At 39.4% G+C, this 114,433-nt stretch overlaps 1 protein-coding gene across 2 annotated transcripts; it reads left to right on the top strand.

The window, feature by feature from the left end:
* Positions 1 to 22,253: 22,253 nt before the first annotated feature.
* Positions 22,254 to 113,219, top strand: PRTFDC1 (phosphoribosyl transferase domain containing 1). 2 transcript variants are annotated; one of them, XM_081145933.1, is made up of 9 exons: positions 22,254 to 22,330; positions 29,282 to 29,388; positions 34,583 to 34,766; positions 97,128 to 97,193; positions 104,710 to 104,727; positions 106,143 to 106,225; positions 106,707 to 106,753; positions 109,825 to 109,901; positions 111,950 to 113,219. In XM_081145933.1, exons 1-9 carry the CDS (start codon positions 22,283 to 22,285, stop codon positions 111,995 to 111,997), a joined length of 678 nt encoding a protein of 225 aa, XP_081002059.1. In that variant the 5' UTR covers positions 22,254 to 22,282; the 3' UTR covers positions 111,998 to 113,219. The 2 variants fall into 2 exon arrangements, with proteins under 2 accessions (XP_081002059.1, XP_081002060.1); XM_081145934.1 differs by lacking the exon at positions 104,710 to 104,727.
* Positions 113,220 to 114,433: the final 1,214 nt, after the last annotated feature.

Below are 114,433 nucleotides of genomic sequence, written 5' to 3' on the forward strand. Positions count from 1 at the left end.
ACATATTTCAAATAAATCAATATTTTTCCTATCAGCTTTCTTCACTGTCCAACTTTTGCATCCATACAAAGTAATTTGGAGTACAAGGGTGTGGATGATCTTAGCCTTGGTCTCTAATGACACATCTTTGCTCTTGGTGAAATTTTCTCATTCTTCCATTACTGCCCTGCCTTTAACTTCCCTGAACACAACTCTATTCACTTCCACCTGTCTGTGCAAACTGTGCACCCCTTATCTGAGTCCTTCTCTTTCATAGCATCTTGCTAAAAGCAACAAAGAGCAACCAACCCACCACAACATTGTGAGTTTTTCCAAGTAGTTCTCCCCAAAGGTGTAAACAGGAATGTGGTTTCTTGTTTGGGACAGTACAAGTGACAATTTTATCAACTATTTTGCCATGGAATAACAAAGATCAAAGCTTTCCAGGCTGTCCAAGAACCTTTCTTGCCATCTACATGCCACCCTGTTCGATGACTATTAAGAGGAATTGGATCTTTCCAAGGCCCAGAAAGCCTGTTAAGTCTTACTTTTCATAGGATCCTGTCCCAAGGATATGGCTAGTGTATCACTTAAGTAGACATGAGAACCAGAGTTTGTCATTACATGCTCAAGGCCCTCCTCTTCACCAATAGGGTTAATCAAGACCAAGTTAACTATCCAACCCAAAGTTTCTTCTAAGCAAGCAACACAGCAAAACTGAGGGACCCAGCAGCTATCTACTTTCTGTTCTCTTCCCTGGCCTTTCTGAAGTCAACACAGAGGACAAATCTTCATCTTGTGCAATTCCCACACATGAGCTGTGCTGTTTTGGACTAACATAGGTTCCTTTTATCTTTATTGGCTTTCAGGAGACAGTTGAATTTTCTTCTGGATAAGCTCTATGGTTCAAGGCAGCCAGCAGGCCTAGGCTTCAGGCCCAGAGCACCCTGGAGTCCATATATGGTTTCATCTGGACAAATACTTTAAAATAAATTCCCTGACTTTTCTACAGAATTATTGAGATGACAGACAGCTGCCACCCATGTAGTAAGATGACAACTAGCACTAACATGAGGGCCATATAGGGTATGGGTGATATAAACAGTGAGATTGGTGAGTAAGGCTTCAAACTGTGACATTATCTTAGAATTTGGATCACCATCTTGCCAGAGCATTAAACTGCTATTAGTTCTTTTGTGATGCACTCAAAGCATTTTTTTTTTTAAATCCTTTTGACACACCCTTTGGGGAATTAAAGTACAGTAATAAAGCCTAAAAGACTCTGTTTCTTCTAAATACATTTTATAACATAAATTGTAAAATAAAGAATGTGCCAAGATTCTAAATTTTCACATTTTTAAATTATTTCAGCATAAGCCAAACAAGTTCATGACAATTGACCCTTATGCTTTTTAAAAATAAATAAAATGGAAAACTGTCAAAAAGGAAAAATATAAACCAAGAACCTTAACCAGAATAATCCTTCTTGCAAAAGATGCATTATTCTATCATTGCTTAGATTCTGGTTATAGTATTATCTCATAAGTTTATTTTATGTAATTACCTGCTATTAATTCATCATATGGTATTTGGGTGTGTGGTTTTTTTTTAAGAACTCAGGTATTTTTCATAGGAATGGAATGAAATTATAGTGAGTGTTCAGACTGATATTATTATAAACTTGTTAATAACATAAGGCTAATTTTCTTAAAATAGATCTTTAAACTATTTAAAATTTTTAGATTCTTTTTAATAGTGACATCAGAATTCACATGTTCTAGGTTGTTTATTCAAATTTTAAGAAAAATTAATTCTAAAATTATTATATTTGCTAACCAATATTTTTCTGAGTGTCTTGTAGTGTGATTTTTGCCTCTTATTGAACTTCTGCTTGTCTATTGCATGTCCTTAAGATGACATCTTATCTTTCTCACATGCCCAAATATCATTAAATCTAATATGCCATCATAGTAAGATGTATCATTATCTTATGTACCACTAAGAAAGAAAAAAATCTCTAACAAATTGTCACAGTGCTTATCACTAAGAATTTTTATTTTAGACTTCTTAAAAGAGCTCTTTTCGATTTAGATATAAATTTTTTTCATGTATTCCTATGTGATGTAAAAAGATGAAGATTAAAGTTAAGGTAATCCTAAAATGTCTTCACATTCCGAGCTAGACTTATCTTTATCACTCTTGTATGAAGAATTATCAATGTCCATATCTTACTATTTCTGTGCCATCAGGAGTGTGGGTTATACATTAGACACAGAGGTCTCCAATATTGTCCCTGAGATGTTATTCCCAGTTATGACACCTCTTCTGCAAGTATTGATGATACTGGTCTTTCATCCAATGACAACTGCTTCCTTCAACTAATATACTATCAAACTGGCCAGTCTACTCTGTTTCCATACCTTTCTGTACACACAAAAACTTTCATTTCTGGTATTAATGGTAGTAAAATCTTTTGTAAGGTATTTCAAATATCTATTAAACTCAACATATGTAGAGCCAACAATGTACAAATCTCAGTTAAAGTGACAATGACCAAGTTTACTCACATGTGTATCATGTCACATCACAACCGCCAACTGGTTGATAGTGACTATGAGACACCATCAGATCTAAGGCAGCCTCATTTCAGAGATGTTCAAAATCTGAAAAATATACATCTTAAGATAGATGAAATATGGTAGTAGTTTTTCTACCAAAACATCCCTCTGTGTCCTTTATGTTACCTTGTCTTTTATTTTATTAAAAAATTTTTCTAATATATTGTTACCTTATCTTTTAAAACCTGACTCAAATTCAGCTCATTGTAGAAACCTCCATAATTACTGACTCACTCGAAACACCCCACTGTGCACAGAACCCCACTATGTGCCTATGTGGTATGTCACTTTTGTTCTTTTTTTCAGAATAAGTTCTTATGCTGGAAGAATCCTCTTTAGTATTGCCTAGCTGAGAGCTGGGGTGATGCTCTCCTGGGGAATTAGAGCAGAATAAAAAGCAGTGGGCATCAAAGTGCCCACTTTGATGGGTTATTTTAAAGCAAACTTACAGTTTGATTGTTGGATGTGCAAACATTTTCTCTTATATTATGGCTCTTAGACTCCCCCTCTAATCCCTGCCTATTAATCCACAGTCTGTTGGGTTTAATTCCCAACTGATGCTTAATTTTTGTAGCTTAGGTATTTGTGGGGAAATTTACTACCGTGATTTCCCTTCCGTCTAATGGGGGGAAAGTTTTGTTTCTATGGTAACTGTTTCAGAACAGTGCATACTTACTGTACTTCTAAAATATGCAGCCTGTCCTTATGGGAGTACACATCATCTTGAAAGGATTTTTCCCTTTCAATAAACATTCCTTTTTTTCTTTTCACCTGATTTCAGAATAAAATAAAGCTTTGTTTGTGAGAATTGCTAAGGAAGAGCTTCATGAAATGAGAACCATGGATGGGCCTGGCCCCTCGCAGCTGTCCTGGGAGAGCAGCAACATGGTCCTCAAGCGGCTTCTGGGAACAAATGACCAGTCTCTCCGTGGCTGTATTTCTCTCAAACTTTCTATTTTCCATGCACCATCATCATGTTTGCTGTGTTTGGGATGTTGCTATGCAAAATAATAATAAAAGAACGGGGTTTTTTTTTCTAAGACAATCAAGCTTAACAAATGCTGCTTTAGAATGATGCAAAAATTTCTTAGAAAAATTTTAGAATTCCTTGGGGAATGATCTAAGAATGTTCATGATAAGAAATGATAAATGTCAATAGTGGCCAAAAATGTTATTCCACATGATAAAATTCATCCATTCCAGGAGTCTTGTGACTGTTGATATCACATAAACTACAGTTTTTAAAAGTGCTCTTTTTTGTATTTTTGCAAATGAAAAGCTTTCTCCATCTTTTTCCTCAAATTCATTGACCTCTAAATTTTTTCCCTTTAAAAATTATGACACAATCTTATCAAAGCAAATAAATAAATACACCAAAACTACAACTTTTAGAGTTTGTTAGAAAAAGATCTATAGATTTTGTAGTCCCGTGATAGACATAGGAGGGGAGTTATAAAACATGCTCACAATATCTTAAGCACATAACACCCATCCTCAGCTTACATGACTTATAGACTCTAAAAAGAATGAGTCTTCATATCTAAAGGGACAGCATGGGCTTACTTAAGGATTTGAAACACCTACCTTGCTACTTACAAAGAAGCTGAAATACAAGGGTTGGGAGAATAAAGTGAGTGATCAGACCTGATTCAACTTTGTGCCTCCGAAAGCAGCAGGCCCTGGGTATGGTGAACCCTGATAGGATACAGCCTTCCTAGGTGATATTATGGGTTCCCAAACATCCTGCCTGCCACCATCAATACGTCACAGTGTCAGAAATTCCACCGTTAAGTCTTCTCAGGTACTACTGAGTTAGATTACCCAAACAGGTCGAAGGGCCCCAACGGAAGGAGTCAGAAGGCACACAGGGAGAAGTGGGAGCATGGACTGAAGAAGCCTTGGGTGTGCAGTAACACCTAGCTCTGGGTATGGCACCACTGTGGGAGCTTGAATAACAAAGGGTATTATAAAGGACATTAGCTGCTTGAGGAGCAAGGAGGTATCCTGTGAGGAGATTATTAGAGAACATAAAAGGGTGTTCCTGTTTTCTAAGTTTGCCTTGTTGGCTCTGCAGGACAACTTAGTGCCGGCTCAGCACGCGTGGGTAGGAACACCTCAGAATGCTTTATTTTCCTGGTTTCCCCAGCTCTTGGGGGGAAAAAGAAAACAAAGTTCTTCCTCTTGGGCCCGAGGAAACCCCGCTCCCTATATCAAGATGAGAATAAAAAAGGAATGGGTAGCCCAACATCTTACTTCTTTGTCCCAGTGATGATACAGCTGATGGCCAGAAATACTAGGAGCCTGGCCTATGGGCATCTATTAAAATCACTTTTCTAAAAATTATGTATTGCTTTACAACATGTCCTTGTATCTTCAGGCTATGGTTAATTTATTTCACTCAGGTTTGGGTGTGTTGAGCCATGATTACTTGATCAGCTGAAATATATAGATCACACATGTATACATATAGATGTCATTACTATCCAAGTAAGGGGACAAAAGAGGATCATGTGAAACTGTTAAAAAGTGTCTTGTAAAATTTTCATTCAAGGATCTAAATATAGAATTAAGCAAAGAGTGATGCAATGAAAAATGCTAGGACTGAACTGAAAGGAAAAAAATAGAATTCATGACCTCTCATGTTCTACCTCCACCGTGAGTATTCAGCTCATTTGTAGGAATAGTCTCATTTGTAAGAGCCAAAGGCTTTCATCATTTCTGGGCATGGCGTCCATTAAAGGCAGACCAGGTGGTAGCAGCTGCACATAATGGAAGAAATCACACGGTTTCATTATGTAGAATAATGACAGAAGAATGGGCAGTCCCAACCAGCTGGTTCCATCTCCACCACTTTTTCAGCATGTGTGAGTGTGCATACAGACATGCACGCATGCGTGCACACACACACACACACACACACACTCAGAAAAAGCACTCAGAAGCTCTGAATCTGTGGAGGCAGAAACTGAACCTGGTAGCCACAGAATCTAAATCCCTCTTGGCCTGTTATGATGGGCAGAGCAGTGGGACTCGCTCATAGTTGAGAGTAAACTTGCTTATTAAATTAGGTTAAAAACCCACTTAAATTATTATATGACTTTTCAAAGCCCTGAATAGCCAATAAAATGAAAAACATAGATATTGTCTATTCTCTATAATACTAATAACAGCACACAGATATAGCGGCTCTAGGGTCTATATTGTTCTACATGCTTAACTTAAATAAGCTCACTTAATCCTCATAAGTAACATAAAGATGTAATTATGATTATCATCCTCCTTTACCAACAGGGAAACTGAGGCACAGAGAGGTTAGGTAATTGTCCAAGATCTCACCATTTATAACTGACAGTGGAAGTGTTGATGGGGGGAGTGTTTTTTATTTATGCCCATAAATAAAGGCATATACTTAGGCATCTGAAGGGTAACCGACATACACCTCACAGAGATGTCACCTAATCTCTAACGTCTTTCTTATAGCATATTCCATATTCTTTAATGCCTGCGTACGTGGAGTGGCCCATTCTAACAGCACGATTGCGTAATGGAAAAGGCACCCGGGGATCTGGGCTGGCAGCACAGGCTGCTCAGCTTTGCTGGAAAGTGTCTCAGTGGAAAGTGTTTCTGATGTTCAGAAAAGGCCCATGGCTCTGGGAGAAAGGATGGAAGAACACCAGAGGGTGTTATGGTCTAACAGAAAGCCCGCACTGCTTTTTAAAGTTAATGAGAACATTGCGCATGCCACACGTAATGGGCTCCTCTTCTTTATTAGCAGCCACTTTAGTATTAAGGCCTTTGCACATATTTCATTTTTCTTCTCTAATTACAAAAGTGGCCTAGAGGACCATATGCAAATTATGTGAGTCATGTTCCAGTTTCTTTTGCAGTTTCCTGGGCATAGCATGGAGGTTCCAGTTCATACTCCCCTTGAGTGTATTTGACATGCATTCTTCTAGCAGAAGGCTGTGAATCTGAATGCATTCTGGGCAAAGGATTCTTATAGGCATCCTCTGTGGAGTCAGTATCCCGATATTGCAGACAATACCAAACATAATTCATTTTCTCTGCCAGTTAGATCTCTTATTCTGAAGTTTTGATGGCCATACTCATTGCAAGCTTTTCATCTGCAGTTCTGTAGTCTTCTAAGTTACACAACCCCCACCAAATGCAAGAAATGAGACTAGGTTTCAGGTGGTTGTGTTATGTTTCCCGATTCCCAGAAGCAGGAAAGAAAGGAAACCATCCCACAAACTCTTCTCACATCAGTGCATAGCCAAGGAGGCTCTAGACTTACTGTCTATGGGTCTTTTGGCTATTGGATGAATGTTTTCTTTTGTCTTCAAAACAGTAAGAAGCAATTGAGGCCAGCATAAGAGCTGTTTCTCCAGGAAAGTGGTTCTTAACTGGTGGTGATTTTGTACTCCCTCCCTCCTAGGAGACATTTGGCACTTTCTGGAGATATTTCTGATGACCCAAACTAGGAGTGCTACTGGCTTCTAATGGGTAAAAGTCAGGGATGCTGTTACACATCCTGCATGCACACAACGGCTCCCACGACACTTACTCAGCCCCAAACTGCTAAGGCTGAGAAACTCTGATCTAAGACTAGTTAAAATACATGGGAGCTTGCATACTTGGGCAACCCTCCTGGCAAAATCCCCTAGACCCCCAAACCTAGGGAATCTCAGCGTGGTGTTGCCTACAGTTTTTCACAAATGGAGAGGGAACATTTTCTCTGCATTCTCCACTAATTTTCACAAGCTCATAGAATGGGCTATGTGAAATGGGGGAGTGTTTCTTAGATAGCTATTTCTACCATCTTCTTTCTCTATTTTTTACATTACCCAAAGCAAACTGACTTCAGAGAATTTTTGCTTGTCTGTCATTTTATATCATTTTCACAGTTTGCTTTTAGACCAGAGTTTTCCTTCTTATTATTCTTTTATAAGAAGAAGAAAATGTGGAAGATTTTGAAAAATCTTTTTTAAATGTCTAATGTCTCTAAAAATAAGAAAAGGCATTAGAAACTTATCTTTCAGTTTTTCTGAATTAACATAAAGAGGGTTCTGAATAACTACCAAATGACAACTTTAGTAAAATGTCTCATTATTTATCGCTTTTTAAAGTCTTCTATTTAAAAAATTTTAATCCAGTTGATTAGACAACTGGACTGAACTCAGGAAGTATGCCTAATGCAAGACCTTAGGAACACAAACTAGTTTTAAGACCTGGAAAAAAAATGTTGAAAAAGAATGCAGAAAGGTCACGGGTAACCAAAAGAGTCATAATGTAAAAGGCAATATCACTTGACTATCAAGGTGAAAAGGCAATGAATACAAAGTCCAGGTATGACATTTACAATCTCAAAGACTGTCTATATCACATAAGCTTTGGCAAAATCCCCAGACCCACAGAGAAGTCTGAGTCACCCATCTCTCATTCCTTTATGCTCTGTGAAAGGTGACCTGGGTATATATTCTGTGACTGAGTGGGCTGAACATGCTGAGAAATTTGAGAGTAAAACGGCAATGACATCAGTCTTAAAGTCAGAAAGAAATGATTTCTTGGACTTACCATATAAGCTAGGTTTTACTGGCCACTTATTCCTTTGAATGGCCTTAATTTAAAGATATGTTGAAATTTATCATTTTTGTGACTTTTAGGACTGTTCGCTATTTCTGTGCTTGGTTTGAACCAAAGAGAACCCAAAGGTTGTTTCTCAAGCCAAGAGACAAAGTCACATAATGACAATGTTGGCCTGAGCTTCGAGTTCAAAAGGGACATGATAGTTTTGCTGAGCTAAGAAATAGTGGAGAATTTGAGGTAAAGTGAGTGCTAAAGAAAAAAAACACAAAAAACCACTAACCACAGTAACCAAATAGCATCTAAAATAGCCTATGGAAACAGAATACTGCTTCAGCAAAATACCCAATGCAATGCCCATTTCTGCATGGAGGGACAACTTTTCAGTATGAGGCTTTCCCCCATCTCCTTAGAGAAACACTTAGAAAAAGGTTTTTTCATTTGATCCATTTATACTTGTTCCTTGGTTATGAACTGTAAATATTGAGATTTTTTTATGTATTCATGTTTGATATATACTTATTTGAAGTATATTCATTAATTTTGAAGTAAATTGTTTTCCTTCATATTTCAAACATTAAGAACATTAAGTCATGGTAATTTTTTTCTTTCTAGTGTAAAATGTAAAAAACAAACAATAAATTAAAAAAATAGACATCAACATATTAAAAAAATAGACCTGTTAATTCAGGATTCATCACTATTTGTAATAACAGGGGCTTTTCTTGTGACTTACTTTTGTTTTACACACACACACACAAACACATACATGATATAGAGAACAGGTTTTTAATACAACAAATATAACTTCATGAAATATGTTAGCTCATTTACATGAAGAAACTTGTATAGAGTGTAGGTTTATTTATTTAAAACACTCCAACTGATGTTTACTAATGCAGAAATTCTAACTGAATTCTAAATTCATAAATTTTAAATTCCATTTAAAATTACTCTATTTTAATAAGAGATCAAATGTATTGGGCACTCCTTAGGTATTTGGTACTCTGAACACATGATTTTATTTTATGTCTCAGATTAACCCTAAGAAATAGAAACTAACATTATCTTCATTAAACAGATGTATAAAATAAAGCAAAGAAGTTAAGAAAGTTGCCCAAGGTCAGGTGGTAGGTGGTGAAGTCTGAGTTTAAAGCTGAGTCTGCCTGACTTGGAGCCAAAAGCCTGACACAGAGCACCATAAACTTTTCATTAGTCTAGGTATTACTTTATGGGCTACAACAATAAAAGCACATTGTTTTAAAGTAGTCTGTAGTTAAGAATTAATCACAAATTCAAACTGACTTTCCTTATTCATTCTAATTACTCAGCTTTTAACATATGTTAACTAATACTCTTCTCCCTCAAACCTCAAAGTGTTTTTGCAATAAAATATTATTCATGTCAGTTAAATATCCCATAAGATTTACTATAATTTCCACTGAACACAGACATTATTACTGTAAGCTAAATTTAGCAATACATATATATCAAGAACCTTAAAATATTTATACCCACTTAGAAATTTCATTTCTGGAGAATTTATCCCCCAGAAATTGTTAAAATGCATATAAATGTTTCATTACAAACACATTTATTTAGATATATTTATAAAATCAAAATTTGGAAGTAATAAAAATACATTGGGGAATGATTAAATAAATAAGGGCGCTACCGTTTCAGGTGATGTTTAGAGTTTATTACACATTGGAAAAACACTTGTGTTAGATGTTTATTTTACTTAGAATATGAAGCAGAGAAGCAGGGTATAGAACTCTAGAGCAAGCATTTAGTCACAACTATGTTAGATAAACTTTCCAGAATCACAAAATTGGAACACACCAAAACATGTTGAAAATGCCTTTATATTTTACTTCTCTTTTTCTATATTTTCCAATTAAAAACAACAATAACAAAAAACCATAAGTGGGGTTACATCAAGTTAAAACACCCTGCACAGCAAAAGAAACAATCAAAAGGAAAAAAATGAAAAAGAATGGGGAAAAAAATATCTGCAAACCATTTATTGGATAAGGGGTTAATATTCAAAATATACAAGGAATTCATACAACTCAACAGCAAAAAACAAATACCTTGATTTAAAAAAATGGCAAAGGACCTGAATAGACATTTTTCCAAAGAAGACATAGAAATGACCAATAGGTATATGAAAAGATGTTCGACATCACTAATCATCAGGGAAATGTAAATCAAAATCACAATGAGATATCACCTCACACATGTTAGGATGACGGGTATCAAAAAAAAGAAAAAGAGAGAAAGATAAATGTCATGGATGTAAAGAAAAGGGAATCTTTGTACACTGTTGGTGGGAATGGTATGCCAAGTGAAATAAGACAGACACAGAAAGACAAATACTATATGACCTCGCTTATCTGTAAAATCTAAAAAAGTCAAATCCACAAAAGCAGAAATTAGAGTGGTGATTTCCAAGAGCTTGGGGCTGGGAGGTGGAAATGGGGATACGTTGATCAAAAGATAAGAACTTTCAATAAGTTCTGAGGATCGAATGTATGGCATGGTGACAGTAATCAATAATACTGTGCAAGCAAAGACATACAACCAAGACTACCCAGCAAGGCTATTGGTTAAAATTGAAGGAGAAGTAACTTTCCAGACAAGAAAAACCTAAAGGAGTTTATTACCAAAAATCCACTATTACAAGAAATGTTGAAGGGTCTTCTTAAAGAGGAAGGAGGAGGAGAAGGAGGATGGGGAGGGGGGAAAGGGAGGGGTAGGAGGGGGGGAGGGGGGAGGGGGAGGAAGGGGGAAGGGGGAGGGGAGGGGGAGGGAGAGAGGGGGAGGGGGAGGGAGAGAGGGGGAAGGGGGAGGGGTGGAGGAGGGAGAGAGGGGGAGGGGGGAGGGGAAGGAGGGCGAAGGGGAGGGGGAGGGGAGTGGGAGGGGAAGGAGAACAACAACAACAGAGCAACATAGTTATAAAGAGTAAAATATATAGTAATAAATATGTACCTATCAATAATTCCTTTAAATTTAAGTGGCTGAAATGCTCCAATCAAAGCACATAGGGTAGCTGATTGGACAAGAAAACAGCACTGATATATTTGCCATCTATAAGAGGCCTACCTCAGGATGAAAGATATAGACTAAAAGTAAAGGATTGGAAAAAGATATTTTATAAAAATTGAAGTGAAAGAAAGACTGGGGTAGCAATATTTATATCAGACAAAACAGACTTTAAAACAAAGGCTATACTAGGAGACAAAGAAGGAAACTACCTACAATCCAACAAGAGGATATGACCCTTGTAAATATTTATGCACCCAACATAGGAGCATCTAAGTATATAAAGCAAATCTTGATGGACTTAAAGGGAGAGGGCAATAGTAAAACAGTCATAGTAGGGGAGTTTAACACTGCTTTGACATCAATAGATGAATATTCTTGACAGAAAATCAACAAGGAAACAGCACCCTTGAGTGACACATTAGATCAGATAGATTTAATTAATATCTTCAGAGCATTTCACCCCACAGCAGCAGAATATACATTCTTTTCAAGTGCTCTTACTGTAAATGCAGATTGATGTGGCCACTATGGAATCCTCAAAAAATTAAAAATGGAACTGCCATATGACACAGCAATTCCACTTCTGGGAATATATTTGAAGTGAGATAAAACACTAATTCGAAAGTATATATGCATCCCTATGTTTACTGCAGCATTATTTACAATAGCCAACATCTGGAAACAGCCCAAGTGCCATCAGCAGATGAGTGGATGAAAAAGCTGTGGTGCATTTACACAATGGAATACTACTCAGCCATAAAAAAGAGGGAAATCTTACCTTTTGCAACAGCATGGATGGGCGTGGAGAGTATTATGCTAAGTGAAATAAGTCAGAGAAAGGCAAATACCATATGATTTCACTTATATGTGGAATCTAATAAAAAAATAAACAAAATAGAAACAGACTCATAGATAGAGAAAATAGACTAACAGCTGTCTGAGGGTTGGGGGGCTGGGTGAAAAAGGCGAAGGGATTAAGCAAAAAAGAAAAAGGAACTCATAGGCACAGACATCAGTACGGTGATCGCCAGAGGGAAGCGATTACCAGGGAGAAGAGGGTAAAGGGGGATAAATGGTGACAGAAGGAGACTTGACTTTGGGGGGTGAACACACAGTACAATACACAGATGATGTATTAATAAAATTATACACCTGAAAACTATATAGTTTTGTTAACCAATGTCAGCCCAATAAATTCAATAAAAAATAAAAAATTTGCTAAGAGAGTAGATCTTAAGTGTTCTCTCTCTCTCACACACACAGATAACTGTGTGATATCTACGTGGCTATGTTAATTAGCATGACTATGACAATTATTTCACAATGTATAGCTGTATCAAGTTATGTTATACACCTTAAATATGTACAATTTTATTTGTCCGTTATATGTCAATAAAGCTGGAACAAAAATAAAAAATAAAAGTTATAAACAGAATTGCTAAAACTTACAAAATTTTATCTTCTGTAACTCAGGTTTGATTTGCCCTGAACCCTACGGGAAAGCTGAGGTAGTGAGTGTAGTTAAGAGATTCCTAGTTGGAAAACACAAAGAACCCAGATCCTTCAAGAACAAATCACAGGATTATTAATGTGGATGCTGCAGTAGATTTCCATTGACCTGTAAGTGATAGAGAGCTCTTTAAAGATAACCAGGAGCCCAGGGTGCCCATGCCATTGTATGGCTTGCTATAGTACATCCCAACTTTGCTTCCCAGGGATATTCTACATGCTGGCGGTGTCTAAATCAATGGCCTTGCCCTGGCCAGTATGCCTCAGTGGACTGGAATGCCGTCCCATGCACAGGAAGGTCACGGGTTTGATTCCTGGTCAGGGCATATACTTGGGTTGCAGGTTTCATCCCAGGTCAGGGCGTGTATGGGAGGCAACCAATCCATGTGTCTCTCTCTCTTCCCCTTCCTCCCTCTCTAAAATCAATAAAAAAATAAATAAAACAATTGCATTGGAAGCACACACTGTCATTGAGAGGAACAAAAGGGAATTGCCACAATGAAATGGCTTTCATCTCTTGATACCCAGAAGGCTGATCTTGTTACCTGGAGGAAAAGTACTAATAGAGGTGGGCGGGAATAAGTTCCTTGTCTTCTATAACAATACAAAGTTTCACCTCATCTTGAAGAATGGGACCAATTGTAAAGCCAGGGCCTTTCAGAGGTAGAATAAGGCCTTAGCCATGTCCATTAAGTTTTTGTGTTTTTTTTGTATTGTTCAAAATATTACAGATGTCCCCTTTTTTTCCCCATTGGCCCCCTCCACCCTGCACCCACTCCCCACCCTAGGCCTTCACCACACTATTGTCTGTGCTCATGGGTTATGCATATATGCATGTAAGTTCTTTGGTTAATCTCTCCCCACGCACCCACCACCACATATTTTTAAAAAGAAAAAATACCAATGCACAGTTTGAAAATGACGTATTTTAAATATTTAGTCTTTTCAAGTGTATCATTAAGACCACTAAAATCTCTTACTTTGAAATAACACTAAAGGTATAAATTTAAGTATTTTATAATAATGCAAATTTAAAAAACCTTTGTAAACACCTCCTATAAGGTTTCTATAATAAAAAAAGTTTGGGAAACGCTGCATTTCGCCACAGTCTTCCTGAATCCTGATAGTACACCTTGGCATAGTGAAGGCTTCCAGAGGTCCTACAGCATAGATGTGTGTTTACCTTCACTCATTTCATTGATTTTCAAATTTAATGAATCACAACATCATCTTTTTCAAATATAAAGAAAAGTGAATCAAAACACACTTTGGGAAGTGTTACCCCAGGTAGGTTAGTGTCTAATCTCTTTTACTTTCTCAGTCTCTTGCCCCATGTGAGACAACTCTAGACTTCATGACACATTTCCCCAACCACTTTCCCAAGCTCCCCCAACCTCAGCTCTAAAATACAATTGAAAAAAAAGAAGTATTAAATTAATTAATTAATTAATTAATTAAAATTAAAATTAAATATAACTGAGAGCCTGGCAATAACTAGATCAGTTCCTGGGATATTGCCAGTGGGTGTTGTATATCATCTCTGATCTGAGGAGAACCCATGTACAGCCAATAAACAGTTCCATTCCCATTCCCTTTGGTCTTTAGTCTCCCCCACAACACCAGCCAAAGTCTTTGTCAGCTAAGCAGCCTTGGGTTTTTTGGTGTTGTTGTCTGTGGCCTTTTTGGTGGTTTTTGGTTTTGGGGGATTTTTTTTTGAAATGGTCATCTCTCCATTAGAAACCCAGCACTGACGGAGGCACCAATTAATTTTGCATAAGCTGCCACAGCACCATTAGATGCTAGTCCATTCATTCATAACCACAAGGTATTGTGTTAGGGTCATGTACATGACTTGTGCCTCCAGCCCTGTGGATTTATTTAGTGCTTAGCGGCTAGTTCCTGCAGCTGTGTCCTTTCAATGACTGCTTTATGGTGGCCAAGAGAGTTGAGGTTGGCTGCCAGGACTCTGAGATCTGGAGGAACACATGGACACATTATTCTTTCGCTCTGAAGCTATCCAATTCCTGTTCCGGTCAGATGGGGAGATAGTGGGAGGATATCTCTGAAGCAGCTCAGCACTTACTGTGGATGCTATTACTCACGCCTAACATTGCAAAAGAACGGGCTTAAATCTACCCCACAGCACATTCTTCAGTGGAAGGTTAATTACTAATGAAAGTGTATTAATACAAAATATAATTCTGAAGGTAGCTCCTGGCTTTATTTGTTAGAACTACTATGGAGCCATTATTTTCTTTACTCTAAAACTACACGTCGGATTCGATGTGCTTCAAACAAGAGGCCAGGAAAGAGGGCTTACTATGCTAATTGAATACTAATGAGGCTTTTGCTCAAGTTGCTTTGTGTTACAATCATTTGCAACTAGATTTTTTCTGTATTTATGTAGAGGGGGGAAATACCTCAAAGGTAGCAAGATTTTTACTTAGCTGAACATTTGGAAGAAACTATCTTGCCACTTTTTCTTTTGTACTTATAACATTTGTAAAGGGTTTTGTTCAGCACTAAAGAAAAGCAAAATATCATCATCATTATGACTGGCCTTTGTCCACAGTGGATCTCATCCAGCCTAACCAGTGACTCTGTGACTCACAATCTGAGTCACTAAGTTTCATATGTTTATGTATTTCAACACAACTCTCAGGCTGAGAGGGGGTTTTTCCTTTTAATTTATTTTCATGTTTCAGGACTCAGAAAGAATGAAATGCCCTCCTGTATTTCAAATCTAGTGTCACTGAGTGACTGGCTCTGAACAACTGAGTGCATAGATTGAATTGTGCCTTCAGTATTGGCTAAAGTCAAAGAATTACCAAACTGTCAAAAGAGTATTATATACTTCCAGGACAAAAGTCTTCAGCCTGGTGGAGAATTCAGGTAAATATAAATATTTGTGTTTTCACCATGGTAGTGGCACAAAATAATTTCAGAATTTAAAACGCTCGGAACCAACAAATAAAAGGGGATAAAGAGAATGACAGAAAAATGCAAGTATATTTACTGGTTATTAACTTTGTAAAGATGCATGTCTTTATTCTTACATCTTCTTCTGGCAGAAGATGGCTTAGCTAAAATATCTTATTTTATGGAAAATTCTACTATTTTAGTAATTTTCTCATTTTACTGTATCCATTCTCATACTAGCCTAAACTTGTCCCTAGATTATAACTGTCCCATCTTTAAAAGCAATTACCTCATTTTCTTATCAAATGACTTTACAAACATTTGGTCATACATTTTCACAGCATCTGATTAATAACACCTTACAGTTTTATAGCATTTTTAAAATTAATACTTGATGTCACAAATAATATTTTCAAGGACCAATATCCAAGAATAACAACTCATCTGTTCAGGATTTATTCTTAATCTTGCATTATGAGGTCTTAGAGCAAAATTCTTTTTAAATCTCAAATTTCTGTTACATGTTTAGTAGAATAACTTCCAACTAGTATTCCAATTTTTCTAGTAATGATCCATATGACCTTAGACAATATAATATAACCTCAATTTTCTCATCTGTAAGAGGGGGCAATCAATGCATTTCTGCTCTATTGCATATGATTATGAGATTAACATGAAATTACATGCAAGAGAATTCTTAAAAGCAGCAAGAGAGAGACAGAAAGTTACCTACAAGGACGCACCCACTAGACTGACAGATGATTTCTCAATAAAAACACTTCAGGCCAAAAGGGAGTGGCATGAAGTATTCAAAGTAATGAAAAATAAGGGACTGAACTAAAGAATACTCTATCCAGCAAAGCTATCATTCAAAATTAAAGGTGAAATAAAAAGTTTTTCAGACAAAGGAAGGCTAAAGGAGTTCATTACTACCAAACTAGCACTACAAGAAATGCTAAAGGGGCTGGTGTAAGAAGAAGAAATGTAGAGAAAAAGGAACACAGACATAAAGAAAGAATAGTAATAAATAAGTACCAATCAATAATAACCTTAAATGTAAGTGGCTTAAATGTTCCAATCAAAAGACATAGGGTAGCTGAATGGATAAAAAAACATGACCCATATATATGCTGCCTATAAGAGACCCACTTCAGAACAAAGGACTCACACAGGATAAAAGAGAAGGGATGGAAAAAAATTTTCCATGCAAATGGAAATGAAAAAAAAGCTGAGGTAGCAATACTCATATCTGACAGAACAGACTTCAAAATGAAGACCATAACAAGAGACAATGATGGTCACTACATAATACTAAAGGGACTGATCGATCCAACAAGAGAATATATCTCTGATAAACATATATGCACCCAATATAGGAGCACCCAAACATATAAAACAGCTTCTGGAGGACTTTAAGGGAGAGACTGACAGCAATACAATCATAGTAAGAGACTTTAACACTCCACTGACATCACTGGATAGATCTTCTAGACAAAAAACCAACAAGGATACAGCAATCCTAAATGACACACTAGATCATATGGAATTAACTGACATTTACAGAACATTCCACCCCAAAGATACAGAATATATACTCTTCTCAAGTGCACACAGGACATTATCAAAAATAGACCACATGTTAAGACACAAAGCAAGTCTCTACAAGTTCAAGAAGACTGAAATCATATCAAGCATCTTCTCAGATCATAATGGTATGACATTAGAAATCAACTAAAATAAAACCACTAAAAAACATTCAAACACATGGAGGCTAAATAACATGTTATTAAACAATGAATGGGTTACCAAAGAAATCAAGGAAGAAATCAAAAACTTCCTGGAAATAAATGAAAATGAACACACAACAACCCCAAATCTATGGGACACAATGAATGCAGTCCTGAGAGAGAAATGCATAGCACTACAGGCCTAACTCAAAAAACAAGAAAAACTTCTAATAAATTATCTAACCCTACAACTTAAAGACTTAGAAAAAGAACAACAAGAAAAGCCCAAAGTAAGTAGGAGGAAGGAAATAGTAAAGATCAGAGCAGAAGTAAATAACATAGAGACTACAAAAACAGTACAGAAGATCAATGAAAACAGGAGCTGATTCTTTGAAAAGATAAACTAGATTGATGAACCTTTAGCCAGACTTACGAAGAAACAGAGAGGACCCAAATAAATAAAATCAGAAATGAAAGAAGCAATATAACAACTGACCCAGAGGAAATACAAAGGATCGTAAGAAAATACTATGAGCAATTATATGCCAACAAACTGGACAACTTGGGTGAAACTGACAAATTCCTAGAAACATACAATCATATAAAACTGGATCAGGAAGAATCAGAAAACCCGAATAGGCTGATAACAACTAATGAAATTGAAGCAGTAATAAAAAATACAAAAAACTCCCAGCAAACAGAAGTGCAGGACCAGATGGAATTACAGGCTAGTTTTACCAAACATTCAGAGAAGAAATAACACCTATTCTCCTCAAATTATTCCAGAAAATTCAAGAAGGGGAAAGACTCCCAAGCTCTTTTTATGAGGCCAGCATCATCCTAATCTCAAAACCAGATAAATACATTATAAAGAAAGAAAATTACAGACCAATATCCTTGATAAAAACAGATGCTAAAATCCTCAACAAAGTATTAGCAAACTGGATCCAGCAATACGTTAAAAAGATCATACACCACAACCAAGTGGGATTTATACTAGGGATGCAAGGCTGGTATAACATTCGCAAATCAATATATGTGACACATCATGTAAGCAAAATGAAGCACAAAAATCATATGATTGTATCAATAGATGCAGAAAAAGCATTTGATAAAATCCAGCACTCATTTTTGATAAATACTCTCAGCAAAGTGGGAATAGAGGGAACATACCTCAACATAATAGAGGCCATATATGACAAACTTACAGCCAACATCATATTCAATGGTCAAAAACTAAAACCATTTCCCTTAAAAACAGGAATAAGACAGGTTTGTCCGCTTTCACCACTATTATTCAATATAGTACTGGAAGTCCTTGCCACAGCCATTAGACAGGAAGAAAACATAAAAGGTGTCCAAATTGGAAGGGAGGAAGTAAAACTGTCATTACTTGCAGATGACATGATATTGTACAAAAACCCCCTAAAGACTCCACCAAAGGACTACTAGTTTTGATAAATTAATTCGGCAAGGAAGCTGGTTACGAAATTAACATCTGGAAATCGACAGCATTTTTATACACCAACAATGAACTCTCAGAAAGAGAAACTAATAAAACAATACCATTCACCATTGCAACTAAAAAAATAAGATACCTAGGAATAAAGTTAACAAAGGAGGTAAAAGACCTGTACTCGGGAAACTAGAGGACACTGAAAAAAGAAATAGAGGAAGATATAAACAAGTGGAAGAATATACTATGTTCATGGATTAAAAGGATTAATATCATTCAAATGTCCATACTACCCAAAGCAATCTATAGATTCAATGCAATTCCTATTAAAATACCAACAACATATTTCACAGAGCTAGAACAAATATTCCAAAAATTTATATGGAACCAAAAAAGCCGCTGAACGGCCACAGTCATCTTGAGAAAGAAGAACAGAGTGAGAAGGATCACTTTATTGGATATCAAACTGTACTACAAAGCCATTGTAATCAAAACAGCCTGGTATGGGTACAACAACAGACATATAGATCAATGGAACAGAACAGAGGCCCCAGAAATCGACCCAACCCATTATAGTCAATTAATATTTGTCAAAGGAGGCAAGAGCATACAATGGAGTAAAGAGCCTGGGACCAGATGGATTTACAGGCTAGTTTTACGAAACATTCAAAGAAGAAATAACACCTATTCTCCTCAAACTATTCCAGAAAATTCAAGAAGAAGAAAGACCCCCAAGCTCTTTTTATGAGGCCACCATTATCCTAATCCCCAAACCAGATAAAGACACTACAAAGAAAGAAAATTACAGACCCTGATGAACCTAGATGCTAAAATCCTCAACAAAATATTAGCAAACTGGATCCAGCAATACATTACAGTCTCTTCAATAAATGGTGTTGGGAAAATTGGACAGGTATATGCAAAAAAAGGAAACTAGATCACCAACTTACTCCATACATAAGAATAAATTCAAAATGGATAAGACTTAAATGTAAGTCACAAAACCATAAAAATCCTGGAAGAAAACATAAGCAGTAAAGTCACAGACATCTCATGTGAAATTTTCACCGATACATCTCCTAGGGCAAGAGAAACAAAGGAAAAAATAAACATATGGGACTACATCAAACTAAAAAGCTTCTGCACAGCAAAAGAAAACATCCTCAAAATACAAAGGAACCCCATGGTATGGGAGAGCATATTTTCCACGGATACATCAGATAAGGGGTTAACTTCCAAAGTGTACAAAGAACTCCTACAACTCAACAAAAGGAAGACAATCCAATTAAAAAATGGGCAAAGGACCTGAATAGATACTTCTCCAAAAAGGACATACAGATGGCCAAGAGACATATGAGAAAATGCTCAGTGTGGTGAATCAGAGAGATGCAAATCAAAACCACAAAGAGGTATCACTTCACACCTGTCAGAATGGCTCCATCAACAGCTCAACAAATGACACATACTGGCCAGAATGTGGAGAAAGGGTAACCCTTGTAGACTATTGGTGGGAATACAGACTGGTGCAGCTACTATGGAAAACAGTATGGAGGTTCCTCAAAAACTTAAAAATGGAACTGCCTTTTGACCCATTGATTCCACTTCTAGGAATATATCCTAAGAATCCTGAAACACTAATCAGAAAGAACTTATGCACCTCTATGTTCATAGCAGCACAATTTCAACAGCTAAGATCTGGAAAGAGACCAAGTGCCCATCAGTAGATGAGTGGATAAAAAAGCTGTGGTACATTTACACCATGGAATACTATGCAGCTGTAAAGAAGGATCTTGCACCCTTTAGTACAGTAAGGATCGACCTGGAGAATATTATGCTAAGTGAAATAAGCCAGGCAAAGAAAGACAAATATCACATGATTTCACTTATATGTGGAATCTAAAGAACATAATAAACTGATGAACAAAATAGATTCAGTGACACAGAAGCACAGATTCGTCAGTCTTGACGAATCTCAGAGGGAAGGTGGGGGGGGGGGATAAACCAAAGAACTTATATGCATATATACATAACCCATGGACACAGACAATAGAGTGGTGAAGGTCTGGAGTGGGGTGAGAGTGGGGATGGAAGAGGTTAATGGGAAAAAAAGGGGGAATATGTAATATTTTTAACAATAAAGATAAATTTTAAAAATTAAAAAAAAAAAAAAAAAAAGATAGTCCTTTACCTTTTGGAAAAGAGGTGAAAGGAAGACTGTATCAATGGACCCAAACAAGGACCTCTGACAGTTCTTAGAGAAAATGTTTACCTGTGCGCTAGGAAACAGCATTACTCAGTTTAATGGGGGGGGGGTGCGGGGGGGGGGGGTGCTGCAAGTTGTCTAATTGGAGCGATCCACGGAGCTGTCTTCCTTCCAGGGCGCTGGCTTTTAGGGGAGACTGAGACCAAATGGTGCTGAGCCCTTTTTCAAAGCTAGAGCCACGTTAACTAACAATTTGCCCTCAAACCAGGCAAAATCAGCATTCCTCTACCTGCTGTGTGCCAGAGAGGCCGAGTCAGAAAGCTGGACTCAGCTCAGCGCCTCAGGGCTGTAAAGGATGGGGCAGGGTAGCAAAGACCAGAGGATGAAGACATGGATCCCCGGGAAAGCAAGGGCCCTTCGGAAATGCGCAAAGACCCGGGATTCCAGGTTGAATCAATAAGATTCATAAGAGGACTTCTAACCTGAGCAGAGTGGTTGCTTTAAACTGCAGCCTGAAACAATCGCATCTAACCGTGTGTTCTCACAGAAAGTGGGAAAGGCCCTGTTTCAAAGTCCAGGGCGAGGAGAAGCAATCGCGTGGCTCTTTCAAACTCCTGGCTTGGAGGTTCAGAGACGTTACAAAACCTATCGGGAGAGTTTCGTGCGCAGCCCTCCTTCCAGAACGTCCTAGACCGCAGGCTCCTTCGCGGGTTTACTTGGGATAAAAAGCGCATAAAAATTAGCAAGGACATGGTTAGCCTGAAACTGGGACGACACTTAGGAGGACCGGGACAAGGGAACACTTTCTCTCCCAGTAAAAACCGAGCCGCCGCAGCCTCGTTCTCCCGACGCCCAGCTGGGCGCGGACCAGGCTGGGTGCGGGGCTCGCAGACCCGCGGCCGCGGCGAGGGCCGGTCGGGGCCCTGCGCGCGGGTGGAGCGAGGGCAGCTCCGCGGCTGCTCCCCGCGCTCCCACCCCGCGCTCCGGGCCTCGCATCTCCGCCCCGCCGATCCCTCGACCCGTCGACCCGTCGAGGGGGGAGGCCGGGCAGAGGGTCGCGTCCAGGCGGAGACTCTGGACCCGGGCCAGGCACTGGGTCGGAGGCGCGCGCCCCTTTCCGCCCGCAGCCGAGTGGCGGGGCGGGGCGGGGCGGCCCCAACCCCTCCCCCAGTCCCAACCCCGTCCCCCTCCCAGATTGTTCCAGCGCCCTCCTTCCCTCCCCGCTTTCCCCGGAAGGAACATGGCCGGGAGCAGTGAGGAGGCGCCAGACTTCGGGCGAGGCGTCGTGGTAAATGCAAACTCCCCATTGATTTCCGGGCTGAGCCGTGCGTCCCGCGCGCTCGCCCATCCCTCCCTCCTTGGCACCCCCCTCTCGGATTCACTGCTTGCGGCGCGTTCGCGTGAGCGCGGGCCACAGCTTTGTTCTCCCTCCCGACGGGATCGCTTCCACCCTCCACCCCGGCCCCCCACCCCTGGCGCCCCGCGCCCCGCGCGTAATCTGACCGCACACTTAACATCCCTTCCCCCGGGGTTCTCTGTGCACCTCTGTCCCCACCCCTGCCCCGGCCGGGAATCCGCTGCTCCAGCGTTAAGCCCGCGTGGTGCCGGGTCCCCACTCTTGCCAGCCGCCGGGAGTCACCCCGGGAGCGGGGCGGGTCTGTGAAGACCTCCGCTGGCCACCCTTGGGGGCCTCCTTCCCTTTGTGCTTCCCCCTGAGCTCTCCAGCACCGGCCTCTCGTTTTGTTTTCCAAAAGGACGCCGAGGATTCTCGAGGGCAGCTAGGAAATAAAGTAGCTCGAGCGGGGGAAGTTTGAGCTTTGAAACCTGCGCTTTGAAACTCTGGCTGTGGGATCTCTGCCCAAGCTCGAGACAAGCTAGTGCCTCCTGACTTAACTTCCCTCGTCTGCAAAAGGGACACGACACGAGAGGACCGCGGAGTGATCTGGAGAGTTTATATGTAAAATATGTAGTAGTGCGCCCGGAGGGGAGCACGTGGGAAGATGGGTTCCCAGACCAGAGCCTCTGTATCCCAGACAGTCTCTCTAGGCGTCGACCGGAGGGCACCCCTCTTTCAGTGTCCTGGAATCAAATCTGGTTTTGCCCTGTGGCCACTGGCGTCTGCTGGTGCCTCCCATGGAGAATGATTTCTGTAGCAGGTGGTGGCTGTTTCTGTGTCAGGTTTAATGTGAGACGGTGATAGGGGTGGCAGGTGGAGCCAGTATATTACATTTAAGATTATTTTTTCAGAGATCACCCTGTGATTATGAATGGACTGCATGAGTAAGTGGGCGAAGGAAGGAAAAACCTCAGGCTCAAACAGAAAGGTTCAACTTGAAATGTGTTGCTCAGTTCTTAATTTAACAGGAGGGCCTTTGCTCTTAAAAGAGTTTTAGTTCATTTATTTATTCATTCCACACACCTTACTGTCCTGCTGGGTTCCAGGCGGTGTTCTGGGCTCTAGGATACCGCAGAGAACATGGAGCTTACCGTCTAGACAAAGGACACAGGCAGGCAGTATGAAAGCAAATGAATAAAGATCATTTCTCTTAGTGCAATGAGAAGGAAAGAGAACAAGGAGAGTGTGGAGGAGGGCTGGGGGCACTGCTTTTGCTCAGGTGGTCAGGGTGGCCTCTTTTCCGTGATGTTTGAGCCACCATCTGAAGGGTAAACAGGATGTAGCCATGGGAAGACTGAAGCAGAGTACTCAAGACAGCACATACCAAGTGCTAAGAAATCATTACATCCAGAGAAGAAATTTTTACACCCAATTTATGCTTTAAAAAATGTCACTTTGTAAAAGGAGACTTGACTTTGGGTGTGAACATCATTATAATATACAGATGATGTATTTTACACCTGAAATCTAAAGAATTTTATTAACCAATGCCACTCCATAAATGCAATAAAAAATTAATTTTAAAAAAGTCACTCCAGTTGCCATGGAGAGAAGGGTCAGGCCTGGGGTTGGGGTGAGGGTGATGAAAAAAATAGAAGGGAAGTAAGTTCAGTTCTGGACAAAGTCTATAGTGACCACAGGGCCTACAGGTCAGAATGCATGTAGGCAATTTGAAATTCATATTTGGAATTCAGGAGAGTGATTGAGTATATTTGGAAGTCATTAGCAAGTAGAAAAATATCTGATGCTTGGGAGTAGATAGGGATGCCCAATGAAAATGGGGAAAAATTAAGAACTACTGTTACAATAGAAACCTGTAAAAGAAACCTTTATCTAGGAGAAGCCGATTAAAAAGACCAAGAGTGAGGAGCAAAGTAGGAGAGAGCAGGAAGGCTGGTAGGTGCCCTTCCTACAGGGAACAGAGTTTTGCGGAGGGTGTGAGGGGGCAAAGAGGTCATCAGGAGCGTCAGATACTACAGAAAGCTAGTAGGATCAAGATGGAAAAATGGCCATTGTATTTAACAATTACAAAGCCCTTAGTAAAAGTAAGCCATTCCATCAGTAGAATGGTTAAATATAGCACTCCTCTTTAATAATTGATACTCTTAAAAGGGAACGAAATAAATCTGTATGACTAATAGGAAAGGTAGATTGTTAAAGTCTAAAAGCAAATGTTGGGCCTAGCTGGGTGTGGCTCAGCGGTTGAGCATGGGCCTAGGATCCTGGCGATCAGGGTTTGATTCCTGGTCAGGGCACATGCCCGGGTTGCAGGCTGCAGCGATCAGTGGCTCTCTCATTATTGGTGTTTCTATCTCTCTCTCTCCCTTTCTCTTCCTCTCTCTGAAATCAATAAAGATATATTTTTTAAAAAAAGAAAAAATAAGTAAAAGCAAATGTTGGAACTGTGTAAACAGCCCAATCTATTTGTGTCAAAAGAAGCCCTCTCAAAAGCGAAGTAATTTTGTGGGAGATGTAGGGAGGCAGTGAGAGGGCCTGCCTTGGTTGGAAATAATCAATGTATAATATAGATAGTTCCTGCATTTTTATCATTTTCTCCAGTAGAATTGAAGATAATTAGATTAACCCAAAGTCGGATATAGGCAGACAAGGCAAACTCAGAGTGAATTCAAGGTGCTGATGTTCCCGTGTGGGATTCTTGGAAACAGAGCTGAGGGATGAGACTCCCTTCCTCTTTTTTAGTGGAGGGATAGCCCTGAGCCTGAAACTGACAGCAGCCACGGTCAAGGCTGGAAGGAGAGAATGGGGCACAGAGTGAGGGACTAAGCAGCAGAGAAGAGCAGAGATTCACTTTCTATATGTGTTTCCAAACTATTTTTCACCACTTGAAAAATAATGCAAGAAATATTCTAAGCAAAAAGAACATGTTTTTAATGACTTAGAAAGAAGGTTTTCAATATATCTTTAAATGAGGAAAAGAGAATTGGAATGAGTTCTGGGATTTGATGTTGTATAAAATGGCTCAGTTAATGTGTTTGTCATTTGCCCAGCTTCGCCATGTTTTGCATCTTCCAACAGAGAAAGCATTGTTCTGAATAAACTTAAGGCATATTATCTGTGATACTGAAACTGTTTAAAGGCTTCTTGTTTTGATATTTTAAAAAGCAGATTAATAACAATTATCTACAGTCCACAGCAGTTTCCATTCCCTCAGGTTTAGGACTCATTTACAATACAATTTATATGCAACATTAAGGATAACAAAGGGTAAACCAGTAGTTCCTTTATCTCTAGTTTTCTTTTATCTCAATAATGAAAACTCACTATTCCAAACTCACTGGAAATAAGGCCAGTTTGGATTATAGAATAGTTTTAGAGAAATACATTTCTCCTGCTTTTACATTTACAGCTTTAACTAGAGTAATGAGACTTCGGCAAGTAAGGTTTGTGGCACTTCTTTAAATTAATTAACACATATCAGTTATAAGTAAACTATTGATGTTTCAGTACATCTAAGTGGTTAATGTTTATTACATAAGTACTATAGACTAGGTATGGACATAAGAATTTTATATCTATTACTATCTTACTTACTCACAGTAACTACATGGTAGGCATTGACTCCTCTTTACAGATGAATACATTGGGACTCAGAGAAGTTAAAATGCCCAAGGTCTCATTGTCCATAAACTCACCTCCAGGTGTGTTGGACTTGTAAGTCTATGCTCTTAACCATTACTCCATCTGCCTCTGAGCCATGGATTACCATTATAGTTTTTATCTATAGGTTGGTTTAATTTGCCGTTTTCTTATTTTGGGGGGGCGGCATCATTTAAGTACTTATTTTATATCAGCAAATGTACTAAGAACTCTAAGTACATTATCTGTTCTGTGCCTTAATCCTCACAACTACCCTGTCCATAGGCTTTATGTATCTTATTTACAGGAGAGGAAACTGAGTCTCAGAGAGGGTTAAGTAATTTCACAGCTTGCAAGTGTCAGAGCTGAGCTCTAGAACATGGAGTGGAGAGTTGTCTCTGAGATTTGGACAGAGCAGAGGGCAGTAAAGGATTTGCATGGCAGGAGGAATGGGTTCAGATGACCGTCAGTTAATGATGCCACCACCTGGAAGGGCTCCCAGTAGAGTGGTCAGTGTGTGTGGTCTGGAAGGGGAGCCAGAAAGTGCTATTCACTTGGATGATCTTCCTGGGGCTGGTCAGGGTTCCTGCCTGGGCTTTACCTTGGCCTACCAGCGGACCTTCTGGAAGCTGCTCATGTACAGCTGGTGGTTCAGGCTCTGACCAGCCACGGTGGTATTGATAGTTACAGCAGACCCGAGGGCTCTCAGAGGTGGAAGCCAGAGCCGCTCTGTGCAAATCCAACAGTTGCACCCAGCCAGTTTGCTGGTAGAGGCGGAGCAAATGTGCTACTCTTCAAATATGACATACAATGTTGGCTATGAGTCTGCCCCTGGTAGATATGAATTTTCATTGCCGTGAACAGTGGTGCTCTTTATCACAAGGTGACAACTGAAGGTCGAGGCTGCAGTTAAGGTAGTATTGGGTAATCCGTGGATGGAGATTATGTCATTCATTCACTCATTTAACATTTTTGAACACCTATCATATCCCAGGTCAGTGCCCTGGGTTCAACCATGAACAAGACAAAGTCTCTGCCCAAAAAAGCTAATATTCCAGTGGAAGAAGACAACACACACACACACACACACACACACACACACGCACACACACACGTCACGTCCAGTGGGAATACATGCTTTGAAGGAAAGTAAAGAGGCAGAGAAGAATGAGTAGGCGGGAGGTGGGTGCTATTTTATTGCGATGGTTGGGGAAGGCTTCTCTGTGGAGGTGACATCTGAATGGAGACCTGAAAGAAGTAAAGGGTAAGCCATGTGAATATCTGGGGGAAGAGTATTCTAGGCAAAAAAAAAAAAAAGGCAAGTGTAACACTCTTGAGGCAGAAGCATGCTTGGCACATTCAGGGATCAACAAGATGCAGGAGGGAGGAAGAGAGGGCTTGGAGACAAGTCAGAGAGGAAAGCCATGGTGAGGACTCTGGGTTGGACGCAGAGCAATGGGAAGCCCTTAAAAATATCTGAACAGAAGACTGCTACAATATGATGTACATTTTTAAAGGAGCATTCGAGCTGCCATGGGGGCGGGGGTATGTGTGCCAAGGTGGAAGCAAGGAGGTGAGTTTGACAGCTATGGCAATAGTCCCAGGAGACATAATGGTGACACAGACAGAGGGGAGGCAACGGAGATGCTGAGGGGTGGCCCTGGTTACATTTTGAAAGAATCGATGACAGGACTTGCTAATGGGTTGCATGAAGGGGATGTAAGAATGGAGTTGACAGCAATTTTGAGGTTTTGATCTGAGCAACTGGAAAAATGAGTTGTCCTTTCCTGAGAGAGAAGGGGAAATTTGGGGGGAACTGTTACAAGTTTGGGATGAGAGCATATGGGGGCTGGACCATAAGTTGCCTTTCCCAAACCTGAGCAAAAGACAACTGGCTTTAAGTCCTGATTGAGGAGGAGAATGGAAAGCAGGAGAATGTCCCAACATTAAATCAAGTTCAGATGGGTCCTTAAACTACAAAAAACCAAACCAGACTGATTGGAAGGGACAGGAGTTTTCTCAAGGAGCCTGAATGGAATCCTCTAGAACAGAAAGCTGTGAGGGGCACCAGGAGTTTGAGAAGGAAGATCAGAGGATGCAAGCAGGCATTAAGGCCTCCAGAAAGAAGGGGGTCCTGACCCGGGTTTCCCCAGAGGGGAGCTGAGCTTGGAATACAGGGACAGAAGGAAGAGAGGGAGAGGGTGTAGATGCAGGACAGACAGATGAACGGAACCCAGGGCCCAGAAGGAAGACAGCTCAACTGAAGACCAATCTGAGGGCAGGAAGGAGATAGTTTAGGGAACTGGGCTGGAAAATTAGGATAGTCTGCATAATGAAAGGCCAGGAAAGCTTAAAGCTGGACAGACGAGTCTGATGGAAGTGGGTGGGAGTAATGAAAGAACCAGAACCCACAGTGCAGCCCTGATGTGGTTTGAGTGCATTAAAACTTTCGTGTTGCATCTTTTCCTAAAGATTTGAAAGTAAAAGTAACACCTTCACCTTCATTTTCTCTCTCACCTCTTTACTATTTTAACTATAAAACTTGCACATCCCATCCTAAGCAAGGGGAAGACTTGCTAGCAGTCTTCCCAGTACCCGAATGGGTCAGTTTTCTGGAGCAACAGTTTCCCAATAAGACTTTCAGTTCCCACCATAGTACATCCTGCAGAGGTCTTTACTAGAAGAACTAGATGACTGAGAAGTTTGCGTCTACACTAATCCCTAGAGACACATATTTTTAATAGGTAATCTTTCTCAGGCAGATGAGGCATATGCAATGCATGGAAATGTAATAGTATATATAATACTATAATAATATATGATATCGTGTATATATTAATATAATTACAAATATAATGTTATATATACACCTGTTATATTTGCGGTAACATTTATAATTAAGGCATAGATTATATTTTTATACATATATACTTTTTCAAACAATACTATCAGGTTGGTTATAAGACACTGAATTTATATTTTTATCATATGAAGCCAAGAGTTAAGAATGGAGTGTGTACTCTGTTCATTTCAGTACTAGGTCCTTTATCAGGTTGAATGAAACTTTACCTTGTCCCACTGAGCTTTTCATAGGTTCACAGAATATAACTTAATGCCATATTGATCATAGAACCTACTTTGTTTTCAGTATTATTTTGTTTCTCAAATGACACTTTTTTGTTTATTTATGTTTCTAAAATAAATTTCCAATGAAAAATACCATAACCGAAATCATTTGATTTGCAGATTATGGACGATTGGCCAGGGTATGACTTGAATTTATTCACGTACCCACAGCACTATTATGGAGATTTGGAATATGTCCTGATACCTCATGGCATCATTGTGGACAGGTGAGTGTTACTTCTTGTGTCGGGCTTGGTTCTGCACTGGGCAGGCTGTCTCTTGTGTGAATCATGCGATACAATTTAGGACCCTCTTCCTGGATCTCTTGTATGGAGTGGCGGACAGCAGTTTTTAGGACGAGAGTTTGAAATAAAAATCATCTGTGCTTTAACTGAACTGTTTACCTGGACATTTGTTCAGGGGAAATGGTAAGAAGGATATACATACATAAAGTATTACATTATAAGTAACGGCCTGAAAATAATATCTTGGACAAACTGATGAAAATGGAAGACGGTAAAGCATTGCTTCTCGCCCAAGGACCTTTGTCTCACATCTTTTAGACTCTTGAATTAACCAGGGAGAGTTAAGAGGTGATCTTTGCCTTCATAGGACACACCCCTAAAGCCCTAGCTTTTCCTGTGACTTGCATTCATTTTGGAGCAAATAATGTATCAGTGGTCGACCAGTCTGTGCACAATTTTATTTTCCAACCAGTGGTAAAGTTTTGGGAATTGGTATATTTGCAGTTTAAAAAGATCTGCATGGAACTCATTCCGGAGTACTATTTCTAGTTCTTTCTGATCTGTCTACATTGATATCCTCTGGCTCCTTCCTAGCTGATTGGCTTTCCTAAAGCCAACATTTCTCTCCTGTTCTAAGCCCCTAAGTCACCCCTATTTGGCCCTTGGTTTTCAGAGAGCCCCCATACAGCTCAGCCCACCACAAGTGCCAGGATTTATATGTAGATCATGCACTTTCACAAAATGGTCTTAATGCCCAGACTATTACATTTCCATGTACAAAGGTCATATTCTTAAGCCTTCACATTTATATGGAAAGCAAGCTTCATGAATTTTACAGTGCCTTCCCAGAAATCATAGAAATTCTTCCAAGACCCAGAAATTGGGGTGGGGAAGGCATTGGGGAGCAGGAGCAAACGGAGGCTTTGGGCTCCCACTCTACCCTTTCCTTAAACCGTAAACCTAAACTTCTGCCCCCTCCTTTTTTCATTTGTTATATTCTTCTGAGTTAAAATTTAACTTTATGAAATAGGTCCTCAGCCAAAAGAAAGTTTGAAACAGACTAGGTAGTTACTGTTCCCAGGATATTTTCTTCCTATCAACTTCTGTCTGCAAGCAAAAGGAAATGTCATTCTTCCACTCAAATTCTAAACATTTCCGTTGGACAAGACTTCAATATTGTGTGTTTTCTCTTAAACTATAGCATACTATTAAAATAAGGCCTCGTTTGGGGTATCTCATGGCCTAATATGGCTTTCTATGGAATACAAGTTCCTATCTTCAGAGGGGAAAAAAGATTTGTGATCAAATAAACTTGCATCTCCCAACTAGCTAAATCTCCCTTTTGACAATTTATATTTAAATATGAGGGGAAAAAAGGAAAGAAACCTCCTTGACTTTAACATTTAAACCAACTTTTGTTGTGCAGTGGGCATCTTTGTACATAGTTCACCTCTTATAACTCTCAGAATTTTCCCTTAACATCAGTTTGGAAATGCCCTGCTTTAAACAAATTCCTACTTTTCTAACCTGAATTTTATGACTTAAACTAATTACAACCTGATCTAGTACATGTTTGAGTCCTGGTAAGGTTGTCCAAAGCCAGATCCCTTTACAGGAGAATCGCCCAGTGAACTTGCTAACATGTATATTCTTAAGCATTATGTCCAGAAATTCTGGTCCAAAGGTCTGGGGTGGGGCCTAGGATTGCCCATCCCCACCTTTAAAATGAATTAAGATATAATTTACTCACTGTAGGTAAATGATTTAATGATTTTTTTTTTTTTTTTAGTAAATTTTTAGGGTTGGGCAACCATCACTACCATCATTTTATAATATTTCTATCATTTCAAAAAGTTTGTTTGCTCAGTCTCTGCTCCTACCCTCAGCATTAGACAATCACCCAATCTGATTTCTTTCTCTATAAATTTGTCTTTTCTGGACATTTCTTATAAATTAAATTATATAACATTTAATTATTGATTCATCAGTTGATAGATATTTGGATTTCTAGTCTTTGGCTATGATGAATAATGCTTGTATGAACATTCTTTGTGTGGATATATCTTGTCATTCCTCTCGGATGGATTCTGTGGAGTGGAATTCTGAGTTTTATGGTAAGTTTGAGAAACTGCCAATTATTTTCAAAAGTGGCTGTACCATTTTACATTTCTACCAGCAATGTATGAGGTTTCCAGTTTCTCCACACACTTGCTAACATTTAGTATTGTCAGTCTTTCTAATTATAGCTATTCTATTGGATACACAAGTGTATCTCATAGTGGTTTCAGTTTACATTTTCCTAATGATTAGTGTGCTTGTTAGCTATTATATGTCTTCTTTGGAAAGATGTATGTCTTTTGCCAATTTTTAAATTGGGTTGTTTGTCATCTTACTGAGTTAGTTGTAAGAGTTCCTTATATTTCCTGGGTACAAGTCCCTTATCAGATATATGATTTGCAAGTATTTTCCCTCACGCTGCGGCTTGTCTTTTCATTTTATTATTGACATCTTTTGAGAAGAGTGTCAATGTTAGATGGGATATTCTATAAATGTCAGTCAAATCCAGTTGGTTTATGGTATTGTTCAGTTCAACTATATCCTTACTTGTTTTCTGCCTGCTGGATCTGTCAGCTACTGAGAGAGGGGTTTTGAAGTCTCCAACTACAGTAATGAATTCATCTTTCTCCTCGCAGTTTTATCAGTGTTTTGACACTGCTATTAGGATTGTTATGTCTTCTTGGAGAACTGACCTCTCTATTATGTCACACTCTTCTTTATTCCTGATATTTCCTTGCTCTGAAGTCTGCTTTGTCTGAAATTAATATAACAACTCCAGCTTCCTTTTTATTAATGTTAGCATGGTATGTCTTTCTCTATCGTTTTACTCTTAGTCTATCCGTGTCTCTATGTTTAAAGTGTGTTTCTTATAGACAACATATATTAGCGTTTATTTTTTTAAGCCACTCTGACAGTCTCTGCCTTTTAATTGTTGTATTTAGACCATTCACATTTAAAGTGATTATTGTTATAGTGTAATATCTACCATATGTGTAACTATTTCCTATTCATTACCCTCGTTCTTTGTTGTTGTTTTTTTGACTTCCACTTTGTGAAATTATCTCCCCCACAGTGTGTGGCCTTTGATGATATGCAGTTTTCTCTTCTTGCTTTTATTTTTAAGCCTTACTTACTAGGGTTCACCCCTCTGTCTGAATGGCTTAGTTTTCAGCCTTAGATTGGTTAGAAATTGTACTTAAACACCTCGAGCCAGTAAGGCTTCCATTCTCTGCTGATGAATGTGTATAGGAATTGGCAAACATGTTCAGATTTCCAGCCTTTTTCAAGTCTTCCTTGGCTTTTACATTCCCCTGGGCTTTCTTGAGTCTCCTTTGAACATGTTTACAGGCTCCATCATGCAGGGATATGTGGGTAGCTTAGGCCCACTCTAGATTCTGCTACACATACACATAGCTGTGGTCAGTTTGTGACATGTGAAGAGTTTGTCTTGCCCTCTCCTATGACTGTTATCTCCTGGAATTCCCTATCAAATCCCAGACTGGTCTAACCAGTTAATTGCTCAAACAAGACTGTAAATACTGAAGAATGGAGCCTCCCTGTTCACATGTCAGGTGAGCTCCCTCTGGCAGTTCCCCACCGTGGTTAAACTACCTGGTTAAGCAACGGAGTTGATGGGGGGCTGGGAAACACAATGGGGGCATTCTTGGGAAAGGATACATAGACTTGCTCTGTTTCTACCCAGTGTTCAATGTTTTGATGAATAAATGATTCTCAGTTTGTTGTATGCCTTTGGTTGATTTCCAGAGTGCTGAAGTGGTTGTTTTTGACAATTTTGTCCAGCTTTATAGTTGCTGTTTGTGGAGATGATGTGTTGACCTCCTCACTCCATATAAAAAGGGAAACAAATGTCCCTTTTTATAGAGTATCTGGCAGACTGATGTACATTTTTTGATGATCATATTTTTAGCCTGAAACCATGGCTATCATTTTATATGTATATAGCTGTGTGTGTGTGTGTGTGTGTACACACACTTACATAAAACATTTATAATGGGATCAAAAAAAGATGAAGAGATTAAGAAGTAAAAATTGTGGGTTACAAGAACAGTCACCGGGATGCAAAATACAGCATTGAGATTATAGTCAATAATATTGTAATAACTATGTATGGTGCCAGAAGAGTGCTAGACTTGGGGTGGGGGGTGATCACCTTGTAAGTTATATAAAATATGTTTTTAAATAAAAGAGAGCAATAAAAAATATATATAATATATAAAATACATTATGTAATTATATAATATATATAGACCATACATAATATAAAGTTTATATATATATGTGTGTGTGTGTGTATATATATAGACCCACACAAATCATTCACCTTATTTATTTTAAATCTAATTCCATTTGAAGTGCCAGTGAGGATTTTTTTTTAAGTATGTACCTTAGATCTTGCCTCTGTTCAAGGTTTTAATGTTGTATGAGTGCATGGACAATGGACTTCTAGACATGAAACAATTAGGAAAAAATAAAACGACAGTTCCAAATTAGGTATTGGGCGCCAACCCAAGGTTTCATCATTGCATAACTCCATGAGGTGCCGTTCACATTGCATTCCATGGAAATGGTGCCTACTGGAATTGTAGTCTGGGGCACCTTTCACATAGGTAATGTGTTATCTTTGTGAAATATGAGGCAAATGTTATTCTTTTGATAGTTACTAAGGGCTTGACTTTTCCTCCAGTCTCCTCTCATGTTGTAAGGTGGGTGAGTCATTCCCCATTTCCTTTCTCCATGCAATAACGTGAGCATACTATCAGCAAATACCATCATTGCATTAAGCTTAACAACCAGGCTCTGTGGTGATAAAATAACAGCATTCATGATCTTTGACTTTATGTTTTACACCTTCATCACTTTTTGTGACACAGAGAAGCAACAATGTACTATTGATGATGTAATTATCAGAAATATGTTTTGAACACTCTCTCTTTGTCCAACTTGAACAAAGCTTCTTTATCTGTAGGCTCTGTCTCCCAAGCTCTTCTCCACAGTCTCCTGCATAATCTAATATACATAGTGCCTCATGCATTTTTCTAAAAGGCACAAAAATACTCAGTAGTTATACTTTAATATGTCTTTTAATTCCTTCTTTCAGAATTGAGCGGCTGGCTAAGGATATTATGAAAGACCTAGGATACTGTGACATTATGGTCCTGTGTGTGCTTAAAGGAGGTTACAAGTTTTGTGCTGATCTTGTAGAACACCTTAAGAACATCAGTCAAAATTCAGATAGATTTGTCTCTATGAAGGTTGATTTCATCAGACTAAAAAGTTACAGGGTAAGTTATTTGTTCCATTTTCACTATATGACCTTTAGAGTGAACAACTTTATAAAAGAACTAATAACATTATGAAAATAAAGATTGTAATGCTTTTAAATTTGCAAGATACTGCAACTTATAATTCACATAGTATTCTTTTGGGTGGGGTGGGGGTGGGGTGGGACTCCTGCTATCTATTTTCACCTGTATGGAAAGATACTTCAGGAATGATTCATGCTTTCTTTTGTGGTTGTAAAGTTGAGTGGTTATTTCCTGGTGCCCAGCTTCACAAGTGAGGGTGTTAAGAAAGTCCAGTGAACATTGACGTCTTTGCCCTGGTTGTTACTGTTGGCCCTGGAGACCTGTGTGAGGGTGTCCAGTCCAGAGATGAGAGTGTTAATACTTGGATGGCTGCAGTCATGGCCTTGAGATAGAGAAGGGAAGGCTATAGGAACAGTGAGTTATCATGCGTGATGAGGCAAGACCAGGGAACCTCCAACAGAAGGCCCCTCTACCAGTCCAGGCTGGGCTCCTTGGCCACCGCTGAACAGAACTGACAGCGATTATTCTCCAAAGATGTCATCCCTGTAGCCTTCCCCTCTTCTCTCTATGATGTTACCTTTTGTGATGCTTTTCCATCCAATGTGTGGTAAGTCATTAAAACTGGCTTACTACTGGGTAAGGAGCTGTTGGAGTCAAAACCAGGAAAGTATTCACATTGACTAAACTAGCTTGCACACTTTAATTCACTCTTTGAATTGGTTTTCTACTGCTACGTGACAAAGTCACCATGAACCTAGTGGCTTAAAGCAACACTCGTTTTTCATCTTCTAGTTAGAAGCCTGTGTATGGGTTCTCTGCTGAGTCTTCCCAGGCTGAAATCAAGGTGTAGCCAGGGCTTCAATCTCATCTGAGGCTTGGGGTCTTTTTCCAAGATCACTGGTTTTTGGCAGAATTCAGTTCTTGTTTCCCCTGACTCTTGGCTGGAGACCTCTCAGCTCCTGGAGGCTGCCCTCAGGTCTTAACCTCCTAGACTCCCCCATAAGCAGTTCACAGCACTGCAGGAGACCCTCCTTTAAAGGCTGATATGATTAGGACAGGTTCACCCAGGATAAACTCCCTTTTGATTAACTCAAAGTCAGTTGACTAGTCTCCTAATCCATGGGAGTGAGTTCCCATGAGACATACAAGTCTCACCCACACTAAAGTGGAGGAGATTATGCAGGGCCTGTACTCCAGGGGACAGGAATGGGGTGGTGGCATTTTAGAGTTCTGCCTACCACTCTCTGTGACTCAGTTGCTCAGCTATAGAGCAGCTGGCAAATTATTTCTATTTCTTAAGATCCTCTGTATTTTCTTGATGACTTCTCATGCCAGGATGAAGCTGTCTTTTGCAGACACCTTAACCTTATTTAATTTATTGGTGTCATCTCTTTGAAAACCTTTTCTTTCTTTAGGTTCTTTTTATCCTGGATTAAGTAGCTGTGCTTCCTTCTTATAAGAATTTTTTTTTCTCATTTACTTGACTCTGATCCTTATTATATCTTTTTCAAAACAAACAGTTTTCTAAAAATCTTTTAAAAAATAAGTCAGATTTATTGAGCTATAATTTACATGCAGGAGAATTCATCTCCTTTAGTTTATAGTTCTGAGTTTTGACAATAGCCTGTGGTCATGTAAATCACCACACTCAAGATATAAAACAGTTTCTTACCACAAAAAAATACCCTTGTGTTCTTTGAAGTCAACCCCTTCCCTAACTCCCAGGCCCTGGCAACCACTGATATGTTTTCTGACCTAGAGTTTTGCTCTTCCCAGAATGTCATATAATGTAATCATATGCTATGTAGCCTTAGTAAATCTAAATCTTAGCATAAGTCATTTGAGATTCATTTGAATTTTTACTTGTACCAGTACTTCATTTCTTCTTATTGTCAAGTAGGATTTCATTATATTATATTTTGTATATACCACAGTTTTTAGACCCATTCATCAGCTAAAGGATATTTAATTTATTTTATTTTCAGGATCATTATGAATAAAACTCCTTTAATACTCACACACAGGTTTTTGTGTGCACTTATATCTTAGATTCTCTTGAGATTGCTTGGTCATGTGGTCAGTGTATAAAGAAATTGCCAAACTCTTTTCCAGAGATTGAATAATTTTGCATTCCCACCTGCAGTGCATGTGAGAATTCCAGTTCTTCCACATTTTCAGCAACACTTGGTCTGGCCAGTTTTTCTTTATTTTTTTTCTTTATTTTCTTTATCTTGCCCAATCCAATAGCTGACAGTATCTCACTGGGTTTTAATTTGCATTTCCCCATTGAACAATGATATTGAGCATAATTTCATTTGCCTATGTGCTATTCATGTATCTCCTTTGATGAATTGTTTATTCAAATATCTTGCTCATTTTAAAATTAAGTTGTTTTCTTATTGTTGAATTTTGAGAGTTCTTTATATATTTTTTGCCACAGATCCTTTATTAGATAAAGGAATTTATTTTTAAATGTATTATGAATAATTTTTCCAGCCAGTGGGTGGCTTTTTTATTTTTCTAACAGTACTTTTTATTCAAAGAACATACTTTAAAAATTTTTATAAACCCCAGTTATCAATTTTTTTATTTTGTGGATCATGCTTTTTTGTGTATCTAAGTAACTTTTGCCTAATTCAGGGTCATAAAGATGTTATCTCTTGTCTTTGAGAAGTTTCATCGTTTTAGATTTAAAACTAGGTCTATACCCAGCTGGACATGACTCAACGGTTGAGCATCGACCTAGGATACAGGAGATCCTGGTTCGACTCCCCGTCAGGGCACATGCCCGGATTGGTGGTTCGATACCCGGTTGGGGGCGTGCAGGAAGCAGCTGATCAATGACAACTCTCTCATCATTGATGTTTCTATATCTCTCTCTTTCCCTCTCCCTTCCTCTCTCTGAAATATATATATTTTTAAAAACACAAAAACAAAAAACAACAAAAAACTAGGTCTATGGTTCATATTGTATTAATTAGTATGATACAGGTCATACTTCTCTTCCCTAGAGTTTTGCTCTAGGGACATATCAAAACATATCATATTTCTTCTCTGAATACAGATGATTTTATTCTTATTCATTTATTCATTTTTTTGCAAGTGAATGTCCAATTACTCAGATCATTTAACAATCCATTGACTATGTGTAAGTCTATTTCTGAACATTCTATTCAGTCCTATTAATCTATATTCATATCCTTTTGTCAATACCTCGCTGTTTCAACTACTGTAGCTGTATAGTATGTCTGGAAATCAGGTAGTACTTGTCCTCCCAACTTTGTTCTTTTTCATAACCATTTTAGTCATTCTACTTCCTTGCCTTTCCATATGAATTTTCAAATCATGTTGTTCATTTCTACAAAATAACCTGTTAGAATTTTTGTTACTTTGGATCTAATTTGGGGAGAATTAAAATCTTCACATTATTTAGTTTTCCAATCCATGGACAGGGTATATTTTACAACTTATTTAGGTCTTATTTAATATAATTTGTTTTTCGAGTTTTCAAGAGTCAGGTTTCAGACATATTTCTTAGGTTTACACCTAAATATTTAATGTTTTTGGTCCTATTATAATTGCTAAGTTTTTCTTTGAATTTTAATTTTCAACTGTTTATGGCTAGTATATTAGAAATACTGTTGATTTTACATATGAAAAATTGACTTTTGAAAACTCTTACTAGTTCTAATAGTTTTTTTGTAGATTCTTTTGGATTTTCTATAAAGACAATGATTTCTTCTCTGAATAGAGATGATTTTATTCTTCCTTTCCAATTTTTTTAAAATTTATTTTTTATTGAATTTATTGGGGTAACATTGGTTAATAAAATTATATAGGTTTCAGGTGTACAATTCTATAATACATCATATGTATATTGTATTGTGTGTTCACCACCCCAAGTCAAGTCTCCTTCCATCACCATTTATCCCCCTTTACCTTATTCTATCTCCACCACTCCTCTTCCCTCTGGCAATCACCATACTCTTGTCTGTTTTTAAGAGTCTTTCTTTTTTCTTTTCTCAATCCCTTTACCCTCCTCACCCAGCCCCCAGCCCCCACCCCGCTGACAGCTGTCAGTCTGTTCTCTCTATCCATGAGTCTGTCTCTAGTTTGTTAGTTTATTTTGTTCATTTGAGCCCACATAAAAGTGAAACCATATGGTACTTGTCTTCCTTTGACTGGCTTATTTCACTTAGCATAATTCTTTCCAGGTCCATCCATGCTGTCACAAAAGGAAAGATTTTCTTCTTTTTAAAGGCTGAGTAGTATTTCATTGTGTAAATGTCCCACAGCTTTTTTATCCACTAATCTACTGATGGGCACTTGGGTGCTTCCAAATCTTGGCTATTGTAAGTAGCACTGCAATGAACATAGGGGGGCATGTATCCTTTCCAATCAGTGTTCTGAGTTTCCTCAGATATATTCGCAGACCTAGAATTGCTTTGTTTTAAAGCAAGTCCATTTTTAATTTTTTGAGGTGACTCCATACTGCCTTCCACGGTGACTGCACCAATTTGCATTCCCATCAAAAGCACACAAGGGTTCCCTTTCCTCCACATCCTTGAAAACACTTGTTTGTTGATTTATTGATGATAGCCATTCTGATAGGTTTGAGGTAATACCTCTTTGTGGTTTTAATTTGCAATTCTCTGATGATTAGTGAGATTTTGTACCAAGTTTTTTTTATCACTATGGTTTCGTAGTATAATTTGATAATAGGTAGCACGATTCCTCCAACTTTGTTCTTTCTCAAGATTGCTGTGGGTATTCGGGGTTTCTTGTGGTTCCATATGAATTTTTTGAATATTTGTTTTGGTTCTCTGAAATATGCCATTGGTATCTTGATAAGAATTGTGTTGAATCTATAAATTGCTTTAGGTAGTCTGGACATTTTAATGATGTTAATTCTTCCTATCCATGAACATGGTATATGCTTCCACTTATTTGTATCTGCTTCAATTTCTTTCTTCAGTGTCTTATAATTTTCTGAGTACAGGTCTTTTAGATCCTTGGTTAAATTTATTTCTAGATATTTTTTGGAAGCAATTTTAAATGGAATTGTGTTCTTAGTTTCCCTTTCTGATAGTTCATTATTGGCGTCTAAAAATGCAACTGATTACTGGATATTTATTTTGTATCCTACTACTTTACTGAATTCACTTATCAGTTCTAGTAGTTTTTTGGTGGAATCTTTAGGGTTCTCTATGTACAGTATCATATCATCTGCAAATAATGACAGTTTTACTTCTTCCTTTCAATTTAAATGCCTTTTATATCTTCTTCTTGTCTGATTGCTGTGGTTAGGACTTCCAGTACTTTGTTGAATAAGAGTGGTGAAAGTGGACATCGCTGTCTTATTCTCAATCTTAAGGGAAATGCTCTTAGTTTTTGCCCATTAAATACGATGTTGGCTGTGGGTTTGTCATATATGGCCTTTATTATGTTGAGGTATGATCCTGGTATTCCCACTATGCTGAGAGTTTTTATCATAAATGGGTCCTGGGTTTTATCGAATTTTTTTTTGCATCTATTGCTATGTTCATGTAGTTTTTATCCTTCATTTTGTTTAGAGGTGTATCGTGTTTATTGATGTTATACCAATCTTGCATCCCCAGAATAAATCCCACTTGGTCATGGTGTATGATCTTTTTAATATATTGCTGGATCTGATTTGCTAATATTTTGTTCAGGATTTTATCATCTATGTTCATCAAAGATTTTGACCTTTAATTTTCTTTCTTTCTTGTGTCTTTATCTGATTTTGGAATTAGTATAGTGCTGGCCTCATAAAATGAGCTTGGGAGTCTTTTCTCCTCTTGAATTTTTGAAATAGTTTGAGAAAGATAGATGTTAGTTCTTTTTTGAATGTTTGGTAAAATTTACCTGCCAAGCCATCTGGTCTAGGACTTTTGTTTGCTGGGAGTTTTTTGATTACTCCTTCAATTTCACTAGTTGTAATCTGTCTATTCAGATTCTCTGATTCTTCCTGATTCAGTTTTGTTTCTAGAAATTTATCCATTTTTTTCCACATTGTTCAATTTGTTGGCATATAGTTGTCCATAATATTTTCTTACAATCCTTTGTATTTTTTTTGGTGTCAGTTATTACTTTGCCGTTATCATTTCTGATTTTATCTCTTTGGGTCCTCTCTCTTTTTTCTTGATGAATCTGGTTAAAGGTTTGTCAATTTTGTTTATCTTTTCAAATAACCAACTCTTGGTTTCATTTATCTTTTGTATTTTTTAAATTTTATTTCATTATTTCTGCTGTGATCTTTATTATTTCCTTCTACTCACTTTGGGCTTTGTTTGTTGTTCTTTTTTCTATTTCCTTTAAGTGTAAAGTTAGATTGTTTATTTGAGATATTTCTTGTTTCTTGAGGTAGTCCTTTTAGGAGCTGCTTTCACTGTTTCCCATAAATTTGGGAGTTGTAGTGTTCTCATTTTCATTTCTTCCAAGGTATCTTTTGAGTTTTTCTAAATCTCGTTGTTTGCCCATTCATTCTTTAGAAATACATCATTTAGCCTCCAGATCTTTGAGTGTTTTTCAGTTTTTTTCTTCTGATTGATTTCTAGTTTTATTCCATTACGGTCAAAGAAGGTACTTGATATGATTTCAGCCTTCTTACATTTATTGAGACGTTTTGTGTTTTAACATGTGGTCTATCCTAGAAAATATTCCATGTACAATTGAAAAGGATGTATATTGTGCTGCTTTGGGGTGAAATGCTCTGAAGATACTGATTAAATCCATCTGATCTAGTGTGTCATTTAAGGCTTCTGTATCCTAGTTGATTTTCTGTCTGCAAAACCTATCGATTAATGTCAATGGGGTGTTAAAATCCCCTACTTTGACTGCATTACTGTCAGTCTCTCCATTTATGTCCATCAAGATTTGCTTTACATATTTAGGTGTTCTTATGTTGATGCATAAATATTTACAAGGTTTATATTCTTTTGTTGGCTTGCTCCCTGTGTCATTATGTACTGTCCTTCTTTGTCTCTTACTATAGCTTTTGTTTTGAAGTCTGTTTTGTCAGATATAAGTATTGTTAAGCCAGGGTTTTTTTCCATTTTCATGAAATATCTTTTTCCACCCCTTTACTTTTAGTCTGTGTGTATCTTTCATTCTGAAGTGTCTCTTGTAGACAGCATGTATAAGGGTCCTGTTATTTTTATCCATTCAGCTATCCTATATCTTTGGAGCATTTAAGCTATTTACATTTAAAGTGATTACTGATGAGTATGTGTTGCCATTTTATTCTTTTAACTTCTTCTACTACTTCTTAAAACAGGCCCTTTAACATTTTTTGTAATAGGTTTGGTGGTAACAAACTCTTTTAGCTTTTTCTTATCTTGGAAGATCTTTATTTCTCTTTCAATTTTAAATGATAGCCTTGCTTGGTAAAGTAGTCTTTGTTGTAGGTCTTTGATTTTCATCCCTTATGAATATTTTATGCCAGTCCCTTTCGGCTTTGCAGGTAACTAACTGTCTTTCTCTTGCAGCTTTTAAGATTCTCTCTTTGTAACCTTTGCCATTTTAATTATGATGTGTCTTGGTGTAGGCTCTTTGGGTTCACCTTGTTTGGTACTCTCTGTGCTTCCTGGACTTGTGTGTCTTTTTCCTTCACCAGGTTTGGAAAGTTTTTGGTCATTATTTCTTCAAGTTGGTTCTTGATCCCTTACTCTCTCTTCTCCTTCTGATATCCCTATAATGCAGATGCTGTTATGCTTCATGTTGTCCCAAAGGTACCTTAAACTATCTCCATTGCTTTAAATTCTTTTTTGTTTTCTTTTTGCCGCTCTGATTGGGTGTTTTTTCCTACTTTGTCTTCCAAGTTGCTGATTTAGTCCTCTCCTTCATCCAACCTACTTTTTATTCCTTCCAGTGTACTCTTGATATTAGATATTGTATTCTTCATTTCTGACTGGTTCTTTTTTATGTTTTCTATGTATTTTGCATGCTGTTGTAGTTCTTGCTAAATTCCTTGGGTATCCTTATAACCATTACTTTGAATTCTGTATCTGATAAATTGCTTGCCTCCATTTCATTTAGCTCTTTTTCTGGAGAGTTCTCCTGCTTTTTCAATTGGGTTTTGTTTCTTTTTCTCCCAGTTTTGGCTGCCTCTTTGTGTTTGTTTCTATGTATTAGATAGATCAGCTATGACTCCCAAGTTTTCGTGTGGCGGTCTTTTGTAGTAAGTGTCCCGTGGGACCTAGTGGCACAGTCTCCTTGATCATCTAATCTGGATGCTCTAAGATTCCTTGTGTGGGTTATTTGGGCCCTCTCCTGTTGTAATTGAGTCTTGATTGCTATTGGCCCATTTGTGTGTGGTATTGACCCTTAGGCTGGCTGACTGTGAGGCTGAACAGACCACAGCGTGCCAGCTGCTGTGCATGTGCTGACTACACAAAGCAGAATTCACCTCAGCAGTGTTTGATGCCTGCCGAGATCTCCCTTTAGGTATACTGTTTGTGAAGCTATCGAATCCTGCCCTGATGTTGTCTGAAGCTGGAAACTGGGTGTGTTGTTTCTGGGCCTCTTGGGAAGGACTCTGGTGCAGGCCAATGTCAGACACTGTCTATGCCTGGCCCTTGGCAACTTTGGTGCTACAAGCAATGCACTGTTTATGGCTACCTCTGTTGGGCCTGGGTGCACATGGGAAGAACCAAGTCTAGTACCAATGTTGACTTTTTCGAGCACTGGCCCCAGGGGCACGTCAGCAAAAGTCCCAAGGCACCCCAACATCTGCCTCTACCTTCCTCTCCTGCTGGCTGCCTGTCAGGTTCAGTCACAGAAAGAGCCTCTGGTGGAGTCAGGCGGATGGGGCTAATGGATCTCCCATTAGAGGGAGTTGCTGGCAGATTTCAGGGAAGGTGGTGGGTATGGTCCCTATCCAAGAGCCACAAGACTCAGTCTGTCCTGGATTTTGCTCCAACCTTGGCAAGATGGAGCCACTAGGAGTTGGGCAGGTGGGGCCTCCAGGGCCCAGAGGTTGGGTCTGCCAGAAGCCAGAAGAGTAGTTCTATCAGATCTCCCAGAGTGGAAAGCACCAGTCATGTTCACAGGAAAATGGGTGGAAATGGTCCCTATCTCAAAGCCATACTCCATGACACTCCCTGAGTCTGCCCAGAACTTTATACCCTGGCCAAGGCAGGCTGACTCCTCAGCAAGGCCTAAGTTCTGCAGAGTGAGGTGAGAGGGAGTCCAGAGGGTGGGGCAATTGCTTTCCCCCAAGCTCATGCTGTATGGAAGGTAGTACTCCACCCAAGAAAGATAGGGGCTGCTATATTGAAGAATGACTCAGCACACAGACCCTGGCAGTTATCTCTCTGCCTCCCTCCCCAGGGCCACAAAACCCAGACTCTCCTCAGGAGACTCTAGTCCACTTCACCCTCCCTCTGCTGGAGCCCAGGGTGAGTGGCTGTGAATGAAATTTTGTGTGTTGACCCTTTAAGAAGGTGTTTGTGTCTCTAGCAGACTCCATGTCGGACAGAAACTTTGCTGCTTTTCACATCTGGGTGTTAGGTGGGAGCCTCTTCCCAGCTCTGATGCTCTTGGCTGGGGAGCATGGCTTGGGGTTTAGGCCCCACACTTCTCAGGGGGAACCCCTGCTACTGAGATATCCCTCCAGAACCTCATCCACTACCTGTGGGTGCAAACCAGCCCTTTTCATGTCCCCACCTTCTTCCCCCCCACCCTTCCCAGTCTCAATGTGGCTCCTTCTGTAAGTCCTTGCTTATAAGACTTCTCTTCAACTGGTATTCAGTTGGTTATTCAGGATGATTTTCTTTAATTTAGTTGTAATTCCAGCTTGGTCCAAGGATGAGATGAATGTACCTTCTACCTACTCCACTGCCATTTTGAAAAATCTTCCTTTCTAATTTATACACTTTTAATTTTTTTAATTGATTCTTTTAAATATATCTTTATTGATTTTAGAGAGAGGAAAGGAGAGGGGGAGAGAGAGAGAGAAACATCAATGATGAGAGAGTCATCATTGATTGGCTGCCTCTTGCATGCCCCCAACTGGGGACTGAGCTCACAACCTAGGCATGTACCCTGACTGGGAATCAAACCGTGACCTCCTGGATCCTAGGTCCATGCTCGACCACTGAGCCATGCCCGGCAGGGCTATACTTTTAATTTTTTATTGCCTTATTGCACTAACTAGTATTACCTGTATACCATGGTCAATATCGATGAAACTAACAGCGTTGTAATCCGTGTCAGGTTAAACAATGCTGCTGTCATCTCATTGTCCATTTCTCTAAACAACCTCTCTGTTCTATCAATGTTTTAACTTAGAGACCCACATTCTAACACTTATTAACAGTCATTAACACTTATTAACACTTAACAGTGCTATTAACTCATGTTTATGTGATACTGGTTCAGAACAAATATTTGCATTTCTGTAACTCCAGTAACACTGTAATCACTATTGCTGCATCTAGACTGATATTTTCAAATCAACATATTTTTCCTGGGGATAAAGATGTGGGAGCCCCTACCCAGGGTTCTGATGAAAGAGGAAGGCAATACTATATTTTAAATCTTCCCCAGCTTCATCCATTCTACACACTGTGTATTTTAGCTTTTGTCCCACACTTAAATTCTTTAGGACCCAAGAATGTTGTGGTTTCTTCCCTTCCATTCTAACTAACTGTTTTTCCTCTTGCCTGTCACCAAAGTGACACAGATCATCTCCTAAGAGATTACCTGACATAAAAGCCTACCTGCTCACTCAGAGGAAGCTTTTCTGCTAATTAAATATCCTTAGAAATGATGAAAACATATTCATAGTCAGGGGTATGTTGGAAACAACTCTCTGCTCATAGCATATAAACTGTCCTCATGCAGAGATGAATTAATTGCTGTTTCATTAGGTTTGAGCTGACCTTCCTTTACATGCTTGAGCAATTTCAACATTCCTGAGGGCAGAGACTTACTTTAAAAAACCAAACTAATAAACATCACCAAATAAGGGGAACAGGACTAGGTCATTTTCCTCTGAGGGTGTTTGCTGCTCCTGCTTACCTCCAAACCTATTCATAGGGAGCAGACATCTCCCCAAAAACATCTCAGCAGAAACAATGGCCACTAAAGTGTCCTTCGCTTTCTTCAGGAATTTTTGGAGGGCGATCAGGACTCTGTATACTGTTATGGGTTCTGGTCAAAAGCATTGAGTAGTTTTACTCTCTCCTACTCTTCTGCTCTGTGATTCTTTCTAAAATTCTTTTTTGAAGGAAAAAAAAAAAGATGAAAGTTGAGTTTACTCAGAGGCAGTGTTTCCCTTGTTGCAGCCATCAGCGTTAGGAGCTCTTTTCCCAAGAGGGGTCTCTGTTAGATGCCCTTCACTGTTCACTAAGGGACGTTACTGAGGTATGGCTCCAAACATCTCAGGGCTTTAGGTAATTTGACTTGTCTTTTGTTAAACTTCCTGTAAGACATGAAATGAATTTGCATAAATGATAGCAATCTAGACAACATTTGTTTAGAAATTAGCATTAGGTTAAATCACTGGAGAGCATGGCCAACTTACTCCTGTTCTTTAATGAAATGAGGACACTGGCAACCTGAATTCCTTAACATTTCAAGTTTTTCTTCCCCTCTGCCCTTTTCTTTTTTTCCTTCTGTCTTTCCACTGTTTATCCAGCACTTGCTAGATGAATTTGTTATCTCATTTAATCCTGACTGCAAACCCTGCCAAGGTATCTCTCATCTTCTTTTATTGATGAAAAGGAGGCTCAGAGGGGATAATTAGCTCACCTAATGTCACACAGAAATACATGGTAGAAGTGGCACCAGAGCCCAGACTCATCAGTCTCTCAAGCCTGTGCCCTTTGCAGCACATCAGCATTTCCCACTGAATTCTCTAAGGTTTCCCACAAAACTTTACTGTTTCATAAGATATTAATATGCTTTTGCTAACATTTATACAGGAGTTGGTTATATTTTCTCCTAAAATATATGCCAGAGAAATATTAAGTAGCCATGTACAATTATTATTCTCATTATGTAATAATTTGCCTTTATGAAATGGTGACCTAAATTGAGAAAATCTGGAAGTTGTGTGATAGAGAGAACTTATTACATGTGTGATATCTCATATGCATGCAAGAGGCTTCACTTTGTAGCTTGACTTACAAGAGCAACAAAATTTGCAGAAGTATTCAGTGTTTATTTAACAAAGAATCAACTATTGATTATTTTTTCTCATAAAAATATATTCAGCCCTAGCCAGTTTTGCTCAGTAGTTAAAGCATCGACCCGTGGACTGATTGGTCTTGGATTCGATTCCAGCCAAGGGCACGTACCTCGGTTACAGGCTCAATCCTTGGCCCTGAGGGGAGGCAACCAATCTATGTGTTTCTCTCACACTGATGTTTCTCTCTCCCTATCTCTCTCTTTCCCTCTCTCTCTCTCCCACTCTCTCTGAAAAGCAATGGAAAAAATATCCTTAGGTGAGGATTAAAAAAAAGAATATATTCAACTATGGGGCCTAATTTTTCAGCTGCTACAATCCAAGGATACACTACATCCTATTTGTGTTATCACTACATTACACATTTTAGAAATATTTTCCTTTTCTCAAAGTAATACATTCGTATGGATTAACAGACCAAAAAGAGAGAATTTGATTGTGGCAATTTTATGGAATAAATAAATTGGAAACCCTTTTGCTATAAAAATGCTATGTGAAATATAATCTAAAAGCCTTTTAAGAGCTTACTGGAGCTCACAAGAAGGTAAGAGATACCTTAGGAACAGAAATGAAGTATCTGAGAGTCACAATGTAAGTGTGAACTAGTGCTTCCCGGGAGCCAGTTGGAGAGAAGGGGTGTCAGTCTCAGGAATCTGGTTTTCACAACCATGCAGAGACAGATCACAGAGCCTTGGACCTACATAAAATGGGAAGTTCAGGGAGACCCTTATGTAAAGTTCATGCCTTCAAAGATATATGCCCTCGGTGAAAAAATTTACCCATTAGTAATGGTAGATCTAAAAAAATCTAGCTTGCCTTTCTTGGCATTGGCTATAGTGGGGAAGTAAAATATCCCTTGGGAATTTTTAAATACGCATCTGTACGACGCTTGAATTTGAGGGTTTTTATTTTCTTTACCCATGTAGTCTGAGAAACCCCAACCAGAGAATTTAATATTAAAATTGGTCTCAGCCCGGCCAGGCGTGGCTCAGTGATTGAGCGTCGACCTAGGATGCAGGCGATCGGGGTTCGATTCCTGGTCAGGGCACATGCCCAGTTTCGGGCTTGATCAATGACTCTCTCATCATTGATGTTTCTATCTCTCTCTCTCTCTCCCCCTCTCGTTTCCTCTCTCTGAAATCAATAAAGATATAAAATTAAAATAAAAAATTGGTCTCAGACCACAATACCCCCAGGTGCCTGGTAGAAGCACACTGAAAACCTCTCTAGAAGGAGCATCTCAACCTAGACAGGATTGCTACAGATAAGCTTCACTTAACCTGAACTCACAAACCCAAAGCAAAAAGGATGAGTGGAAGCAATCCACAAGGGCAAGATTAGTTGGCAGAAATAAACAGCAGAAATAGTTAGGCAAACTATCTGAAAGAATATAAAATAATTCTATTTAATATGACTAAAGGCATAAATGACAGTATTTAAAGAAAAAGTAAGACAACATGAGAAGAAAAAATAAAATAACTTTTAGAAGTGAAATAATAGAATGTCTAGCAAAGAAAAAGTAATTAAATGGATAAGACAGTAACTCAAACAACAGGATACACAGCACATTGAATGTTGTTATGGATGTGAATTTTGAACTGGAAGATAAATCTGAAAAAGTTATTCAAAAGGTAGCATAGATATAAGAAAGAGAAGATAGGAGATATGAAAGATTGAAAGAAAAGACCCAAAATATGTCACATAGGAATTCTATAAGAAAAGACTAGAGAGAATTGAGGAGAGGCCATTTTTCATAAGCTAAGGCCTAATCATACTCTGGAGTAGATGAAAGAATATTCAGATTCAGGGAGTAGTCAGACCACACCTAAACGTGACATAGTCAAACTGAAAAACCAAACACCAAAGTCAAATAATAGATTGTAAAGGCCACTGGGGAGAAAAAAAAAAATTGTCTCTATAGTAATTACCACTGTCCTATCAACAGTCTTCTCAAAGGCAATAACAGAAATCAGAAGACATGGAGTAGTATCGTCAACATACTGAGAGAAGTAACTGTTAACTCAAGTATGAGCGCCAGCTAAAGACATCAGTATAGGCTCATTCTGAAAGTTTCCTGCTAACAGATGCTGGCTGAAAGCACCTCCTTAAGGGTATATTTTTGTAAGAAGGAAATTGAACCTGAAAGAATGAATGTGATGTAAAGAAACTGACAAGCGTGTAGGTAAATAAAGTTTTAATTGGTTAAAATGATAATTGATGAAATAATAATACTGATTATGACACATTTTGGTAGTAAAACAAACAAAGCAGAATTAGAATACCAGTTCACACTGAGTTATAAATAATCAGGGTAAAAACATTCTAGTCTCCTGTTACTGTTTAGGAGAAGCATAGAGATGTTGATGACTTGCAAACTTTAAGTCAGGCATACCTTGAAAAATTTACGGGTGACCAGTGAAAGAACAGGAACATCGTGTATGTTATGTTTAACTTCCAAGTTAGAAGAGAGGATGAGAAGGAATAAGGACAACTTAAAACCTGGTTGATTTGCAATAGTAGACAGAAAATGAGAAACAACTTGGTAACCTTAGTATACCCATTCTACAGATGAAAAAACTGAGACCTGAAATGTTAAGCAACATGTCCTAAGTCAACAGGCTTGTTAATAGAGGATTTAATGTTCAAACCCAAGTTCAACTCCAAGTTCAAGCCTGAGGCCACTAAAACACTCTCTAGAGACGTGCTGATGTGTTGAGATGTAGTAAGCTAAAAGGATGAAAATTCCACCAAATGAATCAGCATCATTTTTTCCTGAGCTTAGTTTTGATATTTACTAAACTCAGGTAAGCCAGGTCCCATAATTTCTGGAAGAATGGCAGTATCTATAAATAGACAATTAACTGCTCATTTTTCTGAAATGTTTTATATTGTTATATTAGTAAACTATGAAGAATTACCTTCCAAGAAAATAAATAAATATTGACACTTGGTTTTCCCGTAAGTCCTGTGAAACTTGGACTTTCTTTTCATCTTTCTTCCCTACTTTGGAACATGGAAGTGTTCCAAAGATGTGAATCCTGATGCCACTTGCCGCCTCTCTGGATTCACTTTCAAGTTGCCCCTCTTGGGAAGACAAATCCAGCAGAATCTCCACCAACTCCTGAGGGTTTAGAAATCTGAATCAAAGAGAAACAAGTGTAATTCAGCTGCCCTTGGAGCCACCCACTTTAGTGTGTTTTAAGAAAGCTCTATGAGGGAAGGGGTGGGAGGCCTTTTGGAGTATCTATGCCAGCGGGCTTTGGAGCAGAGAGCTAAGAGGGTCGGGCTTTGGAGCAGAGAGCTAAGAGGGTTTGAGAAGTTGGTGGGGAGTAGATGCCAGCACGTGACTTCTCAGCCAACTTTTTGTATGTGGATGTTTTATTTGCTAACTTTTCCCCCTTCATTTCCTCTTAAATGTTACCATGAATTAAAGGTTTATTATATACAATCCAATGTGAGGATAAAGTGCACTTCGGGGCCAGTACTCAGATTCCTTTGTTTTCCACCAATTTTGCTGTGAGCAAAGTAAAACCTTCGTCAAACTTCGACACATTAAAAACTGAAGAGAAATTTTATTTTAAGGAGGCTGTGGTTGCCCTAGATCCCTCCCTCATGCTGTTTGAACATGCACTGCTTTGTATTAATTAATTCTTCCTGTGTGTTGGCAGCACCAAGAGGACGCTTTCTGGAGATAAAATACAATCCAAAATGTGGCTGCAGTAGACTGAGATTTGCCATGCTGGGGACGTGGGCCCCTAGGGAAGCTGGCATCTTCATTAAAGAGGCTCATTAGAACTAAGGGTTGGCCACAAACCCAATCCCTTGAGGGAAGAGAAAAGCTAAAACACTTTCTTCTCTCTCATTCCCACAGTTCAGAACAAAGGGTCTAAGTCAGTCCCTGATGATCTGCGCTAGTGAAGAATGGGGACAGATAGATAAGCCAGACCCAGCATCCTTAGATTTAGTGAGTAGTTTTCACTTTGCCCTATGACAAGCCTCTCGCTGAAATTTTTCCATGCTATAAGGGGGCCTTGAGTTGAATACTCTCTTTTCTTTTTGATGCAGGAAGTCCACCTTTAGCATCTTGGGCACAGGATGAGGGAAAAGACTCCAATTTAGTTGTTTGGAGACAGGCAGGTGGAAAAGAGAGGTCCCCTGTTCTTTGGTGGTGCTGGATGCGTCCAAGACAGGTGTATATTTGTGTGTGTGAATATATATTTGTAAGTATATATGCATTTTAATTAATGTAGATTTTTTGTACTCAAATTTAGTTGCCTATAAAGATGATTATTAAAGGATTTGTCTTTCTTTATGAAAAGCAAACACTGAGGGCAAGTAAGAGAATAATGCAGAAGTAATTATTAAATTATAGAGGCAATCAGATTTTCAGAGATCACTCTGAAGATAGAGCTGTGCTTAACTCAGAGACTGCCACAGGCCGGGGTTGAGTTTGGGGTAAGGAACATGACCCAGCCTGGGGTAGGGCGTATTGAGGAATGCACTGAGCAAGTAGTTGAGAGATGGGATGAAAGACCACAGCCTTTAGAGCTCCAAAAACTAGGCTGGTAGTATCAGCAAGATTGTGTTCCACTCTTGGTTAGACTATTAGTAAAATCTAATATTCACTGAGTACTTATATATTATGGCCAACTATTGTTCTAAGTGCGTTATATGTCTTAACTCATTGTACCTTCACAAGGCCGCTATGAAGTTGGTGCCTCTAATACCCCTTTTCACAGGTGAGGACATGGAGGCCAGAGAGGTTGGTTAGAACCCAAGAACACATGGCTCAGAAGTAGTGGTTGGTCAGACTCCCAAACTAGAGCTTGTAACCACAACACCACGGCTGCCTGTTGGAGCTATGGGTGAGAAAAAGGACCTCAGTGCCTAGGAGGTGGGCAAGCACGAGAAGGGAGCTTCCCAATTCTTTAGGAGTGCTGGGTGACTTTCCAGGGAAGGGTTGGGCAGAGAAGATAAGACAAGGCAAAATCCAGCATACACAAAGGACTCTGGATCTTGAGAACAAGGCAGAGTGCCAAAGCCAACAGGAGAGGCAAATACAGAGTGATGGGGCATTAGGCTCCATTGCCTGCCCAACATACAGTTCCAGAGTTCCAGTCCCAGCTGACATTGGGTTTACTCCTAGAGATTCACTGAGATTGAGCCAGTAGATGAGGTGGAGTCGAGGGTCAAGTGACTTTGCTATTAGCAGAGAAGGCTGCAGAACCTGGGAACTAGGCAAGACCTGGCCCACCAGACAATGTGTGTAGAAGAGCACTGATTCCATCAAGTGCCTCAGGGTTCCAGTTACATCTCATGTCCCTGCTTGCCCCATTTATCTTTCCTGTGCATGCTCTGGACCCCTGGAACTTAAGCATGCTGCCTAGGTATAGTAAGAATGCTGTTAATCGTTTTTATTTATTTGTACCTGTCCTTTTCCAAAAAGGATACAATGTGGCGTTTTATTAATTACGTCCATATAATTTTTAATTTTCAGCACAAAAATAATCCTTTCCCTTACTTTATGTTAGGCTATTTTTAATCAACATTTTGTAACTGATATAGAATATAAAACCTAGCATCAAGGCCATAAAAGTCGTTATGAAAAATACATATTCCATATGTATTTTATAAAGCACGTGGACTTTATATGCTGCAAGAGTTACCAGGAAATCATTTGGATTTGGAGGGGGGAAAATAGTTGGCTATAATAAAATAATTTGGGGAAAGTATTTATGGAAGTTAATCTCTTTAAAAATCTTTTATGAAGATCTTTGTGCTATAGTACAGTTTGAATTTATTGTTTTTATTGTCATTTTAGATTTTAGTATGGGTTATTTTATGGCACGAGTTTTCCATTATTAAATGTAATATTATTGTTAACAACTTAGGTAATATTGATATATATTAAAATGCTTGAGATTCATAACTTTCCAGGACAAGAATTATTTAGCTTTCTTTTTATTTATTAATTTGGCATTCATTTGGGGAAGTTTTGAAAATCTTTTTTTTATTTGCCTAGCATTGCTTTCTCCTCAAGAACAGAAATGGAATCCAAGCAGACACTGAAAAATTAGAGAATAGCACCATGAAAACAGGGTGACTCTTGGTGAGAAAGAAGGCACAATGATACACATAGGGCCCCAAAGCTCACAGCAGAAGAGAAATGACTGGGCAGAAACGCCTCAGGAAAAGGTTGGGCAGTCACTGTAGACCCTAGTCTGATGACTCAGCAATGCCTTTGCTAAAAGTGTTAATCTAATGCAGCACTGGGAAATACTGGTAGGCGCGTGACTTGTAGAAGCCTGGAATTACTTTTTCCTCTCTCCTAAGCTCATGCTGAAGGTACTGACATGGACTTTGGTGTCCTACTATCCTCTCCATGTTTTTTTTGTATAGACACTTTAAATTAGGAAAGGCACTGAATTGGAAAGGACACTCAGAGCTGCTCCAACCAGAATCTGGTATGGGAGCACTTCTGAAGTCCATCATGGCTTGTGTTTAAGAGAGCTAAGAGGTGAAATGTATTGTTATCTCTCCTCCCCCTATTAAGATAATTTCTTAAGATGGTGATAGGTTTTTCCCTTATTCTGCTGCTTTCTGAGTCCAAGTCACTCAGGAAAATACTAGTTATGCTTCTATTGTTCAATTCTTTAAATTACTTTTAACTGTTTTTGAATTGTAGGAAGGGAAATCCTTAATTATGAAAGAAATACATCCTAGCTTTATTTCTTTATTTAAAAATCACTCACTTTTAATGCAGATCAATTTGGACCAGCAAACAGAGATAAAATTTTAGATGGTTTTAGGTAGTGTTCTTGTAACAATTAGAATTGTTAGTAATTTTACATGATGAATGAGTATATTTTCATTTGAAAACTATTATGTAATTCAGTTTGCTTCTTTTATTGGGTAAATTTAAACACATTTCAAATAGATTAATGCAGACTTTTCCAAGGATAATGATTTTTCTGCGAGCATTATTTTTAGGCTAATATCTACATACAGAATACATATACTAGAATAAATTATTCCTAATATTACTTGTACAAATTCTTAAATTAAGATCTCTTTCTACTAGAATAGTACTATGCATGGATTTTTTAAAAGTTAAGTTACATTTATTCATATACTATAATATGATTGATTTAGCCATATAATAATATTCATTCATCAACTACTGTATGAAAATGCTTTTTTAAGTGCTTTGCAAATATTAATACCAACCACCATCTGATGAGTTTGGTAACTATTATTATCCCCACTTTACCTATGAGAAAAGTGAGCCATAGAGATTTTTAAAAACTGTTCCAAGATCACAGAACTGGTTGAGACGGAGGCTGAGATGCAGAGCGAGGCAGCCTGATTCGACAGCATGAAGGCCTGACAGTGTCTCCACAATGCCTCTCAGAAGAAGGACCCTATTACTCCAGCTCACTTGCGCAAGAAACTCATTTTTCTGGACTTTCTTTTCTTCTTTTGTAAAATGATGAAGTCAGCTTTCAAAATCAATAGGGTCCTAACAGATTTGAATTTATATAACCTTTAAAATTCTGTAATATCTATATAAAAATGATAGATTAACCACACATATTTGGTGTGCGTTCTCCACTAAAGTGTGACATTTAAATTTATATATGTATGTATATATACATGTATATTAAATTTATATACATAAATATATATACATGCATATATATATTTCCTCTCCTGACAAACTGGACAGGAGAGGAAATAACAGTGCCAGAGGCATGGAGGTGAGTAGGATCCAAGTGCCTGCAAATGGGGACACCAAAGAGCAAGTTAAGCAGGGCCTTGAGTCAGGTATAGTAGATAGTGGACTAATGTCTATACAGACCACTTGGACTTTTGGTCCCACTACCCCACCTCCATTGTTTGAAGTCAGGTGACTGCTCTCCTCCCCTCCCAACTAGCCCTCATCTCCCTCTTCCACTGTTGCAGGAAATTGTAAGGTCACTTTTTCAGAAAAATTGAACCAAAGAGGTGCCAAAAGTGTGGACACCAAGTAAAGCAGAAGCCTGGGAGAATTGAACAAAACTTTCTATATAATATTCTGGGAACATCACCCCTTTCCTTACAAGCCCAATCATATGCCCACTCCCACGCCTATCCCAGCCCATGAAGTTTGAGAGTGAATATTCTTCTTTGAAGAAACTGAATGGTCCTGAAGAAAAGACTTCCACATATTATTGCCTTTGGGAGTTCTCCATGGAAAAGGACATTACTTCCCAGGGAACCCTGTGGTAAATCCATCTCTCATCACTTTCTGCCCTCAGTGGACACATAACTCTTTCCAATCAGCTTTTTCAGTGTCTTTTAAATAGGAAAAGACAGCCAAGAAAAACAGTCTCTAACATCGATGAGAAAGATCACACAAAACAGAACAAAATATATAAAGTGAACTCCAAGAAAACAGAGATAAAGCAAGGAGCAGAAGAAAACTTCAAAATAATTTGTTTAATAATATTAAACATAAGAGACAAAATAAGATACTGTATCTCCAAAGCAAGAGTAAGACTCTGTAACAGAAAAAGATGAGTAAGAGAAGAAAATTTCTTGGAAGTAAAAAATATGTGAGCTGCATCATGCTTTTGCTTGCCTGTTTATCAATCATTTCAATCATCCCTGACCACAACTATTCTGCCTCCCATTGCCGAGGCTGCTGATGCCAACAGCTCACTTTCCCAGCTTCCCTTGTACTTAAGAACTGGGCATTTGACACAGTAAAGGGAAGCCTGCTGTGCTGTCTTCACAGAGGAAATGTTTTGTTTTCCTAATGGAAAATAAACCATGAGAAGAAATCTCTCTTGTTTTAGCAAGAAGTTGTTTTGTTGTAAAATGACCCGTGAAACTGTGGCAATTGGGAACCACAAGAAAAGTATAAGGACTCAGCTAATTACTGAGGATGGCAGAGAGGAAAGAGGGTAGAGCCTGATCCTCAATGGCACCACTGACTCAGGAGCCTACTCTGATCTAGAGGGCAATGGGAAGATATGAATATACAGCAGTTGGACCACAAGGAAAGGTCTAAAGTTTAGGTGGAAGAGATACAAAACCTTGTCAGGAAATAGGAGATGATGATATTGAGGATTCTATAAGCACAGAATTGCCATTGTGCAGTCATTCAACAAAGAGTTATATTATGGGTCAGGCCCTAATCTAGGTGCTAGTGAGACAATAGTGAACAAAACAAATTCCTTGCCATTCTGGAGCTTACATTCTAGGTAAAACAGACAGAAAATTTAAAAAAACACACACAAGAAATATGAAATGTGTCAAATAGTGAAAAATACTGTAGAGAAAAATAAAGTTGGGTCAAAGAGATAAGGTACGCTAAAGGGGATTGTGGGCACAGTGGTCAGGGAAGATGGTTTCTAACTGGGAGTCGTTTGAAGCAGAGACTTGAAAGTGAACATGTAGACAAGGGAAGTGAGTTCCAGGCAGAAGAAACAGCAAGTGCAGTGGCCATTAAGTGAGAATGTGATTGGTACTTCTGAAGATAAGCAAAAGAGGCCAGAGAAGCGTGAGGGAAGATTAACAGCAGATAAAGTCAGATAAATAATGGAAAATGGAACCTTGTTAAATCTGGCAGGCCATTGTGTGGACTTTGCCTTTTGCTCTGAAAAAGTGGGAAGACTTTGTTGGGCTTTGAACAGAGTGACATGATCTTACTGAAGTTTTAAAGAAAAGGTCTGTCTGCTTTGTTGAGAATGGAATGAATGGAGTAAAGGTTGAAGGAGAGACATTTGGAAGGTCATGGCTGTAATCGCAGTATGAGATAATAGCTTGAACCAGGATGGTTACAGAGCAGGTGGTGAGAAGTATTTGGATTCTGTACATACCTTAGAGTAAAGGCAGAACCATCAGCCATATTTGCTGATGAATTTCATGTTGCTTGTCAAGAATGACTCCAAGGCTTTGAACGTGAGCAAAAAAATAGGAACTGAGTTGCCATTTACTAAAATGAGGAAGAATGCAAAAAGAGGAAGTTTGGAACAGGAAACCAGTGTGTATATTTAACTTTATAAGAAACTTTGTAAGTTTGGTTTTGCAGTATCTTTCATCTTGAACATCCAAGATGAGTGGGAGCTTGCATATACCAATCTGGAGTTCAAGGAAGAGGTTGAAGATGAAAATATTACAGCAAGTCCTCAAATAATGTCATTTTGTTATAATGTTAATGAGAGAAAAAATAATCCATTTCCAGCTGGAGCGGCTGCCTGTGTGGAGTTTCCATGTTCTCCCCATGTCCGCGTGGGTTTTCTCTGTATACTCAGTTTTCTCCCACATCTAGAGATGTGCAGTTAGGTGAATTGTCGTGTATAAATTGTCCCAGCCTGAGTGAGTGTGGGTGTGTATGAGTGCGCCCTATGATGGAAGGGTGTCCTATCCAGGGTTAGGGCACCCAACTTGCACCCGAGCTGCCAGGATAGACTCTGGCCACCTGTGACCTGAACTGGAATAAGAGGATTGGAAAATAATTAGCTTCCTTGTTTTTATTAAGCTTTCTTAAATGTATGTAGAGCTCACATTTATTTCAATGTTTAATATTACAAGTGCTTGGTGTTTTTATTTAGAAGTTTAGGGATTTTTTGTGACAAAAATGTGCTATGGGAACTTAATTCTTGTTTATCAGTTAGTCTGTGGTAAAACTGGTATCCATAGTTTTGCTGAAAGTCACAGCTTCAAAGAACCTATCAAGGATGTTAAGTGAGCACTTATTGTCATTTGAAAGTGGTCAATATACAGAAGGTGTTTAAAGCCATGACAAGGGATGAAGTTACCCAGGGAGTGAGAGTAAGAGGAGAAGAGACCCAAGAACTGAGCCGTGGACCATCCCAGTATTTAGAAAGTAAGGGGACAAAAAGGAACTAGCAAAGGAGTGTGAAGAGGAAGCAGCTGGTAGGTCAAGGAAGAAGACTGAAGAAATTGACCACCAGGTTTGGAACTTGTTAGTGGTTTTGACAAGGGCCCAGGTATCTTTAGGAACAAAGAGAGAAGAACAGCTTCAGCAGATGATAATCTGTCAGCAATAGCGACTAATCTAAGACAACCGGTCATAGAAAGTGGAGTGCAACGTCAAAAATGACTCCTTGCTGGGAACGCAGACTGGTGCAGCCACTGTGGAAAGTAGTATGGAGTAACCGCAAGACATTAAAAATATGACTGCTTTATGACCCACTGATTCTACTTCTGGTAACTTATCCGAAGAAACTTGAAATACTATTTTGAAAGAACTTATGTGCACAGCAGTGTTATTTACAATAGCTAAGATCTGGAAACTGCCCACATGCCCATCAGCAGATGGGTGGATAAAAAAGCTGTGGGATATTTACACAATGGAATACTCTGATGGTGAAAAAAAGAAGGAAATCTTACCTTTTGCAACAGCATGGGTGGCCCTGGTGAGTATTATGCTAAGTGAAATAAGCCAGTCAGAGAAAGGCATATACCATGTGATTTCACTTATATGTAGAATCTAATGAACAAAATAAGCTAACAAAAAAATAGAAACAGACTCATAGCTGTCAGAGGGGAGGGAGTAGGGGGGCTGGGTGAAAAAGGTGAAGGGATTAAGCAAAAATAAATATGTAAATAAATAACACCTCTTAGGCAGACAACAGACAAACAATATGGTTATTACCAGAGGGAAATGGGGTTGGGGGTAGGCAGAAGAAGGTAAAGGGGGATAAATGGTGATGGAAAGAGATATGATTTGTGGTAGTGAACTTACAATACAGTATACAGTTGATGTATTACAGAATTGTACACTTTAAACCTATGTAATTTTATTGACCAATGTAACCCCAATAAATTCAATAGATGACTCCTTACCCTGGAGGTGGATTCAATTCTAACACTGCATACAGGGGTTGGAAGCCAAATGTGGGAAAGGGTCGTTAAAAAGACAATGAGAAGCTCTGGTTTTACCATTCAAGTTGAATAGGTATGCTCTTTGCAGCAGCTCTTATTTATTTGGAAGCATGGTACAGGAAACTCTGTGACCCATTCCCCGTCCAAAAGTCACAGGTCTTTGAAAAAGGAATTTGAAAGCCATAAGCACAAACTTTAGAATAAAAGGCATCAGGTACAAATTCCAACATTATATACTAATTTTGATACTAAGTTAATGAACCATTTTGAGTCTTAATGTTCTCTGTAAGATAAGGCTAATCATGCCTATCTCATGAGATTTTGAGTAATAATTGGATGACATACGCAAGGCCCCAAGTACAGACCTATGCAAAGAGATGACCAATGAATACAACTGTTACTATTATCATTATTATTAGATCCTTGTTAGGCCTGAGGTAGAGGCCACTCACTGTGATGTGGCAAAGATGAAGTATTCTTGACATGACCCTTGCTGGAGAAGGGGTTGGCTGTGCCCGCAGTTTTAACAAAATTCTTCGAAAGGCATTTATTATGGCCTAGACCTTTAAGAAGCAGAGCAGGGCTCAAGGCCATATTTTCTCGATATATTCCAAAACAAATTTCACTGACTTCTCTTAAACTCTGCTCTTGAAACCAGATCATAGCATGTGTAAGGTTAAGATAATACCACACCCCTGGGATGCTGAGGGCAAAGAAGGGAACACCTTGCTGCCTAAAAATGCTGCTGTGCCAAGAAGCACACCTTCGTGAGGTACTCAATGGCCCTAAGCTCACCTCATCCTATGTTTTTGTTCCAACTCTTATACATTTTTACTTTAGAACGCTATGTGCACAAGGGTGTTGGTTTTGTTCTCACTGGCTCACAAAACAGAAAGCAAATAACAAATGCCTAAGAAATAATTTTGTGAAAGCACATCTTGACTTTCTTTTTATTTTCACAGTAACTCAGACCAAATTGGAATATTTCTAGTGGAAATAGTCACATTCTTCACACTTGAATAAAATATTTGGAAATTTGGCAAATGGGTTCTCTGTCCTAAAACAATGTTGACTTGTCACTATTATTAACTTTATTTTCTTATTTGAATATATAATTTTGGGCCCCGGGTCTGTGATTTATTTTTTCTAGCTGACCTGACTATGAAACTTTATGGCATGAAGCACTTTAGCCAAGAGGTTCATAAGTCAGTGTTAGTTTTGGATTTCATTTTGTATTACAGTTCGTGGTCATTCGATTTATCAACACACACAAAAAAATCCCAACAAAATGGATATTCCCAGAAATGAAGAAATTTCCCCAGAGGAAAATAAAATTTTATTAGTTCACAAATTTAAAGAATCTCCTGACCCTATTTAAAGATAACCATGGGGACCCTCTTTCTTCACATGAGACTCAAAGAAAGGCTGGCCTGTGCATCTCGAATGCACAGCTGCTGTGTTTCCCGACCTTCACTTATCTGCATTCTGGTTCCTATATTGGAGGTAAAGAGATTCTAAAAATTGCTTTAGAAGTATTGCCCTAGGAGCCTTATTCTTATTAGCATCTAACTATAATCTGAATGAAAATACATCCTAATAGGGGCATTGAAAATCATTTAGGGTCATTTGTGCCAGAAATGACAGTTCCCAAACCCTCGAATTAGATGAATTAGCCTGTCTTGATTCTAACCTCTCTTTGTTGTGAAGATGGTACCAGGTTTTACTTAACCAATTCTCTGGGCATAAAGAGTTGTTAGTGTGGGCCTGAAATTTGTTAAAGTATTTGGAGACACGGGAACAAGCATATCAAGCATTATTGATACCACCCAATAATTAAAAACTGCCAAATGAATCATCTCATAGACCTAACATGTACACATGAAGTTACTTAATGGGTCAAGCCAAAAAGAACCGTAAGATTGCTTGACATTATTCCGTGACACTCCCATCTCTTTGCTAATCTAACTTTGCACCAATAAAAGAAAACCAACTATAGTGTTACCCTTTTCAGCTTAGAGTTTACCTGGTGACTCTGCCATGGAAGCTGAGCAGCCTTAGAAAAGTTAGTGTTTTCTCCATAAAGTGGCTGAAATTTCAGTGGCAAATGGTATTAGAACTCTAGTTCCATACTTTATGATATGCTTTATATTTGACTTAGTAAAAATATTTTATTATACTCTATTATCAAATCTGAGTTCAAAAACTAAAACTGGTACTTTCTCCGTTTTTATTATAACTATCTGTAGTTTTTGCTTTAGTAAAAGGAAGCCTTTGAAGGATTTGGAGTGGAAAAATGACCTGATCTAATTTATAGTTTAAGAGAATCACTCAGGATGCTCTGTGTGGAACAGAATGCAGGGCCAAGGGCAGAGCCAAGGAGATCAGTTCAGAGGTCACCGCAGTAACCCAGGTGAGAGGGGATGGAGCAGGGTGGCAGTTGTGGAGGTGGCGAGGAGTGTCCGACACTGGGTACATTTTAAGGTAGAATCAGGAGGATTGAATGTGAACGGAAACAGAATGAGAGTTGGGACTTAGACACCAATTAAAAGAAAATCTTTGTGAAACATATCTGCTAAAGATCTTATACTCAGGCATTAAGACTTTGTACAACCCATTAATAAGTGATTCATAATAACTCAATCTAGAAACAATCCGAATGTCTATGAACTGGTGAAGGGATAACCAAACTGGGATACATCCATGAGTAGAATACTACTCAGCAATAAAAAGGAATGAATTACTTGCAAGGAATAACATAACAACATGAATGAATCTCAAATGCATTATGCTAAGTAAGAGCTGGACTCGAAAAACTACATGCTATATAATTCCACATAAATGAAATTCTAGAAAAAAACAAAACTATCATAACAGAAAGCAGATCAATGTTTGTTAGAGGCTGCAGGTGGAGGGGAGGGGAGGGTGATAGAAGTATTCTATGATTGTAGAGATGGACACATGGCTGTATATATTTGTCAAAATTCACTGAATTATCTGTTCAAAATATGTATATACAGGGTGTCCCAAAAAATGTATACACACTTTGAATGATTATAAAGTCAATGTTTATTAACATACAGTTCCTTTTCAAAATTTAAAAGTATCTACAGAAATGGATAATTTTTTTGTCAATGCCTATTTTCAAACTGATGATCATTCTGGTCCAGGCACTGCTGATAACGCAAAGCAGTGGAATTGCAAACATCAAGAATCATTTTGTTCGGTATTGGCGCGCCCTCAATTCGTCAACTGTGGCCGGGTTTTATACCGTAAACTTTATCTTTTATGATTCCCCATTAAAAAAATCTAGTGGCAAGTTAGGATAAATTTTCCCTGTTCAAAGCTTAGCCTGACTTCACCAATTATTTCAAATCAGTTAAACCTGGAAAGGAGTGAAAATTAAGTGAGTTGTCAGCTGTTAAAGTATATATACATTTTAGGGGGACATCCTATATAAATGAAACCTCAAAGGGCTTGAGTTTTTTGAAAAGTGGTGCTAAATGTTACTGCTTTTTTTTAGGTTAGCACATTTTAATTGTTTGGGATTTGATAAATAAATGCACAGCTATACAGCACATAAGAAATCTTGAAAAAAATACTTAACGCTCCAGGCAGGTCTTTTCAGCTATAAATTGGAGACCATAGTTCTTTATTTAGTGATTTTTGAAACCTGAAAATCAGGTCTAATAACTATTTTTGTAAATAGTACTGAATTTTAATTGCCTCAAGTTGAGTTTTTATTTAATAGAATCCAATGGTGATTCACTTGGTAAATCACCATTTATAAAGTATAAATCATTTATACTTTATAAATCACCATTTATAAAATATTCCTTTATAGTGAAATAAGTGGGATTGAATTATTTTATAGACTTGTATTATTGAATATAAATTCTTATTAAAGCTGGATGTATCTATAATTACATATTCCTGAGGGGATAAAAATGCTTGCTCTCATACTGACAACCAGAAATTCTAGATTTTTATTTAATTCACACCCACCAAACATTGATTATGGTATTTACAGTGATCATACATTGTATTTTGACACACATTATCTTAATATTCCACAGCCTTTCGAAATAGGTATCATTGTCCCCATTATACACAGAATGAGATAAAAATATTTGAGTTGTCGAATGACTTCCTCGTGGTCACCTAGCTTGTAACTGGTAAAATCAGAATTAAATCTTAAGTTTTCTAGCTTTATTGTCTTTTCTCAACCAAAGTTGCCTTATTCCCCTGGTCCTTAAAATATATGTAAGTTGTGAAGATAATAGTTGTCCTTAGTTTGCTGAATCCCCAGCTTCTACCATTGTTCAGCTCACTGGACAAATGTATGCATTTTATTGGAATATGTCTACATGGAAACCCAGCAGTGTTAATAAGGTCTGGCCTTGGGCATTGGGAAAGGCCTGCTGCTAAGTTAGCCCCCAACCTAATTTCACTGAGGTGCTCAGGGCTTCTTGGACTTTCAGTAAGAGACAAGATGGAACAAGATGGCATTTTTCAATATAGAAGGTAAAATACAGAATGAGAACATTTGAAATCTAAATTTAGTGTCAGGGATAGCCTATTAGTTTTTCACTATTAGAAAATAAAGGTTTTTCTTTCCTAGACAAAGCTATAAACATTAAGAAGAAATATATGTACTCTTTTAAAATCCATCCATTCAATTGATATTTGCACACAGTTCTGCTAGATCCTGTGAATTGAGGAAAACATAAGCCGTACACAGTCCCTGTCCTTAAAGGGCCTGTAGCTGAGTAAGGGAAACAGATGTGCAAACAAATGGATGCTGAACAGTGAGACAGTGGGTAATGGATATTTTTATAATAAAAAACAGCTTGCATCCCAGCTACTTACTAAAGGTCCTTAATGTTGCATTCTAATCTTTGAGGTAGATATTCTTATCGCCACTTAAATGAGATAACCGAGGCTCAGGAAGGTTAGACGCCCTGTTTAAAGTTGATCATCCCAGGATGGGGGTTTATGTTTCAAACAGGAGACTTCTCTCCTGCAAACTCATCTCAACCAACAATCTTCTGTTTTTCTCAAAGTAGCTAGAATCAAAGGGGCTATTAAGAAGAGACATTCACTCCAAGTGCTCATCCCTGCCTCCACACTTCACCTCTGTTACCAGGGCCAGAGTGGAAATAGATCCGGTGAGGTACACAGCAGCACATGGAAAGTTCTAGTGCTCAGCCCCTTCCTAACCCCTTCAAACCCTGGCTATCCCAGCAGTACTGAGGGGAAAACCAGACGCTTTATCACTTGATAGCATATTTCTTTCTGCCTGAGACTGTGAAAAACATTAAAATATGTAAAGGAACATTGTTTAGACATTTAAAATATTGCCTTGAAATACACTGTAGTGGTCTTCCAGATCTTTATTCAATAAACTGTAGACAGCATGTTCAATTAAATGGAATTCAACAAAAAAGTACTGAGGGTGTTCCGCACCACAGTGGTGGGGACGTAGCACTCTATGAAGCCCGGGGCCTTGGGGGACGTTTTTGCAGATGGAGCAAGTCAATGAAACATTCTAAAAGGCCCTATTCAACATTCACTTTCAATGTCTTGGATCAAATCCTAGAAAGCAGTGTTGCCCTCAAGTAAAATTTTCCCACATTTGATGTTCAAAACACTTGGTTGCTAGAAAACTCTATAAAGAAATTTTACTGAAAATCAAACTCTTAGGACAAAGGTCATGACATTTGGTTGCCGGGTTCCAAAATGAAATAGTCTTTTATTCTGTGTTCTCTATTTATGCTGGGTTAGAATACTTTACTTTGAAATGTATTTGGTTGTAGTTTTAAAATGAAAAGGGCCAGAAAGAAAACAATCATTCCAAAGATTTATTTTTATTGTTAGACATTACATTTGAAAGAATGTAACTTCTTTAGTGGTGTTGGTGAAGCCGCCCAGGATTTTCTGAGCTCAAGTGAAATGATGTCATAACTCCAAAAATGACCGTGTTGCTATTTTCATAGAAATGATTGTTTTCTTTGAAGAATTTGCCTTGAAAGGATTAAGTGAAATACTTTTATCCTGCGGAAATTCTAACTCATGCAACTTTCTCTCAGCCTCCATTTCCTGGGTCATTTTCCATTTTTATACTTATCTACAATATTCTATTTCCTGTAATGTGTTCATGTGACATTTTTATTCAGGAAAGTAAGACATAAGCTGCTTTATATCCTAAATGAACATAACTATAACATAGCTATAAGCTTATATTCCAAAGAAATCCTTTAAGGAAAGATAAACAAGCAGCAAAACCAGGGAGAGTGCCAAGATCTCCTGACATCTTGTCCGTTTCTCCGCTCCTTTGATCCCATGCCTTTCAGATCCAGAGCCTGCGATGCTCAAATGAGAGCAAGCAGCTAGTTGCTCTCAAGGGCGCTAAGGAAAACTTCTTACGTGTAAGCTCCATAGCCACAGTTGCTCCTGTGAAATGAGGTCTTGCAACAATCTCACTTTTATTTCCTTGATAAATAAAAATGTTACAGTTCACTGGTTTCTTAGCAGAAATGCCAAAGATATCAAACAACAAAAGACAGCCTTTTGTGTTCTTTCTGTGTGGTCCACATTCTGTCCACTTACCAAGGGAGATATGATTGTCTTTGTTCCACATGGTAAGATACGTTCATTCACTTATACAAGTCATTTTTGTCTTGGGGTGTGTGTGTGTGTGTGTGTGTGTGTGTGTGATATACGTATTTAAATTATAACACATTTGTGATTATATTTCTTCATATTCAATATGGAGTGTCCCCCAAAAATGTATACACACACTTTGAATAATTATAAAGGCAGTGTTTATTAAAACACATTTCATTTTCATAATTGAGCTATCAGCTGTTAAAGTGTGTATACATTTTTGGGGGGACACCCTATGTATCAGGACCCTCATAAGATGGGTGGCCTAGGCCTCTCTTCACTCCGGAGAGGACCTGGCAGTCACAGTGCAATCAGAACTGTAATGAGGCATATACACAAAGTGTGGGAGCAGAAAGAGGATGAGGGAGGCTTCCTCAGCTGAGTTGTGAACGTGGAGTAGGGCTCTCCATGGATACAAGAGGAGATGGAGAGTTTGAGGCTGGGCTGAAAAAGCAGCATTTACAACTGCAAGGAATAGAAGGAAACTTCATTTGGGATGGGTGGAAGACTATTTGCATGGGATGTGATAGGAAGCAGATCTGCAAAGATGAGCCTGTCTGCCTCTGAGGTCTGGAGGATGGGAAACCATGGAAGGATTGTAAACAGGGAATTGATACAATCAGCTGTGTCATAGAAAGTCATTCTGAGGATGGGGTAGACCATTGTAGGCAGAAGAGACTAGGGATGGGGAGGCCAGTTAGGAGTCTATTGTAATAATCCAGGCAAGACATGAAGAGGTTCTTGAACTAAGGCAAAGATGGAGGGGAAGCTTCAGATACAACAGGCCTACCTTGAGTCTTTATGGAAATACTTTGAAGCCAGTTGGGCAAATAATTGAATCTTTATGAGCCTCAAGTTTCTTACCTGTAAAGTGGATATAATAACTCTTACTTTGAAGAATTATAATCAGAATGATATGAGATAATGACCACCATCAGTGAGCCCTCCCAACTCCCACTCCTCATGCCAGTCATACTCGCCTCCTTGCATCTCCTTAAATACATACATGGGTTCACACTCAAAGCCACTGCACCACTGTTCCCCCAGCTTGGATGCTTGACCTTCATTCCTTTAGACTCTTCTTAAGGGTCATCTTATCAGAGATGTTGTTTCTGATTGCTTTATCTAAAATATTATTCTTCATCAATTGTTCTCCTTATCCTGCTTTATTATCTTGATGGAATTTATCAATTTATGTATGTATTTCCTGTCTCTCCACTAAAATATAAGGTCCATAAGAGTAGATACTTTGTTTTGTTCACTAAAGTATCCTCAGAACCTACAAGAGGGTCTAGCACATAGTAGTTGTGATGTTGTGATTTATAAGAAATATATATTTATATGGTCTTCATCCAGTATCTGGCACAGAGCTCCTAAAACCTTTGTAGTTTCCTGCAGGGTGTCTTCTGTTAACAAGGGGACTTTTGGAAAGTACCTAAGGATGAGGACTGGTTGCCAGTGGAGACAACCATATAATTAGATTATTGGAACTTTCACTCCCTTTCCACTCACCCCACCTTAGACTTCCTAGAGTGGGAAAGGCACTAGAGATTGAGTTCAATCACCAATGGCCAGTAATTCAATCAATCATGCCTATGTAATAAAGCCACCATAAAAACCCAAAGGACAGGTTTCCAGAGCTCCCAGGTTGGTGAACCAGAATGCATCCATGAGCCACCTGGTTTGGCCCAAAACTCCGTATTGTTGTCTTCGGGGCCTCACAGTATGTATCACTTTACCTTGTAACTAAACAACTGTGTTTGGCTGCCTGCAACAATGAAAGCCAAACTTGGGAGACAGATGCTTGTGTAAAAGGAAAGAGGTTTTTATTCAGGTGACATGACCTGGGAGAATGGTGGACTCCTGTTCCAAAGACCACCTCATTTTCCTGCTGAAGAAGAGGTTCTTATAGGAATAGGGAAGGGAGAACTTTCCCCCCCATCCTATTATCTTGCTAACTTTCGGCATGCTCAGACCCTATCCATTCATCTTTCTAGCCTTTGGCACACTCAGTGTAGGAACCTCCCCCTGCACCATCTAAGCCAATGGGGAAAAGTCCCTGGTGCTTCCTAACTGTCTATGGTATCAGGGTCAGTGGGGAAGGGGGTGCTGCAGGACCCACCATTAGGAGGCCTGGAGATGCTGCATCCCTCAGCCCGCCTCCCAGTGCTGGACACGGACACCACACCCCCTCACATCCAGGGAAGCCGGTTGGAATCCACAGGGCACCCCTAGATCCCAGCATGCCTGCATCCTCTGCACAACCCCCATGAAACCCACCCCTCCAGCTGGCTGTCTACAGTGACTATCTTGCTATTGATTCATATCCTTCAGTATCCTTTGTAATAAACCAGTAATTTAGTGAGTGAACTGGTTTCCTGAGTTCTGTGAGCTGTTCTGGCAAATTAATCAAATCCATAGACAGGGTAATGGGAACTTCTGATTTTTAGCTGGAAACACAACCTGAACTTTTGATTGGCATCTGAAGTAAGGACACTCTTGTAGAACTGAGCTGTTAAGCTGTGGAATTTGATGCTATCTCCAGGTAGCTAGTGTCAGAATTGAGTTGAATTGTAGGACACACTGCTGGTGTTGGATAATTGCATGGTGTGGGGAAAGGACCCACACATTGGACTTGGTCTCAGAATATTAGTGTAGTACACTATGTTTTTGAATGAATGAATATGAATGTAAAGTGCCAGAAACCTGAATCTCCCTGCCTGCCTGCCTGCCTGCCTGCCTGCCTGCCTCCCTCCCTCCCTCCCTCCCTCCCTCCCTCCCTCCCTCCCTCCCTTCCTTCCTTCCTTCCTTCCTTCCTTCCTTCCTTCCTTCCTTCCTTCCTTCCTTCCTTCCTTCCTTCCTTCCTCTTCTTTCTTTCTTCCCTTTCTTTTCTTTTCTTTTCTTTTCTTTTCTTTTCTTTTCTTTTTTCTTTTCTTTTCTTTTCTTCTTTTCTCTTTCTTTCTTTCTTTCTTTCTTTCTTTCTTTCTTTCTTTCTTTCTTTCTTTCTTTCTTTCTTTCTTTCTTTCTCTTTCTTTCTTCTTCCATCAAACATCTCATTCATCAATCCATATAACCATTCTTTGTGTCTGCCCATCTATTTATCCATGTATCCATTCATCCATCCATTTGATCAAAGCAGCTATAATAGTAGTGATAATACTACTAGGACTGATAATAGTAATTCATTGAATATTCTTCAGGTACCACATAAGTGATTTACATGGACTTTCTCATTTAATTTTCATGATATTATGAAATAGATAATCAATAGCTACTAATTTCTCTAAGTGATTAAATTAATAGGTAACTGACTGAATATGGTTGATAAAAGGAAGAGAAGATAATTTAGATCTCTGATGGATAATGTATCATTACTGAGATACAGGAGGAAGAAATCATTCAGCAAGAAAGATGACAGGGACTTTTGTACAAACTGACTTTGAAGGGCTCATGGGATACTCTTGTGGAGATTTCCAGTAGACCATTAGGAAGATAAACCTTGACACTGTTAAGATATCTTAGCAAGAATTTAAAATAAATCAGGGTACTATTAGCATGCAGGTAGGAATTGGTACTATGAAAGATTGCCTAAAGAATATGAACTTGGGTTGAAAGTGGGGGATAAGGTCATGGATAACATCTACTTAAGAGGTGGGCTGAGGAAGAGGGGTCCATACTAGAAAGGATCAATTGCATAGGTAAAGACCAAGTAAGGTATGGTTCTTGGATAGTTAGAGGTCCTTAGAAGTTTAGATGTATTCTTGGGGTTTTTAGGAGAGAAAGTTCTAGAATATTAAGTCAGGGAGAGGGGATCCAAGAAGCGGAATAGAAGATGACCAGAGCCATGGGCCTGAGGTGATCCAAGCCTTCCATCCAGCTGACTGGCATGATGTGCCTTCACAATTACCACACGCCCACCTAGAAGCCTTTCAGGAGCTCTTTGGTACCACACTCACTGTTGGTGTACAGGCATTTTCAGTTGTACAAACTTCTTTGTGGTGAGATATCGCAGTGAAGATATATAATAGTGTGACCAGTTCTCAAAGGTGGGTAATTTCCACATACTAGTTTTTGTCAGCTTCAGAAATGAAAAGGAATCCTAGACTTGCAAATGTAAAAAAGAAACATTTCAGATGAAAGAGAATCTCAGTGATATATGTTTGCAGTCCACTTGAGGTACAAAGGCAACCCACTTTGTCCCCATGAGATAAACTTCTTTGAAGTGAGGTACCTCTATTAAATTTCAGAACTTTACAGTTTAGTAAATCAAAAGAAAGACCAAAATTTTCAATCACAGTTTAGAAAGACTAGAACAAGGCCAAGAAGAAATAAGATGGTACCTTTTTCTCAGCGACCCTCTTTGAAGATGGCCCTTAGAAGAGAGCACTATACTGATAAAGAAAGGAAGCACAGTGAAAGAATATCAACCAGGAAACCAGGTGCTGCTCCTGACTGCCAAAACCAACCACTAGGCATTAGTGCTCTCCTTTGTAAAATGAAAGAGGAGGCTCCTTTTTCTATAAATATCATAGGTGATTATATTAAAATATAAGCTCCTTGAGAACTGAAATTGTGTCTATTAATTGCTTCCTGTCATTTATACCTTATAAAAACTTTCTGTTAAAGTGTAACTACATACAGAAAAGTGCTCACATTGTAAGTGCACAGTTCAATGAATTTTTCACCAAGTGAACATGAATATACTGTGTAATCATAACTAGTTAACAACAAATAGAACATCACCAACTGTTCGCTTTGTTAGTTTTCAACTTATAGGAGATGCTCAATAAATAACAATTCACTAAGATGATCCAGTCATCTCTTCTCAGGACACTCTCTATACCCAGGTATTCCATTCATAGTGGAGAATTTGTGCCAAATAATCTTTTATAACCTATTATAATCTTTTATGGCCTTAGAAAATCTGCAGACATTTGACTTTTTTTTTCATCATCATTTATCCCCTCTATGCCCAATTCCACCTCCCCTACCTCCCTCCACCCCCATCCCCACCCCACCTCTGCAATCACCACACTGTTGTAGCATATATTTTGTTGACAGAATAAGTGACTACCTGAGCCAACTATTATGGCTGAGTACCAAAACAATGAGAAAGAAAAAAATCTAACTAATCTTGCTAGACTACATTTTACTGACTTTCTCTCACAATGCCTGTTTCCTATTACTGTGCCACTGTATGGTGAGAGAAGAAAGCTCTAAGTTCCAGTGTCACTTTCTCTGGTCCAAAATGTGAAGAAAAATGTAAAAGTCAACTTCCCCTGAGGCTTCTAGGAAGAGTCTCCTTTCCTAAGAGAGGATGTTTGCTCGAGATTAGAGTTACGAGTTCTAGATTCTAGTCCTGGTTCTGATGTGACCTCTTGAATTGCAAGGTCATGGACACAAGCTGACTGGATCTGTCACCTATGAAAGGACAGAACTGGACAGTTGCTAGAATTCATTCTTGCTCCAAGATTCCAACAACACGCACTTTTCCACAGTTACTGGCTGTAGCTAAGGGTGCAGTCTGTGGCCATAGAACTGATAAAAATGAACTGGGGTCCTGTATGGTGAGCCCTCTGGCCTGGGTACATACCTTTATGAGTTGGCTGATCAAACGAGCCAAGCAGAGATTAATGCCTAACTAGAATGTGAATTGTTGATTTGCAAAAGAGCAATTTAAACATTAAGGGAAAAAAATTCCTGGGCGATCATATTGCTCTACCAGCCAGTGGAATGGGCAGCTTCCATGAGTAATCGTCCTATTCCAAGCCATCACTTTCTTCTTTCACCATCCTTTGCTGCGGCAGAGGTCTTGCACTGCCAAAGACAACTCCAATTGTGTAGTCTCTCCTGCCTAACAACCATCCACCCACTCCATGTATAAACAAAATAGGAATTGCAATAATATTCCTAGGGTAGAGAATCCGGGCTTTGGCCCTCATGGATGGACACCTGTGACAAGTCACTCCACCTTTTGATCATCTCTGTTGGGGGAGTTGGATACTTATAGATGTTCAGGAAAAGAAATTCACTGCAAATGCATAGTGATTCAATACAGCAATAAGACCTTGTAGGTGCGACTAGTGCGGCAATATTGGAAAGATTAGAAATGTTCTGTTTCTGCCTTTTAAACAACATATTTTAGTGTATTAGTGAGGTTAGGCCATGGCATTCATTTCTCTTAAAAAGCAACTTTCCACCTATAACTTCTATTTTCCTGTTACAATTACAACATGGGCATGCTCTCACCTGGTTTCCCTTACTCTTCTAATTGCTGACATTATGCCAAAAAACAAAGTTCCTTCCCCACACAGTTGCAAGTTCCTTTTATCTTGATGTTACCCTATTTGGCTATTCAAGAAACAAGAGCCTGACAATTAAGAGATTTTGGTTTACTTTTTATTAAATTAAACTTATTGGGGTGACAAATTGAGGGATTTTAATTGTGGCCTTCTGATCAACTACACATGCATGAAGGAACCAATATAGAATTTTCTATTAAACTGTGTGATGATGTCTGGTATATGATTCTGAAGCACTTAGAAATCTAGACACATTTCCAATGCTAAAATATGATTTCTAGGTCATAACTCCTTTGTACTTTGATAATTTGAGGTTCAATCTTCGGACCAGAAATTTCAAATACCCATTAGTGACAGGTGGCCATGAAATAACTTCCTTTTTTTGGGACATGCACAGGAAGCAGGGTTGTTTCTTTTTTTAAATGGTCTTTATGTATAGATTTCATTTATATAAAGTATTTATCCCAAGTCTTTGTAAAAAGTGCTCAATCTAGTTATTGGTTTTTTAATTCTAAAAATAAACATGTACAAAATTTAGCAAGTAAAACCCAAACTCACTGGGCTTGCGAGTAACATATAGATTTGCTGATTTGGTTTGTAGGAGAAACAATTGATTTTTTTAAATCCAATGAGTGGATTTGATGAGAATATTTAAAAGAATAAAGAGATATGTATCCCAAAGAGTATATTTTCCTTCACCAGGTTACTCTCTCACAAATTGGTTAACATATTCTTCTGTTTCCTCTCAGGATCCTAGAAGGGTCTGAGGTATTGGCTCTCTGTTAATTGAGCAGAGTAAGAGAGCAACTTCTCGGGAAGTGCAGAAGTTGATGGGGAAAATTTACTTGCAAAAATGCCAAGTACTAAAGTTCTATAAAAAGTCAGCCCTAGAGCCTTGATTCAGAGTCTTTGGCTTTTGGGTTTTCACCCCTTTTTGAACCTAGTCATGAAATGGTGTGAGGACTGCACACCCAGCGCTTGAGGGGGCTCTGGGTCAACTCCACTGCCATGTCTGCTTCTTACATCTCCTCAGTATTGGTTTAGGTTGTCACAAGACTTTATATTGGAAAGAAACTCCGAAGAGGAAAATATTTAAATTCTCTCAACTTAGTAATATGAGAAATGATATAAAATAAATGGTGTGGTTTTCAAAAGGGAGTAGGAGGTTGTATCAGGAAATTAGGTAAGCTGCGGAATCCTGCCTGTTGATGGGCAGTAAGAATGTCTAGTAGACAATAATCCATGATATCCATGTCTGTATAATAAAGAAAATCCGTAAAGGCAACGTTATTGTTTAATTCAGAATACTTCCTGCAACATTGTTGGCTACTCCCTGACAAAATTAGAACTTTTCATTGTTGTGGTAACGTATTTTACATGACTATCATTTGTCATAGTCATCCGTCTGTATTGTCTTGAGATCTGGGATTTTTACAGACTCATGTTCTATTTCTCTTTCTCGCTCTGTAAAGTGCATGGTACAAATATGGCATCGCTGATGCTAGCATGCTAGAGTCCACTTTCTGCTTAGTTAGAATTCCGTATGTTTTAGAAATACTCTGCTAGATTTCTATATAATAGATAAATTGTTGTTTCTTATGACCAGTTCTTGCCCACTAAGTTTTATGGAGGATATGAAGTCTTTTGATAGTGGTGGCAGCTCATGCATCTGATCCCACTCGATGTGGCTGGGGATAGTCAAGCACAGCTCCAACAGGGTAGCCCCTGTCCAGTGCCTTTACTCCAGGGTTCTTCCCGACCACAGTGCCCCAAAGGAATCCTTTTTCTTGAAATAAAGTAAGACAGAGTTAGTCTTTAACCTCACAAGGAGACTAGTTCCAACTATTGTGGAAAGAAAGCACTGACAAATAATGTTACCAACTGAAATTGTGGGAGACAAATTGCCCCAGTGGCCCTGGCTGTGCTAGTCCATCCACCCCACTCCTTCATCCCCTCCAGTCCTCTCACAGCGGGTCCAAATTGGCCCCTCAATCACAGCAGTTGATCTAAGGGTAGATATCTGACACAAGGCAGGCTAATCCTTAGACCTCAAGTGTACCTACCTGGCCACAGTCATTGGTCCAAGGGGTATAATGTGATCCAAGCCAGACGAATCAAGTCTTCCTTGAAAGTTTTCACACTGGAGTTTGCAGGAAAAAATCCTTTCCTCTCGGGTGATGAGATTGTTAGGATGTGAGCCTGCAGATGAAGTGGGAACAGAGAAAAAAAGAGAGTCCTGAGGCCATCTGAGTCCCTCTATCTCACTGTCCCTCAAACTGCCCTGTGTCCTACCTTCCTAAGCTTGGTTATTCTACTCTTCCTTTCCATCAATCACCTTTCTGTTTAAATTCACTCAAATGAGGTTCCTATCACTTACACTCGAGAAAGTCCTGAGTTGAACACACATCAAAAAGAGTACTTTACAGTATCACTTTTAGTGGCTGGTAGCATCCTGTTATATGCATACATTTACAGGTTTTTCAAATAATCCTCTATTATTGAACATTTAAATTGCTTGTAGCCTTCTTGGCTCATAAATAATGTTGCGATAAATCCTTACTAATGAAATGATGTCTGTATCTCTGATTATTTCATTACACTTGCTCCTAAAACTGTGTGCACTCTGAAAGCTTCTGATAGGTTATCACCAGAGTCCCCTGTAACACAGTTGTACTTAATGTGTATTTCCAGCAGCAGTTCATGAAAATGTCTGTTTTTTTCTCATTGTCACCAACCTCAGGATATGATCATTCTGTTTCTTTCATATGTTTCTCAGTTTTACAGGCAAAAAGTGCTACCTCATTGTTTTGGTTTGGTTTTCGTTTGCAATTCTCGGGAAAAACAGATCATTCTTATAAAGAAGCCGGGGATGGCCATCACGCTGAAGCGCGTCATGCTCGTGGCACTCTTGTCACCCCCCGGCCTCGGTTGCTGACTGACTCACTCTATCAACGTGCTCACAGAGTTTCCTGCCTTCGCAGGGCTTTGTCAAAACATCACATTGCCTCATTTTAATCCAAAATGCCAGCAGCCTTCTTCATTCGGGGAGGAGGGGAAGATAAATCAGCAAGTAAACATCCTAAGAGATGATAGGAGGTGGCAGGAACATTTTGCTTTATTTTGTTTCGTTTTGTTCAGTTTAGACTTAGTGACTGAAGGAGATGGGAAAACCCTCTAACGGGCCGGGAAGTGGACTCTAGGGAGACTTTATTTTGACTCAGGTTGCTGTTGATTTTTTTTAATGCACTCACAATAGTGTGCCTTTGGGTATGGAGTTTGGAATGACCTTGAACTTCACAGAGGCTCTTTTTGGGACTCTTCCACGTCACCCTTTTCTGAAGTGTTTGCAATGCCTGCCAGCCCAGTGCTCCTCGCAACAGACGGAATGACACGCTTTCTGTCTTTCCTCTGTAGTGGTTCCAAACAGGGTGCATTCGCTCTCATCTTTTTCTCCCCTTCCATTAGGACAGACTAAAACTAGCATTACACTGTCAGAATTTGAATGTAGGGAACTCGGGGATTCTCATCAAGAGGCTCCGGGTGGAAACTGGCATGTCTCGTAATTAAAGGCTTACAGGAGCAACCTTCAGAGCACATGTACTGACTTCTGTTGTCCGGGACCGTAAGCCCACTGTGCGCATGTGGTATGAGTGTGATGTGGCCCGAGAGTTAGCTGATGCTTGAGAGTTTTCACGGTGTCAGTGCAGTAAAAGAAAGAGGGGAGGCACGATTTTCATGTTATTTTTAGATTAGGTATGTGTTGACCTAGTTTTCAGTGGCCTGAAAATTATAATGTGCTAATTTTTTAATATAATAGTGTCTATATTAATATATCATCATTATTGATGTAATAAGTTTTAAAAGATTATATTTGGGTACATTGATTTTTGTTTTTAATTAGATATATACATACACATATATATATACTTTTTTGCCAGCCTCAGCTCTAACCCTCCTAGGTGTTAAGGTTTTCTTTCACTTGTATTCCAGTACTATATCTATTCCCTAAGCTCATATCAGCGCATCCCCTACCCCCCACACAACATGTATATAGAAAACTACTTTATTTATTTAAGAATATTTAGAAATTTCAAGAAGGAAGAAAAAACCTACATGGATATAGAAATAGAATGGTTTGTAATTTAACCTCGGTACAAATCACAACTTCCCTAGACCTCAGTTTTTGTATTTATAACAGGAGCGGAATTAAATTTTCTCTATGGTGGCATTCAGTTTTACAATCATCAGGTAAAATACAGGCAGCATCCAGTTTTATAACCAGAAGATAAAATACAAGTAAACCTTTCTCTTTACTTCCGACCTGCCAGGCTCCCAATTCTTTCTTTCACAAACCACTAGATATCTGCCTTCTCTTTCTGGATTTTAACCTGATTCCCCTCTGGTTCCTCACCCACTAATGGTACCAGACAGCAGTGTTAATAACTGACATTTCCTGATGCCAATTCTGAGCCAGAATATATATATATGTGAGCTTCAAAAGGGTGGACTAGTTTGCTGTGAGGCACTAACTAGTTCAGGAGTGGTGGAGCCTAGATTTGAACCCATTTTGTCAAGCTCCAAAGCAATAATCTTAACCGCTGTGCTATGCTGTTTCCCAGTAGGCTTGTGGTTTTCAAACATTTTAAGTGTTATCTTCCATAAAACCTCAGAAGCGGAGCTGCTCAGGGTAAAGCAGAGGGGGAACCCAGGTATCGGCCACTTTGCCTCATCTACAAGCCAGGTTGCCCATGGTGCTCTCACAGAACCCCAAGCTGTATGAAGTGGCAAAGGAAACCACTACTCTCCCAGGACTAGGCACGGCCGTGACAGAGCAAAACCCACTGTGCCTCATCTCCACAGGCTCTGGGTGAAGATCAGCTCACTGTCCATGGAGTAAGAGGCCCAAGAGCATGACTCACAGCTTAAGCAGCAGGTCTAACAGCCAGAGTGCTGGCAGAGCTGCCCTATTTTAACACTTCCTTTGAGGGCCACAGTAACATTATCAGGGAACAAGCAGTTTCTGCACTTCCTCTGTCTTGACCCCATCACGTTTCCAATAGACATAATAAGGTAGGAGCCCACAGGCCTCGTTTTTGAGCACCACTGCCACGACCATTGCCAAGTCGATTACTATTAATCTGTATCATTTTCCTAAAGTTCAACATAACGGTCGAGAGAGGAGTTTGCTATGGGCAGGCCTGGCTTTCCATTCTGGCCCTGCCAATTACTGAGTGGGCTTGGACCATCTATTTAATTAAGATCCCATTTTTTCATCTAGAAAATAAGATCAGTAAAACCCAGCACAGAATCTCTTACAACAAAAGTTAGCTATTAATATTAATAACGTAAGTTAATGAAACTTATATTCTTCTAGTTATAAGAAAATGACAAAAATCACTGTTTTCAAAAACCTTATTAATGTATATGATTACCTAATTATTATTATTATTTTTTTTAAATATATCTTTATTGATTTCAGAGAGGGGAAAGGAGAGGGAGAGAGAGATAGAAACATCAATGATGAGAGTGTCATTGATTGGCTTCCTTGAGCCTGAAACCTGGGCATGTGCCCTGATCAGGAATCGAACCTTGATCGCCTGGATCCTAGGTTGACACTCAACCGCTGAGCCACGCCCGGCCGGGCATTACCTAATTATTAAGAGATGGACCCATGAAACTTTTTTTTAGTTTTGGTTTCTTTCTGAATTTCATTTGAATTTTTTTATGGTTACCACAATATGTCTAGTTAACATCCATCACCACACATAGATACAAATGGTTTTTTCTTATTATGAGAACTCTTAAGATCTACTCTCTTGATATTATGTAATGTGCAGCACGGTGACTATAGTTAATAATAATACTGTATCATATATTTGAAAGATGCATTTGAATTTTAAGTGAATCCCTCTTTCAAATATGTAACATCATGTTATGTAAGATGTGCTCCATTTTCCTGCCGATCAGATTTGCGTTGCAACAACAGATGTTAGATGATTAGAGTTTAGATGGACTTTATATCTATTGATCACTAAATCTCAGGGTTTTAAAAGAATTTGGAAACTCCTTCTCACTCTTCTCAGCCAAATAAAATCCAGAATTATAAAAATCAAATCTTCTGTTTGGCAGGATGGAGAATCATTAATGCATCCTAAATGTGTAGCCATGTCTGCCAGCAGTAGCAAAATGTGCTTTTAGGTCTTTTACCCTCCAGAGATAACCAATGCTTTAATAGAATCTGAAATATCAGTTTTCTAGTGAAGAATGTTAGTTTTATTGCCACTTGCCGCCTAAAATATCTCAGTCCCTTTACTGAATTTCAGTTGAGTCAGGTGTGTGTTTGAAAGGCGTGTGAGCACAGAGTCATGGCTGCATCACCTAACTGGCCCCAGTAGCATTTATCCTAAGTGAAATGGGAATAGAGGATGTTCTTTGACTGTAGGAGTAAAAATAACAGTGCACAGCCATCTGCGCAGATGGAATCGGGAGTGAACATGCAGAAGAAACATGGTGATGAGGAAAGAGAAGCAGGCTAGGGTTCTACATAAGAAGTGACTTAATCAGAACACTGGTGACTTGAGTCCATTTAAAAGGCCCATCTGAAAGAGGTTTCACTTGTTAGTCTCTGTGGTGGAAATGGGGTTGAGGATTGGGAGCAAGTTCTGAGAACTTTTGGCTGCAGTAAAGTATAAATTAACATAATCAAATATGTCTATTGATTTTTTAAAAACTGAGCTTTAAAAAAAAAGAAAAAACATTGTCAAATATTCAAATCTGGTGCGAAATACTCCTTGAAAATGGCCAATCACCAAGCAGTGAGGCTTTCCCATTTTCTACTATCAAGACCCTCCTCTGAGCCCACCTACTTGGCTCCTGTTGATGGACATGTGGGTAGTTTCCAGTTTGGGGGATATTACAAATAAGGCATCTATGAATATTCATAACAGATCTTTATAAGGACATATGCTTTCTTTCCTCTTGGGTAAATACCTAGGAGTGAATGGCTGGACTTTATAGCAGATGCTTATTTAACGTTCTAAGAAACTGTCCAACAGTTTTCAAAGGGACTCTTCTTTTTATAGCCCCACCAGCAGTGTGTGAATTCCAGTTCCTCAACCTTACCAACACTTGGTATGGTTTTTAAGTTTAACCATTCAAAGAAGTAGAAGTATCTCACTGTGCTGTTAATTTGTGTTTCCCCAGTGATTAGTGTACTTGTTTCTATTCATATGTCTTATTTAGAGAGGTGTCTGTTTAAGTATTTTGCCAATTTTTGCTTTAAACCTTTCACCCCTCCCAGAATCTTACAGGCTCTAATGGAAACAGTTCAATCCCCTAACATCAGGGCTCAAATGTAGTCAAACGAACCAGACAGGGAACAGCGTTCATATCACCCTCCATCTTCTCTCTTTCCTGCCACCTCTGACTCAATCAAACTTCTCCTGCCCACCCACCCTCACCCCTTATAAAACTGAGGCCCTTGTGTTCATCAGCCAATGACAAAAAATATTTGAGAGGGGCAAAAAGAGAGAGGACTACGTATTTTATGCATTAGCAATATCTAGATGCAAGAAACAGCCCATGTGCCCTGTTCCGTAGCTGCTGTCACCTGTTAAGCCAGGTCATGTGGACACTCAGAGCACAGAGGTTGTCAGGTCTGGAGCCTTAGTTGAATGTCTCGCTGAGGAGTTGCTCTTAGATCATTCAGCAAAAACTGAGAGTGAAAGCCACCCTCCCTGGGTGATTTGTCCTTCCTCGTTGGCAGTTTAAAATAAGGTACTCTACTGGAGCCCTTTAGATTGAACCCATTTCCCACCCTTAAGAAGACACAACCGCTCTAAGTCAGACACAGCTGTAGACGACTCCCGTCTCCCACGCCTCCTCCAGGCTTCCGCCAACAAACTGGTACAGAAGAGTCTCATTTCCTTTGGTGTCCTGGTCCTTCCTTTTCACTGTAATTATAAAAACATTTATTAGAGAATAATTTTTTCCTCAGGCACATTAATGGAGTCCAGATTCTGTTTGTATAATATGGACAGACAGATGTGCAGTGTTGTGTGTTACTTTTAGATGAGCAACGCTGTTTACACAGAATTTTCCTGAGACCACCCAACTCCGTTCACATGTAGCCTTCAGCTACTTCCAAGCCCTGGCCTCCAGAGGAAAAGAAAAAATTTAATAACTCAGAGCCCCACCCAGTTTTGAAGACATGACTTAATACTGAAGGAATTTGCAAGCCTGCAATGCCAATCAACATGCCTACATCAGATAAATCATCTTTTCTTATTCTGAAAAATAGAAGGTGGCTCCAGAAGCATTCTACTCTGTGACCTCCTTACATATTACTCATGTCTCATTGGATACCTTGAGAAGGTTGAGCAGAGACTAAATCTAAAAAATAATAACAGTAGGTGAAACATTTGATGTTTGGCCCTCCTCAAGTCTTCTACTTTCTGTGTGTTTCACATAAATTGCCTTTCCCCCAGCTCTGTATTATGCCTAAAGATATTGCTAATTATGTCTTGCACATAAAAAGTTTGCTATAGTTTTTGTAGTGTTTGTCTATATTGGCAATCTGTTTGCTTGTCACGTGAACTTTGAAAAGCAAGTAAAGCAGTTAGTGGCATCTCCGTTTTCCAGACGAAGCCAATGACAAATGAAATGAGTTTGCCAAAGTGTCTCACTGAAGAACCGGTTAAGGCAATTATTATGGCTGATCATAATCATTTCTTTTTTTCTTGTATGATCACGTTTAATCTGAAAACTATTACCTATTTTTAAATTTGGTTGTTTTGAGTTACATAGGCATACCACTATAGATGTATACTAAGTATAGTATGTTGTTACTTTGGCTTACCAAGATGTAAAGATACATCAATGCCTATTATTTCTAAGCCCTATTTGAATTTTAGTCAGTGATTTGCATAGAAAATGTGAACCAGGAAATAATATTCTAATATCTCTTCTGTAAATACTGATCAATTTTAGTTATAGCAATAACTGGGAGTCACTCACATAACCAAAATAAAGTAAAGTGGAGCTTGATAGAGTGGAAAAATAATTTCAATAAAAGTTAAGACATCTGGTGCTCCACTTGGCTCTGTCATTAATTCACTCACATGTGCTGCCCCTTCCCTTATACAGATAATAAAAGAGGAAAATCAAATTCAATAAATATTAATCAAGGGCTTGCTGTGAGTGAAACATTTTACATATGACATTTAATTTAAACCTCACAACAATTCTAACATGTAGGTGTTATTGTCCCCATTTTAAAGATGAGGTGACTATTATCAGGGAACACAAAGGAGGGGCAAGGCAGGGTCTGAGCCCCTTTCCTTGACACGCCGTGTTCCTTTCTGCATACAAGGCCCAGCTCAGTGCTAGGGAACCTATAAAGATGTATGACACAAAGTCCCTATCCTCAAGTTGATTTCAAAATAACAGAAGTAAACAGATCCAGAGGTAAAGAGCAAGGAATAGCCAGTATAACAAGGAAGAAACTGGTGCTTCATGAGCTGGTGCTAAACACGAAGGAAGTGCACTGGTGGGAGAGATCAGTTCTGGGTAACGGTGGTGGTGGGGTGAACATCGGGTGATGATTTATAATGAAAGTCAACCTTCATTTGTGTATATAAAGATTATTATGATTTTGAGAGGCAGAGATACGGCAGAAAGCATTCTTGGTGGAGGGAACATGGTAAGATACAAAGATGATAAAATCCAGGGTGTGCCCTGGGCTTAGCCAGTAGGTTGGCATGGCTGGGATGTAGACCCTGGCAGCTCTGAGTGTGGCCTGTGAGACCTGCCTCATCACCATCTCCTGGGAGCTTGTTGGAAATGCAGGCTCTCAGGCCCCACCCCAGACAGCATCACAGTCTTCACAGGTGAAGAGGGAATGTAATAGCAAGTCACACAGAAACGCAGATTCTGATCAGATCCAAGAGAGAAGCTGTTGAATGTGTGCATAGGTGGGGGCTTGGGAGCAAGACGGAAGGTTAATCTCTGCTCAGGGTTCAGCTCCATCACTTTCCAACTGAGGGACCTTAAGTAAAGTTACTTAACAAAGTTACTTAACAGTACCTGTTACCTCATAGGATTTTTTTAATGGGCTTTATTTTTTAGAGAAGTTTTAGATTCACAGTAAAATTGTCCCCGCCCACCGACCATTTCCCCACTATCAACATCCTGCACCAGAGTGGTGTATGTGCTACAATTGATGAACTTATATTCACACATCACCATCACCCAAAGTCCATAGTTTACCTTCAGGTTCACTGTTGGCGTACATTTCATGGGTTTGGACAAATGTATAGTGACATGTATCCATTATTGCAGTCTCATAGAGTATTTGCATGCCCTAAAAATCATCTGCGCTCCACTTACTCATCCTTTCCTCCCCCAGTCCCGGGCCACCACTTTTTACTGTCTCCACAATTTTGCCTTTTCCAAAATGTCACATAGTTGGGATGATACAGTAAGAAGCCTTTTTGGATTGACTTCTTCTACTTAGTAGTATGCATGTAAGGTTCCTCCATGTCCTTTCATGGCCTGGTAGCTCATTTCTTTTTAACACTGAGTAATATTCCGTTGTCTGGATGTATCACAGTTTATTTATCCATTTACCTGCTGAAGGACATCTTGGTTTCTTCCGAGTTTTGGCCGTTATGAATGAAACTGCTATAAACATCCATGTGCAAGTTTTTGTACGGAGATAAGTTTTCAATTCCTTGGAGAAATGCCAAGGAGCATGATTTCTAGATCATACCCCGTTAAATTTTGTTGGGATTCATGTAAGTAATGTGCTTAGCATCATACCTGGCACTTAGCAAATGCTCAATAAGTGGTGCCCAAAGTCAGTCTTGCCCCTAATATTTAAGGGATTCAGGGCAAAAGTACAAATGCAGATCTACATACTAAATACTACATGACTAAATAGTTAACTTTAAATACTTAACTTTAAAACTTTGCAGCTTTAGCCCTGGCCAGTGTGGCTCAGTTGGTTGGGTGTTGTCCCATGCACCAAAAGTTTGCTGGTTTGATCCTCGAACAGGGCACATGCCCGTATTTCAGGCTTGATCCCTGATAGCAGGCATGCAGGAGGCAACCGTCGATGTTCTGCTCTCACATCGATATTCCTCTCTCTCGCTCCTTCTCCCTTCCTCTCTCTCTACAAATCAATAAAAATATTAAACAACAAAAGAAAACTTGGCAGTTTTGTCCATGGCCAGCTCATGTTTCTACCCAGATCACCTTGGCTGGAGACTGAAGGGGCCGTGCTCATCCCTACAGCCTGCAAGCTTGAGCAGAGACATGTGTCTGCTGGGCAGGGCAGGGCATATGCTGGGCCCCAAACAAGCTCCTGGGTGGTGACTGAGTCCACCTGAACCCTGCACAGGACCAGCCCAGTTAAGCTCTTCAGGGATCTGGGGCAGTTAGGTTCTTCTCCATGCATATCTTCCCAACTCGGATGCTTCCTTCCAACTCAAACTGTACCTTCTGGGCAGAAAGGCAGGAGGGAACACAGTTACCTGAGGAATCCAGTCTCTTATTTCTCTGCTTGGATGATTTAGGGTGACCAACTTGAAAAATCTCAGTCATTCTTTAGTATTCCAAGGTAACTGCTTCTCTCCACCACCACCCTCCTGCCACAATTTAGCCCTGTAAGGGGGGCAGAGGAGCAGGGGGTCAAGACCCAGTTCAGCATACATGTGCTTGTTGTATAATTCCCATTATCTCAAATGGTTACAGAATTTTCCAGAAAACTTCCTTATAAGACCAGAAAGAAAAGAGCAAATGTCTTTGTGTTTCAGTATTTGTTATATCCAGGGCCCCTCTAGCTTGGCTGTCATGGTGGTCCTGCCCATTGTGATGACAAAATTGGACTTTATTTTCAGGGCATGGGCATCTCTGGAAATATTTTGAACTGAGAAGTGACACAAGAACTTTTTGGACTGAGAATACAATTGGGTGGGAATGAAGATAGATCCAGTCGAATTCCAAACAGCATCATGTGTTCTAGAGGTTTCCCCAGTGTGGGATCTGCCACTGCGACCCCTCCTGTTCACCGTCCCATCCCCAGGCAATCTTAAGAAAGTTTCAGGAGAGCTGGTTTAATATATCATCACTGTTGAACAATAATTTTTGTTTGGTTATTTTTTTAAAGTTATAAATCTTTGCTGGATTTTTTTTGCGGGGGGGAAATGTATGCAAAAAATGGTCTTTCAAGAAAAAGTCATCACTGATAAGGTGGTGGTGGTACACATTTTAAAACACAGATTGTACCGAAGTCTTTTGGGGCCATTCAGATGTGTCAAGAGGCCCAGCTTCTTTGTCCTTCTGATCCATAATTTAAAAACATAATTTAAACCGAAAGAAGTCCATACCAGTGTTCAAAACAGAAGGATATCCTCCTTCAAGGTTGCAAACAGAGTTCATGTAAACCAAAGTCACTGAATCTGTTTTTAAACTGAACTTCCTCTTTCCTGGGGTCTGTTATAACTAAATTGAGGTAAAGGTCTCTTTTATTCTACCCCCCTCCCTTTTTCTTTCTTTCTTTTTTTGGTGACCCTGCGTTATTCCTTCTAGCCCGTAGCTTCTACCTATGATTGCGGTCCCTTCTGACCCACATCCCTTTCTTTCTCCTAAGAAAAAGTGCCTTTCTCTATTGGGTGAGGATTGCTCTTAGCTAACCAGTGCCCCTCTGGCAGACTGGGTGGAGCAGAATACCAATCAAAACAGAGTAATAAATCATTGTCAATAAACAGAAAGCCATGCTGTCTTTGAATAAAGTCACATCATGTTTGTAAAATTAAACACACCAAATTCAGGGAATGCAAAATGTATGTGTACTTTCAAATAAGCGAAATTGTACATGCTAACACATATTTTCCAAGTTGAAATGCTAGTTTGGCTTTAAAAGTATCCTTTACTAATCATGAAATGAATTACTGATATTAATACACCTTAATGCAAATTTTCATATTTTTCGTGTTCAGAATTCAAGTGGCTTCTTGCATTTAAGTGTTTAAAAATATTGAGGAGGCTGTTTGGGAACTGAGATCATAAAATAATAATCATGAGAAGAAAAAATATAGTTTGGGTGGGAATCACTCAGACATAACAAAGGAAGGTCTGTATTTTTTTAGTCTCCCCATCTTCTGAGTTACTCAGATTAGTTTCATTTATGTCTCTCTCACTTGAGTTTCACAGATAGATTTTCATATGTGTTTGTTTATCATTTTTACTTTTTCTCTGTCTACCTTTGGGCAGTAAGCTCCTCAGGCTTCTGGATAACCAGAGAAAGATCTTAAAGCAAGGAACACTAAGCGCTGCCTGAGAACACTTTGTGTCTAAAGTAGGTAGGAGAAGTTTTCAAAATATAGCTGACACGTGGCCTCAGATGCTTTAACATCTGACTCCTCAGCAAACACTGGATGCCACCGTGTGCTGCCACTGGGAGTGCAATAAGAATGGAAATAAGGCTGCTGTGCTACAGGACTTTTCATTCCATTGGCAGTTGCTACATTCTCAGAAAACCCCAGCAGGACATGGTCTATTACCATGCAGATATGCCTAGAGTGTTGCTGGGATGCACATGAAGTCCTGGGAAGTCCAGAAAGGCTTCCTAAAAGATGATGCTTGAACTGAGTCTTGAAGGAAGAGTAAGAATTACCCTTGTGAAGGAAGATGGAGAGGTGTGGCCTGAGCTACCATGAGCTAAGACACAGACGACGAAACAGTGTGTTACGTGTCGGGAATGCCCAGGGTCTCAGTGCAGCACAGTGGTGTCTATTGTCAGTGGTGAGATGTGACTCAAGTAATTTTTCAATAATAATATTTATCAAAATTTGCTAATAGTGACTTCTCCCGTAAATTAACGCCATATCTTAGTCAAGGTTCTTTTGTTGACAGGTAGTACAAATCTATTTTAAATTACCATAAGCTAAAATGGTGGCTTTATAGGAAGGAATTGGGGTATTTCATGATCCCTAAGGTAAAAATGCAGCCAGGCCTGGAAAAGTGTCAGGATTCCAGCCACCGAGCCTCATGTGCCACCACAGTTCATCTGCTGCCATCTTGCAAAGCAGTTTCAAGGTGAACGCCTTGCTCTGCTGACTATAAATGGCTCCATAGAATAACCAAGAAGGATCTGACAAGAGATGGATGGTAGTTCCAAAGTAGGTCAGAGCACGACCTTCAGGTGGCTTCTGTCTATTGAGACAAAGGATGGAAACAGCAAAGTGAAATGAGGCAAAAGATGCCCATCAAATTGTCCGCTTTAAAGCTTTAGACACTACAGCATGCGAGCTGGGGAACCCCCCAAAGCACACAGACAAGGTCATTTTCAACCAAGGCTTTCACCACAATGCAGAGTGGCAATGGCAGGACATGAGTCCTCCTTAACCACATGCCTCATGGGTTGTGGTCAGCCTCAGTAAAACCAACCACAGAGCACACGGCGTACACGTGGTAGTAATGTGCTGAGTGAACTGAACAAGGAGTTTATCACAGCCAGTGTCGGAAAACTCAGGGAGATGGCCAAGTTTCTTAAAACTAGAGGTGACAGTGAGAACACAGGGCCTACTTTATGTCCTGTTTATCATCACATGCCAGGTACTTTTCTAAGTGCATAGTGCATAGTCTTTCAGCACTCCCAATAATCCTATACGTTGGAACTATTAATATACTCTCTTCATAGATGAGGAAAATGAAGCACTGAGAGGTGAGGTGACTTCCTCAATGTCCTACAACTAATAGAAGGTGGAGCTGTGACTGGAACCCAAGTCTGAGTGCCGGGGATACCAGCTGCCTGTTTCCTTTGTCTCAGTAGTCTCCTTCCTCACAACTCACCCCACATAGGTTGTAAGGATGTGTTTCTAAACATATACAATCTCAGAAGCAAATGGATAATTAAATGAACAAGAAACCCAAAAGAAGTCCATGTCAAAGGAAGAAAACATTAACTTGATAGTTTTCAAGCTTCTTTTGCCTCCACCATCTTATTTCAACCCAATCAATGTGATAGAAACGGGTGGAGCTGGTCTGGTTGGAGTACAAAAGCCACACCAGCTCTGACTGCACTGTGCCCTCCACTTTGGCCCTGGCAGCTTAAAGATCTAAGGGACTCAGTTAAAAGCCATGTCCTACCTACATCAACCACTGGCTGAAAAGAAAACTGGGGATACTGGAATCAATTCACTTGTCCTCGTTATCTGACTTGGTATTAAATGTTAGAGTTAAATTTTTTTCCCAGCAGTTTGCAACATTTTAATTAGAAGCTCTCCAGCTTGATCATTAAAACTTCTTATAATGAACTGTTTTTGGAGTTGTTTTGCATTCCTATTCATTTTATATAGTCTAGATGGCCTTATTAAGCACAGGAGAATAGCTGTGAGGAAGGATTAGGCTGAAAAAAGGGGGGAGCAAAGATAAGGCATCTGTGGAAGTTGAGAATATTGAGAAAGGTTTGGCATGTAGTATAGATTTTAAAGAAAGTCAGCTTGACTTTGGAAATGAATAGCTGAGAGAGTGGTTCTTTTGTTTGTTTTCTTGACTTTTCCCTTTCTGGTTCTTCAAAAGGAATTCAGGATATTTATTCTTCCTTAGTTATGTTTTTTCTGAACATTATCTAAGCAGTCCAAATTCTCTGCATGAGGTATCACCACATCTGCTGGGCTATTTGGTGTGCTTTTTTTTAAGCTGGAGATCAGGTCACCCAAGCTCATATAGTTTCTAAAATATTTCTTCCAAGTATGCCTAGACTCAATGTCAGAGGTTTCCTTTGCTACTTAAATAAATCCACACCACTGCTACCAACACTTCTACCAAGATGTCGATTTCTCCTAGCCATTTCAACTCATGTGTTTACTTCATTAGTATAACTAGGATCCACTTCTCTGTGTTACTCTCAAAGATGTTCTATGTGCTTCTTTCTTCTAGGAATTTGGGGGGTATGGGTTTTTTTACCAGAATAATATGGAGACAGGTGATTCTAGGATTGAACTGGGTTTCTTCACGTACTAGCCAACACCTCTTTGGGCAAGTTACTTAAACTCTCATTGCCTCAAATTCCTCATCTGTAAACTGGGGATTAAATGATACCTATTTTGAGCTCTACTGAACCTTAGCAAAACAGCTAAATCTATTCATATGCAAACTCTTTTAGACCATAGGAAAAAAGATAAAAAGGTAGGTCCAAGATGGTGGAGTAGGTGGAAATTGCCCTCACCTCCTCCCATGACCACATGAAAATTAAAACTAAATTTTACAAAATCAACCTGGATCACCATTTGAAGAGTAGCTGAACAGAAGTCCTATACTAAGGGTATAAAGATGAAGCCACATTGAGACTTGTAGGAGGAGCAGAGATGCAGCGGTTGAGAATCCGGAGAGATATCTCAGCTGCAAAGTTTCCCCTGGAAAAATGAAGGGTCTCAGCCCCACACTGGTTCCCCAGCCCAGAGCACCAGTGCCGAGAAAACACCTGGCTGTGGACATCAGTGGGCATTTGTTCGTTCCCAGGGAAACAGAGGCTGCTGGAAACCCAGAGGTACTCTTAAAGAGCTAACACACAACTCTCCCTCACAGACATTCACCCTGGGCTCCAGTGGAGGGATAGTAGCTCCAGGGAGTACCAGAGTCATATAAGGAGAGACTAAGTTGTGTGGTTTCAAGGCAAGGGCTGGAAGGACAGCCTCCAATGTCCCGGTGTTGAGTCCTCCTACTACACGAACCATGGGCACCATCTTTCCTGGGTTCAGCACTCCCCCAGTGTCAGTATCTTGACACTGGCTCCACCCTGAGGCCCCACCATAACCAGCTTGAGCATAGCTGGAGCTGCCTGCGGGCATCACCCATTCCTGTGTGGAACCCTTCCCCCACATGACATTAGCATGGTGAGCTATACTAGCTCCATCTTGATGACGCCCTGAGGTCCTGCCCTAACTGTCTCACATGCAGCCAGAAGTTCAGTCAGTGGTAGCTACTAGCCTGGGCTCGTGTTGCATTCCTTAAAAAACTCCCCAGGAATTCTGGTCAAGCTCTAGAGTGCCAGAGACACAGGGAGAAACTGAGTTGTCTGGCTTCAGGACAAGGGCCATCTTCCAACAAGGCCACATTTCCTATGTTAAGCCTTCACTCCACATGACCAAATCTAAATCTGCTTTTGCCTGATGACTCTACTAGCTTCACCCTGATAACTCCCTGAGGCCCCACTCTCGCTGCAGTGGTCCAGGTAGCTGGCAGCTGGCCTCAATGTACCCAGAGACTTTTGCTGAACGGTCTCAGACCCAGCACAGCTGCTGAGTTTGAAACAGTTATTAACCTGGTAAACACCACTCACCCCTACCTGGTGATTCCCTGAGAATCTGCCACACACAACTCACTACCTGAGGATCTTACAGTGGTTGAGCCTAAAAGCAGGTAGCACCAGGTCTCAGGTACCTTGGGCCTTTTACTGACCTGCCCCAGGACCAGTACTGGAGGCAGATGGCCTCAGTTGGCAGCTTGGCCTCTTGCATGCGCACAGGTCTAGCAGAGGCAGCTACAAACCATGGATTACTTTGTAGCTCCTAACAAGTAGGCCAGTGCTGGTCACTGGCAGGGTCTGATATTAATCTGCATTGGAGTCCTTCTCAAAAGGCTCCAGAACCAACACAACTGGAGGCTGGCTTGAGGCTATAACAATAGAGCACCACTCAGTTAGCTCCACAAGTGGCACACCCAAAGAGAGGCCTCAGTAGGCACCAGACCCTGATGGGGCAAATTCGGCTTCGTCGGGTCAACCTTCACAGAGCAGCTTATACATTGTGGTTGTGGCCAGTCCTCATAGCCAGCCAGCCAACCTAGGGTCAATCCACAGATGTCCCAACAGCAGTCAAGACTCAGTGACAACAGGAAGGAACACATAAACCACACAAGAGACATTCCTGGAGCACCCAGCTAAGGTGATCGGGGAGACAGCATGATTGTGCCCCATAGGACACCTGCTACATAAGGCCACCCTACCAAGACTGGGAGACATAGCAGATCTACATAATACACAGAAACAAACACAGAGAGGCAGCCAAAATGAGGAGACAAAGAAACATGGCCTCAATGAAAGAACAGGAGAAGTCTCCAGAAAAATAAATAAAATGGAGTCAAGCAATCTACCTGATACAGAGTTCAAAGCAATGGTTATAAGGATGCTCAAGAAACTTAGTGAGAACTTCAATAGCATAACAAAGGACATAAAAAGCATAAAAAAGAACCAGTCAGAAATGAAGAATACAGTAGAAGGAATCAACAGGAGATTAGATGAAGTAGAGGATCAATTCAATGATTTGGTAGCAGAAAACACCCAATCAGAGCGGCAGAAAGAAAAAGGATTTTTTTTTTAAAAATGAGGGTAGTTTAAGGGACCTCTGGGACAACATCAAGCATAACAACATTCATATCCTAGGAGTACCAGAAGGAGGAGAGAAAGCAAGGAACTGAGAACATATTTCAAGAAATAGTGACTGAAAACTTTCCTGGTGAAGGAAAAAGATACACAAATTCAGGAGGCACAGAGAGTCCCAAGCAAGATGAACCCAAAGAGGCCCACACTATGACACATCATAATTAAAATGGCGAAGGTTAAAGACAGGAGAGAATCTTAAAAGCAACAAAAGATAGACAGTTAGTTACCTACCAGCTGATTTCTCAACAGAAACATTGCAAGCCAGAGGGAGTGGTAAGAAATAAAGTAATGTAAAGCAAGGGCCTATAACCAAGACTGCTCTACTCATCAAAGCTATCATTTAAATTTGAAGGAGAGATAAAGACTATCAGCTGATTTCTCAACAGAAACATTGCAAGCCAGAGGGAGTGGTAAGAAATAAAGTAATGTAAAGCAAGGGCCTATAACCAAGACTGCTCTACTCATCAAAGCTATCATTTAAATTTGAAGGAGAGATAAAGAGCTTCCCAAGCAAGAAAAAGCTAAAGAAGTACATCACCACCAAACCAGTATTATAAGAAGAAAAAGGGGGGAGAAGGAACATAAATATAAATAATATAAATTATAAATAATAATATAAAAAATAAAATGCCTATCAATAATAACTTTAAATGTAAATGGATTAAATGCTCTAATCAAAAGACAAAGGGGGCTGAATGGATAAGAAAATAAGACTGATATATAAGAGACCCACTATAAGAGACCCACTTCAGATCGAAAGACACACAAAGACCTAACATAAAGGCATAAAAAATGATATTTCATGCAAATGGAAACAAAAAAGCTGGGGTAGCAATACTTATATCGTATAAGCTAGACTAAAACAAAGACTATAATAACGAACAAAGAAGGACATTACATTCTTTTCTAGTGCACATGGAACATTTCCAGAATAGATTACATATTAGGCCACAAAACAAGTCTCAATAAATTTAAGGAGATTGAAATCATATCAAGCATCTTCTCTGACCATAATGGTATGTAACTAGAAATCAATTACAAGAAAAAACTGAAAAACACACAGAGACTAACATGTTATTAAACAATGAATGGGCTAACAATGGTATCAAGGAAGAAATCAAAAGATACCTTGAGACAAATGAAAATGAAAATACAACACAAAATCTATTACACACACCGAAAGCAGCCTTAAGAGGGCAATTTATAGTGATACAGGCCTATCTCAAGAAGTAAGAAAAATCTCGAATAAACAATCTAACCTTAACTTAAAGAAACTAGAAAAAAAAAAAGCAAACAAAGCCCAAAGTGAGTAAAGAGAAGAAAATAATAAAGATCAGGGTAGAAATAAATGAAGCAGAGTCTAAAAAAAACAGTACAAGAAGTCAATGAAACGAAGAGCTGGTTCTTTGAAAAGATAAACAAAATTGATTAACCTTTAACCAGACTCATCTAGAAAAGAAGAGAGATGACCCAAATAAATAAAATCATAAATGAAAGAGAAGTGATGACTGACACCACAGAAATACAAAGGATTATAAGAAAACACTATGAACAATTATATGCCAACAAGATAAATTCCTAGAAACATACAGATCCTCCAAGACTAAATCAAGAAGAAACAGAAAATCTGAACCGACCAATTATAACCAACAAAATCAATTCCGTATTCAAAAATCTCCCAGCAAACAGGAGTCCTGGAATGGGTGGCTTCAAACGTAAATTTTACCAAACATTCAAAGAATTAATACCTATTCTCAAACTATTCCAAAAAATTCAAGAGGAAAGACTCTCAAATTCATTTACAAGACCAACATTATCATGATTGCAAAATCTGACAGACATTACAAGAAAGAAAATTATAGGCCAATATTTCTGATGCATATAGATGCAAAAATTCTCAAAAAATATTAACAAACCAAATACAGCCATACATTAAAAGTCATACACTGTGATCAAGTCAGATTTATTCCTGGGATGCAAGTTTGTTTCAATATCTGCAATCAATTAACGTGATACACCACATAAACAAAAGGAAGAATAAAAATCATATGATCGTATCAATAGATGCAGAAAAAGCATGTGACAAAATTGAGCACCCATTTATGATAAAAATTCTCAGCAAAGTAGGAATAGAGGGAACATACCTCAACATAGTAAAGGTCGATGAACCGACAGTTGACATCATACTTAACAGAGAAAAGCTAAAATTGTTTTCCTTAAGATCAGGAACAAAACAGGGAAGTTCGTTTTCTTTTTTTTAAAAAAAAATATGTCTTCATTGATTTCAGAGAGAGGAAGGTGGGGAGAGAGAGAGAGAGAGAGAGAGAAAGAGAAAATCAATGATGAGAGAGTCATTGATCAGCTGCCTCCTGCGCTTCCCCCACTGGGGGTTGAGCCCACAACCTGGGTATGTGCCCTGACTGGGAATTGAACCTCAGTCTCCTGGATCATAAGTATGCTCAACCTCTGAGCCATGCAGGCCAGGCAGGATGTCTGCTTTCACCTCTCATATTCAAAATAGTACTGGAAGTGTTAGTCACAGTAATCAGACAAAAAAAAGCCCAGAAATAAACCCATGCCTTTATGGTCAATTAATATATGACAAAGGAGACATGAACATACAATGGGGTAAAGAAAGTCTATTCAATAAATGGTGTTGGCAAAATTGGACAGATACATACAAAAAAATTAAAACTAGACCACCTTCTTATACCATATACAAGAGTAAACTCAAAATAAATTAGACTTAAGTATGAAACTTGAAACCATAAAACTTCTAGAAGAACACATAGGCAATAAACTTTTTGACATTTATTTCAGCAATATTTTTTCTGATATATCTCCTCAGGCAAGGGAAACAAAAGAAAAAATAAACAAATGGAACTACATCAAACTAAAAAGGTTTTGTACAGCAAAGAAAATCATCAGCAAAATCAAAAGACAACCTATTTACCAAGTATGCATCCAATAACGGGTTAATATCCAAAATTTATAAAGAACTCATTCAACTTAGCACCCCAAAATCAAACAACCCAATTAAAAAATGGGTAGAGGACCTGAATAGACACTTCTTCAAAGAGGACATACAGATGGCCCATAGATATATGAAAAGATGCTCAACATCACGAATCATCAGAGAAATAAAAATTAAAACCACAATGAGATATCACCTCACACCGGACAGAATGGCTGTCATCAATAAATTAACAAATAGCAAATGTTGGCAAGGATGTGGAAAAAAGGGAACTCTTATACAGTATTGGTGGGAAGGCATATGGGAGCAGTCACTATGGAAAACAGAATGGGGTTTCTCAAAAAATAAAAATGGAACTGCCTTATGACCCAGCAATTTTCACTTCTGGGCATATATCTGAAAAAATCCTAGACACTAATTCCAAAGAATATATGCACCCCTATGTTCATTGCAGCATTATTTGCAATAGCCAAGATATGAAAGCAACTCAAGTGCCCATCAACAGACGAGTGGATAGAAAAAGTAGTGGTACATATATACAATGGAATATTACTTAGACATAAAAAAGAATGAAATCTTACCATTTGTGACAGCGTGGATGGACCTAAAGGATATTATGCTAAGTGAAATAAATCAGACAGAGAAAGACAAATATCATACGATTTTACTTATATGTGGAACATAAAGAACAAAATAAATGAACAAATAAAATAGAAATAGACTTGTAGATTCAGGGAACAGACTGATAGTTACCAGAGTGGAGGGGGGTTGGGGCACTGGATAAAAAAGTTGAAGGAATTAAGAAGTACAGATCGGTGGTTACAAAATTGTCATGGGGATGTAAAGTTCAGCATAGGAAATAAAGTCAATAATATTGTAATAACTATATATGGTGCCACGTGGGTACCTGGATTATCAGGGCGATCACTTTGTAAATTTATACAAAATAATATTGAATGTCAACTGTAATTGAAAAATAAAATTTAAAACAGAAAAAATAAAGAACCACCCAACTCATTATATGAAGCCAATATCACTTTGCTTTAAAACTAAAGGCCAGTATTACTTATGAAGATAAGATGAACAATCCCAAATTAAATATTATCAAATCAAAACCAATGACATTTCAAACCAGTAGGGGAAAAAATAAACAATTAAATAAATGGTATTCCGACAACTGACTATACATATACTTGGAAGATATAAATTCCACATGAATACGACAAATCCAATATTTAAAACATGTTCTAGAAGGTGAAGGGATTAGCCAAAGAACATATATGTGTAGCCCATGGACTCAGACAACAGTGTGGTGATGGCCAGGGGGAGGCAGGGCAGAGGCTGGGTGGAGGTGGGTAAAGGGGGAGAAAATGGAGGTTTTCTGTAATACTGTCAACAATAAATAACTAAACATAAAAAATAAAACATGTTATAAACTTGGACTAAGTAGGACTTTCTGAACTAAGACTTGCTTAGCAACACACACCACTGTGTGACTTAGAGTACATTATTTAGCTTTCTGAGATATTGTGGGAGTTTTTTTGTTTTTAATCAATAGAATAGAGATGATGATAGAAGTATTGTGAAATACACTGCTCTGGCAAATCTCATTTGTTACATCAAACTTTGTGGTTTAATAGTTGTATCCAGTTCTGCATACCTCAGTCCTCTGGAGGTATTGAAATTTTATTTTTCCAGCTGCTATTAAGAACATATTTGAGCCCAGCTGGTGTGGCTCAGTTGGTTGAGCACCGTCCCATGCATCAGGAGGCCACTGGTTCGATTCCCCATCAGGGCACATGCCCAGGTTGCAGGCTCAGGCCCCAGTAGGGGCTGTGCAAGAGGCAGCCTGTCGATGTTCTGCTCTCACATCAATATTTCTCTCCCTCTCACTTTCCCTCTCTGAAATCAATAAAAACACATCTTAAAAAAATAAAAACATATCTGAGTCTAATATGAAGAAATTCTCCATATGTTAACTCCTATATTAACTCCTATATCTCAGCACCTCTAGAAATGACAAAACTTTCTCCAGCATTTTTTACAAGTTCTTCCTATTGACATGATGCCTTGCTGATATATGATTATATATGCCTGTACAAAAGCAGCAAAAGATCCGGAAATTCTGGATATTCTTTGATTTTCTCCTTTTAAGATCTGTTCCCATAAGAAGAAAATTATTGGTTTTATCTAATTTAGTGGGCCACTTTCTTTTTAAAAAAAAAATTTTTTTTAATCCTTACCAGAGGATATTTTTTCCATTGCTTTTCAGAGAGAGTGACAGAGAGAGAGAAAAACACATTGATGTGAGAGAGAGACATCAATTGGTTGCCTCCCTCAGGCTCCCCAGCTGGGGCCCTTGATCAGAATCGAACCCAAAACCCTTCAGTCCACAGGGTGACGCTCTAACCACTGAGCCAAACCAGCTAGGGTGGTGGGCCACTTTCAAGAACTCTCTCCACCCCTTTGCAGTAAGGAGTGAATAATGCTTTACCAAGCAGAAGTAAAAGCATGTTAAGGTCATTTCTTTTTCCTCTTGAGCAAAAAGGTAAAAAGACAAACCCTGATTTATTGGCTAAACTGTTACGTTGGTCGTTTGGCTGTTTGTTCCCCTTCCCAGATGAACAATTCTATGACAAAGTAACTCTATGTGTAGAATGAGACTCAGTTGCAAGTGACAGAGTCCAATTCAAACCAACCCAAGGAAATTCCTAGGGGCATCACCTAGCCTCAGTGGGTGGAGCGTCCAAGGCTGGGTATGTCTTCAGGCACAGCCGGTTTGCGTGGTTAAGGCCTAGGCCCACCTGACCCGTGAGGGATGAGTTCCCCTCAGAAAGAGACGGGGCCGGCCGCCTTGGCAGAAAAAAAAGGAGAGCACTGAACTGGCAAAAGCAAGAGCCGCCCACAGCAGTAATGGAAGAGGCGTCCTGGTTCCACACGGTGTACGGTGGTGCCTACATTGCCGTCTTCTCCCTGAGGTCATTGTTTGCATCAAGGCGTTGCAACATCGCCGCAGTCTTGCTAGGCCGGGGAGCCAGTTGTCTGGAGAGTATCTGCTTCAGTTCCTTGAATGTGTCTCCGTAACAGGCCAGAAAACAACTTGCCTGCACTCTGGCTGCTGTCCTGCCCCCATGTTATTTTGTTGTGATGTTGACTAAGTTAACAACCCATATTTTGTTTATTGTGAGTATGGGAGCTTTAATTAGGGCAGGATGATGTACCATACACAAACACTGGGAAGGCAAATGCTCATAACCTCTGATGGGATTTCAGTGAAAAGTCTTCCACAGAAGGTTCTGGGTCTCATTTTCCTGGAAGTGCAGGGAGTTCCTGAGGCTTTGTCATCTCTTGATTGCGGCCTGTTAGTCCTGCCCTTGACATCTACTGAGGAAAATGACCTGTGCTGGTAGGTAGTGGAGGAGGCCTCTGATTGCTTTGGGAATCACAATCTAATTCCCCACTGCAGAACTATGACCGGGACATGTTGGCACAGTTGACAAATGCTTGGCCCACTCCTGGGGCTCCCGTGGCCCTCTGCACCCCGGGGAAGTCTTCTCCCATTCTGTCTGCCTCAGGAGAGGTTGAGACACCTTCCAGTTTTTTGTTCCCAAATTAGGTCTGTCTGTCCTCTCTCCACTCCTCCCGTCGCCTCTCTCCCGCAGTCATTAGGATGCTCTGTCTCAAGCAGGGAGCAGCCAGGCTATTGGTAACCATAGGCAACCAAGAACCTGCCTTAGCTATGTGCGCTATCTTTGTGCGGAGCAATCCAGCCACTGGCTGGGTAGACGGGAAAATATGCTCTACGGGTTTTCTTGTGCAGTAAAATATCGGCTTCTCTTTTTTTTAGAACGACCAGTTCATGGGCGAGATGCAGATAATTGGAGGCTATGATCTCTCATCCCTGGCTGGAAAGGTTTGTTAATGTAACTCTGCTCAGTTCGCACCGATGTGTGATGTGGGGAAATCAGTGACCTTCATCGCAGGTCAGCACTTGCAGTACATTTCAGGCACTCTCCAGGGTTTGCTAATTCATGCAAATGGATGTGTGAACTCTTTTAATGATTTCTCCTTTATAAAACACTCCTTTTATAATGCTTCCAGGACATGATGCAGACCCAATCTTTCGTCTGCGAGCTTTCTTCCAATCTTATTTCAGACAACCTCGTATTACAAAACCCCTTGGCACTCCTTGTTCTTTCTTTTCTGCTCACCCTTTCAGGTACCTCCTGAAAAGGAAGCTTTTCCCTTTATTTGTCTGCTTTATGCCTCTCATCTCTGCCTAAGCACCCAGGCATTTCAGTAAGACATTTAATAAACGGGTTTGTTGAAATGTACAAAATTTGGGGAGGAATTTAAAAAAAAGACATTTGTGACAGCACATTTTTCAGCCCTTTGCCCTTTTCCCCATTATTAAAAAGATTTAACCCATTAGATCATGAGGGAAATGCTTTCATTTTTAACATAGAATCCCAAAACTTGCCAATGCTGGTAGTCAAGTGAAAAAAAAAGTTTGGATTCTGACAGAAATGTGTGCATCTGAGAGAAGAGCTGTGTCCTAAAGCAGATGCCCTTCGCTGCAGTGTGACCTAAGTGAAAGTTTTGCCGTGAATGAAAGCAACACAGAATTTGTTTTTGTTCAGCTCTCCTGATATATCTTGTATTCATTATCTCTGAACAACAGATTTCTAAGTAAAATGCTCAGTCTGTTGCACAAGCTTAATCTCTCAGATTTGTGGTTGTTATTGTTATGCAATGAACGGATGGTTGAAAGGAGTATCAGTCACATTTGATACAAAAATGAGTAATAACTCTGGGGACACTCTACCACCACAAGGGCTCACGACAAAACAGCTACTTCCCTCTATTCTGAAGGCAGCTTGGGGCATTCAAGTGTTAAATTACTATCTAGCAGTAAATTATGTCCCATAGAAATTGGAATTAACTTGATGTTAATGTATCACTAGGCCACCATTTAATGTTACTTCTTCAATATATAAAAATAACATCCTAGAAAGCTAAAATACTCAAAGTAATTTCCAGAAATTCATAACTTTTAACACCCCTGGAATGGTCTTTAAACGATGTCATTTTTTAAAAATCTTTTCACTTACCTTTATTTTATCTTTATGAAATGTGTAATTTTATTGATATTTGAAAATTTGCATGTATCAATCACTTCAGACTCTATAACATATCAATGTATACATGTGTAAGTCTATAGTTATACTTTTATAGTTAACTTAATGTGTGTGGTATCAGATCACCCATCTTAAGCATTATGTTCTTATCAAATGGGGAAGTAAACAACAGAGGTAAAGCTAGGTTGCAGCCACTAATATTGTGGAAATATGTCATTAGAATTCCTGAAGGTCAAAAGCTGGCAAGTGATACTGAACACAGCCCAATATGAAACTACATCTGTTTTATATAGTTTTTGTAAGCAAATGTTAGTTCTGTATGAAGCATTGCTTTCATTTAGGAAAAGATGAGGCAAACCTAATTTAAGTCATTATACCGAGCTAATATTATTACTGTACTTTTTTCTCCTAAGAGCTGAATGAAAGCTCAGGTAGATAAGTTTATAAATAGCAACTGTGTTCTAAGTGAATACACATTTTAAAACTTGAGGTACTATTGACATGTAACATTATATTAGTTTCAGATGTACCACACAATGTTTCGGTATTTGCAAAATGACCAACATAAGTCTAGTTAACGTCTAGTTAACATGGTAAGACATTTTAGTACTTCATTGTATGACATTGCCTTACAGGTTTATGGCACAATAGAAATGTGCCTTGTGCTTTTACCATGGGGTCTGTCAATTTGGACACTCTAAGAACCTCAAATGAATGCCTCCATGAAAAAAACTGCACACAGAACTGTGGTCCTTCTGTCCTTCCTTCTAAAATCATCTTCTATTTCCTTTTAGAGTGATTTCCCTCTTAGGTAAGTACTGGATAGTCCTTCCCCTGAAGAGACAGAAAAGAGGTTGAAGGAAGGATACTTTCTTACTGGGGGTAAAGTGAGCAGAAAGGGTGATAGCGCTTTGCCTCAGTATCCCCTCCTGTAATTACTACAAAGGCCACCCTCATGAGAAAGTAGAGATCATGGAAGTTCAGGTAGGAGAGAGGGGAAACCAGCCAACAGTCAGATTCAACTTTTGCTAGCCTCATAAATGATTCTTTCAGGTTGCCAGGTACCATTCTGCAGCATCTTCACACCCTCCGTGTGTCCATGGATGTGTTTCTATATGTTTTTCAGCATATGCCAAGTAAAACCCTTTGGGCTTAGGACACACTGGGTTAGTATTTCTAAGATGAATCAGTATCGATTAGCCAGGTTCTCAACCATCACAACACTGTAAGGTTAAAGATCCTGCCATTCAAGGAGCCTAGCTCACAGCAGAAGGGAATGTGAATATGCCAGTGTAGACCACACTCTGTGCCTTCAAGTATATCTCAAATCTGTCCACTTCCCTCAATCTCCTTGGTAAGTGCCCAAATCTAGACCCGTGCTTCTCAAAGTGTGGTCTAGGGCAGGGTTCAGCAAACTTTTCAAGTAAGGGCTAGATAGTAAGTCTTTTAGATTTTGTGGGGCATACAGTCTCTGTTGCAACTGCTTAACTCTTGCCGTCATAGCATGAAAGCAGCCATAGGTAACATGGAAACAAGTATCGATAGTTCAATAAAATTTTATTTACAAAAATAGACAGTGGGCCAGATTTAGCTGATGGGCCACAGTTTGCCAGCCTCTGATCTAGGAACCAGCAAGGTCAGTACCACCTGGAAGCTTATTAGAAATGTAGTATCTCAGATCCCACCCCACATCTTCTGAACTAAGTTCATTTTAACAAAATCCGTAGATGATTTCTTTGGACATTAAGGTTTGAGAAGCACAGGTCTTCCAGGGCGAGGCCACCTATGATAGACTGACTCATCTCCCTGAACTTCTACCTTTATTTAACTTTTGTCACTCTTTAAACCAGCCACAGGGGTCTTCTTAAAATACAAATTGGATCGCACCACTTGCCTACCAAAACCTCTGAGCAACCTCTCAATTAGGGTTATCAGACTTAGCAAAAACAATGGAAAACAGGATACCAAGTTAAATTTGAATTTCAAATAAATAATGAAATATTTAAGTATGTCCGATGTAACATTTGGAACAAACTTCAATTAAAAAGTTAGTTGTTATTTATCTGAAATTCGAATTGAACTGGGTGTTCTGTATTTCACCTGGCAGCCCCATACCCAGTACTTGAGATTATGACCCAAACTCCTTACAGCTTGTAAAACCTGGGTGATCTGGCCTTGTCTCCTTCCCAGCACCATCGAACACCACCCTAACCTCCTCACAGTGCTATAACCACACTGCCTAACCTCCTTCTTGCCAAGATCTTGGACAAGTTGTGGCCACCGCCTGGAATCCATTGTCCTATCCTTCAGGTCTCAGCCTACAGTCTCCTATGTAAGAGAGAACTTCCCTGGCTCTCTGTCTAAAATACTCTCTACACAAGGCTCTTTCCTTGAGCTTAAAGAAATTCAAAGAAGGAATGATTTATTGGGACTGTAACTGTCTTAGTGAGAGAAAGATGAGGTTCTCCTTGGGACCAGAAGGTCCAGGAATAACACATAAGAGAGAGGAAGAACAGCATGGAATGAGGGGAGGGGAGAGGAGAGCAGAGGACAGGTATGGACCAGTGCGAGTGAAGGAAATTAGTCAGAAGTAGGGAAACAATAATTCAAAAAACTGAACATGTAAATTGGATTTGGTGTGTAGAATACATTGAATTTCTCAATAAAGAGTTTGAATTGCTCAGAAAAGCAGAGAGGAGCCACAAAATTTGTTGAGTGGAGTTGACATCATGATGCTGTGTTTTGGGAACATGAACCTGGCAGGAGGGTCGAGTTGACAGAAGGAAGGGAGAGAGACTGCAGGCAGGGAGGCCAGCCAGGAGGTGGTGTGCGTGGAGCAAACCTGAGCGTAATTGAACTACTTCGGGCGTGGCTCAGCTGTTGAAATCGACCTAGGATCCAGGAGATCGAGGTTCTATCCAGGTCAGGGCACATGCCCGGGCTGTGGGCTCGATCAGTGACTCTCTCATCATTGGTGTTTCTCTCTCTCTCTCTCCCTCTCCCTTCCTCTCTCTGAAATCAATAAAGATATATTAAAAAAAAAAAAAAAGGGAAAATAGCTTACCTGTGTAATTTCATGCTATGAGTTAAAAGCATTATAAGCCCCATAACTGTCCTATATAACTCTCAAACCCTCTAAAGACCTGTGGGTTTAAAGATTGAGAAAAGGGAGATTCTAGACAGCCCCCATGCACCTTCCTACCTTCCTTCCTTCCTTCCTTTCATTCTTTCTTTCTCTCCTCTTTTTTTATGTAGCAAAGAGAGAGAAGCTCACAAGGGAAGCTGGCTGAGTCATGCCTTTAAATAGGTCATGGCTGTTGAATAAAGGGAGCCCTCAATAATGAAGTTCAATAGTCTCTTCACTCACAGTATTAAAAGCATTTTACTCAGTGAGTTTAAGCTGTCGGTGCACCCTGCTCTCTGGCTGATTTTATTCAAAGTTGATTTAATCCTGGCACTTCATAAAATGTCTATAGAGCAAGAAGATTTTATTCATGTTCAAGAGAAATCTCTGAAAGGGTGGACTAAAACCAAATGCACGGAAACAAGCTCAGGCCTGGCAAGGGGAAAACACAGATGTGCAGGTTAAGTGCAAGATTCGGGAGATGTGCCCACCCCCAGCCCCAAGTAAGTTCCTAATCCAATGCCAGAGCGGAACATGGGAGCCTGCCAACATGTCCTCCTTGGCTGCCTTAACTCTTGAAATCATTCCTTTTTATTGCATATGACTAGGCTGAGAACAATAATGGAAATGCCCACCGACTGATGTTTCTGGCAATTTCGTGAATTATCACATAAAATGGAATGCTGAATTACATCTCTGTCTCCCCAGGGTTTACCTTCACACTCCTGCTTGGCATCCCCTCTGCGTGGTGTGACCACAGCCGCAACACTGCGCTGCTGCCGATTAGATCTGTGATATAATTTTTGAGTTTTAAAAGACTGAAAGTAGGAATAACCTGTTTAAGAAAACCATTTAGATTTGTATCATTCTTTCCTTCCTTCTTTGCTTCTTCCCTCCTCTTTAGTAAGCTTGACGTGATTAGCTTCAATTAGGATCATGCAATAGCAGAGAAAGAAAACACTTCAGAGATTCCGCATAGAATTTCGCTGGTGGCCCCAGGCTGCAGATTTTGCCGGCTTTCTGGGAGGAAATGAGCTAGGTGTGATGAGATGACTAAGACAGAAACTGGCGAACATATCAGATTTAGTGATCAGTTGTCGGATTGCAAGTGTTTAGGAGGCACAATGTGTTCTGAAGAAATTTGCAAGGCTGCCCACTCAAAAAAAAAGGGAATTTTAGAAGATTTCTTAGTGCTAAATTAAAATCAGTAGACATTAAGTGTAGCTCAATTAAAGAGGAGTTGTACATCCTTAAGGAAAAAATGGGGGGGGGGGGTGTATCGAAAGTATAGTGAACTAGAGAAAGGGAAAGAAATGAGGTCAGAATTGTTGATTTGTTCCACAGGCATTTCTTGAGCAACTGCTCTATACCTGTCTCCATGTTATATATTGATCGTATAAGATGAGTTAGCCTTATCTTGTAAAGCTATAGGAAAACGTAAAGAGATTAGTTCTTTTAGACACTGGTAAAAATGCTTCCAAATTGGGGTGGTTGCTTTATCTCTCCTCTTGGGCTACTTTTTGTTTCACATGATAGAATCAAGCTTCCAAAGGGGCGAAAGGCATTGCTTTGGTTGGAGGTGAGCTTTTCACATAACATATGGGCCACTGAAAAATCCAGACAGTGGCATATACTACTAATGAAAGAATTGGAAAGTTTTTCATTATCAGATTAAAACAGAAAGAGACTGCGAACTACTGATTTTAATTTGGCACTAGGAGATCTAAAATCCCCCACCCTCCGGCCTTTTTTTGAGTGGGGAGCCTTGCAGATATTCTCCAAGTATTCTTGTTGGTTCATGAGCATCGTTGGTACGTCTCAATCAGACTAAAAATCACATCCTGACTAACTGTTACGAGTGGTGGTTAAGACTGGAGCATATGTGTTTAGAATACCGGGGTGAGTCATATTCTCAGGGTAGAGAGGATACTGGGAATATCACCTGCTTCAAAAATTGACAGAATAATCATACATTGTAATGACAAAATTAAGATTGAAAACGGATTTAATGAATAAAATACCATACATGAGAGAAAAACACCTCCAGAAAGAATTTCGCCTCAGCATGCAATTGACACATTAAAGTAACATGGTGCAAATTTAACAGAGTTTTTGGTTGGCTGGTTAACATTTTTATCACATCTCTTTTGCATTAGCTATAAGTGAGATACATAAAGTGTAAGGTTTGATCCCATTTTTAAGCTACTATCTGAATCATTGGGATAAATGAAAGTTCATCTGAAAAAAGAAACCGATACCCTGAGGAAATATCCACACCGCTCGGCTAATTGGAATGGCATAATAACACGGTCATATTTTAATTTGGTGGGACAGTACTGACATGTAACTACTAATCCATTTAATTGGTTGATTTTAACTCATTAATAAGTATAATTAGTTATTACTCCTTCATCCAACAAATAATTGCTTAGCCTCTATATACAGGTGCTGAGGGACTGAGAATACAGTAATAAGCAAGATAAACATGATTCCCACCCTCATGGACTTTATACTCTAGTGGAGAACACAGGTATCAAACAAGAAATTTAAATGAAATATAACCAGCGCTCTTAGGGCAGAAGTCAATGAATGACTTGAAAGCGCATAGCAAGGAACCTACCCATGTTGCTGAAAATATAAACCAGGCACCTGACAGCCCTCTCTGCATCCCACCCCCTTCCTCAGGGTTGAAACTTCGAAAGTACAGAGTCCCCAGTGATGTTGGTGGCTATGCAGAAATAGGGCTGTCCCAGCCGAATGCATGATCCCTCTACCGAGCACTGTCTCCATGACCAAGGCAGTTTATGTGAGCTTTGTTTTCCTGGGAAATGCATAGTAAGCTTTGCATACCAAAGAGTGCTGGGTGGGATGACAGAGGATAGCTCTTTAGACGGGTAACAGGGCCTCAGATAAGCCTGCTCCTAACCTGAATATAGATAGTAGAAAATATTGCAGCAGCAAGTCATTGCAGACAGACTGTTAAAATGAGTCTGGTCGCTTAGATTACCTCCAGCATTTAGGTTAGATGAATGGGGAAGACCAAGTAAGTAAACTGCAAAATTCCAACTATAAGCAAAATGTGTGTTTATCCTGTGAGCCAGATTTGCACGAGATCCTAAAATAACTGGGGTTTTTGTTTGTTTGTTTGTTTGTTTTTGTTTTCTCAGAATGTCCTCATTGTTGAGGTAAGCTGACTTTTTTACCCATATTTGGAAGTTGAAAGGATGAACAGTGAGTTTTAAAATATAGAACTTGTTATCAAACTGTCCAAGAATTTATTGAATTCCTTCTGTGTGCATGGTTCTCCAAATTCATTGATTAGGAGCCAACTAGAGTCGCTAACTTGAAATAACTTATAAAAAAGCTCTTATATATTTACTTTCACACATGTCTATATTGGTTATTATACCTATTTGTGAGCCAGACATTTTTACAGAAGAGAAAACCAACCTACAAAGCCAAGTTTATCTAATAGTTAAACCAAGGTTAGAACCCTCTTCACCCTTAACTCAGTGTTCTTGCTAATGACTTCTAATGACTCTGAACAACTCTGCCTTCAGCATGCAAATCATAAATACAATCAATTTTAAAATGTCGGTCCAAAGTAAAGCTATGAATTAATTTAATTGGTTCTGTTTAAAAAGGAAGGGAGAGAGGGAGGGAGGAAGGAAGGGGGGAAGAGAGAGAGAACAAAAGAGAGAAAGGGAAGGAAAATAGGGGGGAAAAAAGAAAAAACAGGCCCTGTGGCAGCAGTGGACTAATACAGCAAATGTCCCTGTTTCCCTCAGGAGCACACCTGTCTTATCAGCTGGCAGAAATTCAGGGGAGCCGTCTTCAAGCTTTTGTTACACGGGTGCCCTGTGTGCCATATGTATGTGCAGTTCTTCTGGCTCAGACATGACCCATGAAGTAGACCCTCTAGCCAAACGAATTGCCCAACTCTGGCTAAATTCAGACCGCTTGTTTTGATAATCAGCTCCTGACAGCTGATTTCTGTCCCGAGGACAATAAATTTCTGCTGCCCATTCTACTCTAATTGAGCAGCAGCTCATCAGCGGAGATGAGCCTCGGCTCACGGCAGGCCCGCACTCTCAGAATTCAAGGGCTGTCACCAGCTGCTGTCCAGACACATCTCACTTCCTAGCCACAGAGTCCCCTGTTGAGCGGGGAGGGTAAGGAGGAGGTGTTTATCCATTCAGTGTATTCAGATGTACATCCCAGGTCCATGAAAATTCATGCATCCTGTATTGTGTTACATAACCTCGGGGCCAAATGCAGTCCTTGAATGTGCGTTGCACGAGTCCGAATGTACTCAGTGAGGAGCCCCACATGCTCGCTCTCCAAAGGCTGAATTTAGCCTTTCAACCCAGCTCAAAGATTCAAAGATATAATTACCAATGTATTTCCCCAAATGCAGCTTCCAGAAAGAAGCACCTATCTAAAAAAATAGAACCATTTCTGCCTCCTACTTTGACTCCAGTTTGATTGCAATTCTAATTATGATGCATTATTAATAAGGAATATAATTATCTGTCTGAATGAAAAATCTACTGTGCTGCCCAACTGCATTTGGTTGAATCTGTCTGTTCTCTTTGCAAAGGATGTTGTTGGAACAGGGAGGACCATGAAAGTTCTGCTCAGCAGCATAAAAAAATACAAGCCCAACATGATTAAGGTGGCCAGGTGAGTAGGACACACATCATTGTTGTTTCTGACTTTCCATACCAGCCCTAGAGGGATGCTAACACAGGATGCTGTGTCCAGAGAGTGCAGTCTGTTCCAAACCATTGACCCTTTGCTCTGGGGTGTTCCAGCTTGACCACACTGTACACATAGCCCATTTGACTGCTGGCCTGAGAGAGAGAAAAGGGAACGGACATGCTCTGCTGTGGCTGAGCCCCTCTTGACTGCCTCTAGCTGTTTCCAGGAGCAGCTGGCTGGGCCCCCCGTGCCAGGGCCCCCTCCCTTCCTTTCATCCACAGTCACTGAGGTGGTGCCGCAGTGGCAGAAGCATGAATTGGAGGGCTGTGACGATGCCCCATATGCTCAAGGGAAAAAATACATATTTTAAAAACGACGTATTTTAATGATGTTTCATTCTATTTGCCACTCACAGAGATTTTATGTGGATCACTAAAGCTTTTTTTTTTTTTTTTAATGATAGTTTGTTGGTGAAGAGAACACCTAGAAGTGATGGCTTTAGACCTGACTGTAAGTGCTTTTGGTGTTTGTTTGCTAATGGGTTGCTTCGTAGTGGTGGTTTGTGTTTAAGAAATTCCTATTTGACAAATAGGAATTCGTGGAAGCTGCATAGGTTTGATAGACTCACACATATTCCCTGATCTCCCCAGCCTTGCTCGGGAGGCTAGAACTCTTTACAAGGGGCTTAAATTTTCTGACTCGCATCTTTCACAGGAACTCAGTTGTGTGCGTGCTTGGTTTTCCTTAGCACCTTAACTCCAAAGAATTCAGATGATAGGTTTCAGGTGGTGCAGAGACTCGACCTCTCTGCACTAACTGGGATGCACAGGTGTCCTGCTGTGACCGCTGTCCCCACCAATCAGACATGGAGAGACACTTGTAATGGTTAGGGGTATTCTCATACCATCCCCAGGAACTGTTTCCAGACAGGGCACAATGCTGACCTTCAGCGAGCCCGAAGTTTAGCACACAGAAGGGGAAACCCAAGACATCTCCCCACCACCTCTAAACAATAGTTCAATAACACAGAGAATTAAATGGGCAGCATAGGAAATATAGTCAATAATAGTGTAATACCTTTGTATGATAACAGATGGTAATTAGAGTTACTGTGCTGATCATTTTGTATGTATAAGAACATCAAACCACTATGTTGTACACCTGATACCAATCTAATATTGTATGCCGACTATAATTCAATTAAAAAATTAAAAAATAAATATAACTTCACAGAAGCCGAACAAAAACAGAGAATTCACAGAGCAAATATCTATAGATGCTGTCTTCACGCTTGCCTTCAGACGTGTGTTCTGGAAGACTGTCCTCATCTGGGGCAGAAGGATAAATAAGCAGCTTGATTATTTATTATTCTAACACTGGAGGTGATTTTTTTTTCACTTGCATAGGCAGACTTCAGCTTGCTTTTTATAACTTACATTTGCTCTACAGCCTCTGGGATAATTTGGCTACGGTTCTCATCAGCAAGCTGAACAAACATTACAGCGAGAGGAGAATGCTATGGATGGGTAATGTGCCAGTGACATTTAGCCAGTGACTCTTCATTCTAAAAAACAAGTTTCATTCCAGTGTGGGATGTATTAAATCTAAACAGCGTCAGTTCTGGGCAGATAGACCCAGTAGTGTGTTCCTGTCCAGGTACCGGTTTGGGGGAATATAATCTGGATGTAGTTAAAGTTGGACAAGGTTAGTAAACAGAAGTCTTCTAAGGAAATAATGTAAGACACTGTACAGCAAAGGTTTTAACTGAAATTGAAAGACGTTCACTTCAGACATCCAGTTAATTACAAATTTCTTGCATCACTTATAGCAACTTATAGCAATATTTATTTATTACATTAATAAAGTAATAACAGTGAACACTAGTAAAAGATGATGATGTTCCCTGCCCTGTTCTAAGAGCTCCACAGAGATTAACACATTTGACCCTCTAAGGTAGGTGCTATTGATATGCCCACATTACAGACGAGAAAAGTGAACATAACAAGGTTAAAAGCTTGCCAAGGTCGCATAGTTGTAAGCGTAGAGTCAGTATTGAACCCAGGTAGTCTGGTTTTAATCACTGCTCTTCCACTTGCAATATACCTGTAACACCTGCAATTGCAAACACAGGAGTAGAAATTGCACACATTTACCGGCCAGAGATAGGTCACTCTGGTTCCCAGACTACTCATCCAAGCCTTCCTTTTACTCCATGCAGCTCTGAAGGTTGGCTTTCCCCACTGGCTTTTCCCAGTCTGAGCTGCCACACCTGTTCTCGGGTTTGCATTGCTCGCTGTCAGGTCATTATTATTGTTACAACCAGGGTTTCCTGGGGTTTCCTAATATTCTTTTAGCTCGCTCAGAGTCTCTGTTTCTTCTTTCTTTCTGGATTTCTGAGTCTTTTTACTTTTTGTTCCTTCCCGCTAATTGACTCTTTCCTCTATGCTCAATGACCTCTTTTCTTCTGCTCGTCCATCTCCTCTGATTCTTTTTCTCAAGAACCTACAGTTTGGATGATCAAATGGCTTCCTAACAGTGACACATAATGTAGTTCCCCAGAAGATAAGTTCCCCGCCTCTAGCATGTTCTGTGAGCAGGAACCAGTTGATCTCTCTATGTGAAAGCGTCTTTGATCATAGGGATCAAATTGTGGTGGGCAGTACCGTGGAAGTAACTTTCTCTGGGTTATAAGTCCATTGGCTGCACCAAAGTACGGTTTCATAAAAGTAAACAAGTACATCTCTCATCTGCAATACTCTGATTAACAAACATAGATTCCAAAACACTGGAAAGAGTTTGAAAATCGCTGGTCCACAAACACACGTATTCTGTTTCAAGACCTCCAAAAACAGCTATGGCCTGTTTCTTAAAAATCCTTTTCAATAAAAACCATCTTCCTTTCAATAAATTCTTCCTTTGCTTAACCTAAGTACCTTCCACTGCATTTAAATCCAGCTACTCTCCTCCTGCCCTTAATAGAGATAAAGAGCTAATTATTGTCCTCTGCATTGTGAGCTCCAAGCATTCCCTTCCTCAAGCTGAACGGTCCCACTTGCTGTCACGCTGTCTCCCAGGTTTTGCTTCCCAGCCATTTACCCCCCCACTGAGGACACTGAGGACAGCGGGAGGATCACCTTAGTTGCAACAGCCTGCACACCTCTTCCCTTACCTCAATATTGTAATACCTGCAGTGTGAACTGCGCTTCGTGCTTTCCAGAGTGTTTCCTTTGGCATTATACCAGTGGGCACTGCTTTGGAACAACAGGGCTACATGACTAACTCATGCCTATTTCTTCTTCACTCCTGGGCTGCCTGAGCCTCTCTCAGGTCTGGATACCAGGAGTACAGTCATCTTTATTGTATGTTGGCTTGTTTGACTTGTCTCCCTGAGTACTCACTCTGGTCCAGGACCCTGCCCGGCTCATCCTATGCATTGCTTATCACTTTTCTCACTTGCTTCTGCCTAAATAAAAAGTCCTCACCATTGACATGTCAGCACTAGCATCGGGTGGCTTTATACATATCTGAATTATCTAAATTGTTTCTTTTTTTTTTTTTTTTTCTTCTCTCCCTCTGCTCAGATACTGGGTTTGAGATTCCAGACTTATTCGTCGTGGGTTATGCCTTAGATTACAACGAATACTTCAGAGATCTGAATGTAAGTCTTGCATGCAAATCCCCACCCCCATTTCACCAGAACTTAATAGTTCCATCAATTTAACAAATTATTGAAATAGTAGTAATGATGGCTGCCATTTATTGAGTAACTTCCATGTCGGGAATATTCTGGGCACTTTGCATGCATAATCTCAATTCATTCCCCCCTACCCTGCAAGATGGGAATTAGGGTGATAGGAGCAATTATGATTATCTCTATTTTATTTCTTTTTTTAAAAAGTTTTTTTATTATCTATTTTATACTAAAGAAAAAAAGAAGCTAAAAGCAGAACTATGGCTTGATATTGATTTTTCTCCAAGTCATTGACTATGCCTACTCACCCATAGTAATAGTCAATATTCTTTTCTTAATTTATTGTTAAAAGTATTACAGATGTTTCCTTTTTCCTCCATTGACTCCCTCCACCCCTGCCCCCCCCCCCCCAAGTAATAGTCAGTATTCTATAAACTGGTTTGTGTTGGTGCTTGAAATCTAGTAGGTACCCCTTAGAGTGGCCTGCAGCTAGCTCCTAACTATTCCCAATTTGGGAGCAGTGGTTTTGTTGGTGGGAATGGCACCAGGTGTTAGACCTATGGGGTCAGACCGGATCTAGGTTCAGCAACCTCAGTACTTGGGTTCTGGCTGGGAAAGAATTCAGAGCCAAGACTCAAACTGTAGGAGACCATTTATTTGGAAAATCACAGAGGTAGAAGAAGTAATGTGTAGAAGAAATGGGCTAGGAAACAAGTTATGGAGGCAAAGGAAGGGCCCTTGGAACTTAGAACTGAGGAAGGTAAAGGTGACACACCTGGGAAAATGGGAAGGTAGAGGGGAAAAGTGCTGGGGTGTTTCCAGGAGGGAGAGGGCACTGGGTCCTAAGAGTCTTCAGGGTGGAGATTTTAGGGGAGGTCCCAGGGTAAAACCTCAATAGAATATTCAGCAGCTTTCCAGGTGTGTCCTTTCAGGGTCGGGGTCTCCCCTGATTAATTACCCTGCTCCAGGACAGGGTACCAGAATAGGGGGTCATTATTCAGTGCAGCTGGTCCTGAGGTCAGCCTTGGCCGTGGCATTGCTTGTCTGATTTTGCTGCTTTTCTGGGCCTGGAGCTGGAATACAACTGAGGCCTAGATGTTATCCCTAGGGAGGAAAGGTCAGGGGGTCCAAGCTGCATGACCAGCAATATGCTAGGAGAGGAAAGGTCACCCTGGGGATGAGGTCCTATGCTACAATTGTCCTTTGCTAGGCACCCAGAGTTTTCTGCCCAGGTGACCTTCTGTACCTGGCCCATCGTCCTTGTTCTGCTCGTGTCTGTCTAATTGCCTACCACAGTTTTAACATTTTAACATATAGACATGGCCCCCAGCTGTGTGATCCTGACCATTACTGAATGACCTAGATATCTTATCCAAAATAGATCAACCAGTCCCTCTCTCTCCTAAGAGTTAGAAACTTAAAGCAAAATCACAGAGACCAAGGAGTTTGGGGCTTACGCAATGAACTGAAGTCTGGAGCTACCCCTGTTCCTGCCTTCCAGTTCCTTCATTGCTCAGCCCTTTCTTTGCTTCTGTGAGCTACCCAGTATCTTATCAATAAATCTCCCTATTTTGCTTATGTTAGCCTGACTCCATTTCTGTTGCTTGCAATCAAAATATTCCTGGCACATCTTGCTATCCAAAAAGAATCAAATACGAGTCCATATTATTTTTATTGTGGCTATTTCTCTATTCACCCTCAGGGCTATACCATAGGAGACTTCTATCTCCACAACAGTTAGTTATACTGCTCCCTCAGCGTTTCTGGTTATTATAGACCCAAGGAGCCAAATTCAGAAAAAGGCTCAAAACTAAAACAATGAAGACATTTTTGTCAAGCATTTGAATGGTTCTCTTTAGATTTTACACACACACACACACACACATATAAATGCACTCTTATATTTAAATAAACAGTAACCAATTATGAGATGATAGTCTGTTATTATTGCATAACATTTTCTGCTCCTATTTTATTAAGAAACTGATGCATTATTAAATTCTTTATTTTTTCAGCACATATGCGTGATCAATGAACACGGCAAAGAAAAGTATCGAGTCTAAAGAAGTAAATTCTCACCATCAAATCTCCAGATAACATCATACTTACAACTTCATTCAGAAAACCACCGTGTCAAGTTTGTCTCTCCAGGCATCTTCACTCAGCAGGGTAGAAACGAAAAAAATGTTTTGATGACAGAGCTTTCTTTTCTGAGATTATAACAGAGAGTATCAAAAGTTCTTAAGGAAAAGAAAGCAATGTTTTCATTTGACGTGTTCCAAATTAAACACTGCACCTTGTGACTCACGAGTTCTATCTCCCTTCACACTCCTGAGCTACGCCTTCTTTTGTTTTCATTCATAGTCTTTGTGCTTGAATACTTGACCCCCACCTAGTTACTCAAATACTTCTCACTCAACTTTTTAAAAAATATGCTCTATTTTTGGTAATATTTTGCAGTCTTAAGAAACTGGAAGGCTTTTAAGTTAAGCTCTGAGCCCATGTACTGGAAATGCAACTAGATTCCCATAGTAAAAAAGGAGGGAAAGGACAATTTAATATAAATTTCTGTTTGCGCTGTTCTGACAGGCCATTATTATCTGCTTTGACAAAGCCTTTCTGAACCACAGCATACAATGAATGTTAATGATGTTATGAAATGAGCTTTGCTCAGTGCTCTTGATTGGAGCTTCCGGTGTGTGATAACGGTAAGTCATGGATGTATGGATGTACTCAACTGTGCTTAATACTCTGAATTTTAATTAGAAAAAATACAATGGCAGCAAGGCCCCGGTTTCTAAGTGGCATCCTTTTATTCTTGTGGGACATGAGCAAATGGCAGAATTTGGGCAAGGGGCAAGTGTTTTCGATGCTCAAAACTAAGTAAGAATAAATTTTTCCTCTTATTTGCACCAAAGGAAAAAAACATTATGTGTTCTCCTAAACAAGAACACAGAGGTTGAATTATTATTTTAAGTAGCCTTCTAAGACTGATCATATAATCCAAGGCACTATAGGAAAAAAAGCATACTTAAGGAAGTTTTTTCTGAATAATATTTTTCCATTTTCCCTGTTTTATAAGATACTTTATAAATTACGGGGATTTTAAGTGAAAATAAACTTGAGTGCCCATAGAGCTGTTTTTTCTCACTTCCTAAAAGGAGCAAGCACAAATAAATAACTAAGCAGCCTTTGTTTGGTTCTGAACTGCATGTGGCAGATTGTTATCAGGTTCTAGCTTCCTTTAAACTAATAAAGAATAAGAAACCATGTTATGTTTCATAACTGCTTACTGTTTTTCTTCCATCTTCATATTTTTATATACTTTCAGCTATTAAAATGTGTGTGAGCTGGTAGCTTAAATATATTATTGCATATATCTTCCCTGTGGCTTTATTTTTGTTAACCTGGAAAAAATCCAATATATGCACCAGTATAAGCAAACGATTATGCCAGACTTGATCTGCTGCTTTTTTCCTCCTTAAGTTTGTTTGTAAGAACAAGGAATTTTAGTTGTAGAATAAGATTTTCCTGCATATTTTTGTTCCAGCCAGAGAAGAAAATAAACCACACCCAGATATCTCAAGGGGGAAACCAGTAAAGGGAATTCCTTCTAGCTTTGTTCCATAGAAGACACAGGATCTGAATAATAGATAGATTATTCTCTCTAACTGGCTGGCCTATTTCTTGATCTAGCAAAATTAATGTTCTAAACACAATTTTTTATTATGCCACATTTATATCAGAAGACTTAAAATAATCCAGACACATTTGATTTAAGTATAAGATTATCTATAAAGTATGATTTATTAAAATATTGTCTTTAAATTTTTGAATTTTAATAACAATATCATTTTTGACAGCTTTATGTTTATTCAAATTGAAAGGATAAAATACGTCACAAGATTTTGAGGACTTGCCCTAGTTAATGCTGAAAAAGAAAAAATCATTAAATACTCAAGAAGTTTAATCATTCTTACAACATTTTTCTATCAGATATTTTGACAGTGATATCTAAGAATGTCATCTTGGGGAAAATGGTATTTCTTTTTCTCTTGCAAAACTCTGTTTAATACCACTGAGTTTATTCAACCTAGACAAACAACGTGAAAGCTTATTGCCTGATTAATAACCAATAAATTTATTAAGTCAGTGTTCCAAAACTGATGAGTAGAAAGAAAAGGTTTGTGATATGTTTTATTGGAAAAATGTAGGTTTAGTTACAATAATTCATAATACTTTTACTACAGTCATAAAGTAACATAATTAGTAATACTTTGGAATCTTCCAAACAAATTAGAACCCCTCATTATAAATTGGACCTTTCTCTCTAGACTGAACTGTATCACATATTGAACTGTGTACATACCCCCAATGTGAACGGCAAATACAGGTGACCCTTGAACAATACAGATTAGAACCGCTCAGGTCCACTTATATGCGGATTTTTTTCCATAAATATGCCTTCTGAGACTGCAAACAGCCCTTCAGAGCACAAA

This window comes from Miniopterus schreibersii (genome assembly GCF_964146895.1).
Source record: "Miniopterus schreibersii genome assembly, chromosome: 1".
Classification (NCBI taxonomy): Eukaryota; Metazoa; Chordata; class Mammalia; order Chiroptera; family Miniopteridae; genus Miniopterus; species Miniopterus schreibersii.

What these genes read in the sequence shown, in the direction of transcription:
- PRTFDC1 (XM_081145933.1), top strand. Translation starts at nt 22,283, where the DNA reads ATGGCCGGGAGCAGTGAGGAGGCGCCAGACTTCGGGCGAGGCGTCGTG. An exon ending in AACATGATTAAGGTGGCCAG is followed by an intron (nt 106,226 to 106,706) that starts GTGAGTAGGACA and finishes TTTTAATGATAG; the next exon opens with TTTGTTGGTGAAGAGAACAC. An exon ending in TGATGGCTTTAGACCTGACT is followed by an intron (nt 106,754 to 109,824) that starts GTAAGTGCTTTT and finishes CCCTCTGCTCAG; the next exon opens with ATACTGGGTTTGAGATTCCA.